The sequence below is a fragment of the Cyprinus carpio genome, chromosome B16 (genome assembly GCF_018340385.1).
Source record: "Cyprinus carpio isolate SPL01 chromosome B16, ASM1834038v1, whole genome shotgun sequence".
In the NCBI taxonomy this organism is placed as follows: Eukaryota; Metazoa; Chordata; class Actinopteri; order Cypriniformes; family Cyprinidae; genus Cyprinus; species Cyprinus carpio.
This window is the reverse complement of record NC_056612.1, coordinates 17572843-17710375: the sequence shown is the minus strand read 5'-3', so window position 1 is coordinate 17710375 and position 137533 is coordinate 17572843. Positions and strand designations below refer to the sequence as shown.

The 137533-nt window shown below is 36.4% G+C and overlaps 5 protein-coding genes across 17 annotated transcripts in view; 4 read left to right on the top strand and 1 right to left on the bottom strand.

The window, feature by feature from the left end:
- Positions 1–11774, top strand: part of dennd3b (DENN/MADD domain containing 3b) — a 12417-nt gene extending 643 nt beyond the window's left edge. The window contains exons 2-21 of the mRNA XM_042741203.1: positions 306–570; positions 869–984; positions 3452–3570; positions 3939–4050; positions 4197–4316; positions 4542–4760; positions 5216–5331; positions 5785–5940; positions 6025–6121; positions 6196–6299; positions 6418–6596; positions 6690–7214; positions 8264–8523; positions 8608–8778; positions 9401–9530; positions 9604–9711; positions 10301–10440; positions 10776–10942; positions 11280–11418; positions 11662–11774. Of these exons, the coding sequence (XP_042597137.1) occupies positions 306–570; positions 869–984; positions 3452–3570; positions 3939–4050; positions 4197–4316; positions 4542–4760; positions 5216–5331; positions 5785–5940; positions 6025–6121; positions 6196–6299; positions 6418–6596; positions 6690–7214; positions 8264–8523; positions 8608–8778; positions 9401–9530; positions 9604–9711; positions 10301–10440; positions 10776–10942; positions 11280–11319 (3144 nt within the window). The 3' untranslated portion in view covers positions 11320–11418; positions 11662–11774. The remainder of the gene's footprint in view (positions 1–305; positions 571–868; positions 985–3451; positions 3571–3938; positions 4051–4196; positions 4317–4541; positions 4761–5215; positions 5332–5784; positions 5941–6024; positions 6122–6195; positions 6300–6417; positions 6597–6689; positions 7215–8263; positions 8524–8607; positions 8779–9400; positions 9531–9603; positions 9712–10300; positions 10441–10775; positions 10943–11279; positions 11419–11661) is intronic.
- Positions 11775–30994: 19220 nt separating this feature from the next.
- LOC122139996 (focal adhesion kinase 1-like) lies at positions 30995–35282 on the top strand. Its single transcript, XM_042741202.1, has 3 exons — positions 30995–31489; positions 32559–32785; positions 35112–35282. Exons 1-3 carry the CDS (start codon positions 31372–31374, stop codon positions 35280–35282), a joined length of 516 nt encoding a protein of 171 aa, XP_042597136.1. The 5' UTR covers positions 30995–31371.
- An 8027-nt stretch (positions 35283–43309) lies between these two features.
- LOC109070562 (focal adhesion kinase 1-like) lies at positions 43310–71070 on the top strand. Of its 11 annotated transcripts, XM_042741199.1 has the most exons (24): positions 43310–43364; positions 43873–43890; positions 45932–45988; positions 47491–47520; positions 48334–48431; positions 48900–48984; positions 49469–49569; positions 50725–50840; positions 51032–51132; positions 51528–51617; positions 51946–52150; positions 56379–56490; positions 58852–59034; positions 59813–59851; positions 60233–60319; positions 60449–60595; positions 61388–61501; positions 64560–64622; positions 66493–66532; positions 66967–67070; positions 68093–68101; positions 68751–68906; positions 70098–70178; positions 70271–71070. In XM_042741199.1, the coding sequence occupies exons 3-24, from the start codon at positions 45979–45981 to the stop codon at positions 70481–70483; spliced, it is 2184 nt and encodes a 727-aa protein (XP_042597133.1). In that variant the 5' UTR covers positions 43310–43364; positions 43873–43890; positions 45932–45978; the 3' UTR covers positions 70484–71070. The 11 variants fall into 11 exon arrangements, with proteins under 11 accessions (XP_042597133.1, XP_042597134.1, XP_042597126.1 ...); XM_042741200.1 differs by lacking the exon at positions 43873–43890; XM_042741192.1 differs by lacking the exon at positions 43873–43890 and having other exon boundaries at positions 43312–43364; positions 47500–47520.
- Positions 71071–73281: 2211 nt separating this feature from the next.
- On the top strand, positions 73282–126853 carry ldlrad4b (low density lipoprotein receptor class A domain containing 4b). 3 transcript variants are annotated; one of them, XM_042741187.1, is made up of 6 exons: positions 73282–73475; positions 88943–89466; positions 92153–92293; positions 120670–120824; positions 123229–123279; positions 124922–126853. In XM_042741187.1, the coding sequence occupies exons 2-6, from the start codon at positions 89427–89429 to the stop codon at positions 125468–125470; spliced, it is 936 nt and encodes a 311-aa protein (XP_042597121.1). In that variant the 5' UTR covers positions 73282–73475; positions 88943–89426; the 3' UTR covers positions 125471–126853. The 3 variants fall into 3 exon arrangements, with proteins under 3 accessions (XP_042597121.1, XP_042597122.1, XP_042597124.1); XM_042741188.1 differs by lacking the exon at positions 73282–73475 and adding an exon at positions 87156–87455; XM_042741190.1 differs by lacking the exons at positions 73282–73475; positions 88943–89466; positions 92153–92293 and adding an exon at positions 110531–111181.
- Positions 126854–130695: 3842 nt separating this feature from the next.
- Positions 130696–134796, bottom strand: fam210ab (family with sequence similarity 210 member Ab). Its single transcript, XM_019123780.2, has 4 exons — positions 134646–134796; positions 133020–133458; positions 131869–131980; positions 130696–131757 (listed from the first exon to the last, which is right to left on the bottom strand). Exons 2-4 carry the CDS (start codon positions 133421–133423, stop codon positions 131437–131439), a joined length of 837 nt encoding a protein of 278 aa, XP_018979325.1. The 5' UTR covers positions 133424–133458; positions 134646–134796; the 3' UTR covers positions 130696–131436.
- Positions 134797–137533: the final 2737 nt, after the last annotated feature.

Sequence of the window (137533 nt, the reverse complement as noted above, 5' to 3'; positions counted from 1 at the left end):
AACTATGTGATGGAATTCCTGATATGGCTGCATTTTGTTTTCATTTTCAAGTTAACCCATAATGCAAAAAATAAAATCTAGTTATTTTATAGAAAATATTAATTATTTTTTAATATATCTTAATTAGAATAATATACTTTTTTTATTTTCTTTTAAAGTTTTAAAATTCAGGAGCAGTTTGTGAAAGGTGTAAATGTACATACAATTATTTCATTTTTTTTTATTATTATTATTGTTGTTTTGCACCTAAAAGGTGAATATTGCTTTAAAAATGGAAATAATTTTTAAAAATGCACTGTGTCCAGTCTTTGCTGCAGGTGAATGGAAGTCCTCTACCGCTGCTGGATCCTGAGGTCCTACAGGTCCATGCACCTCCATTTGTGTCTAAAAAGAGTCTCAGTGAAGCAGCTGAGACAAACTTCAACCAGACCCAGCAACAGTGCTTCTTCGTTAAAAAGAAAAATGATAAGCCTGGTTTTAAGGTTGGAAACCCCACAGAAGAAACCACAGAGAATGTTAGTGTTCCCAAAGACCTGGATCTGGTGGCTCTGCCACAACTCTGCTTTCCAGGTGAAACAATTTTAAATGCAAAAGCTTGACTGGTTGTTGAATCATGTCAGTGCATCTGCTGCAACCCTGTTTCATGCAGGTCTTCATACATTACACAGTGAAATACTTGAGAAACAGTTTAAAATCTCTGTAGAAAATGGCAAAGGTCAGCTCACAGCAGTATAAAGAGTATAAAAATAAAGGTGTTAACTGACTAAAGAGCAATTCATACTATAAGGGTGAAATAGTTCACAGTAGCTGCAACATTAGTTTAGAATGATTCGATTAGACTAACATTAATTTCTTTCTTTTAAATCAGGTGGGCTTCAGATAACTAAGGAGCAAAAGGATGAACAATTTCACTTTCTAGTCTTTACTGACATGTTTGGAAACCAGTCTCATGGAGTAGTTCTCCAGTACTATAGAGCAATAGAGGTCAGATTCTTTTTTTTATTACCTAGCCTCTCATTATGGTTGTGTATTGACAGATCACCTGTGCTGAATTTTACCTGCTGTTTACGAGTGTGTCCCAAATAACTACGATAACTGGAAGTCTAGTTTTTCTTAAAGTTTGTTGTACAACCCCAATTCCAGAGTAGTTGGGACATTTTGTAAAATTCAATCAAATCAAGAATCTGTGATTTGTTAATTCTCTTTAACTTTTATTTAACTGGCAAAAGTACAAAGAAAAGTTTTCCAAAGTTTTCACTGACCAGTGTAAATGTATTTTGTAAATATGAACAAATGTAGTTTTCGACGGCTGCAACACATTCCAAAAAAGTTGGGACAGAGGCAAAATAAGGTGAAAAGGTTATAGAATAGCCACGTTAAACTGTTTTGAAACAGTTCACATTAAGCAGGTGAACTGGTAATGGGTCAAGGTATCATGTTTGGGTATAAAAGGACCATCTCAGTCTTTGCAAGCAAAGCTGGATCATGGCTCATCACTTTGTGTCAAATTTCATGAGAGAAGTGTTAAATAAATAAAAAATCACATTTCACAGTGCAAAATTGCAAAGAATTTTGTTTTTTCACCAAGTACCATACATAATATTGTGAAAAGATTCAGGGAAATCCAGATAATTCACAGTACATGTAGGGCAAGACAGGAAACCTCAGTTGAATGTGCTTTACCTTTGAGCCCTCAGATGGCATTGCATAAGAAACCGTCATGCTGCGGTGTTAAATATAGCCACATGGCTATATTTAACAATATACTTTAGAAAACCGCTGTCATTTACCACAGTCTGCTGCTGCATCAAGAAATGCAACTTGAATATCTGTTACTCGAGGAGAAAGCTATACATTAATTCTATGCAGTGATGCTGCCGGGTTCTCTGGGCCAGAGCTCATCTCAGATAGTCAAAAAGACAGTGAAAATGTGTGCAAAAGGACCATCCAGACTTTCATCAGTGACAGAGGCAAAAGCAAATGTCTGTCAAGGTATGGAGGTGCAGCAAAGCAAACAGCATGGGTGACTGGAATATGTGCGAAGGTACCATTGACATGGAGGTATATATTAGGAGTGTACAGAGACGTATACTGCCATCAAGATGATGTCTTTCAAGGGAAGTCCATGGTTATTAGATCAAGACAATGCCAGGTCTCATTCTGCATGTGCTACATAAGTGTGGTTTCGTAGACAGAGTGAATGTGCTAGACTGGCCAGCAGATCCGTCTCTTATTGAAAATGTATGGCTCATAATGAAAAGGAGAATCAGACAACGATGATCACAGACTGCTGAGCATCTGAAATCTTGTATCAAGTGAGTTTGGACAAAAATTTTGCTTGCAGAACTTTAACAATTAGTATCCTCAATTCCTCAACAATTAAACATTGTAATTAAAAGGACCGTTGATGTAACACAGTGTTAAACATTCCTCTGTCCCAACTTTTTTGGAGTGTGTTGCAGCCATCAAAATCAAAATTTGTTAGTATTTACAAAATTCATTTAGGTTGGTCAGTAAACATTTTGGAAATCTTTTCTTTGTACTTTTGTCAATTAAATAAAAGTTAAAGAGAATGAACAAATCACAGATTCTTAATTTTATTGCATTTTACAAAATGTCCCAACTTCTCTGGAATTGGTGTTGTATATAAATACATGACAGGTTGTATATACATACATACTTATATATACTGTGTGTGTGTGTACATAGTATAACTAATAAGCAGAAAGGGTGTATGCATTCTTATCTTTATCGGCATTTGCATGTGTAGAATATAAGATGCTGAAGGAAAACTTTAAATTGTTAAGATGTAAGATTATTTATCTGTTCATAGACAATGCTAGCTACTGTACTTGTCGATCTTTCAGTTATTCCTATTCATTTTAATACTAAAATTATTTCAGTTATTGTGCTTGAATTAGCAAAAAACGTTGAAGGCAAAGTGTGTTTCTTCTAACTACAGTGAAATATGCAAATATAGTTTTTTCTATTGAATTTTAGGCAATTGATTTGCAGCTTTTTTCTTACTGTTTTGCATGTTGTGGATTGAATATGCATTTAAAATAGTAACACTTTAATAGGCCCTATCTGGTTATTCAGAATAAGACAATGGTCATATTAGGACAATGGACATATTAGGACAAAGTTGGACATTGGACATGCATGGATCATGAATACCGTCACATTATAGAATATAGCTTTGTCTGTTTAAATAGAATATAAACCATGTCTCTCTCTCTCTCTCTCTCTCTCTCTCTCTCTCACACACACACACACACACACACACACACATATGAATATCATTTGTTTTAAGGTCCCAAAATAAAACTAATATCATTGATTAATGAAATTGTACTTTCCAGACTATATGTTGGTGTTCTGATGATGCAGTTTTGATTATGGCACTGACATATTCAAACGTTTTGTTTTATAAATATAACACTGTTTACAGGAAGTGATGCAGAATCGACATCAGTTCTTGTACAAGTCTCCGCGACTCTACATTGCTTATGCAATATGTGTTATTTCAAAACACCCATATTACAATGCACTCAAAGACTGTCTGTCTAGGTAAGATTCAAGATATTTATTCAGATTTATTGAAAAATAATAAAATATTTGGGAGACCGAGGAGTATATATAACAAGAGGTTTATCAGCATTACTAGATTCTACTGTCTTCATAAAATATTCAGTTTGTCCATCCTATAAGAAACACATTTATCTGCATTAGTTGAATTAAAGCAGGAAACTACAAACAAAAGAGCTTGTTTTGATATCACTGCAGAGCCACAGTATTCACACTTATTAGAGAATTCAACCTACAAATGCCTGTCGTAGTTGTATATTAAACTGATATAGGAGAAAGCAGTTTGATATCTAAAATAACACACAGCACCTTTTCTTCTATTTCCTGACTTTTCACTTTCCCATTCGCAGCCTCTTATTTCAGCTCAAAATCTGTCAAATGACTGATATGGAAGAGCGAGTGAGGGAGTTCTCTGCTAAACTGGCTCTAATCCCACTTCCTCCTCCTGGTCAGCTGTATGTGGTGAGTTCTTTTAGGCATCTAAAGTTTAGCAAAATTAGAGAAGTGAAATAAAATTATAACAACATGCAAAAGTCTATGATATGTTATAACGTAAGGACAAAATACATAATACATGTGAAGTATATTTACATTATTTTTCATGTCAGATGTTCACCTTACGACCTCTGACGATTGTCCTTCCATCCAGAGAAGATAAGTGTCATCCTGTTATCGACATGGACTTACATCTTCCACTCCTCTGCTTCAAGTCCAGAGAGCTGCTGCAGGTCAAATATAAAAGACTTAATATGGAAACAACAAAAACTGAGGGGTTATCTTTGTTAGCAGTTTGAGTGAACACAGACGGTCTGGAAATCCAAACCGGTCAATTTTAGATTAAATGTAAAAGTTAGATTTTAAATGGATGAACTTTTTGATTAAATAAAAATGTTACTGAAAATTTTGGTCCACATCACTTAGGAAAAATGTTTTATGTTTCTGTTCCCCTGCAGATCATAGCCAGTATACTCACAGAGCAGCGTATGGTGTTCTTTTCCTCGGACTGGGCCAAACTGACCCTGATCGTAGAGTGTCTCATGCAGTATATTTGGCCCCTGCACTGGCATCACCCACTGGTGCCTATACTGTCTCAACATATGCTTGACTTTGTTATGGCACCGACTGCTTTCCTCATGGGATGCCACATCAGCCATTATGAAGATGTTGCCGAGGTAAAGCCTAAATAATGGTCCCTATCATCTCATTAGGCTGTTCTTTAGTTCAGGGTTTTTCAAATTGGGGTCCTCATGCAGTGGGGCGATAGAGGGACTGAGGAAAATCTGAGTGGACAAAATGCTTTTAACGATTTCTATTGATGACATTTTTATTATGTATTAAAATGTAACTTAATACGAAACATTAATATATTTTATAATAATTGATCATATTTGATCATTTATTTTAGCTTAAGTACAATACCCTTTAATTTTGACAAAGTATTCATTTTAAACTATTAATATTAATTAAATTTAAATTAGTTTATTAAATTATAAGAAGTATTATGTATCTCAATTAAAACTGTCCCTAGCTAACTTTAATATGTTGAGAAATTCATGATTTTTACTTAAATCAACAGCCTGTTAACTTCAGTGATTTCTGATCTTTGAAATCAATGTCTGTTTATCAGTTAACTGATGACCTGATTCTGATCGATATTGACGAGGGAACAGTGTCCTGCTCTGGCTGTCATTACATTGATGTCCCTGACACCCCGCAGGCAGCTGCTCAGCGTTTCAAGTGTCGGTAAGAAACATTTAACCATTAAATGCAGTCTTGCTAACTCTAAGAATCGTATTTCTATTGGAATAATCAAAATATACAAGATATTATTAAACTCACACTATCTGTCCCGGCTGGTGAGACTAGGGGCCTGTACTATGATGGTAGTTAAACAAACCCAGGTTTACAGGATTAGTTTCAAGCTGACAAATCAAAACAATTCAATAAGGCTTTTTTGGTACCATGATGCTGATCGTCAAATGTCTGTCAACAGACTTTGATCTTTCACTAATCCTCCACTTCATTCATATGAAATGGATTTAAGGGTACAATACAAATAGTGGTGCAATCTGAACTCAAACTTACCTGCTAAAGCCATCTATAAACCGGCTTTGTGGTTTATGCCCCAGGTCCCATTATATAATAAACGGTCATGTATTTGTCAGATTTGTTATGTTTTTCTGTATCTTCATGTAGAAGGAAAGGTCTTCAGTTACACTATGACCTGGAAGTGGTTCATCAGAGAATCTGTAGCAATCTTAATGAGCTGCGGATGCAGAAAAAGCGCTGGCAACACAGGCTCAATTTGGAAATACAAAACATCACCCTGGAGCTCATCGTTAACATGTTTAGGTCAGTAATAAGAGCCTGTGCAGAAAACTAGAACTGACTTTGAATCTTCTACACATGTATAATTAAAATAAAGCTTCTTTTTCAAGATGTTGGTGATTACCTTAATAAGGAACACAGAGTTTTTAACACTGATGAGTTTCTGAAGACCAGGGAGCCAGGCGACCAGCCATTTTATAAAAAGGTGACTTTATATTTAAAAATATAGAAACCTTTAGAATTAGAACTGTATGACTGATGGCATTTTATTCATGAAAGGTCTTGGAAACACACATTTTCCACTCATTCTTGAAAGAACGTCTGAATGGAAAAACAGATAAATTTACCCAAATGGAGCTTAGTACTCAGACAGAAGACCAAAAGTAAGTTTCCACATTATTAAAACTAATACTTTTATTCAGCAAGGATGCATTCAGTTAATCAGAAGTGATTATATATATTTTGTTCTTTAGTTTAATACTTTGTTATCAATTTCTGTAGATTGAGTAGATCGATGGATTACTCACGCAGACCCACTATAAAGGAAATAGTTTTGCGAAATGGTTCTGTAGACAGCGGTATGAGTAAACACTTGGGCTCAAGTCTCCCTGACCTGGACACCAACAAACACCTGAGTGTCCTCAAACAGATGTCTCCAACTAAGATCGTTCCTGATATGCGTAAGAGAAATGCAGTACTGTAATGCAGCTGTTTTGTGTTTAGATTGTCGTGATATATTTACTCTATGTTACTAATCATCCTTATCCCAAAAGCTATGAATATACCAGTCAGGCCATTCAAGATCTTCCAGCTTCCAGAATTCCCTTCTTCACCAAACTACCCCAACATACTCCATTACTTTGGAGATCTTATCCTCCAGCTGAACAAAGTCATATCAGCCACACCACCTCAGGATTCCTCCCTGCTAGCAAGATACTTGTACCTGCGTGGCCTCATTAACATGCTGAGTTCTAAGCGATTGGATGCCCTCACCGACTTCCAGAATCTCTACAAAACAGATATTGAGATTTTTCCTGGAGAGCTGGTGAAGACACTGGTGGACTCTCTGCAGAATGAAGAGAAAGTCCAGGCAGAGAAGAGACCTGAGCTCAAATGGCTCATCTGTCAGGTGAAAAACAATGAAAAGAGCGAGCATGAGGAATCAGACTATCATGTGAAGAAGTTTGAGCTGCCCAAGAGCCCTATGCAGCTGGAGGAGTTTGTGAAGTGCACTCAGCAGTCTGGTATTGTGCGGGACATGGCCACTTCACAGAGATTGTTTGAAGCACTCACTGACAGTAAGTTTGAGCTGTAGTGTGTCATTGTAGAGATGTGAAATATTACCATATAAGTTGGTCAGTATTTAGCATACACTACCATTCTAAATTTTGGGATCAGTTTCTTATGCTCATCAAAAATACAGAAACATTACTCCAGTCTTCTCAGACTAACATGAACCTTCAGAAATCATTCTAATATGATTATTTATAAACAATGTTGGAAAATATTGGGCTGCTCAATATTTTTTGGCATCTGTGATACTTTTTTTTCAGGATTCTTTGATAAATATATATTTTTTTGTGTTACAATATACAGGTCAGTAAATTTTTTCTTTCTTTTTTCAATGAAAGTAATACGTTTATTCAGCAAGGATGTGTTGAAAGTGATAGTAAAGAATTATATTGTTAGAAAAGATTTCTATTTTCAATAAATGTTGTTCTTTTTAACTTTTTATTCATCAAAGAATCAAAGGAAAAAAGTATCAGGTTCCTATATATATATATATATATATATATATATATATATATATATATAATAAATGCTGTTCTTTTGAGAAAAAAATAGTTTCAACACTGATAATATTTATAATATTTAGTAATATTTCACAATATAACATTTTTTTTCTTTATTTTTGTATTTTTTGTATTTTTCTATTATTTTTTTATTTTTTTAATTTTTATTTTATTATTTTTTTTCTATTATTATTTTTTTTAAATACAGCCTTGATGTGCATAAGAGACTCTTTAAAGGCAATTTAAAATGCCTTTGCTGTCTTTTGTATTATTTATAAAAATTTATATTTAATGTTTAGCAAACCTCAAAATTAATATTAATTTTCAAATTCTAATCAAATTCAATTTGAATATTTTAAAAATTTATAATCTATCAACTATACTTATAGTATTTTATGTTTTAATTTATTTAATTTTACAAAAGTAAGTAATACAAATCAATTCAAATATAAAATAAATATTAATTAAAAATATGAAAATGTAAAAACAAATTTTCTGCTATTTATTGTGATATTATGTTAATTAATTTGTTACAATATATTTGTTCTTCTCAGGTGGGCCGAAGCATATTCATCCAGAGATGTTCAGAGTGTTTTATAACATCTGGAAACAGGCCGAGGCAAAAGCACAGGACATTGACCTGCCTGCTGAGGTCCTGGAACGCCTAGACAACAGTGAGTGTGTGTACAAGCTGTCCAGCTCTGTGAAGACCAGTTATGGCGTTGGTAAAATTGCCATGACTCAGAAAAGGCTCTTTCTGCTGACCACAGGCAGATGTGGATACATTGAGATTACCAAGTTTAGAGACATTGAGGTTTGTGAGTCTTTATACCTGCAATATTACTTTTAAAATGAGAAGTTAGTGTTTGTGGTAACCGTATGAATCCTGTGAACCCAGGAAGTAAAGATCTCCACTGCTTCATTCCCGCTTTTGAGGATCCCATCTCTAAAGATCAAGAACAGCCTAAGGAGAGAGATATTTGAGGCTAATTTAAAATCTGAGTGTGAACTGTGGGTCCTGATGGTCAAGGAGATGTGGGCTGGGAGAATGATGGCAGACAACCATAAGGTAAAGTTCAGCTGTATACTGTGAAATATCTAAAGATCAAAACATGAAATATAAAATCAACCATCAACCATTTCTTGCCAGCTTAGTAATAGAATAAAATATACATACCATTCAAATGATGGGATACTGTTTTCAAAAGAATTTATACACTGCATTTGTTTGATCAAAATACAGTAAAAACAGTAATATTGTCAGAAATAATTTTTATATTTTATTTTATTTTATTTTGTAATTTATTTTTTTAATTTTATTTTGAGTTTACTTTTTTAGTGTATTGTGTTTATTCAGAAATTATTCTGATATGCCAATTTTTCACTGAAGAAAATACTAATTATTATCAATGTTCAAAACAGATTTGCTGCTTAATTTTGTGGATTTTTTTTTTCAGTATTCTTTGTTGAACATAAAGTTCAGAAAACTTCTTTTATTTGAAATATAATTTTTTTTGTAACAATGTAAAAATCACTTTTGATCAATTGAATGTGTCCTTGTTGAATAAAAGAATTAATTTAACAAAAAATATTGGAGATGATTGTTATTCCTTTTTTAGATCACTGCATGTTTCAACCACAAATGCACAAAGTACTTTAGTCTGTGATAAGTGAACTCTTCTGTTTATCAGGACCCCCAGTATGTGCAGCAGGCACTGACCAATGTCCTGCTTATGGATGCAGTGGTGGCCTGCTTACACACACAGAAGGCTGTTTGTGCTGCCTCCAAATTGGCCTATTATGAAAAGCAAAGACAACAAGGTGTGTCTCACTCCCTACCTGTATGAAATAAACAAGACAGTTGTATTTAAGTCTCTTGTCTTCATTCCCACAGTCCCCATGATCATCCCCAGACCCACAGCAGAGGCTCTGAAACACAAGATCAATCCGTCCCAGAACATGACGAACCCTCAGTCTGTCGATGTCTTGCTCTACACTCCAGGTCAGTTTAAAAATTCATCATCACACATTATTTCAGACTGAAAGGCCAATAATACTTAACAAAGCTATATACAATTTTGAAATGAGCATATGCGTGTTATCAAAAAGAAGGTTTTCCAGTGGCATGTGAATGTGTATAATTCTTTGGCTGTTTGTTAAGGCAGTGTCACATGACAATTTCAATGGTGCGGAATTGTCCAATTAGCATTTGTGGAACTGCTGAGCAGGAACAAGGGGAGCAGTGAGGAGATTTGACCTGAATGCTTCTCCGCATGCTCCCCACTAGAAAGTCTTCAGATAACCCATATTTAAGCCTCGACTTGGAGTATGTAGCAAATTAAACTGAATTATGTAGTCAAGGAATGCTATATTGCCTCTATGCTTAGATCCCAAGCAGAATAGCAATACATTTGTTTATCAGTTTAAATTATTATTGTAATTATTTTAGAAACAAAAGGACTGGTTTGGATTTATATTTTGGAAAAACACACAAATGACAATTTGGAGCTTTTTTTTACAGTTATACATATATATATAAACTGTGTTTGTGTAAGGTTTAATGATAAATAACTTTTTTTAACTTCTTCCAGGCCAGTTAACTTTCCCAGACAGAGATGTGGATGGTAACCCTATGCTCTGGTGTGCTCTCAGCTGTGGGAAAGTGGTCGTGTTTGATGCTGTCAGTTGGTCCCTGAAGCAAAACTGCATTCATTTAGGAGAATCTCGACTGGTAAGATGCTGCTATTTGATTTTAAGATTATGCAGTTTGATTTAATGTATTAAAGACAATAGAAAAGTTTAGCAAATCTGATGTTTTTTGTATTTAGTGACACACTGCAGTCAGTAAGAATTTGTTTTTCAAGTAATAGACCCCTTCATCTTTTTCTTTTAGCCACAGTAATTAGTGTATGATGCCACCTTGTGGATTGGAATCTTTTTGCAGCTTTGTTTTCCAGTGTCTTATACTTCTGGCTGTAGTTTTAGGATCTGTGAAAGAGTGAAAATTAAAGTGTAATTCTCAAAACAGATTTCAAACAGCAGTCCTTTTTTTTTTTTTGTGCCCAGAACTGCATGATGGGATTGGACCAGGAGCAGGTGTGGATTGGTTCTCAGGACTCTGTCATTTACATAATCAACACTCTCAGTATGCTATGCCATAAACAGCTGACTGAGCACCGTGGAGAGGTCACAGACTTCGCCCTGGAGAAACTGAAACCTGAGAACAGATCAAGGTGAGGATTGGACAGTAACAACATTCGCTGGGTCAATATCCTGACTCCTTTGGAACAGACCAACTGCATTGTGATCATTCTTTATCTAAAGTTATATATAAGCTATATATAACATATATACACACATTTTAATTCTATATTTTATTATTTATTCGTACATTTAGTTTATTATAGATAGATCAAAAATAAAGATAGATATTATTAACTCCAAAAATACAATTAACAGTGTCACCAGCAGGTGGCAGCATTGTTTGTGATATTTTCTGTATATTTGGCAGCTGAGGTTGAGAAGAGAAATCACAATATAAAGAAATGTCATTTTGATGTGTTTTACAAGCAAGCGCAGGTGTATTCCTGTAGTGCAGATGGCACTGTGATCATCTGGGACGTCCCTTCTCTGAAGGTGAAGAGGCAGTTTCATCTGTCCTGTGACAGACTGCAGTCCATTCAAGTTTACAGTGATGCCTTGTGGTGTGGTACGTTTGTCATCAGCCTGGTAAAACTGTCCAAAACGGTTGTTAACTAGAAGCTCTAATTCATAGTATGGAGTTTTTACATACATTTTACAAAAGTGTTCAGATGGCCATTTTTTCATAGGATGTTTTGTCTTCTTCTTTTTTTTGGCAATGGATAGCTTGACATTATTGAGGTTAATCAGAATATATATATATATATATATATTATTTAATTAAAATTAGCATGTGTTTGTTGTTTGTGAGGTGCTAGGGATTGTGTCATGAAGCTTAGTCCCAGTGGAGCTCTGCTTTGTAAGATTTCTCTCCCAGATGAAGTAAAAGCCACATCCTTCAGCAGGGTCGCACTGCTTATGGAGGTCTGTATCATCTTTACGGTCTTCTCACAGTATCAGCTGTTACCAAATATGACCCCTAAATATGATGATCCCCCTTTCTAAAATATATACATACAGTATACACACACACACACACACATAAAGTTCCATTTATACCATATAAGTGGGTCTTTATACATAAATACAAAAGGCATGTTTTAAATTATAAATCTTTATTTGTGAGTATTTATGCTATCTCTGTGAATGTAATGTGTTGCAACTCTATGTTGTTTTAGTGTGTAGTTTTTCCTTGCTATTTGCACAAACACATTTGACACCCTGACAGTCAGAGAGGTCAGCCATGCAACTAAATGGTGTGAATTGCATAAAATTATAATTTGTTCAGATATAATCAACGATCTCAGGCTCTTGTTATGCGTTTTTATAGAAAAGACAGATCTGGACAAGTTTCACAGACTCAGCAGAGCTTTGTGTATGGGACTCCAGTGACCCCATCAAACCACTTAAATGGGTCATACTCCCCAACTGTAGTGGGGTCACCTGTATGATCAGAGTGAAAGATCAGGTAAGATGTGACATTTTGCATGACATTTCCATGGTCATATTATATATATATATATATATATATATATATATATATATACACACACACACACACACACACACACACACACACAAGACATGGTCTCCTCTTTCTTTTTCTTTAGGTCTGGATTGGTTGTAGTGGTGGGTCAGGCCTCAGTACGGTTGTGGGGAAGATCTTTGTGTTGGACTCTGAGAGCCTGATGGTTGAGAAGGAGCTTGAGGCCCATGAAGACACTGTTCAAGCTCTCTTCTCAGTAGAGGACCGATACATACTCAGCGGCTCTGCAAAACATGATGGCAAAATCGCCATCTGGAGAGTAGATTAAACAAGCTGATACAACTTGATTGTAAGTTTTATCAGCTTCATAAACAAGTGCATCAGGATATGTGACATACAAGTTGTCCCTTAGCGCTCTCAACTTGGGGGAAGAAATGTATACGCAGTTTGCTTTAAAAAGTGTCATTAGGCTTTGGTGAGAAGAGCTGTTTATACTGGTTTTTATTGGAGTTAGCCAACGATGGCACTATGACAACCAACTAGAGTATCCTGAAGGTTGCAAAAACTTATCATAAGTGAGTGAAACAACTACTACACTGCTTTTTTTTTTCTACAAAAATTCCTATGTTAAGAATGATAAGATCTCAATGGACTCTGTGGAAATATATTTTTGTATTGCTTGAGTATAAGCAAAGCTGGTAGCTATAAAATATAAATAAGTTTATTATAACTTTTGGAATTAATTTGTAAGCTTTCAGTCTTTGAAAGCTGTTCTTATTCCAAGAAAGCTGAATATAGAATCGGGTGAGGTTTGTGGAGCTGCCATGTAGACAATTTCCTGAAAAGGCCTGGATCAAAGGGAATTGAGGTCCAAACACCAGCACTGCCTGAGGATGGACTGCAGCCATAATGAGAAGATTGTGTAACAGTGTGCCAGTCCTTGTGGTGTCTCTGGAGTGGCTTATAAGATTGTATGAAACCCTCTTTGATAGACGCTACTGTCTCGGTTTTTGTTATTGTAGATCTGTATTTATTTTATATCTGAAATGTTTTGGGGGAATCTCACAGAAATGCCTGGATTGTGTTTACATTTTTTCCTTCTTCTTTTTATAATTGCATTAAGTAAAAATGAAAGAATTTTTTTTTTTTTTTTTTTTTTTTTTTTAAGATACATTATAGGCCTGGCTTAAATTGTGCATGCATTTTAACTATGTGGCCCTGGACCACAAAACCAGTAATAAATAGCACAGGCATATTTGTATAGCTAACAATACTTTGTTATGGTCAAAATTATCAATTTTTCTTTTATGCCAAAAATCTATATTAAATGTATTGAAATAGGGTATAAGGTAAAGATCATGTTCCATGAAGATATTTTGTAATTTTCCTACCATAAATATATCAAAATATTTTTTTGATTAGTAATATGTATTGCTAAGAACTTCATTTAGACAACTTTAAAGGCAATTTTCTCAATATTTTTTTTCTGCACCCTCAGATTCCAGATATTCAAATAGTTGTATCTCGGCCAAATATTGTCTTATCCTAACAAACCATACATCAATGGAAAGCGTATTTATTATTTCAGATTATTTATTTATTCTTTCAGATGATGTATAAATTTCCATTTTAAAAAATTAACTCTTATGACTGGTTTTGTGGTCCAGGGTCACATATTTTATTGGCTGTTAATCATGTTTTCCTTAAAATTCTTATTGCTGCATGCAAGAAATATAATTTTTGTCGTAATGTTATTATATCGTCCTATCTATCATACTGTTTTGTGCTAAAATATAGAATAAATTCAGTACAACATCAGTAATAATGCCCTTGATTTTGATGTATTTTATCCATTACAATAATGCAAATAATGGGGTACATTTGTATTTATTCATAAATAAGAAAAAAATGAAAAAATATTTAATAAAAACAGGCTTTTTTTCTCACAAATTATAATTTCTCACAAAAATATTTATTTTCTTCTTCTGATTTTGAGGTATATATATGAACCAATAGTACAAAAATGTGCTTTACAAGTTTCATTAGACTAATTTGTATCAGAATCTCCTCCTATATCAGCCTCTTTTATCCCTTGAGAACACAGATTATTGAATGTCACGCCTTAAAATAGCTGCACTGATGTGGAGTCTGTGTTTGTTTTTAATATTCAAATAAATATGACTTAATAAACATGGAGCTGTTCTGCATCAGACCCTCTCGCTCTGGAGGTGTTTGCAGAAGGGGCCCTTGGCTGGATTTCTGCTGCCCATGCAGAGGACAGCGATTGGCTGATGTGTAACTTTCTGACCCTGGGGTCAGCATCTACTGTCAGACGTCATTGGAAGGAATTTTGGGGATGTGTCTGGAAGACAAAGCCAGCACACATCCATCCTGTCCCTAAGTCCCTGCAGTGTATGTGTAGGCGTGCATTATATATCAGCGCATGCAGAGCTGCTATGCGTGGCATAAGAATAAATTTGTATAATTGAGAAGCAAAATAACAAGACAAGTGATTCATGGAACTTATTAGTTTTGATGTCAAAGAAACATTTTGTTAGCACATTCTTGGGTAAAGTTGACAAGTACACCGTGGTGTCATACTGATGTACAGTAGTCAAGTGTGTGATGCAATAAGGTATTTTTCTTTCCTGTTGGTGGCAACATTTCCAAATGAATCACAATCAACACCACTTTCATTCCCCTGTATCGTCAATTAATATTTTTATAAATGCTGAGCAGTCTGAGGTCGAGTCAGCCATATTGGAGCGAGCAATTCAGATCTGCAGCAGCCAGCGTTGGAAAGTACGATTCATTCAGCAAATCGGTTCGCTTGACCCGTCGCTTCAATGAATCGATTCACTGATTCTTTGGAGTCATCATTCCAAAGAGTTCCCAGAAGTCCATGCAGGTTTTTTGTTTGTTTGTTTGTTTGTTGTGGAAGTAACAAGTAGTCAACATTTGAAGTGGATCAAAACAATTAATCAAAGTTGTCCTAAGACAAGAACGCATTTTGGTTTTAGGTTTTAGGACAACTTGATAAAAGGTTTTGATCCACTTCAAATGTTGACTAGTGTATATTGAAATTCCTTATATCGTTATCTTTTATCAAGTTAAATGATTTGTTGTATTTATAAATTTATAAATCTATAGATTTAGAAGCCTAGCTGGAAATGTTAAACATGTGTTCCATTTGATGTTTCGCTGGAATTAAGGCCATGGGGTATTTATTTATTTATTTTTTTTCACAGATAAATGTTCCTATTTGTCACTTATGTGCCGTTCTTCATAATTATAACATTCAAACGCTTTGCGAATCGGTTCTACAGAATGATTCAAAAGAATCGGTTCAACACAATGATTCGTTCGCGAATCGGTCATCACTAGCAGCAGCGAGAGTGAGAGCAAGAGGGAGGATTCCGGCTTCAGATCCACTACAGACCCCACGGAGCCTGGACGGACCCACAAACAGCGCTAGCACGGGATACAAACCAAAGCCAAACACAGCGGATTGCAGGGTGTTAATCAAGAAGGCGCGTTTTTGGACACATCCGATGAAAAGAATACGGTAAATATTGCTCCTGGTTAAAAATGCATATTTTATATTTGCTTTAATAATTGCAATAACTGTGTTAGCTTGGTAGCATAGCGTGAGGGGCTCGTATTTGCACTTGGACCTGGAGAGTGGGCTTTCCTGGGCCAGCCCTACATGTTGTGTTGCGTTAGATTGTGAATGCGAGGCGTGTTATTGCATTGCAGCGTGCTTAGGATTCCCGTATCATTATGAAATTGCTGATAAAAGTCAGCTGTGCACGCTTTTGCAGGACTAATGCTCCTGGCAATGTGAAAGAGACCATACCCAGTTATTTCAAGCCATTCCCAATGTTTTCTTCCTCACTGAAAAAGCGTCGTGTCACTTTTAACACCAATCTGCATGTTTAATAACCCGGTATAAATATGTCTTGCTCGCCGCTGGATTGTTATTTTGAGTTAAGTGTGTTGTGTTAGAGGCTGCGTATTGTTGTCAGACTGTTTCTGTTAACATGGTGAACTGAAAACAACAAAAGACAAACAATGCCACCAGTTTAGTGAGCAGGCGAGATTTATTATAGCAGCATTTGTATATGATGCTTTCTACCAGCATTACGTGTCAAGTGCATGTATTTTCACTTAAAACTAGTGCTGGCTATACAAGCAGTTTATCACAGTAGGCTATCACCTGCTTCAGGTAGCCTGATATTTCGGATACATGGAGGTGGTGTTTAATATTAATTGGGATTGTTGACATTTTGACTGGTTGAAGTTGTTTCATTAATTGGTTTGATTTCACAAAAAAAAAAAAAAAAAAAAAAAAAAAAAACATACTAGAATACAAAAGAATTGTGAGCAAGATGTAAACAACCGTGTCACATTATTGATCTGTTATCAAGATTTTATTCTTTGTTCTGCTGCTTTTTCTTTTTTTTTTTTTTTTTTGCTGACTTGTGTTAGAAATTTCTGAATGAATCGTTCTTTTGAGGCGTTTTCTTTCTACTAAATCTGTTAAACGCCTTCCACTTGTCTTACGATATCACAAATCAGATTTTTTTATAAACCAACATACGAAACCGAGTTATAATTTATAATTTTAATTTTATAAAAATATAATTTTATAAAAACATGTGAAATCTAGATAACATAATCTTGATGACCTAAAGAACCGCTGATTGGAACGAACTGTTCGAGAGAACCGATTCACGGAAATGAGTCATTCGTTGTGACTAGTGAGTGTTTGCGGTTCACCTGCTTTTCATGGATGTTGACCAATCAGAGCAGCGTTGTATGGTGGGCGGGGCTTCTCTAGGTGTGTGTATGTGTGGGCTTCAGGAACCTCTTCAGGTATTCTGTAACATTACATCATTAGCACAGGTAAAGAGCGCTGAGGAAAGAGCCTAGGAAGGTACATGGAAATACACCATGCAGTTTTGGAGTTTTCTAAGCTGTGCCAGTGCAGGTACGTAGGTCTTTGTTAGAGTGCTGACATTAATCACGCTCCATTGTGTAATGGTAATCATTCATTATTTAGAAGCTGCTCCAAGACAGGAAGAGAGTTTCTGACAGGCGTTTTAGGGTTGGAGAGCTCATGTCACATGTATATACTGTATAAAATCCCATCCTGGTGAAGCATCTCATTTGAAAACATTACGTTGTGTACTCGCATATAAGATCATCTATAAAACAAAGGGCATTTTTTCTGCTTCAGGGTGGAGTAGGGCCACCTAAAGCCATATTTCATATTTCCATTGCAAATGTGATCGGAAGAACTCCAGGAGGCTTGGCTTGGTGCAGAGCTGCGCTTGAGGCTATGTTTTTATATGGTGGTGTATTTTCAGTCAGCTTTAAAAATCTGTCCTTAAACGCTAAATAAAAGAGCTGTGTTTGTGTGCATAACCATTTTAAACATCATTTTTTAATATGCACGACCATGCAGTGTTTTAAAGAAAGTTTGGGTTTGTTGTTAGGTTTAGGAAATGATATTATGATTGTCTCTTTAGTTTGTTGTGCTCTTTTTCATGGTGTTTTGATGCTGTTTATCTGTGTAATTTATTAGGTTTTGTTTTTAAATGTTGTTCGCCATATATGTAGGTTGTGTAAGGCATTGCAACATTTGTTTAGGACAAATTCCTGTGTATTTGACATGTCTCAACATAGCTTTGGTCTGCTGCAGGTATTGGAATGATCTACAATGCAGGAAGGCACAGCGAATGTTGCTTATACGTTAAACAGCATTGATGTAGGTTTTTGAAAACTATACTGTTGATGATTTGAGAGTTCAGTAACCTTACCACCAACTCGCACTGAAGAATAAAGACGCCATTAAAGGGAGATTACAGGTTCAAAACAAGTTTAGCACAGTTGACAACATTTGATTACTACAAAAAATTTGATTTTGATCCTCTATTTTTCTTAATGGAAGTGAATGTGTGAGGTTTTAAAGCAGATTATGTATTATTTGAGCTGTAGGCTGTTTAAATCATAATGTAATAGTCATTTTAGGGTGTTGTTGTGATGTCATGGCAATACATTTGTAAAACTGAATGTTATTTCACAGAGAAAAGCTTCAGTTAATAATAATCAGTTTTTTAACACTAAAGTCATGTTTTTTTTTTTTTACATCTTATGGCTATAATACTGTTTAACAAAGTGGCCCCTTTCATTCTTTTGTAAGGGCTGCACAGAAACCTATATTTTTTGCCTTTTTAACGAAAACGATGCACAAGTGTAAATTAATTTTAATCAACATCAGGCCACAAAAGCTGTTGAGTGTGTTTTTTGTACTGAACCTGGAGCAGTTATTGTAGTGTTGCGGTCACTAGTAATTTTATGGTTTACACAAATATTAACCAACAAAATTGTTTTCAACATTGATGATTATAATATGTGTTTTTTGAGCACCAGATCAGCATGTTAGAACGGTTGCTGAAGAATCATGTGAAACTGAAGACTGTAGTAATGGCTGCTGAAAATTCATATACCATTTAAAAAATGTATTAAAGCAGAAAACAGTATGTTACTGTTGTTACAGTTTCTTTTTTACAGACTTGCAAAATGTTTAAAAAGTCTTTACCCCAAGCTTTTGATGTTAGTGTAGTCATTGAATACTTGTTTATTCGGTAACTTAACTAGCTTTTTACCACCTAGCTTTATCCAACATTATAGATGTGTATTTACTGTATGCAGTCCTTTGATTTGATCGTGTTGAATCGTATGTATTGTTCATCTCTATTGTATCGCCTTTACTAAAATCTGAATCTTTGTTTGTTGTCAGTCTTGTAATCTGATATTGATAGAGGAGTACTGACTGTGATGGCTTGTGTAGATGAATGTTTTGCCTGCATGGGTGAATATTTGTATGTTACCATGACTCAGAAAATTTGGTAAAGAAGATCCAGTTTCTCTTACCTGAAGAGCAGTCCGACCAGAGCACTGGAATAGTCAGGTGTATATTTTTAAGCCTGGACATGATGAGTGGAATGTGGATTTATTCAGCTCAGCCAGGCCTCGGGGTCTGTCTCCTCTGGGCTGTTCATTAGAGGAATTACCGTAGCGATTTTAGGCCGTAGTGTGACATGGTGACATTTTTCCCTGTTATTATTACTATTGATTGGCAGAGGCCTGCGCTCCTAACTGCTTTAGAACAGCTGAGGGTTTCATTCTGTTATAGTACAGAGTGACAGGAGTCAACACATATAGCAGCAATGAGACATTGCTGTCTGACTGATTTCTTTTTAATGGTGATTTTTACTTTTTGGGAGATACCATTCTTACAGATATCACATCATCCACGGTAACACAGGAGCAGTGTTATTTTAGCATAATTGAGTGTTAGGTAATATTTTAAATTAGATTTTATTTTTATATTTTGCTTTCACTTTAATATTTGTTATAGGATATATATATATATTTTTTTTTATTAGTTTTAGTTCACTTTTTTTTACTATAATTTTATTTCAGTAAAAAAAATGTCACATATGTTCTAAAGTTTAGTTAACGATAATAACCCTGCACTTTTTTGAGTCCGAACAATCAGTCAATGGGATCAAATTAATAGTAATACAGATAAAACATTCGTCAAAGTATCTTCTTTTTGTTTTCCACAGAAGAAAGAAACTTTGGAACAACATGAGGGTGAATAAAATTATGGCAGAATTAAACATTTTTGAGCGAACTGTCACTTGAAGTCACCAGCTGTAAAGCTGTGTCATCTTGCATTGATTTAAAGTCCTCTCACCCGAATCTGCACCTTAAAACTGGTCTCAGTTCAGCATCTGTCAGTCAGCAGCAGCGTGATGAGTCTTTATGGCAGTGGTTCAGACTTGGCGTGTGACTGCTGAGAGGAGAGATAAGAGGTTAAGAAACGGGCAAATTTGTGCGCTGTAAGCAGAGGGGGGCTTTGAGAAGGGTTTGAACTGATGGATGTCTCTTGTAGATGCTGTCGGGAGGGGTCAATCCTCTCCTCTCTGTCTCTCACTCTTATTCTTCCTTCTCCCCTGTGGCTTACAAGCCCTCCTCTGCTCTGCCCTGAGTTAAACACACACATCTGTCTATGTTGTGCAATGGTTTTAACTCTACTTGCTTTCAAGAAAACAGAAAGGATGCAGGATAAACATTCTGACTTATTATTTTATTTTGGCAACCAATAAATGGCTTGGTAGATAAAAAAATGTACTATTTTGTCTAAGTAAGTTACAACTAAAATAAATAGTTTTAAGTGCTTTATTCTTAAAAACTGCTGGGTTAAAAAAAAACATTTTGGGTTGTTTGGCAACCCAGTGCTGGTTAAATATTGGGCAGAACACATGCTGGGTTATTTTAAACCCAGATGGTTGGGTTAAACATTTTTACCCACCATGCTGGGTTGTTTAATTTAAGTCATCTATTGTTTAAAAAATATTATATTTGCTGGCTTAAAATGGACTGGAAATTAAAAAAACACACATAGAATTACTAAAGTCAACAGCAATAATTAAAAGATGAACATTTATTATTAATAAAGAACAAATGGACAAAATGCAAGACCAGTTTGATTTATTTGGGTGAATGCAGCATAGTTTACACTATTACATACATTTAAACATGTTTAACAAGCATTTTAGACATAAAAATGTAACATTTAAAAGCAGCATTTTAATTGAAGTGTATTCAGTCATTCTCTGTAATCACTTTTTACTGAAATAGTGCTAATTCTTGTGCCAGTGTGTCGCCTGTGAAGGGCTGCTCTTCGCTGGGGGAACTGTGAACCTCGCGTTTCACTCGTAACGTTAGCTGTAAGGTTGCCGTGACTGATTCCATAACCTGCCCAAGTGCCCTTAAACAAACAGTACTGAGATTAGAGAACATATTTTAACATCAAATTAAATTAAACTTAGTATTATAACGAATAAAATCAAATAAAATTATAACAAATAAAAGCAAATGTTATGCAAGGCAAAAGGTGTTTCCATTGTGCGAAACAACTGCTGCTGACGCATATGACTGATATCTTGTCCCTATGTTGCATTGCATAAAATAATACAATTTTCAGAAATCTTGAATCAAAAATCTTGAATATCAGATGATAACTGATTCGGTGCTGATGACCCTCAAAATGCAGAAGCTTCCAATGCAGCTTCCTGTTTGCTTTAATCCTGAATGGCAAGCACTGGAAAAGATTTGATTGAGGATGTTAACATTTAGAAAGATATTTTCCAAACAGATGAATTGCTGTATCATAATGAGCATAATATTTAGCAAGTTTCTAATCTTAGTTTTCACTTTATTTCCTAGATTTATTCTTTGTATAAAATGCTTTGGGTGTTAAAGTAACTTGGCACCAGCGTTTCATAATAGCAACTGATGTTCTCAGAAAACTTGTGCAAGATTATTGGCTGTTATTCAATAAGCAGAAAGGCATCATTGAGATATTTGGGTGTCATTCTTCTTTAGCCTGTATAGTTTTCCTTTTTAATTTTTTTTTTTTTTTTTTTTGGAAAACCCAGTTAAAACCCGATTCTGATGTTAGTTATTTGCACAGTTTCTAGTTGGTCCAAGCTGATCCTAAATGGTCTTCCTTAGATCGTCCAAGTTAAATTAGATGTTTGTAGGGCTGAAGGGTGGTCTGGTAGACCACCTTGTTCCAACAAACCAGCTGCTATATTCCAAAAACCCATTTAAGATGGTATGAAATGTTTTTTTTCCTCACACAGCATAGAATGTTTTTTTTTTTCTTATGTTTATTTACTGAGACATTTCTGTACTGTTGAAAACATTGCCATAGCTTGACTTGCAGTATTTGGAATTGTACACTGTCTCAGGTTGGTGTGATGAATCAGTCAGGAGATTATGTGAACGATAACATCACAGCCTCTTCTCCTGCTCTCACGTTGACAAATATCCATCTTACCGTCAGTTCTGGAGCTACAGTCATAATAGATGAATGCTCGCTGCTTCTGCTCATTTGTGTCATTTTAGTGATCTTCTCTGTTCTCAGTGAAGGATGGCTTCAGTGTTTGTTTCTCAGAACTGTCTCTTTTTCACAATTACTGTCTGTTTTTCTTCTATTTTCTCAGTTGAGCTGTGTGAGGGTTAGGTAGATTGCCAGTTTGATAGCTGCCTGTGTTTATGAGGAGATCTCACTGGCGTTAACTCTAAAGCTGAACATAGTTCATAGAGTGAAACTTTGTAGCTGGCAGAGAAAAATAATCCAGACTTTGTGGTTTTATAGGTTTTGTAGTAATACCGCAATGACCTTTAAATTAATTGCAGTCTTATTTATACCACCACTTTGCTGCAATTCATCACAGAATTAAAAAGGCTGGCCAGCTTTTGTTTGTTCACCTTTTCAGCACAATGCAGTGTGAGATTCTAATGCTTCGAATAGCTGAAATCCACTGCGTTCCTATTAGAGCGCAGTCATATTCAGCATCTACAATGAAAAGATTATCCAGTGTTCCCTGTTTAATAAGACAGACCTTTCAGCAGTTCTGATTGTCGCTCAGCCTCTGGTTGACCTGCTGATAGAGTCTGAGTAAGCATAGGGCTCAAGAATGACCTCATTCTGAGCTTTCTGCATAGCACTGTCCTTTCTGTGTGCCATAGTTTCATGATAACGGTCTCTGGATATAATTCTATTCTGTTGTGTTCTGCTCTATTCTGTTCTACGCTGTTCCAGACACAAAAATTTAGTTCAGGTTTATTTTCTAACAATCCCTGGGCAGAATAGTATTCTATTTTGTTCTATTCTATTCTGTTCTATTCCAGGCACAAACCTTGTTTCATGTATATTAAATAGCTAGTCTGGTCTATTCCAGACACAAAATGATTTTATGTTTAGTTTTAAGTTATTGACCCCTTCACAATATTCTATTCTATTCTTTTCTATTCTATTCTATTCTATTCTATTCTATTCTATTCTATTCTATTCTATTCCATTTTATTCTATTCTAAACAATAACATTTGAGTTCAGTTTTATGTTAATAATCCCTGTGTTGAATAGTATTAGCCTATATTCTATTCTATTACAGACACAAAAATGATTTTGTGCTAATGAAGTCTGGACTACATTCTATTCTATTCTATTCTATTCTATTCCAGGCAAAAAAAGGTTTTGTTTAGTTTTAAGTTATTGACTCCTTTACAAAAATTCTATTCTATTCTATTCTATTCTATTCTATTCTATTCTATTCTATTTTATTTCATTAAAAAAAAAAATGGTGGGATTATTATAATTACTGAGGTTATTTTTTTTGGTGTGTTTTTTTGGTGTGTTGTGTGTTATATATTTACTATTTTAGTAAGGAAGTTTAGTTACATCGTAGTCATGAACCATGATTTGCTGCTGGATAGTTCAGAGTAGTTTCACAAGAAAAGTCTGTTGAACTAGATAGTCTAGAAGCTTTTTTGGCGCAATTTAGGTTAAGTTGGGTCTGTATTTTAGTTCCGGTATTTCTAGTGTCAGTCTTGTATCAGGTTTAGTATCTTGCTTATTATCTGCTTTTCAGGGTTTTTTTTTTTTTTTTTTTTTTTTCTGTGTCAGTGGTTATTTCAGATGCATTTATCACTAAATGCCCATAAACTTATCTTTTCTATTGATTTTATTGTAGTTGAATAATGTAGCATACCAGAGTAGTTGACAGCTAGAGGGCCCTCTAAACACACACTGGTACACATGCACACACAAACAGTACTTTAACATACCAGTTTCAGTTCTTTTGTAGAATCAAGATCATTTCTAAAACTATAAACTCTAACATGATTTTTTTTTTTCTTTTCAGATATTTCAAGGATATCATATTATGCAGGTAAGACACCCTCCTATACTCTCTCTCTCTCTCTTTCTCTCTGAAATGGATTTCAAATTGATCGGGGGAAATGTCAACCTAACCTTAATCCACCATTTACTGAATGTGAATTGGGTAGAGCATGTTCTCCTGTATAAAGCAGATCAGTACACTCTGTTCCATAGCCTGTCAGCTGCCTTTGGGCTGCCCATATGACAATGAAGCTGAATTTTAATTCCTCCCATAACCAGCTTTTCTCATTTGATGTATTATTCATTTATGTAAAAATGCTTTTTAATGCTGTAAGAGTTTGGGTTATAGCTTTAATTTTAGGTGATTTTTTTCTTCTTCTCAGTTTAGTGGTGTTGTGGACGTGATGTGTAGTTTACTGGTGCATCCTCAAATCATTCAGCGTTTTCTGAGGAACTGCAACATTATCCAATCACATTCAAGATGCCCAACCAATCAGCTGATGTTTCATATTTTTAACCTTTATTTTTTTTTCCGTAGCCAAAGGCATTACTGTTGGAGGGAAGGAGGGCTTGTTTAGACAGTAGGGTTCCTGTGGCATCTATGGAGACCATTATTAAGCACAAAATGGGGCCTATTAGCTGATATTTGAGAATGCGGTTAGTATAGCAGGAAGTGACCTGTTTGCCCTCCCTATAGGGAGTGAGTGCTTGGAATGGTAATGAATATCTCTGGCAAACATGGCAAGGTGAAACTGTTAAATAACAGCAGATCATTTTATGCATTATGCTTTGCAATCAGAAGCAAGTTATGACTCAGATTAAGCACAAAATAATGCACAAATCTGATAATATTGAGAACTTTGAGAACAGTTTTAAATGTATTAAGTTTGTTTAATAAAGTCCAAAAAAAAGACAGACATTGATTCAATTATATAATTAAAAGGTGTAAAAACCAATTATTAGGTAATGGAATGAAACAAAACTGAAGAAAGGTGAAAAAGAGAAGCTGTCTTTTTTTTTTTTTTTTTTTTTTTTAATGCAAAATTTACTGGTTATTATTATTTAATTTTTTAAGTAAATTTTAAATAAATATTATGTAAACTATTTTTTAAACCGTTATAAAATGAGCTACATTTTTATTTGGGTACACTACTATCTTCAAATTCTAATTGATACTAAATGACAATCTCACCTGCTCTTTTGCCCTGTCCACACGGAGACGCGTTTCGCTGTATACGCATGAATTTTGTATCGTATAGGCGTTTCTTCCACAAGGATCCGGCGTTTTGGGAGAGCAAAACCGATATTTTTTTAAACAGTGTCCCAGAGTGGATAAATCTGAAAACGCCGCCCTTGCGTTCTCGTGTGGACAGTGAATCCGTATATTTTCTAAAACGATGATGTCATCAGCCCAAGCCTCTAGTCAGACACCGCTACGTCATGTAACAGCAACAAAAACATGAAAAAACACTTAATGATTGTCTTTTTATTAACTAACATTAACACAGATTAATAAATGTATTGTTCCATGTTCATTTGTATACTACGCGCAAGGATTACGCGCATAGTCCAAGTCTTCTTCTCTGTTTTTAGTGCATCTCTGTGGCAGATTTACAGCGCCACATGCTCATCTGGCATGTATACTACATCGTTTTGTGTCGGTTTTGTGGTTTCAGATATTTCTTGAGACTAGGAAGAAAAAAAAGGTCGGATAGGGAAAGCTCTGGCTTTGTGTGGACGTAGCCTTAGTCAGACTCTATTTCTGCATTATTTCAATGTATTTTATCTAAACTTTAATATATAGCCTACAAATTGCAGTGTTATTACAGACTTAATTATAGTAAATATCTAATGTAATTTACCATTAATGTAGTAAACTAGACAGAACAAGGACTAAACTGTAGTTATTAAGCTGGAATGGCATGTTTGGGATTACACAAAAATGCTGAAATATTTCTTCGGTACATTGCCAAAGTACCTAATAGATCAGATACCAAATAGATCATGGATTTCTTCATGTTCATCAGTAAAAAGAAGTATGCAGGTTATACAAATCACAAAGGCTGCACTCATTTGCTAAATAAACTGTTGCTTCATCTGCAGTGATGTTTCATCATTTATTTATGTGCATCTTTGCAAGTATGGGCTGTTGTCAAAAACAGGAAACCGACTTCCTTCCTTGAGCCTTTGTCAGGTAGCTGACGGACATTCCTTCAGTCCCTCTCCACATGAATCTCCACGAGCAGCCCACAGCTGTCCACAGATATCCTCTTTCTACCATCATTCATAAGATGTTTTAAGGGTTTTTAGAAATGATAATGCTTTGTATTTAAATATGAAACCCAATCCTGAGAATGTAAACAGAATCCGGACCGCCCAGCTGAATAATCCTGTTCAAACACACACCCAGAAAAACCTGATCGGCCGCTTCTTCAGGCTCTGTGGTCTGTGTTTTGTAAACATGAGCTGGTCAGCCAATAGTAGTTGGATTCACAAAACTTGTTAGCATATTTAAAGAGGCCGCTGCTCTTATTTCAGTTGGCCTGATTCTTTCTCTCTCTCTCATCCCTCCTTCGTATGCACACTTTCTCTGCTGACACACTCTGCCGGATTTTGAAAATTACACACGCCGTCACCGCAGCGTCTCTCTTAATCTGGATGAACTTCAGAAAGGCAGCTAAAAGGAAGCGTTTTAGCATGTGAGGATTATTCTTGTCGACATTTCTGCTTTTGTTCCAGCTTTGTTTGCTGCATCCATTCTTTGGATTACTCCGGACAGCTGTGGGATTTCCCTGTCACTTCTGGATCTTTTTCCACTGCTCTAGCTGGTGGTTTTCAAAAGGCACTTCTGAGGGAAACAAGGCCGGCACGCCTTGCGTTTTTCACATATCTATCTGCCATCCTCATTCCCGTAACCATATGTCCTTCATGTTTTCGCACTCCTGGATTAAAGCTTCGATCAGCTGACCAGTCACCTTCCTGCAACCTCACACCACGCCTCGTCCCAGGCCTCTGAGGGCCATCCCAGGTGGCCTGGTCACAGTGCGTTGCGTTGGGCCGGGGTCCCCCCCTGCTCCCTATGACTGTGCCCGGGAGTCGGAGAGCCGCTGGGCCTGGGAGAGAGACGAGAGCAGAGGCCAGTGGATGGAGAGCAGCGGCTGCAGTCCCTTCCCTCTGTGCTGGACACGAGGAGCCTGCGTCTACTCCTACCCTCCCCCTCTGCCAAGTATGTCACCCAGATACACCACTGAAGCAACCTGCTTCCAGAAAACCTTCACGATACTGTTTCACACTCTATCTGTCTTACAGGATGTGGCATATTGATTTAAGGGTGGTTTAGGAGAAATGAAAGCTACTCTGATATGACTTCTCAGTGGTTTTCGTCTCTAGTTTTCTGGTACAGTTCTTTATGGTGGTTTTGAATCGGGGGGTTAGTTTAATATCTCTGAAGATTACTGCTAGCACATCATGTATATTACTAGGGCTGTGGCGTTACAATGCTACGTTCTTCACAGTATTGTATCAGTACCTCAGGTCTTTCTATCAGAAGTTTTTTTTTTTTTTTTGGCTCCCCCAGTCAGTCTCTTTCATAAACATATCTCTCATGTTTGGTGAAGCATTCCAATGGTCAGGTCCCATTTGACCTGATTAATTTATATTTTAGATTTATACTGTTCCTGTATGCAATTCTGGCCAAAGTTATTCAAATTGGCTTTCAAATTTCATTCAGTTATTAATTATTTTTAATATGGATGGTTTCAATAAAAAACATCCCCACCAAAGGATGTCGTCTGTAATATAAGGCTGAGAATTCAACTTTTTGTCTAAAAGAGCTTCAGCTCATTAGGCTGTGTTTAATGAACAATCAGAGAGCGGCTGTCAGCTTGATTATCTGTCTGCTGACATCAGTGCAAGAGCAGTCATGTAGGTTGAGTGTAGCTTCATTACTGAGGGGTGAATTCTCATCGGTGCTCAGCTGAGTGTGTGTGTGTGTGTGGGAAGCTTGGCACATACTGAATACAAAATATACTGATAATTACTGTCGGTAAGATTTATCTGTGAATTTCATTGAGGGGATGATGAATAATTGATTTAACAGTTTTTTTATTTTATTTTATCTTAATTTTTTTCAGTTTTATTTTATCAGATAAATGTTGATCATTTAAAAATGCTATTAGGGATTCTGATATTAGCGTTCCTATACAGACTCATCTGAGATTGCTGAACAAGCTACTTTCTGTGCTTTTCTCACATTTTTGCCTTGGCAGTTTCACCCTATTTCACACAGTGATTGCAATTTACAGTGCTTTTTTTTTTAGAATAAAAATAGTTATTTTACTGTGTGTGCACAGTGTGTGTTATAAACTCATACCTACCCCATGTGAGCATCCTTTTATTTCTTCTCTAAGCATCCAGGCCAAATAGATGAAATCAGATTTCATTGCTTGTCTCCACCACAATTAGACATTGTTGTTTCTGTGAACCTTTTAATGGTTTTGTAGCCATTAAAAGATGAGAATTAACAGTGTGTCTGGAGGGAGAATGACAGATACAGTAGCAATATGGTGTAATATGCATAAAAAGATTGGAAAACTGACATTCTCTATAAGAACAAAGAAATGAGGACACGGAGAGCAATGACAAAGCAAAAGTCTTGTCCAAGATTTTAGATCTAATAGGCCAAAGAAATGTCAGGCTCTCTTTTTCTTTTTTAAATTCTTTTCAGCGCCTGTCTGTAGAGAAATTGATTGTGGAATCAGAATAAAATGTGCCAGAGGAGCAGAACCATCCTGTTTTTACTCTCTCTGAGGCCTATTTGCTGCAAAGAATCTGTGTGCCTGCTTGGGGCTGTGGGTGTCTTCTTGTGAGAGACTGAATGTTTCTGTGCAGAATTACCCTGTGAAAAGAGCCCCTCCACTCATCTTCTCCGTTTAACCTATAGCTGTGGAGGAGGCAAAGAAAGAGTTGTAAAGTGAGAAAGAGACATTGAGAGAGACCACTCTCACTATCAGATGTCTCCGCTTACATTTCTAGAGCTCAGATACAGGAGCTTTTTGTGTGGAGTCCAGTCTCCCTGGTGGAGAGTGAGCTCTTTGTAAAGACCATTGACTGCTGGGCTAAAGATAAGGTGAAGGCAGCACATGTGCTTCCAGATAAAATGAGTATGACACTGATATGTCTAAGCAAGGGCTTCACTTTCATCTTAATGATGATTTTTAACAATAGTGTTTAGAATGTTTGTGTTCTTGTTTTGTGTGCGTTTTGTTTTGCTTTGCTTTGATTTGTCTTTTTTGTTTTGCTTTGCTTTAGCAAGTATGTTTTCTTTTGTTTTGTTTTTTGCTTGAGTTTGTTTTTGGTTTTGTTTTGCTTTTCTTTTTTTCTTTTCTGTTGCTTTTTTCATCTTTTTTTTTTGTTTTATCTTGTTCATTTTGTTTTGTTTATTTTTGCTTTGCTTTGGCTTCAGCTTAAAACATAGATTGTTATGTTATGATCAGAGTACCTGTGTGCCATCTCCGCAATGATCTTTTGAGCCTCTATACGTCAGATCAGTAAAAGGAAACAGGATTTGTGGGGTACACATTATAACCATTCACACTTTGGAAAATCCCACCAAAGGCAATGAGTACAGAAACAAAGCTTCTCTCTCTTGCCTCTGGTTCAGTCAAGGACATTCATGTGAATAATTTTATGAACAGTGAATAAAAGATCATTCAGTAATTTGTTTTATTTCATTCAGTGTAATGCCACTGGACCTATTTCCTCTATGGAAATAGCACAGCTAAATATAATACTCTCAGGTGTTACTGTGCAAGCCATATTTAGTGTCAGGATTCATAATGTTTTAGGATCAAGCAAAAGATCTGAGCTGAGTGTGCAGCTGGCTTACTGGCTTACTACCCCCCTCCCCATTGTCCAAGACAATATTAAATGCCTTATGATAATTCCTCTTGTATATCTTTTCAAACAGAATTTTCAAAAACTAGGACTGTCAATGTAGTAAAATCATTAAAGTCGCCAAGTCGGCCTGAAACGGAAGTTGCAATGGTCTTGTCTTCACTAAGTGAAATGGCTTCTTAAATGAGAAAAAATGTAGAATGGGATGTAATTAGGTCTATCAGGAATTGATTGGATCGTTGGATCATTGTCGCTTGCTATTGCTGCAATCTCATGTGAGTGACAGGTTTTACCACCCTTGCGCAAGTGTATATGTCATCGGAGAAGAGAAGATATGTCGCAAGGAGTTGTTTGAATTAAAGATTACCAGGGCACATGAAATTTAAAAAATGAATGGTGTGCACTGTGCACAGATAAATTATTTACAGTATATTAAACACTGCAATATTTAAAAAAGAAAAAGGAAAAAAAAGAGTAAATTTCATGGTGACTAACTGAAATCAATTTGCCGATTCTGTGATCAGTACAATTCTATGATCCAAGAGCTGCTTGTTCTTCAGTAAAACAACAGTTGAGTTCAAAAAATTAAAATATGATACTAGTTTGAATAAATCTTGATTTTCAGTATTTTAGCATTTTAAGCCATATTTTCTCTCTGCTTAAAATAAAAATGATCTTGAAGTCATAACCTAGCTATCTTATAATGTATACAAAGACATTGTAAATATTACTCTCTTATAATCTGACTACTGAAATGCCAAACAAGCTGTTTATGCGATGTGTATTTGTTGCGTGTGGATAATTTTAGTTTTAAGAATTTTGAATTTTATTTATATCAGAATATAGTAGAAATCTATCTTTCAGTTGCTGTATGCTAGAATTTGATTGTATTGTAAATGCAGAGCTCCAGTGTTTTCAGTCAGATATGTGTCTGTGAACTCCTCCTCCTGGCCAAGGTCCCATTGAACCACGTCTGTTTACTTGTGGGCGAGTTCAGTTGCGTGTGTGTGTGTGTAGTCCAGTGCGAGTTCTTGCGGTCTATCAGCTGGTTTAACCCAAGTGTTGTGATTTTAGAGCCGTTGAATCCAGGTCTTTGATTCATGACCGTCTTGTGAGGACGCATTGTGTATTCTCCTGGTCTCCTCAGGACAAGCGGACAGGAACTGGATCTCTGGTTACATGAAGCATGGGCCAGTCTGGACACATTATGATTATCAGGATATGATGTCACATAGAGGAAGCTTCTAAAATGTATTGTCTGTTTGAATATGTGTGAGAGTTCATTTATATCTGAAATGTGAACCAAAAGACTAACAGTAGTGACAACATGGAGTTTACGTTTTGTTGAAGTCCTTTGGACCCACCAGAGTGCATGTGTGCTTTGGACTTAAGTTGCTTCGCAGGCTCATTGTTTGTGTTTTTAGAGGGCCGAAGCCCTGAACTATTGAGATCCACGCTGGCGTGTACCTGCTGGCCCTTCTTCAGAAAAGGTAGGAGAGGGGCTCAAAATTAACTGAAACTAACTAAACCTACATTAAATGTGTCCTATATGCTTCACGCTGATTTCATTTCCTGTTTGCTGAGTTTTTGTATGTGACCCTAATTTTGTTTGTCATTGTACTTTTTGGTGTCATTTATAGATGCAAATTTATTTGAGTGATTGTAACGGCAAATATTTATTAAATTACTATTTTTTTCCAATTTTCTCTGTTGAGTACTTCATCAAGGCCTAGTGCAACCGAGTGCAATCATCTGCTTTGTTCTTGGTTTATTTTATTATCGTCACCTTTACACTTAGCTGTTCATCATCTAACCAGAGCTGTAGACACATTGTGCGAATGTTTTGGGCTTATTTAGCTGACATGAAACAGTCAGCCATTGTTGTATTGACCTTGCAGCTCTGGAATGCTATAGTTTGCCATCATGGATTGTTGTACTTGAAGCTCTTCTGCCAGAATATCTGACACTATCATAGTCCCCAAGGCCACTCTTCTGGCATGCTTGCAGGAGACATCTGTCTGTCTGAAGTGTTGGTGTCTGGACCTTTTCCTTTATTTCCTCCCAGGAGTCCAATCTCCTGTTAGCGTCTGCAGCATCCTGCAGTAAATTTTGCTCGGACGGTTGAATATCAAGCTGATCGGACAGTCTCGTTTATCAGTGTAGATCCAAAGCCTTGGGATTGCTTTGCTGCCATTCATTGTGTTCAGGTGACACCTCTAAACCGACTTGACTGAGAGCTTTCATTGTCTTGTCAGTGTGTTTTGATTCATCTGTGCACTCTGCAGTGAAAATGAATGTTTGTGCTCTGATAAATGGGTATTTCTTTTTATTCTGAACAAGAATATTCCATTATGCAGTGATCTGATTAGTATTATTATAATAAGACCAAACAGACTGAAGGCATTGCAAAGCTGATAGTTCATCCATTTACAGTAGCGTTCCCATAATCCTTCAGATTGTATTTGTAGCACAAACAATGCATATATTTTTTACAGACTTAGTAATTGTTGATTGTACTTCTTTAAGGTCTCTGCAGTGACAATTCTATGTTCTCTTCAGAATATGACAGACAGTTAGCACCCACCAAAGCCATGGCAGCGGCTTACCTGGACCCCAACCTGACCCATGCCCTGAACCAGGGGGTCAAGCCTCGCTTCAGCGCAGGGATGGAGCGGACGGCTGGGGCTCTGGAGCGCGTACTCAAAGTCTTCCACTACTTCGAGAGCAGTAGTGAACCCTGCACCTGGGCCAGCAACATCCGACACGGGGACTCAACCGATGTCAGGGTGAGTCTGCAGATCAGCTGGGTCACACTCCTAATGTTCTCCAGGATATAGAATACCATATCGGATCATATCGATTGCAGAGAAGAGAAGAGAAATGCATTGTCATTGTTCTTATGTATTTTTGGCAAAAATTGAGGCTGATATCAGATTTATTTATTTATTTTTTACTTGCTGTGTTTATATGGCAGGTATGAATATTTTCTATTGAATTGTTTTATAAAGGATTGAAGAACTTTTTTGAGAGCTTTTTTATTTCAAAAACCTTAATTAATAATACAATACTATTATTACTAACAATAGACTTTTTACACAGTCATATTGCTAAATGGATTTTTTTCATTCATCATTATTTAAAGCAAACAGACAACATCATCATATGAGGATTCGTTTTTGATGAAACATAATTATTGGCTAATTTTATAAATTGCGTCATTATTGTTAATAGGACCATTGTAAGTTACTTTTTAAGTTCTAAATTGTGTATTTGTGTAGGGCCCTGTGAAATCCGTTTTATTTTCCCCAAGAATCTGGGAATTCTGTTTTTTCTGTTTAAATTTTTCTGCACTGCATTGTTTTCAGTTTACATTTTTCTAAACTCTCTTTTATTGGCTAAGTTAAATTGTATTAATCATAAAGCATGTCTTATTAATGAAATCATGAAACATATACAATTTAAAAGCAATTTATTAAAAGTTTAACAAAATTCAATTAAGGCCCTGTAAATATTTTTTTTTCTTTCAATTCAGTTCTATTTTCATCAAATTCTGTGTTTTCTATTAATTTTCTGGATTCCATTTCAATGGTTTCATTAAACTATAACAGTCAAAAGCATCTCTAATTAATTGATTTTATAAAAAAAAAAAAAAAAAATAAATTACATTTTCTGCTAAATAAATTCTGGTAAATATATTTTCTTGTGAATATTCCTTAAAAATAATAATTTTATTTAGTAGTAATACTATCATTACATTATGTAATGTATTTCTGTCACAGTTTCTTCAAGTTAAACCAGACTTTTATTTTGATGGGTTTTGCTGTGAAGACCTTTAAGTTTCTGTTTGTATATGATATGATGACAGGACGATAGTTTTCTCAAAAGAAACTGTAAAATCTCTCAAGAGAAGTTATAGACATTATGTTTATGTGTTCATGTACTCATATTGACTGGAAACATCACGAGCGTCATGCGCGCTTCAGTATGTGTGTGGTAAACGAACGACATACTGTTTTTGTGACTTAATATTTGCAGACACTAGTCCATATCACATTTTGATTTAAGTGTACTGACCTACTTTTAATTTATCCATCCAATATTTAACAAATTCCACCTTATACTGTAAATTCCGTTTTTATGACTCCACTTTAGTACAACATTAGTCTGACAGTTACACCACAAACATTCCTGTGCAGGACTAAAGAGGATATTTCCTCTGAACTCCAGGCTTTTCAGCATTATTCAGAATGCAGCTTGCAGTGGCCTAGAACACTCATGGTAAAACCCCTTCAGACAATGGCATGCTATGCTACTCTAAATTATTTAATGAGTTTGGTTTTTGAAGCCAAGTAGCCGTAAGACTTCAAAGCGCATTGCCCCGCTTTTATCCTTCACGTGGCTGCCATTGTCCCAGTTCTCTGCTGTTTTATGCAGGTTTACATCTGATGCTGATCAGCCTTATCAGGTCTGAACCTCATTCAAACCTGGCCCAAACTAAACAGACCACTGCCACAGAAACGTCACATTAACTCACAGTGCTTCAATAAATCAAACCGATTGAATTGATGTCTAAGATGAAATTAATGCAGGTGGTTTTAGTGTGATAAAGCCCTATGATTAAGCCAGGTTTTCTATTTTCTTTATTTATTTTTTAGACATGTTATATTAGTAGTCTATGATGTCTGTAAGAAGATAGAAAAGATAACGGGCATCACATATTATTCATCACACACTAATGTGGCTTATCAGTTCTTGCCTGATGGCTCATGCATTTTTCAATTTGCATAATAAATTAAATAACAGTTTTTCCATCCTATTAGACATCATATATTATGCCTCAGTAGACTCTTGAACATCCTGCTCTCTCTTGGCCTCATCCATCTCCTCTCTCACCATCGCTTTCTTACATTGATTTGAACCACAGAACGTACTGACCCATGACATGACACATTAATCAAAGAAAGATTAAACTGAAACTCTTGTGGCTTTGAGCCTATTTTCTTCAGAATATTCTGACATTTACTCATTTAGATGTCCTGTCCTGTTTTTTTATATTTTATGAACTTTATAGAGTGCTATGCAGTCACTAAATGCTTGTGTATGTGTTTTCAGGGCATTATACAGAAGATTGTGGACATTCATAAGGTGAGGTGTGTGTCCTGCTTTGGTCTGCGCCTGAGCCACCTGAGAACAGGTGAAATTCATTGGCTCCACCCCGACATGGGCGTGTCTCACGTGAGGGAGAGGTACGAGCACTGCCATCCCCAGGATGACTGGAGGTGAGTTACTGTTTTAATCCTCATATCATAAGCATAAAACCATTGTTATGGTTAATAATTAATTAATTTATTAACGGTTTATTTATCAGTTAATAAATAAACAGCACAAGGTTGGTTTCTGTTTTTCAGCCAATAGCAAACAAGGAGATGGTTTGGAAAAAAAATACTTTCATTGAAGCAACTATGCTTTAGATTCTGACATGTCTGTGTGGCCATACAGGTGCTTAGTAAAGATTGCCACCACTTATTTCTGTCATCGTTCCCCCTCCTGCTTGATATTGCTGTCTGCAATACAATCAAAACACCTCTCACATCTCTGAAATGGCACATCTGAGACCACTGTGGTGCTGTGGTACATTATTATCTGTAATATTATTATTTTTTTTCTGGTGGTTCCTATTGTCACTAGTGGTCTATTGAAAGAAATGATGGTAGTTCAAGTCTAAGACCTTTCAGAAAAGTGTTAAATTATGCAAACTTTCCTTTGTTTAATTGCATAAAACAGGAGTCCTGTTCCAAAGTCTTTACATCCAGTACGTGCCATGTTATATCTGGGTCATGCCTGTTTTATGAGGGTGACTCTGCACATCGTTCTGTTGTAAAGCATTATGGGAGTGAATGTGCTGTTCATCTTTATAGGATGAAAGGAGGATATAATGGCTTATGTATAATTCATACAGTGGGGGTGAATAATTCTGCATCACGATGAGGTTGGCCCAGTGGGCGGAGCTTCAGAATAAATGTGGCTCGTCGTAGTGAGTTTTATCTTAATGAAGCTAAATAAAGCAGTCTGTGCTTAATTGCTCTATTATTTATATTCCATTCACGCAGCTGGGGGCTTGTTTCACCCATCTTCTTTCTTTAACCGTTCATTATGAATGAATGGGCTTTTTATGCATTTACGGGGAAGTCCGCAGTTCAAAGGATGAGCTTGAGTCTCTTTGCCCTCCAGCATGTCTTCATAATGAAAAACAGAACCCTCATAATACATGCAGCATTTGCTTTAGAGCAAGACATTTTACCCTCTGCAAATGCAGATCAGCAGGTTAAATTCCTCCTCTTCAGTTTCTGCAGAAATAGAAAAGAAATGCATAGGATACTGGTTCTTAACTGCAGGCTACCTCTTGTTTTTTATTGTCTATGATCATGTTTCCCACATGGAATAATGTTATTATTCAGCACAGCCTTAAATACAGTGGGATAAACTGATTTAAACCAGAAATCCAATCTGGTTCTATTTTGAAAATTTTACTAAGTATTGGTGGGAATTTTTGCTAGTGTATGAAGAACAATGCTTGTTCATCAGTTTTACTCGTGATATTTTTATGGCCCTGATCATGGAGGGACAGCATTTCTACAATTGTATGGATATTGAAGCTGAGGCAAATTTTTGCACTACTCAGATTTTTGTCAAGTCAAATGCTATAGAGTGAACTAAGAACTGAAAGGAATATAAATTTAAAATTTGCTTAAAATCCTTACCCTTAGGTCATCGAAGATGTAGATAAGTTTGTTACTTCAGAACAGATTTGAAAAAATTGAAAAAATTAAATTTAAATTTAAACTAAATTGAGAAATTTAGCATTACATCACTTGCTCACCAATGGATACTCTGTAGTGAATGGGTGCCGTCAGAATGAGAATCTAAACTGCTGATAAAAACAATAATCCACAAGACCATTCTAGTCAATCAAACAACATTTTGTGAAGCGAGAAACTACGTGTTTGTAGGAAACAAATTCATCATTAATTCGTTTTCATTTTAAATTATCGCTGCTGGTGGAAAAAATACCTACTTTCACTTTTTCTAGTGAAAAAGTCCACCCTTTTTCTAGTGAAAAAGTCCACCCTTTGTTGTTTTCTCACATGAAAATCCACAGACATCTTGTTTAGAACTGTAGTACTGTTTTTGCTTGACAACATTGTTTGATCTGTGCATATTTTTCTCCTGATTCAGACAAGACTGCTTTTCGAGAAAGCAATATTATGGATAGAGGATGCGTATTTTAGCTGGAAACAACAGTTTGAAGTTAAAAAATGTTTCCGCAATGCATTTTAAAACTATCTGAAACTCGTTTGTCTTCATGTTTTGTGCATAATGTTTGAGGCAGATGGCACAGGTACATCATCCCTAGCCAATTTCGAGAAAATTGTTTTGAACGTGTGAGGCAGGTGCCGCAGCATTCTGTCTTCTGCTCAGGTAGAGGGATGTGTAAAACTAATTTAGCGTAATTGAGAGCAGACAGTGAACCAGCTGTGAGAGAACGGGGTGTGATTTTTACCTCCCAGACAGACAGCTGCTGAGAGCAGCCACTAATACTGCCGTAATTGTGTTGTCTGGCAGACTTTAGAAGATCTTGTCTCACCGGCATCTCTAATCAGTCACATATGGAAGGGAAGATGCATAAAGAGTGCCATAATCTGAACCATCATTATTGTTAAAGATTCAAAACACACAGTGAAGAGGTTCAACCCGAGGGCTTGGTTTTCTAACGCATCTGTTGTGATTGGCCAGGCTGTATGACAGCTGCCAATCATTGATGATCACCTGTGATTGATATTCCTGAGGGATTATTTTGTAGGTAGAGCTGACAGTATGTGGAGATGTCTTTTTATTAGATAATTTCTTTTCCTCTCTTTTCTCTCTCCAGATATGAGCTACGGATTCGATACTTGCCTAAAGGATTTTTAAACCAGTTTACTGAGGACCAGCCAACTCTCAACTACTTTTATCATCAGGTGATGGATAGTTTAATCTGGCAGCCTGTGTACTGCTGCCAAACCTTTTGCTACTGTCTCCCTGTATAGACACTTCCTCCCCTTTGTACTCACTCTGCTCGGGTGAGTCGCACGAAACCTGTCAAGAACACGCCTAGGGCGTATTTCACCCCAAAATCAAAAGAAGCTATAAATTATACTTGGTTTTACTGTACCTTGTTATTATATTTGGACAATGAAACCTAGTAGCACCAATACAATGTTTTGCAGTTTGATATTATTTCCATGACAATTAAGCATGTTTCCTTTTTAGTTCTCAGTGCAAATTTGAAAGTCATGGTGGTCTTTGTTGTATTGCTTTCATTTTTGCAGATCTTAATGGCAATCATAATAATGTCACAATGCAAAAAAAAAAAATAATAATAATAATGGTCCTACCATAGGTTTCTTTTTCTTCATGCAATATTGTTTATTTTTTTTATTTTATATTGTTTATTTCATTTATTTTTGTGTTATTATTATTATTATTTTTATTATTATTATTATTATTATTATTATTATTATTATTATTATTATTATTTCAGGGTGAAATAATTCCCTTTTTGTTAGATTCACCCACACAGTCCATTAACAAAAGAAACGGAAAGGTGGTTCAGGGTCTGTAACTGGTTTGATCCCTGCCAGGTTATAAAGATCAAACCATAAGCCATGAAGATGTTTTTTCATGACTAGCAAATTAGCTCTGTATTATGAATGTTTTATTTATTTGACATGCAGTATTGGTCTGTTCCAGAGGAGGAGTGAAATGATCGATTCTGTCATTATCCACTCTGTATGGTCAGTATTGTGTTGTGCGTTTCTCCTTGCCTAGCCTAAAATACATCTCTCTGTGCCCAGGTGAAAAGTGATTATATGATGGAGATTGCCGATCAAGTTGATCAAGACATAGCACTTAAACTAGGCTGCCTTGAAATCAGGTATGTGTGATACACGGTATACTCTGTTGAAAGGTTTGGGGTCAGAACTTCATCAAAAAATCTTGAAAAAACATATTGCTGTTTCTACAAAATTATAAAGTAGCACAACTGTTTTCAACATTGATAATAAAAAAGAAATGTTTCTTGAGCATCAAATCACCATAATAGAATGATTTTTGAAGGATCAAGTAGACACAGAAAGCTAAAAATTCAGCTTAGCCATCACACAAATAAATTTTTTTCAGAATGTTTCAGTATTTTTGATCAAATAAATAGTGTTGGTGAGAGATTTCTTTCAAAAAGATTAGAAAATCTTACCCAAACTTTTCAACAGTTGTATAAATGATTAAATGTAAATATTTTCCCATGACTTTTAACAAATAAAGACTGAATTCAGACAAATTGCTTTCCTTTTCTCCTTTACAGGCGGTTTTTCAGGGACATGCGTGGAAACGCCCTGGATAAAAAATCAAATTATGAATTATTAGAGTAAGTAATGCTATGTGTGGATCATTGGTGTCCAGTTCTCAAATTGTGTCCATGTTTACATGAATTATAATATATTTCTTCAGACAGCATCCTTTTTATTTAACTTGAGGGTTAGTAGAACAATTAGTTTTGGTGTTTTTCACCTTAGAATAAAAAAATAGTTGTCAGAAAGGTAAAAATTAGCTTTACATTGTTTTTTGAGAAAGTTGAATTTTATGAAATGTAAAGTCAAAATTAAGAGCAATCAGGAGATATAAGGTCGCAGTTGTGAGAAATACAAGAGCAATAGAAATAGTCACAGTTGTGAGAAAAAGTTGCAAGTACCAAACATGGACTTCCATTGGGAAACCTGGCTTAACACATCAAAATAGTGTTCTCTCAATAACAGTCATGACAGAAGGATTAACATTTTTGCATTGTGCCTGGACATTGTGTTAAGAAATTAAATTCTAATTGGTTCTTATTCTCATTTTACTGCAGTGTTCACTTATGATGTAATGCTGTTAGTGTACTTCAAACCAAGCCTATACTGGACTGAAAGGAGTACTGTAGTTCTTTGAACCATTAGAGGATTTCTCTCCCTCTCTTTTTCTTTTAAATTGTGTGTATATGGGTCAGAATAACTAGTCCGTGTTGCATGGCCCTCTGAAACCTGTCTGATCTATTTTTAGTAGAGTATAATTGATCTTTGCGTATCTCCTGCAGTGGTGCAGGGTCTCCATTACTGTAGTGTTGCTTTACACTGGAAGAGACAATAATCTGTAATAATGGCTCAGCAACAAACAAGTTGCTGTCTCGTTTCTTGCGCTTTTACCACTAAATCTTATGTTTTGCTTTCTTTTAAAGACTGAAGTCAGTTTCTTGCTGTTTTTTTTTCTCCCTGCAGGAAGGACGTTGGTCTGCGGAGGTTCTTTCCAAAGAGTTTATTAGACTCAGTGAAGGTAATAGACATTTCTGATGCTCCTGCGATGACTTCCTCAAAACGGTGGTTGTCTTGATTTATTGGATGTGAGAAAATGCTATTGTTCAGGCAGAATCAATGTTATTACCTGCCTGGCTTCCTCTGTGGTCTCAAACCCCTGAGATGTTTTGGCCCAGTTCTGTTTTCCTTCTCTTTCTGAAGAAGCCACTGAAGGGAACCGTTCTAATGAAATGCAGTTTGCCAGAGAGCCATTTCCTTTTCCACCTGACCTACCTAGTCCCTTACAGTCTTTCAGTATGCTGTGGCATAATGTCTGCTGTTATTTCAGTTATTTGTAAGGTAAAATTTGGTATAATATGTATTGTGAATATTTCTATACAGAGAAAATGCCATGATTTTTACACTTTTAAAAGAAAATAATAAAATAAATGTATGTAAATATTTATTTTTATATTAAAAAACAAAAACAAAATATTTTTACATTCAAATTTTATGCAGTTCACCTTTGCAATTGTGCAGTGATGAACTGCACTTTTTTTTTTGCTCGTTGCCTCATTAATTGTTTTAGTACATTCTAATTCTGTGCGCATTTGGCGTTTGTGTATTTGCGTTCCCGAGGGATTTTCCTGTTCTTTATTAAAGGAGATTTCCTGCATATTTTGTGGCTTTCACTGTCTTCTGCTCTTGCTTTCTGTATTTTACATTCTACCCCCAGAGCAGCCCAAAATCACCTCCTTTTCATTGGTTGCCATGGAAACCCAAGCCCATGTCAAGAGGGAAGAGAGAATTACAGACCAGTTTTGGGGTTTTAAATTTGAGAATCTTTAGATTTATAAATATTCTAGATCTCTTGAGTAGAGGACACTGATTCTAATTGGCTAATAATCATCTCTGAATAATGAATACTTTTTGATAATGTTTACATAATTTGAGAGGGCTTGTTTACTTTATTAAAGACTGGTTTGAAAGCTATTAGAAACCTGTCTGTCATTTTATAGTATTGAGAGAAAAATCACATCATTATTCTGCAAAGACAGTTTTATTCAAACCTTTAGTGATTTTTTTCTTTGCTACGGTCTTATTGTTCAAAATGATTCACAGGCCTCAATTCCTTATCTCTGAAGAAATATTGATTTACAGAATTCATTTATAAATGCTTTTTCCTTTAAAAAGGTTCAAATGTCCTTGTTTGTTGCATTAGGGTTCTTGTTGTCTACACCTAAAGGTGAAGTGTGTCATTTTTGCACCAGGCAAGACCAAACAGGTAGTTCCTCCTCAGATGTGTTCCATTGATTGAGCAGTATTGAGCAAACAAACAGTATTTCATAATATGTTTACAATCTTTCTAAGGTCATCTTATGAATGGCATGTAGTTGTCACTAATCTCGGCTAGAAGAAAATGTTTTATCTCAAAAAAATCACACACTTCACCTTTAAGGGTTTATAATTAATATTATAATTTAATTACAAGTCACTGTATTTTGTCTTTGCAGGCTAAATCCCTGCGCAAACTGATCCAGCAGACTTTTAAACAGTTCGCCAATCTGAACGACGAGCAGTGTATCCTCAAGTTCTTCGAGATCCTTTCACCTATATACAGATTTGATAAGGAGTGTTTTAAATGTGCTCTCGGGGTGAGTTGAGTTGAGATGTTAATTAATTCAATTCATTAAAATAAAGCCAAAAGTCATTTACATGTAATAACTCGCCTGATTTATTATTTCTTGTCTTTATGATGGTAGACTACTTTAATGGTCTGCAGTGCCCTCTGTTGGCTGAAAGATGAATAACAATATAGTTTTGCCATACCCATAAGTAATAATTCATCATTGTGAGGGGACATCAATTTGCATTGTATTTATCAGTTTGTGTGTGTTTCATAAAGTGTTTGAGTTGAATGTGTCTGTTGTTGCGTGTGATAGTCAAGCTGGGTGATATCAGTGGAGTTGGCCATCGGACCCGAGGAGGGCATCAGTTATTTGACGGACAAAGGCTCAAATGTAAGTACTGTGCAGTTCAATGGATGAGGGACTGGACTGATAGACGGTTGGACAGTGAATCTAATGTCTGTATCTGTTTCTTTGTAGCCAACACACCTCGCTAACTTCACACAAGTGCAAAGTATCCAGTTCGAGGAGCGAGATCGGAAGGGAACGCTGCAGTTAGATGTAGCTGGAGCACCTGAGGTAACTTCCACACACTGTTTTCAGTGTATCATCTTGTCTTATATGTGGTGGTTTTTATACATGGGTATGGTGCAGTTTGGGATCTTGTGTGTTCTTGTTCATTTTCCAGCCTCTGACTGTAAAAACTACAACACTGAACACAGCAGAGAACATGGCTGATCTCATTGATGGTTACTGTAGACTTGTTAATAGAACTTCTTCATCGTTTATTGTCCGTGTACAGAAAGGTGAGGACACAGAAGCACTCAGACGAATCATATTAAAAATTGTCAACAGCCTAATCTTAATAATGTTAATAACATTTAACATTTTACTTTTTTTTTTTTTTTTTTTATTATATGTTTTAAATTTATTTCTACAATTTAAACCTTAGGGGAAAAAATGATTAAGTTGAGATTTTCATTTTCTTTGTTGTATTTCTCAGACCCTAAGGTACTATTTTTTCCCAATAGTTTTTCATTAGATAGATTCAGTTCGTCCTTTTCTTGCTCCTTTGGCCTCTTTGGCTCAGACATGTGGAATCTCTCAGTGTACCTTTAACTAATGTGACCCGCCGCCCAGCTCCCATTAACGTAGCTGTGGTAGTGCCCATCTGTTATGTCACCCCCCCAGCACACGCTAATGGAACAGACCCGCTCAGTGGCTTCAACACAGATCAGTGTGGAAAAGGTCATGCTGTGATTAAGTTGGATTGAAAATGTACATGATTCATCCTCTTCAACCTCTGTCACACAGATCAGCAAACCATGAGAAACGGTTGCAAGGAGTCCGGGCCAAAGCCATCTCCGTTTCAGGTAAGACTCATCCAAGAGGACTGAGATGTGACCTCACATTTTCATTGATAATGAACTTAATCCAGAACTAATTCCAACCATGTTGTGTAACCCTCTGATGTTTGCAATTCTTAATTCAGAGCAGTTCAGGTCAAAATGAATGTCTCTGTCTTGTTTCTAAAATGCTGGTCAACATTGTAATTCTAAAATACTCTCAAACCCTGCTGTAGTTTACTGAGGAATGTTTTGCTTGCATTATGGGGACTGAATGAATGAAAAATAGTGCATGTGTTTTTAATATAACCTACAGAATAAGAATGCCTTTAAAAAAAAAAAAAAAAAAAAAAAAACTATCTGTTGATAATAATGGTTTGGGGCTTTGTTTTATTGCTTTGTGTAACAGCCATGAAATACTCTTTCGTTCTGTTGCCTCTCCTCAGTAATGTCTTTTGATGAAGACATTAATCTAATACTTTCTCTTTCTGTCTGTCTCTCTTTTAAATCTTTTGCATGCTGATTGGATCCACAGATGATATTGGTGGGGATGGTAAAGTCCAATTTTAATATGTCTTATTGCTGAGTTGAGCGGGGCGAGATATTTAATATTCACAATATACTGTACGATCTCAAATCATATTGTGATTTTCAGCAGAGATTTTTTGGGGTGATAAAATGCAACAATGTGAATATCCCAATGATTCTAATGCATTTAAGTTTCCTATAGGTACTAATTTTAGTTTTAGATTCCCTCTTTATCTTGTAACTTGATAATATCACTTTAATGAGAAAATAACTTCAAATGATAAAAGATGTACTGTATATCAATTTAAATTTCAGATTTCTTTAAAGTTTTTTTTCTGAATCAGTTCAAAACTGATTTAACTATTCATTTACACCATCACTCAAAAATGTTCACAAAAGTTAGTCTCCAGATGGCATTTTATTTCTTATTTTAAAATGTTGTAATAAAAATACATTTAAAGGTCAATATTGCAGTTAATTATTTTTATGAAAATAATTGAAAAGCAAGTTGGAAAACATGCCTTGATTTACTGTATTTGACTTATTTCTACATTTTTAACTTTTGACTGTTTGCCAAAATAATTTTTATAGCATTAGATATTTTGAATATTGTCAAAAATGTTATTTTAATACATTTAAACTATTTTTATACTTACGTTTTACTACATATGTTATGATAAAAATTCAAAATATGTTATTTTTACCATTTGAAAACATGTTTATTGAGTATCATCAAACATCAGAAAAATACAGATCATTGTATTATTACATACATACATACATACATATATAAACACTGTACACACACACATATATATTTTTACTGTGTGTGTGTGTGTGTGTGTGTGTGTACAGTGTATGTATATATATATATATATATATATATATATATATATATATATATATATATATATATATACACACACATAGGTATTTATAGTTAGATATTATATAAGATGTATTTTTAACATTTTTATTAAAAAAGGGACATACATGAAAATATTCAGAGAAAATACATGTGATATCTATTTTAACTCCCCTATCTCCCGACCCCCACCCCCTGAAGCATCCAAAAATTCAATTACACAGGTAAAGAAGTTATTATACAAAGGCTAGGACAGACATTTCCACATATTATTCCAATATGTGGTTATTTTTTCAGAAACTGTATAAACAGATTCCAAATTTGATGGTAGTCCTTTAGTTTGCCCTTTAATAAGACGTATTTTTTGCTTAAACTGAATTTCATGCAGTTGAATATTAACTCAACACGAGATTTCTTTTTCAGAAATGAGTGCAAAAAGAATATTAAGTATAAATCAAAGTGAGCCGCAGTTGCTCCCTCTAGAAGAACTATTTTCTGAAACCTGCTTCAGGGTCTTTCTTTTCGATAGCACAGTTTGAGTGCATTCAGTTCCTATGTTTCAGTCCTGTGAACTCAAGAAAAACAAAATACCTAGGTGTGTATCTGTGATCTCTCGCAGCAGTAGCTTACAATGGAATTTGATGTTTTGATCTGATAAAACTAGTCAGCGTTGCCACGTTGGAGACTTTATCTACTGAAAACACACATCCCTTTCTCTCACAGTAAGGGGAAAGTGTTTGCTCACAGCACTCCACTCATGGGACTTCACTGACAGTCAATACGAGCTGTCATCGGTTGACTTTTGCCGCATTGCTGCGTAGAGAACATTTAACAAAACTTTTTCCTTAAATCCAGACAGGACAGACACAATAGCTGTCAAATTACCCATGACTTCATCTGTTTTTCCCAGTGACACCAATGCTTTGGAAAGACAGTTCCCTCTCTCAGCTCTTTAAACACACTCAGATATCACAGCTGTGTGGATGTGATCGAAGCCAGCTCAAACTCCTGCAGAATACATAGACACCGAAACACTTTTAAACTTAGCACTGCGCCGTTAATGGGGAAGAGATGATATGTTTAATTGCCAAGGAGTGTGTGAGTTGTACCGGAGATGAGAAGACGTGTTTCTGGTTTTGGAAGGGCTGTTTTTAGCTGGTCCTGGTATGTTTGGACTTAAAGTACTGTTTCACCTTTTCAGAAACAGATGACTACGCTGAGATCATTGACGAAGAGGACACATACACCATGCCTTCCAGTGAGTATCACAGGTTCATACTAATCTCAGACCAGTATTATGGTGCTCTGGCTTAAAATCACTGTAAAACTAATTGGGCGAGCAAAAATTAGATCCTTTTTTGTGTGTTTTCCATGAATATAAACAAAAATTGTATACTGTGAATATTTCAGTATGTCTTAAATGACTTGAAGTCTATAAATCTGGAAAATACAAGACACCCTTGTTTTTATAAGTTAGTTCAGCTGCTTTAAAAGCATCCTCTAAAGCAAATATACACATTTTCCTAACCTACCTCCTATTCTCTACCTGACTTTTGAACACGTTGTTTGGCATCACAGGCACAGAAGCTCCTGAGACATTTATAGCTGCTTGAGTCGGTGTCGCTTTCTGCTTAGCTGTTCGTTTAGGTCTGAAACTGAACTCTAGAGTAGCGTGGTGTTCAGTTGTGTCTATTCCTTTCTGTGCGCTTGTGTCTCAAACGTCATTTGCTCAGTGTGGGCTTGAATAGAGGAAGCTGTATTGTAATAATATAACTAATTCCATGTATTGACCGGCACTGGGCACATGGACGCTGTGCCATGTGCTTAAAGGACATATGAGAAAGGCACAGTGCAGTGGTGAGCAAGCATTGAAATGGATATGATCTTAAATGGCCATTTTATAAATGGAACAAACATTTAGCTTCGTCATATTGTTATTTTGGGTAAATTATTTAGTCGATTATTGAAAAGAAAGTCTTGTCGCAGTCAAGACTTGAACCTAAACTATTGTGTCATGTGTTGCAGAACATTTACTTTATTTAATCAAATTATTTAATATATTTTTATTGATGTTCTTTTAGGTTTGTAGTCCAAAATAATCGTTTACTTGAAAAATATTTTTATAACAAACCAATTTTAGGGTTAAGCTACAGTAATTTAAATTTTATATATATATATATATATATATATATATATATATATATATATATATATATATATATATATATATATATATATATATATATATATATATATATACATTTTTTGTCTACCTGAAATAAGATATTGTTCATATATTAATATAACATTCTTCTTGTGGCATTTTATGTTATTGAAATAACATTAAGTATTATTATTAAAAGTTTGATTGTATTTTAAATAATTTGTATTTCATTTGCCCTTAAACTTTTTAAATTCATTAATCTTTTTTTAAGCAAATAAACAAAGGGTTTTTTTTCCCCATAATACAGATTTCACTGCTACACAGGATTTATTTTTTATTTGCCTATTTGGTCCACAGGCGGTATTGTTTTTAAGGAAATTGTGCAGTTTATTATTAAATAAGTTGCCCACAACTGTGAAATTAACACATGAGTGTTAAAATCACTGGGCCTTAATAACAAGACTTACTGTTTGGTTTTTGTAAACATTGCATTGATTAATTAAAATGTATTTTTATGAAAGGAAATAATTATCAGTTAATGATGACCTTAATGTTATTCAGTGTTATATTTGCCACTTTGTTTTCTCTCGTTATTGGCACTACAGAATATTATGGACTAGATGAAGGTAAAGCTGTTTCTCCTGCTGTTTTCATTCCCTTTCCTCCGTATGCTTGAGACTTCATGTGTGACGGTGGGGCTTGTGTGTTGCTTTTGCTTTGCCTGTTTGTTTCTTGTGGTTGAATCTTTATATATTTCTTTATTTACTAATGTTGTAAACAGAAATCATTGTGTTTTGGATTTATACACACATACAGCATTTTAACTGACACCTTTGAGTTCCACTGAAGGTGCTCCGAACTGGCTTTGACACTTTTACATATGGATGTTCAAAGGGCTTGTTAAGTGATTCTTGATTTGTTCTTCTTAAAGGGATAGTTCACCCCGAAAATCACAATTGTGTCACTATTTACTCAAACTCAAGTTTTTCCAAAACTGTATACATTTCCTCCTCCTGTTGAACATAAAAAAAGATAGTTTGAAGACCAACAGTTGCTGGTCCCCTTTAACTTTAATAGTATGGAAGAAAATACTATGGATGTCAATGGGGACCAGAAACTTATTGGTTTTCCCACAACTTGAGTGTGACTAAATGATGAAAGAATTTTCTTTTTTTGGTGAACTGTCCCTTTAATGAAGAACCATTAGTACATTTTCTTTACTGAGTCTTGTATGCATTTTTTGATTGATTATTGGGTTGGTATGGCATGTATGGGATGGATTCCATATTGAAAAACATTCTGTATATGAACTGATTCAGATGGACCGAAGAATTGCATGGTGTCTTTTCTTTTTCTGAGTACATGGTGGAAAGTGGCCTTTGCTAATCATATATGAAGTGGTATTTTTAAGTGTTGACTGGCTCCAATTTGTCTTTCAGCCAGGGACTATGAGATCCAAAGAGACCGAATTGAGCTGGGACGCTGTATAGGTGAAGGCCAGTTTGGAGACGTCCACCAAGGGATTTACATATGTCCGGTATAAATGACTTTTATTGCATTTTATTGATTTATTTATCTTGTATATAACTAACTTATACTACTGCTCGAAAGTAGTCGGTTATGCTCATGAAGGCAGCATTTATTTGATAAGAAATACAGTAAAACATTATTGTTACAATTTAAAATAACTGTTTTCTATATTAATATATTTTCAAATGTAATTTATTTCTGTAATGGAAGCCATTAGTTTTCAGTATTTAAAAGAACAGCAAATTTCAGCCAATTTTAAATTGATTTCTTTTTGGTAGCAATGTAACATTTTTACTCTCACTTATGATTTAATGCATCCTTAGTGAATAAAAGTATTAATTTCTTCAAACAAAAAAAAATATCTTTCTTTACTTTCTTTTTCTTTTACTTTGCAATAAAATACTAATGTTGTATTAATCTGAAAGGTTTACTGAAACCGTTAATAAAATACTTTTTCTTGCTTTTGTGCTACCAGGAGAACCCAGCTCTTTCTGTGGCGATAAAGACGTGTAAGAATTGCACCTCGGACAGTGTTCGAGAGAAGTTTCTCCAGGAGGCCTGTGAGTGTCAAATCACTGATACCCAGCAGCCGGTAACGGCACTGCATTATCTGTGTCATTCCCATGGCTGTGTCCGTCAGCATTCCATCACTGTAATTGAGAGGAATGTGTTTTGGATAGTTGGTGCCGAAACTCCAAACATTTTCAGAATGTGGAGTTAGTTAGAGCACAGCTGTTAGCTTTTGTACACCCGAACAGGTGCTGGTATGTGTGTGAGAGTGATAGTGGAGAAAAAGTGAGGCACTAATAAACAGAACATAATGTTTTTACCACAGCTTTTAGAGCCTTCACAGATCATTTGATTTAGCTGTATAATTCAGTTATTTTGGCTGATTTAGGTACACGATGCACATCCCACAATTTTGGAAATCACTCAAAGTAATAAAAGTAGTTTATGTTTTTCATAATAACTGCAGTTATGTATGCTGATAAAATGTCATAACATATGACGTTGGATTCATTTTGTCTCTATACGTTCCAACAGTGACCATGCGACAGTTCGATCATCCGCATATTGTAAAGCTGATTGGCGTCATTACAGAAAACCCAGTATGGATCATCATGGAGCTTTGCACTCTGGGAGAGGTGGGTTTTTCAATCTGGTTTATGTGTAACAGTTTGATTTGGGATTGGGGGAGCGGTTGGTACACACCTTAAATCTCCAAAGGAACGTGACCTGATATTAAGCTCATATTATTCAGAAAGATAGCAGCCGGGTTAAGGCTGGAGGAATCCATCGTGACTGCTTGTCTCATAAACTGGCCATAAAGGCGTAGTAAAGTTGATTGCTAGGGGTGGCTGTATTTCATAGCATGTCTCTGATGATTCAAATCTTATTGAGACACTCTGTGTGCATAGGGCTTTCAGATGGAAAACAGTTACCTGGTAAATGGCTAAAGAAAGGTCTGAGTTTGTTTTAGCAGGGGTCCTGCATCAACATAAACCAGTTTTTTTTTTTTTTTTTTTTGAACTCCGAAGCCCAAGACAATATTCAAAGACCCTCCTATCTAAGCTTTATAAACTCAAAATATGATGTAAGTTGTACATCTTCATTTTAGTGTTTTTTGTAAATAGTTTTAAGACTTTAAGGGGGTTAAAATTAATTTTGAGGCCCCCTAGTGGGCCCTGGACAAATCCTTTTTGTGATTGATCTTAGGAAATATTCTAATATTTTGAGATACTGGATTGTTGACTATCGTGAGCTGTAAGCTGTAATCATAAAAATTAAAAATAAATAAACTATTGAAATGTTTTACTATACATGTAATGAATCTAGAATATATGAATATACAACTGTATTAACTATTAACCTTTACATTATCTACGTATGTTATTTTAGCTGATAATTATCTGTTGCAGCATGGCAGGCATATCCAAGATGTTCCAGGAATTTTTGAGTATGTATAAAGTATGTTTGTAAAAACGTACAGTTCACCCATTATTTTTAAAGCCCTGCTAGTCAGTTTAAACCCTCTTTTCAGTGCAGTGGTTGATTGACAGGAGGCTGGACTGTCCATAATGCATTAAAATGGATCAACATTTACACTACACTTAAGCAGTGGTGATTTCAACTAATGAGTGGAGGAAAACGTTGAACCTCATTACTAGTGCTGATATAGACTGTAGTTTTCTGTGACCAATTCAACAGCACCATCTAGTGCTCAGTGTTCATTTCGTTTTCTGTGAATTTGCATATTGCCAATCATATTTCTGAAAATGTTCTCCTCTTTTGCTTTTCAGTTGCGTTCCTTTCTTCAGATTAGGAAGTACAGTCTGGATTTAGCATCACTCATCCTGTTTTCTTACCAGCTCAGCACAGCTCTTGCATACCTGGAGAGTAAACGCTTTGTACACAGGTAAGTGTCCACACAGTGCAGGCCATCATAATTGATCATGAACAGCACCTATTTCCTGTTGAAAGTTTCTGCAGACAGGATCCCCATCTAGTAGCATTTCTGCATGCATATTTATTATGGAAATAAGGTAGAAAGACAGCTCTTATAGATGTCTTCTCTGCACATTCTAAAGTAAAGTCTCTTGTTTTTAGGGACATTGCGGCACGGAACGTTCTGGTGTCCTCAGTGGACTGTGTGAAGCTAGGAGACTTTGGTTTGTCAAGATACATGGAGGACAGCTCTTACTATAAAGGTATTAATGTACCCTCTTTAGTACAGATCAGAAAGCCAACACAAAAAAATTATTGCTTCTGAATGTGAAACATTCAATATAATATACTAAATTAAATATGAAGATGAAATTAATTGTATGATATTGAGTTACTTTGAGGCACTTTTTATTTTTTGTTCCAACTGATGAACAGCAAAAGCATCGACAGCAAATCTAAGTTCTTTCCTACTTTAAATTGTGCTACAGTTATGCTCACAAACCATAATAAAAAGAGTGTTATCATCCGCTTGTGTGAATGCTAATATATTTTTAATTATCGTTATCTTTCTTGGTGTGAATGAGCCTTTACACCTGCCTGAATGTACAGACCTCTACACCTTTTCATTCACTTTCATTGTCTCTCTCTCTCTTCACAGCCTCTAAAGGAAAACTACCTATTAAATGGATGGCGCCAGAGTCAATAAACTTCAGACGTTTTACCTCAGCCAGCGACGTGTGGATGTTTGGTAAGTGAGTGTGTGTGTTTTACTGCGATGAATTCCTCTGTTAGAAACCGAGAAACTCAGTCTCTTGTGCATGTTCAGACAATGAAATGTTAGCATTATGCATGCAGTGCATTTGGGACATTTCTAAAATGTGTGTAAAGAGTGCCTTTTGCAGAGTAGAATTGGAATTTTCCATTCTGTGTGTGTAGCAACAGTTTAGTTAATAGTGTAGATCAGGAAGTGACAGCTCTTGTTTTATTGCAACCTTAAATTAGTGCTAAAGTTGAGTCATTAGAGGTGGAATCTTGCAGTTTTCTTCATGTGTATCTAACCTAACTATGTGTTTCAGGGGTGTGTATGTGGGAGATACTAATGTATGGAGTGAAGCCATTTCAAGGCGTGAAGAATAACGATGTGATAGGCCGGATTGAGAACGGCGAGCGTCTGGCAATGCCGCCCAACTGCCCACCAACCCTCTACAGCCTGATGACCAAGTGCTGGGCGTACGACCCCAGCAAGCGACCACGATTCACCGAGCTCAAAGGCCAACTTAGGTCAGTCCACACAACTTTGCATAAATTTTGCTCCACTCGTTATGAACAGCTATTATTGATTCAATTCTATTATTGAATTGTTGGTCATGGTTTTAAATATTTCTTTGTTTGCAAATGTAAAACTTGATATAATAGTGGTCTCCGCACTTACATTCACCCTCCTGGTTTAGAGTCTCCTGACCACAATAAATGAATCTGCCTAAAAGCAGTAGAGGGCGCTGTAATGCTTTAGATGTCTGACTACAGTGATTTTGTTTAAAGATTGCTTTGTACAGCAAATAGATTCAGCCCAACATGAACCCATACTTGATTGAGTATAGACCTGTAAAGCAATTTGCAGGAATTTGACAGCAAAACTGTGGTTTGCTTCCAAGTGTTGTGTGTGTGTGTGTGTGTGTTTAGGGCTGTATGGCTGGTTTAGGGCTGTATGGCTCCAATACATAGCTTTGTGTATATTATAATAATATTATAATAATATAATTTGTCCGTATCCGTATGTGCACTCTATTTCATATTTTCTGAAGTTCAAGATACAAGAGCTATATGTGACATCAAGCTGATGCACACTATAATTAGAAATATTTTTTTTACTTTACTCTTTACTAATTGGTGTCGTTTCATTGGTTTTATACTTATGTTGTACTTTCTGTTAATCACAAATCACAAATTTGATATGCATATTTTACTCTTTACTTTTTTTACTTTTTATATTTAGATTATTAATAGTTATTTAAAACTGGAACATTGGAATTATGATTTTATATGTTACACTATTTTATAATGTAACTTGCAGTTGGGGGATTTCTAAAATAAATAAAAATGAGACTGTTCTGATTTCTTTTTCCAATAAATGTTGTTCTTTTTAACAGAAAACAGTTATTTTAGATTGTACTAATAGCATTATTAATTAATTAACATTATTAAACACTGATAAATTTTAGTGACCATAAACTTTTGAATGGTGGTGTATATAGTGTATATTCTCAGTGTAAGCACTCAGAAGGGCATTTTAGAGGAAGTTTAATCCCGTTAAGCCTTGAGTCACCGCTTGCATGTCTATGACACTTCCTGTCCGGACTCAATTTCATTTTTGGAATGTCCCCCATGAGAAAAATCATACTGTTCATCTTTTATTCTCGAGTTATTATCTCTTTCTGAAACTTTTAGGCATGCACACACACTCCCTGTATCCTTCATGATACAATAGTTCCCAAATGTCTGTTCATGTCCGCACATGCAGTCAGTTCCCGTAAATGCTAATGGGAATGGGAAAAAAACGAGCTGTACTTTGACAGGCCATCAAACACCTGAATCCCTAATAATGTGAGGAATCTTGTCTGCCTTCAGCAAAAACATCCAAGTTTTCTATTTGCAAAAACAGATTTGAAAGCAAATATTGAAAGTTATAGAAAGTTATACACAGATTTCCCTGATATCCAGAACGAGGCAGATATGTCATGTTTCATCTCAAGTATAAAATTCATTCCTTTTTAGGTATCTTGGATGAAGTGATTTTTTTTTTTTTAAATGCGTATTGGAAAATACAGATCCCTTTCTCTACCCTCATAAAATTTGCAGTACATTCAAGTGTAGAACGTTTGTTTCTAGGAAACCATGTAAATATTTACACTGTTAACGGCATTTATAAAGCCAAATTACTGCCATAACTAGTGCTGAAGCTATCAGAGCAGAGGTTTAGTCAATGTCCTGTTGTGTTTGATAAGGAAATTAGCTGCTGTATGCTTGAGGTCTGTAATTAGTGGATTTATGATCTTTATGATGTCAGTGTTGATGGGTCTTGTTTTAAAAGCTCGTTCCATTTGTGATGTCTGAACAGCTGTTGTAATATAACAAAGTTTATCTAACTACTTCAGAAGTGTCTCTTTAGGTTATTATAGTGAACACTGAGATGAAGTGTGGATTATGAAACGTAATGAAGTCACATGGGTTTGACACACAGGATGCTTAATCTCTAAAGTCCATTGTCTGTTCCTTAGCGGTTGCAAAAAGAAAGTCTAGCCCAAACAACTTGAGAAGTGATTCATTATGTTTGTCTTTGCACTCAATAGTTTGAGTCTAAACACTGAGGCTAAAGCAGTATTTTGTGTGTATGAATTTCTATGTATGTTCAGATGTTTGGTACTTCATTCTAGTCACACTGTAAAAGTAGTCTCTTTTTTAAATGACTTGCCCTCAGTGTTTTTTTTTTATATACATATATTTTGTTCACAAATGTTATTAATCCTTAACAGCTGTTAAGCCTAACCTTTCCATAACAGATTTTGATTTAACTTTTGTTTTTTTTTTTTATTTAGAAAAGATTTTAATTATAATATAATTTGGGTTCTTACATTTTGGTAAGGAAAATCTTTTTAAATTAATTAATGTATTTATTTACATTTATTAATTATGGACTGTCAAGCCCAAGCCTCATGATTTTTTTTTTTTATTTTAAAGAAATGTTTTCTTCTGCTTTTTATTTTTTAAAGATAGTTTTTTTTATCATTAAGAGCTCTTAAGTCCAAGCTTAAGAGATTACATTTTTCGGGTTTGTTTATATTATCAAAAATATTTAAGAATAATTGTTAAACTGCCTTTTTTTTTTTTTTTTTTTTTTTTTTTTGAACTTTTTAACCTTTTTTTTCTAGAATCATTTGATTAAATGATATTTGAGTGAACAGATTTCAGTCTCATTTCTAAACTTTTGTTTAGAAACATTGGTAATCATCAAGAGCTTTTAAGCCTTACCTTATGAGAAATTTTGGTCTGATATATTACATCCTGCTACAGTTTTTGTCTTTTTTGAGAGCCTGAGACCCCTGCAGCAGTCATGGCTGTGTATAATGGTCTGGGTGTGGGGAAGTTCAGCAGGTCTGGATTGATCACAACAGGTGTCCCTTCTGTTTATCCTGCATCTCTCTCTCTCTCTCCATCCACACACTCATGGTCTCTCTCAGAGATAATAGAGTTTCCAGAAATAGTCCCTCTCTCAGTCAGCTTGCATTCTCTCACTCCTAAAACTTACATGCTCCAGCATTTCTTCGCACCTCTTGCATTTCTGTAGCCACCTCTGAGCTCCAGACTTCATGTACGAACTTCACATATCGACACTTTAAGGACTGTCTGGTGAGTTTTAAGATCATTACTAACATTCTACTAATCACTAAAGCCATTGCTGTGAATTAACTGGAGTTTATTTTGTCTAAATTGGGGTCTATCATGAGCAGACCGCACCCTGAAATCACTGCCATTCAAAAGTTTGGGCTTGGTAAAAGTTTTTTTTTAATGTTTTTGAAAGAAGTCTGAAATACAGTAAACACAGTAATATTATTGAAAAAGTTTAATAACTCTTTTCTATTTTAATATATTTTAAAGTTTATTTTTTTATCACTGTAATTTAAATTGAATTCCTTTCATGGCAAAGCAGCCATTACTCCAGTCTTCAGTGTTGCATGATCCTTCAGAAATCATTCGAATATGCTGAATATGCTTTGGTAATCAAGAAACAACACTTATCACAGTTGAAAACAGTTGTGCTTGTTAATATTTTGTGTAAACGGGGATGTATTTTTTTCATGATGTAACATTGTAGATGTTTTACTGTCACATTTGATCAGTTTAATGAATCCTTGCTGAATAAAAGTATTAATTTCTTTAAAAAAACAAAAAAAAAAACATCTGAGCATGTGAATATGCACCCTAAGGATGCTTATTATGCATGAAGAGTTTGTAAACCCTTATATTAGTTTTCATCATGGCTCTTTTTATTCACACAGTCTAGCATGACAGAAGTTGATGGATTAAATGTGTTTACGTGATGAAATGCCCGTCATTCTCTTATTCACAATGACTAATTCCAGCTCGTCATGACGCATTTGATTGCGAAATAGTTTGAATAGTGTTTCAGGTTTGAATCTGTGTTGCTTTTTTTCCCCCTGGTAGTCAACCATGTGTGTGTTGGGATCTTACACTGACTCGTCTGTGACGATAGAGTGCCTCCACCTTTCAACCAATTGCATAAAGTTGGAAATGTCATTCTCTTGAACACACACCCATTGATGAGAATTAATCAGTGAAATTAATGGTTAAAATCAAACTTTGATGCTTGTTATCTCATAATTAGATTTTGAGACTTTAGCCTGGATTTCACAGACAGGGTCACATTTAGGAATTGTAGTTCTAGAAGAAAGATGTTGTTTGACAGAGTTTTCCATCGCTGTCTGTGCAGTACAATCCTTGCGGAGGAGAAGGCTCAGCAGGAGGAGCGCAGCCGTATGGAGATGAGGAGACAGGTCCCCGTATCCTGGGACTCAGGAGGCTCAGACGAAGCACCACCCAAAGTAAGTAAACAATCTGATGTCCTTGTCAATATGTAACAGCAAAAAGAAAATCAGTTTTAAGTCAATGCATTGTTCATGTGTTTTTCATGTTTTTACATTTATGGCAGCCTGAGTTCATCTGGAACAGCAGATTTATTACCAAGGTTAACAACGTGTCACCAGTTGTCACTCTAGCACATGGTGTCTAGTTAGGAGTAGTAGTAAACCTGTGTGTGTGTATTTTTAAATGAAAGTGAAAGAAGTACTAGAGTAATTTTCCCTCTGAAACTTTGACTGCAATATTTTTTATTCATTTTTTTGTATCAAAGACAAAGGCTGTAAATGTATTTCCTGTTGGGATTAATTGATTATTGTGCATGTTTATAGTTAACCAGCACTTTTCCAGACATTCACTTTGTTTATAACCTCAGCTCTCCTCGTGCCAGGTCACGTCTTCTGTCACGTAACATCACTGTGTCTTGGATACAACAGCATTCTAGTTTCTCATTTGTTATGATTATATAAGGTGAGGTCTGAAGTACTGAGACCACCAAGACAAATTCTTCAATTTTCCGTTTGCCAAATTTAATACAAAGTATATAGCTACATTAATTAACACATTAATAATTATATTATTATATTTACTTATTTTATTTGTGACCTAGATACTTTTCTTTTTTCATATTTGAATTTGATTTTGAATCACAGATGTTCAGTGTGATCTCAGTCTTTTGCACCCCACTGTGTGTTACATATGCTTCCCATATGCAAAAATGCTTCTTCCCATGTGGTTCTGTCTTCACTTCTCTCTTCATCTGTTTGAACAAGCTGCGGGGACAATAAATATTATTAGATGCGTCATAAACTTTCCATATTTCTGTTAAATTAAAGACAGATTCTGAAAATGAATACAACCATCAAATCAAGACTTTAATTTTGTGAGGTCCATGTGTTGAGATCTGTATTTGCTAGTGTGCTCCTCAAAGTTGACAAAATTCCTTTTTAAAATGTGCAAATTTATATTCATTTAAAATTTGTAGTCTTTCTTTTCCAGGCAAACAATGTAAACATATTGATGACTCATTGACCCATGTTCCTCATTTAGTAGAAATACACTACCACTCAAAAAAATTTTTTTTTAAAGAAATTATTTCTAATATCTGAAATAAAGTATTTATAATAAATAATATGAAACAATTTATAAATTATTCAGAAAGGATAAATAAAAACTGATCTAAAGTGACAGTAAAGACATTTATCAAGTCAAAATGGTTTCTATTTAAAAAATAATAATAATTTAAGCTATGTATTCATCAAAGAATCCTGAAAAAATGTATTATGGTTTCCACAAAATATTAAGCAGCACAACTTTTTCAACAATGATCGTAAGAAATTATTCTTGAACAACAAATTAGCATATCCAAATGATTTCTGAAGGATCATGTGACACTGAAGACTGGAGTAATGGCTGCTGAAAAGTAAATAATTTTTTTTTTAAATACATTATAATAGAAAACTGTTTGAAATTAAAATAAAATTTCAAAGTATTGCTGTTTTTGCTGTTTTTGATCCAATAAATGCTGCCTTGGTGAGCATAAAATACTTTTTTCACATTAAATAAGATAGTAAACATTAAGAACATTCAAAAATCTTACCATACTCAAACATTTGAATTGTAGTTTTTATTTTTGTGATTGATATTGTTAGTCTGTCTGCTTTTTGACTGGGTTTTAAGTATTTCCCTGTCCTGTGTTGCTCATATTGTGGTGACTGATGGGCCTGGCTGATCTCTTCATTCGCTCTGTGTGTTGCTTAAAGCACCTCATACTCTTACTTTCAACCCCCCTCTGCTCCCTGTCAGACCTGCTTATCATTCTGTCCAGGTGCTGACGGCTGTTTTTGTGTTGACTGGTCACACCTGCCGTCGTGCTAATGGCCAGAATGAAACTGCGTTCATCCATGTCGTGCCTCACAAAATTTCTGCCTTTGTCATCCCTTCTGTGTTTACTTGTGTTGTTTAGCTCATCTTTCATTGTGTGTGTGTGTGTATATGTGTAGCCCTCCCGCAGACGCCCCCTCCAGCACAGCTTCAGTGTGGACTGTCTGTCTGCGCCCGCATCTGCTGCTTCTCGCCCTCCACAGCAACCCTTTGGTTCCCAGATCTCCCTTTGCATCCGCCAGCCCAAGCCGCCTGCCCCTCCTCTGGGGCCATGTGATAAAACCATCACTAACCGATCACCACACATGCAGCAAACGCTACACCAAAACACTCATGCTAATACACAACAGCTTAGCATACATTCCCAGCATACGTTCCCGCAAACTCAGACCCCGCTTCTGCTTCAGCCGTTACCACTGCACTGCTCCCTGCTGTTCCCTCAGGGGCCCAGAAGGACTCCCTCTGTCCCCCCCAGTGCCACCCAGCCTGCTTTCTTCGACCCCTACTATCCCTCCATGCAACAGCTGAGCCTGACCCACGTGCCCTGCAGATTCTCACAGGCAGGTGTGCTAGGACTGTTAGCGGGGCATCCCAAGAGTTTTACTGTTGCCTCTTCATTTACACAGGTGATTTTATTGGTGCGTGCCATTTTTAGCTGCAGATTAAATGTTATAGAGTTAAAAGAACAGTATAAAGGAAAAGGCGTAGTGTATTAGAATTATGTTGACTGTATATTATCAAAAAAACACATTTACTTGGCATTTTAAAATGTCCAATGTCCAATTAGTCTGACGTATATCAAACTTTAATACTAAACTTCTCTTTACTGTGACTCTCAATTACTGTGATGCATTTGTAGTTCTTATTTAAGAGCCGTTTTTGACTCTTTCAGTCATGATCAAAGATGATTTTAGGCTAAAACCAAGTTTTAAAAACTGCTACAGTAGCTTCAGATAGTCTTCCAGATAAAACTCTATGGGAAAACTGCATGTTGCCTCTTCAGTGCATGTAAACTAAACTGTGTGCCAGACCTGTATTAAAATTAAGCATTAACCTGCCATAGATGTGTGTGGTTTTGTGAATCTCAATTTAATATCAAAGAATGCTTTATTTTCGTAAACACAGACAAAACAGTTGTAGAAATGCTCTCAACAACCATCCGCATTGCCGAAACATCGTTCTTAACAAAAGGAAATTGGTTCTTGAAGCAGATTAGTGATAAACATCTTTTCATTTTGCTTTTTGGTAGTCCTTCCAATAGTGACAATTATTCCCATCACTTTCATGCCAGTGCTCATGTGGGTTTTTTCCCACTGTATTAACCCTTATCTGTCCATTTAGTGTATGTTGCTGTATGTTGTCACCCACTTTTCTCCTTCTTTTTTCTCCTTTGCTCATCTGGAGCTGTGGTCAGTCGACTCTCTCTATGAACGTGTTTTAAAGGTAGATCAGTCCATCTGCTGTTTTGCTGCCCACAGCTGAGCACAGAGCATCCCAACCAATCGGATGAAGACCGCCTCATGTCAATCAGCATTCATTTTTCAACCCCCTCCCTCTAATCTATAATACCCACCCATGTACTGTAAAACTAAAATAACATTTCAGAAATAACATGTGCATTGTGGTAAAATTAACTAACTGCTTGCATTTTATGTTCGACTGTTTTAATTTCTTCCCTTCAACAGCCTGAAATCTTCATCCACACAAAATGCACAAGACTTTTGTGTGCGTCTGGTGGACTGATTTTAACAGCATCTCCTGACATTAACCCGATTGGTCAAAATGTGCTAGTATATTGATACAATCATGTGTGTATGATTACAGCCCAGTCGACCTGGTTATCCAAGTCCCCGTTCCAGTGAAGGGTTCTACCCCAGTCCTCAGCACATGGGCCAGCACAATCATTACCAGGTACAGTGCTTGCATTAGTCTAATACAGATGGGCAAATTCACTAAAGATGCAGCAGACAACTAGTTGGATTGCAGGTGGTTTATAAAGATTATAAGTTTGCTTTACATGTGTTTTCGGGCATGATGTAGATGGCAGGGCACTCTGGCCCACACGGCTTGCTTCCTGTGCCAGGTGGAATGTACCCTCCCCAGGCTGCAGGGACTGGGCTTGATCCCCATGACAGCTGGAACCATCGCAGGGCTGCTCAGGATCACATGTGGAATCCCAGCATGGAGGTTAGAAATCTGGAGGTTTCTGAATGATGAAATCTAAGCTCTGTTTCACAACCGAATGAGCTGCCAACATAAACAGCATTTTTAGGCATCTCAGAGATGCTCCAAATGTGAAGACTGTTTTCAACAAACGTTTGAGGCCTTTTAAGGTAGCTCATTTTGGCCAAAGTCTAAAGCTGCACCAAGTGTGTCCTTCATGAATAAGCAGAGCTGGGTAGTAACTGATTTATTAGATTAAATGACATTTTAAAATAATCAGACCACAGTTACTTTTGTATTGATTACGTGGTTCATAGTATTCACACCATAGAAATAAATTATTTATAATTTATTGATTCTCCCTTATTCCTCTTTTTCATATTTTAAATGTTTCTTTCTAAAATACCCTGCCACTTATATACACTCAGAAAGTCAAGTTTTTGGGGACATTCACACAAAGACCAGGCACTAGTCAGGTGGCTACATAGCATTTGACCACTGAATATATAAAACTCATTTCAGGTTTAATAAAGCAATAAGCCCCAGGAAGCCGTGGTTTACAGTGAATTTCTAACAGCTAATGGGCGTTGTTAGGCACGATGTGAAGCAGAAAAAAACAAGTCCCTTGTTTGTCCCGAGCAGTTAAACTGCCCACTGTTTTTCAGAAAAAAGGACAAAAAAGTGATTTGTCAATAGTGTAGCAATCCATGAAGCACCACTCACACAAAAGTCACTTTCAGACCAAACAGATGTTGTTCTTAAACACAAGACTGGAGTGTATTATGATTTTTATCATGTATATTGTGTTTGTTTCAGGATGGTGTGGCTGTGCGCGGTGGTCTGTCTCAGCTGATGGAGGAGCAGTTATTACTGCAGCAGCAGCAGATGGAGGACGATCAGCGCTGGTTGGAGCAGGAGGAGAGACTACTGGTACTGATCCCACTCACCTTCACCTCTTCCATCTCTTCCTCACATTCATCTGCTCATCTTTGTTGCCCCCTGCTTAGCAATATTATGTGGTTGTGTTAGTTTCTAAATTCTTCCTAAAAATTTTTTAGTGGAGAATCATGGTGATGTTTATTTATAGCCGCAGCAATATGATATTCCAAACAGTCATTTTCATGTTTGTTAGAGATCAAGTGTTTCCACCAGTTGTGGCTTCCTGCTCCATTTTTTTGTAAACAGTTGTGAGTGATCCTCACAATTTCACAACATCAGCTTTGGAATTGGGATGTTTATTGCAAATAATTTGCATTGTTGAAGAATTACAGAAAGAATATGAATTAGAAGGCTTACTTCTGTGAGAGAGTGTCTTATTATTGCAGTGATATGTGTGCATATGAATATTATTGCAGTGATATTATGCGCATAGGTTTGTCTGAGAATATTTGTGTGCATTTGTGGTATGCCAAGTTTTGGCTTACTGTCTCCATCATTTGTATCGTCACTGTGTCATTATGTTCAGTCTGTCTCACAGAAAAAACTCACACAGCTTCCTGTACCAACTAAAAAGGGCATTCAGAGCTCTACCACAGCAAACACTATTCATTCTTCTGCTTAAACTATTACTTTTCCTCACAAACAACTTCTGTTGAAACAAAATGTCAGCTCTTATAGAAATAGTTCATCCAAAAATGATTTGCTCATCCTGATGTTTTTCAAAAATTGTTTGGTTCGTAAGCTTAAAGGGATACTCCACCCCAAAATGAAAATTTTGTCATTAATCACTTACCCCCATGTCGTTCCAAACCCGTAAAAGCTCCGTTTGTCTTCAGAACTCAATTTAAGATATTTTGGATGAAAACCTAGAGGCCTGTGACTGTCCCATAGACTGCCAAGTAAATAGCAGTGTCAAGGTCCATAAAAGGTATGAAAGTCGTCATCAGAATACTCCATCTGCCATCAGACGTACAATCTGGGTTATATGAAGCGATGGGAACACTTTTTGTAAGCGAAGAAAACAAAAATAACAACTTTATTCAACAATTCCTTTGTCAACGGTCTCCTCTGTGTCTCTCCATATCACTGTATGCTACATATTCTCTTCTGTATCATCCACGCCACAAGGATGTATTGTTTCTACTGTATGTGTATTTAGCTTTGATTTGAAATAAAACAGCGTGGTCTTGTGGCGCGGATGACACAAAAGAGCATACAGTATTATGGAGACACAGAGGAGACCGTTGACAAAGGAATTGTTGAATAAAGTTATTTTTGTTTTCTTTGCTTACAAAAAGTGTTCCCATCACTTCATATAACCCAGATTGTACGTCTGATGGCAGATGGAGTATTCTGATGACGGCTTCCGTACCTTTATGGACCTTGACACTGTTATTTACTTTGCAGTCTATGGGACCGTCACAGGCCTCCAGGTTTTCATCCAAAATATCTTAAATTGTGTTCTGAAGACAAACTGAGTTTTTATGGGTTTGGAACGACATGGGGGTAAGTGATTAATGACAAAATTTTGATTTGCAAACAAATTAGTGAATCAGTTTATTAAAAAGAGCTGGCTAAAAAGAATTATTTGTTCATGAATCTGACTGATTCAGAACTCAGTGAAAATTAAAGTATAGTGCATGATTTGTACGGACAATTTTTTGTTTCCAGAGATTTTGGAACAAATATATGGAAAAAACAGATTGTTAAAATTGAGCAAATCCTTTAATACTTTAAAACTCTTTTTTTTTTTTTAAGCTTTCTGTCATTTTTGACACATTTAATTATTAATTATTATTAATTTGTTTTACACATAAATAAGATCCACGTAAGATCTAAAATCCTCAAAAAAGTGCATGATTTTATTGCTGCTACTTCTAGGAAGTTAGTGGTGTAACAATTAAGTAAATGTTTCCTATTTGTTTCATTACCTAAAGCTATACTTTTACTTTTCCTGGTCAAAAATGACCTCAAACATCCAAGGTGTGACCTTTTTCATAAAGTTCAGTACGGATTAAAAGTGTTTGCATGCCTATTAAAGTGTTTTTGATGCTGAGTGGATGAATGAGTTTTTGATCCTGGCCGTTTGATACAGGTGCAGTTTTCAGGAATTCCTCAGTAATGAAGGGTTTTGTTGGCACTGAGGCATGAGACGGATAAACTCAGTCTGACCTGTATCTGCTGAAAGTTAAATTACTGATCAGAGGAAGTTTTCATCTCTTCGCAGATGTTATACGCAAATGTGCATGAGGGATAATGGGAGGGAAAGAGAGGGAAAGAGAGAAAACACTGAGCTAGGGAATGAGAGAGAGAGAAGGAGGGAGGAGAGCAGAACAGGGCTTGGCTTTGCTGAGTTGAGGCTCGTCGGCTGTGAGTGAGTCAGTGTGTGTTTAATATGTCTCACATTCAAGAAACGAGTCACTCCACGAACACACACACACAAGCTTACTTAATGGAGATCCACTCCATGCTCTGCTCCATGCTAAAAAAACACCAGAGAGAAAAACTCACAGGAAGAGACGGGAAGATGCAGGTCTTCAAATCCTGCTTCGGAAAACTGGTATAGTAAACTCAAAAGATTTAGAGTGTGTGGGAATGTGTGTAGATTATACACGGTTTTACCTTCATCTTTGTGGCATCTTGAACTTTAATGGAATTATGTCCATTGGTTTATATTCAGTTGATTTATCGTTGTCATTTTAAGGAGTAGGAACAGACATTAGTAAGTGTGTAAAGTTTTGTGAGCAATAAATATGCCTGACCATGTGAGAATGAAATTATTGTCCGTGTGAGTGGGTGGTTGCTGATTTTTTTTCTTTTTTTTTGTTTTATTTTATTATATGTTTTGTTATTGTTTGCTTCTTTTTTGTGCAGCATTGTCATTTTCATTGTGGAAATGCAAATTGCTTTTAGCTGTAATCTTGTAGTGTCGCTCTAGGTCAGGATCGGGTGTGAATTAGCACAATAGATACAACAGATATTGATTTGTCGAATGAGATTTCAGATTTGACCTTCTTTTTTCCTCTGTGTGTGTGTGTGTGTGTGGCAGAAGCCTGATGGGAGAAGTTCCAGAGGCAGCATTGACCGTGATGATGGAAGCCTCCAGGGACCAGTGAGTTTCTCTTCATTTTCTTCCTTTTTGTTGAAAAGATTTTATCAGTAAGATTTTAATAAAAGGAAATGAATCATTTTATTCAGCAATGATGTATTAAATTGATCAAAAGTAACAGTAAAAAATGACATTGTTACAAACAAAAGCAGTTCTTTTTAATTTAACTTAAATTATAACAATTTACACAACAATATTAACTATTTTCAACACTGATAAAAATAATAAATGTTTGTTGAGCACCAAACCAGCATATTAAAATGATTTCTGAAGGATCATGTGACACTGAAGACTGGAGTAAAGGCTGCTGAAATTCAGCTTTGCCATCACATGAATAAATTACATTCTAAAATATATTTTTAAATTGTGGTAATATTTCACAATATTACCATTTTTACTGTTATTTTGATCAAATAAAGTAGCCTTGGTAAGAATAAGAGACTTCTTAAACATTTTTTAAAAATCTGGCTCCCAACTTTTGAATGGTAGTGTAAATCTTAAGAAACAAGTGTTTTAAGTTTAAAGGAAAAATTCAACCAAAAATGAAAATTCTGTAATTATTTACTCATCCTAGTATTGTTCCAGACTCATTAGATTTTTTTCATGTCTGAATTAAAAAAAAAGAGAGAGAGAGAAAAAGAAGGATTTTTGCACAAATCTTTCTATACAACAACTATTTATAGTGACTGTCTCTCAAGCAAGTGTGTGTGTGTGTGTGTGTGAGAGAGAGAGTTAATCACTTGATCAGGTCATGTTAAATATAGTGGTGTTCTCGCTCATGGACATCTGCAGTAAATTATACTGTATATGGGCGTCACCTCACACTCGCTGTGGGGGAATTCTGTACATGCACAGGAATTTTACTTAAATTGTTTTTGGTGAAAGACTAAAAGATTATATAACTCTATTTTCAGAGCACACTGAAATTCTGGAAAATCTCATTTCAAAAATCTGAATTTTATTTTACTATTTTGATAATTATGGATAATTATGATGTAAATTAAAAGCTCCTACTGCAAGTCATTGACCAAAAAAGTCAAATTTGTAACATTGATCATGTGACTATGTACAGACAGTCAGATATTATTGCTTTCATTGAAGCACAAGATGCTCTTTGACTCATTCTCAAAACATGATCATCAGGTTTGACACAAATGTGTGGAGTTCATGAAGCTCAAGAACTGCTGTCATTAAAGCAAAAAAGGGACAAGCCAAATACTGAGACATTCTTAAAGTTTTAAAGTGATAATATGATCATTTGAAATGCAAAATAGAACCATATTTATTAGTGATCTCAGACTTTTGGACTACACTATTAGATCTCAGCATGCCATCTCTTTAGTGAACTAAGTTCATGTGCATTTAGTTTGCCATGTGTTTTTATAAGCTTTAAGGTACTGAAATGTCTACCATAGCTGGATATCTATCCAAAATCAGCAGAATAAATGGGAGACCAAAGACAAGGGCCCTTTTGTGAGGAGCCAAGCATCAGTGGACACTCAAGAAATCCAATCTGCTCTGCCTTCCCACTTCTAATGTTAACATAGAACCACTACAGATGTTTACTAGTTTCTGAATGCATTTCATGCTTGTCATGATCTGGAACTCCACAGAACTCCACAGCTGCTCTGTAGAGCTTGTTTGTCTGCTGCAGTGGTTTTAAATGTCTATCCTGTCTCATTGGGCTGTCCTCTTTGATTCACTGTGGTCTTGGCAGATGTATCTGTGTGTGTGTGTGTGTGTGTGTGTGTGTGTTGGCATGCCAGGCATCCAGGCTGCTCCCCACCCAGACCACAACAACACACATGGCACAGTCTGTCTTGACTCCTGAATATTTTTAACTGTTTAACTGTGTTTTTTTGTTTGTGTGCAGACTGGAAATCAACACATCTACCAACCTATAGGGAAAGCAGGTGAGTTATGCCAGGTCTGTTTTCATGTAATATGTCATTTCAAGTTATGAAGTACGATTTTTTAAAATGTTTTTGAAAGATCACCAAGATGGTCACCAAGGCTGCATTTATTTGATCAAGAAAACAGTAGAAACAGTAATATTTTGAAATAGTATTACAATTTAAAATGTTTTCTATTTTATTGTATTATAAAATGTCATTTATTCCTGTTATGGCAAAGCTGAATTTTCAGCACCCTTCAGTGCCACATTCTAATATGCTAATTTGGTGATCAAGAATTATTTCTCTATATCATTGTTGATAACAGTGCAATGGCTGCTTAATGTTTTATTAAGACTGTGATATATTTTTGAAGGTATTTTTTGCTTTGCAATGTGTAACCTACATAAAAATGCAGATTGAGTTACTGACTGACTCGTTCTTGTCGTCCTCAGAACACACAGCTCCTCCTAAAAAGCCTCCTCGGCCCGGAGCTCCCAGCCACCCAGCGGGAGTCTCCTGCCTCAACCCTACAGACAGCTACAATGAAGGCGTGAAGGTACCAGAACTACCGCACGGCAGCTTCAGATGAATATTGTGCATGTGTGACTTTACAATAATCACTGCTGCTGTTTTTAAACCACATCAAGTTTGAAATAGCACCGAACGCACATACACACATAGCGAGGCTGGTAGGATTAGCATCTGTACTTACGGGTCGCCTTCAGGAGCAGCTAGCATGCCAACAGATGCTGTTTGCCAAGCCTCATTAAAATCATCCTCATTCCTGAAACCCCTTTCACATACACAAGCACACAATTGCTCTGCAGGGTCTCTCATAAAAAGAAGCCGGCAGTTTCCATTCCAGCGCATTTTCCTGATGCTGTGGGTCAGCGTGCAGGGGGTCCCGCAAGCAACAGCAGCAATGCAGTGCAGAATGGAAAATATAATTATGAACAATGCACATGTAATTGTGGTCTGCTTTGCAATTGTATAGTTTTTAGGAGTTTTACCTGTAGGCGTGTTTGGTCAGTAGAAAACATTTAAGGTCCCATAATAATGCTCAACAAGTGCAGTTTTCTTTCTAGTGCTGATTTTGGGTTGTATATTCTCTTTGGTTGGGGAATTAAAAAAAATCAAATAAAATTGCTATTGCTAGTCCAAAGCTTTGCTAAGAGGGACGTTCTCATTGTGGAAACCATTTGATGGGACAAAAATCTGTAGTAGAAGATGATTTTCAGTATTTTTAACCAAAGAGAAAGATGTTTATTTACTCAAGTTGCTTTAGGAGTACAAAACTGTAATTTTGATTTCATCAGGTCTTAACATGTAAATTTAGTTGCACAATTTCACAGAACTAAACTCTGGCAACATTTCCATGGGGTTGGATTCAAAAATATATTGACTTGCACATAGAATAAAGACATAACTCCAAGCTGTTTTCTCTTTCTTTCTTTGCAGCATGTGTATGTAAAGTTATATTTATTAATCTCTTTCTTTTTTTCTCTCTCTCTCTCTGCACACTGTTCTCTTGCTCTGTGCCTCTGCCCTTCCTCTGTTGCACTGTTTTTGCACTGGTAGCCCTGGAGGGTAAGACCACCTGTAGACTCAGTGTTATGTTTCTGTCTGTGTTTGTGGTCCTTTTTTTACCAGTTGCTATATCATTACTCAACCGTATCATTTAGAATCATAACTTAATTATCTACTAAACTGAATTACATGGGCTGTATAGATCTTGTCCTTCTCCATGTCTTTTGCTTTTTATATCAGCTGTGATTTTAGCTAATGTGCTTGTAGCGCGATCTAGTGGAGGCTTTGGATCATTCTGGTTGGATGGACACAGTACAGTATATTGTGTTTAAAATCCACACTGATATATTTCCATGTTCTCTTTTTATATTTAACACGGGAACTACATCTTTTTCTCATCATATCAAATTTTAAATTAAAATCAAGGGTGCATAGATGGAATTTTAATCAGCTGGGTAATGTAGGCGGTGATGGGTCTCCTGTAGTTGCTTGTGCTGCCATCTAGTGTCAAACATGAAATTTGTACCATAACACAAACCTCTTCATTTCATTATCACTTATGTCCTGTAACATGGATTCATTCGGTAACACAACCTCCATCCTATTTCCCTTGTTTATATACATAGCAACATTATATGCTCATACTTGGAGTTGAATCATCTTCAGTAATGCAGTATTTAAAAGTTTGTTACTTTGTTTTTGTCTTTAGATTCAGCCTCAGGAGATCAACCCGCCCCCAACAGCTAACTTAGATCGCTCCAACGACAAGGTCTATGAAAATGTGACCGGGCTGGTAAAGGCTGTGATTGAGATGTCCAGTAAAATCCAGCCAGCTCCACCTGAAGAATACGTGCCCATGGTGAAGGTATGACACAAACTGAGAAATATATATCCATTCTGCAGGTTGCTGAACATGCCTTTTGTTGACAAGAGAGATGATCTTAAAGGGATAATTCACCCAAACATGAACATTATGTCATTATTACTTACCCTCAAGTTTTTTTTAAACCAGTATACTGGTATTATTGCCTTGGAACACCCACAATAAATAACAGTCTTCTATGTGACTAAAGGCATCTGTGGCGTAGTCAATAGTATAAAAGGTCATTCTGTCTCATAACCAGTGTTGTTATTGTTAAAGGAATATCTCACCCAAAAATGAACATTTGCTGAAAATGTACTCCCACTCGGGCCTGCCAAGATGTAGATGAGTTTGTTTCTTCATCTGAACATATTTGGAGAAATTTAGCATTACATGACTTGCTCACCATTGGATCCTCTGTAGTGAATGGGTGCCATCAGAATGAGAGTCCAAAAAGCTGATAAAAACATCACTATATCCCCACGACACCAGTCCATCAATTAATGTCTTGTGAAGCAAAAGTCTTTCTTTGTAATAAACAAATCCATCAAGAACTGTTTAACTTGCTTTAGACTAAAGTACATACCTTTTATACATAAAATTGCTTCCTTTTTATATTTTTGATGAAATCTGAGAGCTTTCTGATCCTGCATAGAGCGCAACGCAACTGACACGTTCAAGGCCACTTTATTTAACAATTTATTATCTTCCGTGTCAGCCTTCGCCGTGTGTTCAGGAGAGTACAGTGACAGACAGGAGCCTGTGTCCCTTAAAAAAAAAAAAAAAAAAAAAAAAAAAAAAAACACAGATATATGCATGTAAGTAAATAGATTAATTAATTAAATTTAAAATACTAATAATTAAGCACATAGCAAAATTACTAAAACATAAAAATCCAAATAAAAACTCCAAATATAAAAATAAAAGTTAATTCAAAATATTATATAAATAGTGTAACACTTATAGCTAAACATCACAAAAACCAATGTTTGATTTGAAAGCCCCAGTGGAGGTTACGATTATAAGTGAATAACTTAATTTTCAGCCTTTTGTTATCTCAAAGCTGTCATATGACTTATGGTCACCATAAACCTGTAATTGCATTAAGCATACGGCTAAATAAAGAGTACATAATGACAGTGTCATATCATTGTTATAATTTCAACATTCTCATCATGAAAATGTGTGTTTCAGGAAGTGGGATTAGCACTGAGAACACTGCTGGCCACTGTGGATGAGACTATACCTTTACTACCAGCTCACACACACAGAGAGGTAGACGCATTCACAAACTAACACTAAATGCTCTCATTCCCAACGTCCCTCCTGCCAGCTCGGCTAACTTTACTCTTGTTCTTCCTCTTCAGATCGAAATGGCTCAAAAGCTTCTAAATTCAGACCTGGCTGAGCTGATCAATAAGATGAAGTTGGCCCAGCAGTACGTCATGACCAGCCTGCAGCAGGACTATAAGAAACAGATGCTAACAGCTGCACACGCACTCGCAGTAGATGCCAAGAACCTGCTGGATGTGATTGACCAGGCCAGGCTGAAGATGTTGGGCCAGGCACGACCGCATTAGCCCCTGCTAGAGGACACGACGACGCACGTGACGCCCTGGAAAACCACACCAGCACAGACTTGTACACTTATAGAGCCTCATGGGCGCCTTCACTACTCACTGACCCTCACGTTTAAGCTGCACGGTAGACCACAGGCGCCGTGAGGAGGGCTCTGGATTTATTTAAGGGATGATCTGGACCGGACCAGACTCGTCACGACTGGATCACTTGGAACATAGTGAGCCAATGACTGGACGCTGAGAGGGCGATTCTGACCTCCGCTATGAGTTTTAAATGTCTCTGGGGGAAAAGAGACACTCTTACACTGTATTTAATTTGTCTGTGTTTCATTGACAAGCCCAAGCTCCTGCTCCACAGCCAGACCACATAAACTTAGATCCCCCTCGGCTTGGGTCGTGGCTCTAGAATCATAGAAGTTGAGACAGTTTTGCACAGTAGAATACGAGTTGAGACTGGATTAAAAAAACTCTGGGTTTGCTTGGCGGACTCCCCACGCTTCTCCCTAGGACTAAGAGGGACAGCGTTGTATATTTGGGCCTTGTGCCACCTAGAGGTAAAATAAAGCTATGACTGAATTAAAAAATGAGTGTTGGAGTCGTCATGTTTCCTGGTTTGAAAAGAAAATGTAAAGAATATATTATGATTATACATGGGAATGTGCGACAGATTAGTTATATTATGAAATATTTACATTTACATTACATTTAGTCATTTAGCAGAAGCTTTTACTCAAAGCGACTTACAAATGAGGACAATGGAAGCAATCAAAATCAACAAAAGAGCAAAGTGCTATGACAAGTCTCAGTTAGCTTAACGCAGTACACTTAGCAAGGTTTTTTTTATTAATATAAGAAAACAGATAGAATACAGCAAGCTGGTATTAGAGGCTTTTTTGCTTTTGTTAATTGTATAATAAATAAAAAGAAAAGAAATTCATAGAATACAAGAATAGAGAAGCTAGTGTTAGAGTTTTTTTTTTTTTTTTTAAAGAAAACAGCAGTTTGTAAATGAACAGAATGCAAATCTAAAAGGGTTTTTTAAGAATAGAATTAGAATAGAGAGTGCTAGAGTTAGAGGGTCAAATAAAGATGGAAGAGATGTGTTTTTAGCTGATTCTTGAAGATGGCTAAGGATTCAACTGCTCGGATTGAGTTGGGCAGGTCATTCCACCAGGAGGGAACAGTTAATGTAAAAGTCTGTGAAAGTGATTTTGTTCCTCTTTGGGATGGTACAAGAAAGTGACGTTCACTTGCAGAACGCAAGCATCTAGAGGGCACTTTACGTCTGAAGTAATGAATTTAGGTAAAGGGGTGCAGAGTGGTGGTTTTGTAAGCAAACATTAATTCCTTGAATTTTATGCGAGCAGCTATTTGTAGCCAGTGCAGATTGATAAACAGAGGTGTGACATGCATTCTTTTTGGCTCATTAAAAATTACTCCTGCTGTCACGTTCTGGATCTCCAACAGTCTATATATCTACATTTGACTTCCTGTTTCAATAGGATAAATGTCAACACATTTTAGAAAACAATTTCACAGGGTCACAATTACACTGTTCTGTCTAGCTATCAAGCTATCTAGCTATCAATAGTCTGACTTCATAGTTTAATAAAGAGAGAGACCATGGGACATTGTGTTTGTAATGCAGATCATCTTACGGCCATTTTGGCATGGATTTTGTGAAACTGATCTGCTCATCATGCATATATAAGCATTTTGAAGAACATATTTACAAAAATCTTAGTTATGTGCTCCACAGGAAAATATTTGTTCAATGTACCACATTTAGTCTACTAGTATTCACTCATCCTGACAAAACTGGTACAAAGCAGTTTCTGGTTTTCTGTGCATCGCTATCTTTGCCGGGAGGACATTTTTCCTCAGTGTAGTGATGTAGTGGTGCCACATGTTTTATTTCCAGACATATTTTCTGAATAACTGTTCAATGCTCTATGTATTTGTGCTCTGCTGGGAGAAACTGGCCAGTTACAGATGAGGACTGAACGGTGACATCGTCATTTAAAATGTGTCATAATGAATCCTTAATCAAAATATTATTATTAATGGGTATGGAAACTAGTGTTGCTACCGAAGCTGTTAAAAAAAAAAAAACAACTTTTTTCAGTAATTTAAATGCTTAGGAATATTCAAAAACCTGGGAAATGAAAAAGAGGAATGTTGCCTTGGAAAGTTTAATTTTTAATAATAAAATTACTAATCTGAAACTGAAACACAAATAAAGCTATTCAAAAATGTTAATAAATGCTATTGTTGCATTTCTCATGCCAGTATGTCTCGTTTAATCAGTAAGGGGGAAAAACACCAAGCATTTACATAATGAAAAACTAAATTTTGCTAGTTTTCCATTTGGTATCTTTTAAGAAAACTAGAAACTGTGTCTTAAAAATACAATAGTGATGGATTTCCCTTTATTCAAATGAGTAACACTGTGACTTAAAATCACAGACAAATCATTCCAGTAGGGGGCGGTATATGAATGCACTATCTGTCCCTGCTAATGTCCCTTCAAGCTTCAAGACGAGAGAACGATTAAACCCAATTCAGACGTATATAAATGATTGAGAATGATTACTTGTAAACTTGTAAGAAATTTAAAATAAACATAAGATCTCATTTTACAGTATAGAAAAAAACTTTTAAAATTTAGAAACTGAAGCAAAGCACGACACAACCTCTCCCTTTCCGGTTTTATTTATTTAATTTTTTTGTAAATAACTGAAACTCTTATTTTGAAGACTCGTATTGCGCGCTTGCGTCGAGTCTCTTATTTTAAAAGCTGTTCGTCTGTCCTCCATCAGTGAGTGTGTCTGTCTGCCGCTGGCTTCACTCGTCGCTGAGCGCCTGATTATTTTTACACCGTCGAGTCTGGCGGTGAAATCCAGGTCATCTCCTCCGGATCACCAGCCAGCGCGGCTCAGGCTTCTGCTCTCCGCGGACTCACAGTGCCATTTCCTCATTCCACTCTGCAGAGGTAAGGAGCTGATATTCTCCTCGTATGTGTCTGGTTTTTGTGCAGATGGCATCAGATGGGTGCGTAATGATGTCAGCTGTGCCAGTGGTCCCGCGGATAGAGAGAGAGGAGCGCAGCGGGTTTAGTCTGGGGCATAAAAAGTTGTTAGGACCCTCCGACTTCATATCAGACCGACAACTATAGCCGATAGTCGGGCCGTTGTACAAGTTAAGACTACAGACTGACATCTTCATATTCTTAGATAAATCAGATCATTTATCGGATGCAAAATTAGAAAGAACTGGACGTGTGTTAACGGAGACCGCAGCCGGTTGCTTTAACGGGACCCTGAATTTAACCCAGTTCTTCATCCAGACGTAATCGGGCTCATTTTGGCCCAGACAGTGCGAGCCGTCTTCTTTTTTTCTGCCATCATCAGCTAATGATCAGATTTTGTTGTTATATGTTAAATATTTTTATAAAAAGTATATTGATTTTATGATTTTGATGGATTTGCAAGTTTATTTATAAATAAATAAATTGGTTAGTAATCGTAAATTAGTAATGAAGTGGTCTTTTATTATTACGAAAGGGTTTATGTGGTAGTGATAACTAACTGTATTTTATCCCAAATATTGTATGGCTACTTACTAATTTAATACATGGACATACAATAAGTTAAAATTGTTAATATTTTACTTGCAGGTTAGCTTAAAGTTTCTTGTAAGAAGGATAATGCACTGCACATCTGATAACAAGAACAACTTTTTAAATGTATTTATAAATGAATGTAATTTTTATCCACATTTTAGTCATATTAGCTGTGTTGAGTCAGGAAATGAAAGTAGCATCGGTATATTGCCATGAACAGTGGTGAAATAACCAGTTTAGCGTTCAAATATGCATAATCGACTCATCAGAATCAAGTTTTCTGGTACTAAAATGCAAAATATTATGTTTATTTATTCCCCAACTCACCAGTTTTTCGGTCAGATTTAGTAATGTATTAATTTAATGTGCAGTAGTTATATTTGGGTTTCTTGTCTGGAGTTACTTGGACTTGAGCGTGATTTTCTTGCAGACACTCATTTTAAATCACATTTGTTCTTTTGAGGCTTTGATATTTACTTACAGATGTCACTTCAGAGCTCCAAAAAGATCGAAAACAATCTTTATCTGTGTAACAAGAAGATCATGAAATGTTGAAATAGCTTCTTAATAATGTCAGCGACATCCAAAGCGATTAACATCTTATTATCCGGGCCCTATTAATTGCTTGTTAATATTTTATGCATGTGAGACTGAGAAGGGGATCAACCGCGAGTGTGTGTTTGTGCCCTCCAGTCTGCCTGTGTGTGTAGCTGTCAGCTGACCCTGTCCAGACTTGGACTGAGTGTGCTGCCAGTGGCTGTCGTGACTAGTGTTCAGCCCAGTTTTAGACTCCACTCTCTGTATCCTTTCCTGTGCGCTGCAGGTTCTGGCCCAGTTGAGAGACACAGACATGATTGTGTCATATGCTGCCAGATAGAGTCCAACAGAGTGCTTCTTGTTGCTTGAAGGCATCTGACGCTTATTTCACTTCAAACTTCTCATCTGTGGCATTCAGTCATCGACTCTATGTCCCGCTTGTCTCCAAGGGTCGTTGCCTCATGTTCATTCTGTATTTATAAATGTGAGCCGTTCCTCTGCGTTACCCCTGAATGACGTTTATCGACACAGAAGGACACTTTCCACTCCTGAAAAATGAGCTCGTGTCCCAGCTGTGATGTCATCCGCTCCAGGCAGACAGCGAGGTGTGTCAGAGTGTCGGCTGATGGATCTGCGGTGGCATCGGGCCAAGTGTAACAGTGAGTCGTGGAGGCGCGTGGAGCTCAGGGACTGAAGAATGATAAATCGGTCCAAAGCGTGAGAGAAGCTTAACGGGACTTATGGTGCATCAGCACCTGCCTGTCTGCACAAAACACACTCTGTTGGCCACGGACCGCCCAAATTACCCAGCAGGCTTGCTGAGTGATCATCACAAATGGGCAAAATGTTAAGCACTTGTTTCTTTTATTTTATTTTTTATGTATATTTTTATTTTTAAATTAGTTTATTTTTCTTTTTTGCTGTTTTGAAAGGCTTAACAATATAAACAATTGACAATTTATTATTCATTGACATGTTTTTTTATTAGGGAATAAAGATACAAAATATAACAGTACCATAATGGCCAAAATAACACTATATATATTTGTGCTTTTTAAAGTTTTCCCCCATTTTCTAAATACATTTATTTATTTATGTTGGATATTTAATTGTGCATGCTTATGTTACAGTTTTCCCCATTTTCTAAATTAATAAATTTTTTTAATAATTTTTTTTATTTGTTTCACTATTAAGTAGTTGATCAATATAAAAAAATCTTTTTTTTTTTACTACTACATTACATTTATTATCATTTGGCAAGGATTTCTATTAGGGATGCACAGTGTATCCGTATCATGTTGGACAAAATTATTACATATGTTTATATTTATTTGTATTAGGATATATAATCATGCATTCTCATTTTCCCCATTTTTATGTTTAAATACCTTTATTGTCATCTTTGTTTAAATTAATCTTAATTATTTTAAAAATAATTCTAAATACTTTTTTAATGTAATAACACTTAAATCTTTAGTAAAAGTTTTTCAAAATAATTACTTTTTTCATACTTTAAAATGTTGTAACTTGAATTTGTAATGTTTTATTTTTAAATTATTTTGACAAAAATAGTAGCAAATATTAATAACAAATGAAAATTATTTTCAACTTTGTAGTATTTACCAGTAACTGTAATATTTATTTTGTTGCATAGTGGTTTGAGAATATTGTAGTGTTAAATCACAGTAAATCGAGCACTATTCTGTTGAGTGAGTGATTTGAGGCTGAGAGCTGGGACAGCAGCCCACTCCAGACCGGAACACTCACTGCTTGTGGGAAGAAAGCTTCCTGTCTCACTGAGAGCCGTCTGTCTGACGCGGAGTCATCGTACGCCAAGTTTCCTGTCTTGCTGCGAACCACATCATCTGGCCTCTGGCACTGAAACGTCAGGTGGCATAAGGGCTTTGGGTAGGAGCCGCACACACGCTGAACCGAGATCAGCTGTCGTTCTGCAAACCCTGCTGTCTGTCATTATCTGACACGCTGCAGAACTGGACCCAGATCAGTGTAAGAAAGGACGCCCCGGAGGATCTTAAAATTACTTGCACCCCCTCAGAACATACTTAGACTGGAGAGAAAACGACGCAGCCAAAAAGAGCAGCTCTCAGGCAGCGATCACAGCCGGACACTTATGGATCAGTCCATGGAAAAGGTCACGCCACCTATGTGTTCACTGCTTAGTCTCCGTCGTTTTGAATAAACCCTTGTTATTTTGCATAAATCAATGCAGTGCACATCTGCTTTTTATTTGCAAATACTCTGTGTTTGTCAGGCTGATGTTTCAGCACTTTTTGGGTTCAGATGGATGTTTCTTAAAGTCCTGACACTGATCCCTATGGTTACGCTCAGAACAGAGGCATATGGCAGAGATGGTCTGATAGGGTTGAGGTCCCTGGTTGGCATCCTGTGGTGGGAGACAGATGGAGGCATGCCGGGGCATGTGGGGAACTGCGGTCCTGACGGAGCAGAGATAAAGACACTAACTACCGCTCAGCTTGTGCAGTCATTGCGGAGCTAAACCTGCCTTTTAACATTATTTTTTGGACTTTTTTTGGCTTTTATCGCTGCAGGCAATCTTCGCAGTTCGCCACCTAGTGGCATTCGCAATAAACTTATTGACCATTGTGTTTATAGAGTGCTGCAGTGATGGCATATTTTTGTAGGCTAACCCGGAAGTAGTGGTGTGTGATTATGATGATTTTTGATCGTGGACGATAAAAAAAGTCTCTGATCTGCTTTTGGAGAAATATCGTAGTATCTTGTTACAGCGCACATTCTATCAGCGGCAGTTCTGCCACCGCCATATCTTTCTGTAAAGTGCGACATACATTCACATCAAAAGTTCACTCAGCGGTAGAGTTACACTCACGGGACACTGCACTTATTCAGAGTCACAAAAGCACATTATTTGCATGTGCTTTTAAAGCCTTGCTGGTTAAATTTTTTATTCGCATACTGTTCTGATGTGCGCTTTTTCTGAGCATGCATACCTGGAGCGTGCACTAAAAAAGCCTGTTAAACAGCGCCTGATTACTGGACTAAGTTATCTTTCGTGCTAATACTGTCAAAACACACAAGGTTTACATATAGACTCAGTTTGTTATGTCTAAAATGAAAGTAAACAGTTGAGAGAAAAACAGATCCATGCTTGTATATTAGATGTGTGCAGCACTTAAAGGGACAGGAGACTAAACATGCTGCAGACTAGGGCTGTCAAAATTGCTGAAAAAGTAAATTTGAATTTTGTGCTTAAATATTATCAAAATTCATATTATATTCGAATTTAAAAATCATAATTTCAGTTAGGGTAAAGAAAAGCTTTTGTCTTTTCTTCTGAGGCCACAAGAAGGCGCATCGAGCATAAGATAACATGACTATCTGTGAAAAAAAGTGCATAATGTTTAAAATAATGTTTATAAACCAATTACAATTAATTAAGTTGCTTAAACAACTATAAACAAAACAGCATCATGCATACATTCATAGTTTTAAATACAAAGGGCTGAAAGCCAATCACACAGAGTACATTTTTCATTTAAAAACACGATCTGCAGTGGGATGGGGGGGACGTTAAATGTCGAGATATGTTTTTTCAAAGTTGAATTTGCATTAATTTCACATGGCTTTCCCAAACAAGCGTTTCTCTCATGCGAGACCCGAGTTCAACAGTGATGTCCCTCTAGAAAATGCACGAAATATGCGTTCTGTGTGAACGGCTTGGTTTCAGTTTTGACGTAAACAAGATCTTCTCCGCTGACGTTCTCTTTTCCCGCAATATTTGTAATCAACAACGCAGCAGCGCCGCATCTAGTGGCTTCAACTCGATAGGCTGACAAAAACATTATAATGCAACAACACTTACATCATCACATCTCGTGTGCCATTGATAAGGCTGCCTCCTTAACTCACACCTAAAATTCGAATCCAACGTTTTTGCATTCAAATGTGGATTTTTATTTTAAATTCCACGAATATTCGAAATTAGAGAATTTTTTTTTTTAGTTTATTTTTTTTTTGACAGCCCTACTGCAGACTGTCATTAAAGGGACAATTCACCCTAAAATTACATTTCTGTTATTTACTCACATGTTGTTTCAAACCTGTATTAATTTATTTCTTGTGCTGAACACAAAAGAGGATATTTTAAAGAATGTGGGCAACCAAAAAGTAGCTGGTCCACATTGACTTTGATAGTAGGAAAAAAATCCTATGGAAGTCACTGGGGGCCAGCAACTGTTTGGTTACAAAATAACTTTTATGTTCAACAGAAGACAAAAACTTATTTAGGTTTTAAAAAACCAACAACTTAAGAGTGTGTAAATGAATTAATTTTGGGGCAAACTAACCCTTTAATGTTAATAAAACAACAAAACACAAGAACTTTAATACAGTTGCTTTAATAAGAGTCAGTGTATAATTGATGTATTTAGTAGAGGTGTGACGAGACACTTATCCACGAGACAACATGAGACTGGGTTCACGAGAATGAGACGAGACAAGATTTTTTTTACTTTTTTTTTTAAAGAAATCCTCGATGAAATATATAGGGGAAATTTGTCTTTTATTCAACTGAATTATTAAACACAAAATGCAAAAATAATGTAGGTTCATTTTGAAATCAAATTGTACTTTATGAAATTAAATATCTATTTTAATTTTATGCAGGTATAAACAACATGTAAACACTGTAAAAGGTTTTGCCACAAACTCAACTGACAGGCAAGTAATTGCACAAAATTATATAGTATACATAAAAATAAATAAACAACACAAATAATATTCCTTTAAAGTAGCAGTCAGTCAAGTTTTTTTTCCATTTAATTTTTCTCAACTCCTTTTTAATAGTATATACCTTTTCACAGCAATTTATTAAAAGTTTAACAAAAATTACATGTTAAGTGCCCTATGTAATGTTTTATTTTTTCTTACCATATTATTTATATTACCAAATTATGTGTTTTAGCATGTCTAACTATTTGAATGCATAAAACAACTTAATTTATTCATTAAATTTTTTCTTAAAGTAGCCTTATGAATTTTTTTCGCTCAGAAATTCTGTGTTGTGTATTTACATTTTTCTGGTTATCAAATGAAGGCATTAAACATTAATTTCATAATTTATCATTTCATTACCGAAAATTAAGCAAACTTTATTTTTTGGCAAACAAAGGGGATTTACTATTAAAATTAAAACATGGAAGAAATTTAGTGTGATTATTCCTTTAAAATAATGTTAGTTTCATTTTAGTAGTAGTAGGTTGTGTACATTCTATTGTCGTTATTTCAAACCGGACTTTTATTTTGACGGGTTGCCGTGAATACCTTTACAGTTCTGTGTATGTGATATGACGCTAGTTTTTTTATTCAAATCATATGGTTAAATGCTCATGAAGTGACTCTCAGAGCAGTTCTGGAGATGTTGTTCATGTGTTTACGTCCTCATTTAGTGAGACGGCAGATGCTGAAATCACCGCGAGCTTCACGTGCACTTCCGTTTGTGTGTGTGTGTAAACCGCGCGTCTGCGCTATTCCTTAAAAGAGACAGGATGAACATGCAGGATTCATATTTAAATCTACTTTTGCAGCTTTATATTTACAGATACTAGTCCATATCGTGATTTGATTTGTGTAATGACCTACTTTTGGTTAATTAATTCAACATTTTAGAAATTCCGTGAGATTCCGTGTTAAACTGTGAATTTTTTTTTTATGACTGGATAAAGACTTCACTGCATAATTTTCCCGCTTATCATGCAGCCACCTGCCTGATGTGAACATAATATCTTACCTTACATTATATACCACTGGTGAAAGGGCCAGTGTAATGCAAATATACCTGAAAGGTCTGCATGAGGATATCGTCACCTTCTGGTGACGATAGTATTTACCCCTAGTATTTAGTGTTTTATTTTTATATTTGTTAATTCAATTTCTTGAATGCTACTTCTAAATACACATACTGTACCTGAAAAATAAAGCACTGTTTGTTTTATTTGTATATTATGTGTATTAATGTAATGTGTATCTTTGTTCTTATTTTTTTTAATAACAACGATAAAATAATGACAGTTTTTATCTTCAGCCACTTTGACCTAAATATCTGCTATTGTTTTTTTTTTATATATATATTTTGTTACCTTGTAAGGCTTTGTTTATAAAGTAGGGAAATTAGTTTTGCTGTAATGCTCAGACAACTTGCGAAATAGTAAAACCAACATGACAAAGAATCGTGATAGAATCGTGATATTCCTGAAAAAAAATTGTGATATGATATTTGTGCCATATCGCCCACCACCTGGTATTTGGATTGTCGCAGAAAATAATTTCTGTGACCAACAAAAGTTTTTGTTTCTTACACATTCCATTCATCATGATAATCTTCACAAATAAACACCTTTTTTTATGAATTTTGAAGCCTAAATACAGTCACCAGAAGTAAAGGCCTTTTTCACTCTGAATAGGGGAAATTTGTCACGAATGTTAGGCGCGATGACAGTTTTGAATCAAAACAATAGATCCCTATGGAGCTGTTCATACCAGGCGCGATCATTCGTTAGCGTGAAAAAGTGAGGAGTTTTTGTTCGTCCGGTGTGTCAATCCACTTTAGATCTCTGTTGGAAGTTATTACATGGTTTAAACTGGGTTTTAAGCAAAAAACATTTATAATCGCATAAATCTTTTGTGTTTCTGGTGTAGAGCCATACTTTATTTATCTTAATTTAATGCTGTATATTGTGCAGCGAATGATGTTAAAACCAAATACGAGATGCATATCTCAGGAAATATGCATTGTTGCTCAGCGCCACCTAGCATGCAGGCATGAATTAGCAGAAAGTGATCAATCATTTTGCTCTTCGTCAGCGATTCGCCTCACTTTTTCGCATCATAGCCAGTGTGAAACAGCCTTAAAAAGCTAAATGTAGGCTATAAATTAACTACATTAGCTGACTTTAATGCTTCCAACAGCTGTTTCAGTCATTCAGTAAAAAACATTTTCCATTAAAATTTGAGTTCAAGTAGTTTGCAAGAGCAAGATTTAAACACACAAAAGTGGACTAGTTAGTAGATGAGTATACAGGTTCAGTGTGATGACGTTTAAAGTCTCCCACAACCTCTGTAGTCCTGTTTAGCCGTTTGTTAGCAACTGCCTTTTCCAGGCAAGTAAAAGCTTATAAAAATTCTTCTGCCAATACTTTAGAAAGAACATATTATGGCTTGCCCCAGGCTACAGTGTTGAATAATGTAAAGAATTATTTCTGACTTATTCATTATCATCAATTCTACAGAAATGGGGATGAACTAAAAAATTATTGGTAATTTTCACACAATTTTACTAAATTAATGCCTATGAAGTTCAAATCTGATCCCTTCAGTACTTTTCTGTGAGTTTCCATTGGAAATAAGGGACTTCGGGTCTGTTGTGTTACAAATGCCCATCTGTCAGTAATGAAGTTTCCAAAAGTACAATGTACTGTATAATTTCAGGAAAATGAGGTCCTGTTTGGCACATTTTCTCATAGTTGTCACTGTATTTTCATTAGCTTGAAATTTTGGGGAAAAAACCAATTCAATCTGCTGTTTTTGTAATGATTAATCATTATCACTATCATTCCAAGTATATTTATATTTAATATTTAATGGAGATTGAGATGTGCATTAGAAAGCCATTAATGCTGTAGCGGGGGTTAGAGTCTTGTAATGTCTCTGTCTCTGTCTCTCTCTAATGCTTCAAAACTGATCTCTGTTCTGATACAGGACACTGCAGCACTCTGCACCAAGCTCTCTATTTCTCTCACTCTCTCTTTCTCTCTCTCTCTCTCTCGCTCTCTCTCTCTCTCTTGCACATTCATTTTTGCTCTCTCTCTCTCCCTACCTCATGCTGCAGCTTGACTTTGACATCAGCTCTTCTAAAGGACATGGTAAACACAAACTTTTAGGACTGTAATTATTTACAGCATCTCTAGTTGGATAAATCACCCTTCACAGGTCTGAAAGAAGGTCACACGTCATTCCAACCAAGCAAAGTCAGACAGAGCTGTTTTCAGTGTCAGTTTGAGGAAATGACTAGATAAACCTTGGTGTTAATTAGTTAATCAATGCAGCTATTATACACAACCATTCAAAAAATGCAGTAATATTTTAATTTTAACATTTTGAAATGTAATTAATTTGTGCATTTATTTGGAATAGAAAATCTAAACAATGTAAATGACTTTACTCTCATGTTTTATTTATGCAATTTAATGCATCTTTGCTAAATAAATGTATTAATTTCTATAAAAAAATTGTACTGACACCTCACCCCCCCCCCCAAAAAAAAAAAAAAAAAACTAAAATCTTCTATACTTTTGTTTCTACATGTACAAACATTTTACAAATCAGTGGCATCAAAAAGTAAAAGTAGTGATGTTGCATAAATCACACTTAAGAAACATATCAACAGATTTACTCAATGTTGGAATGGATGCTATGTTGAACCCCTTGAGAACAAGTGTCTGGTTTGAGCTTATGCTAGACTTGACCTCCATGACCTCTGCGGTGTGCACCGCTGCAGAATGCAGTAGAGCAGCAAAGGTCTAGCTGTCTAGACGCTGTGGGCGGAGTCCCAGAGGGCTGTCGATTGATTGGCTGAGAGGAGAGATCCTGAAACTGATTAGACGTTCTTCAAAGGCTCGTGTTTGTTTGCGTCTGTGTTTCGGTTTTGCTTGTGTGTGTGTGTGTGTGTTCCTGTGCTGTCTGAACAATACAGTTTTTTGGAGGACGGATTGATTTTATCTTTTCCACCCACACGGCTCCAAATTTGATTGATTTTTTTTTTGCCTTATCTTCATGTAGCGTCTCATCTCCGTGCTCTAAATAACATATTATGCAGTTAGTTATCAATGTAAGACTTAGTCTGATCAATAAAACCATTAATTTTTTTCAGATCACTTTAGTGTGTTATATTAAAGGGTAATCCCTTTTCTTTTTGGGTTCAGAAAAGAAGTCATCTCATTTGCTGTTGTTAAGGCAACCAAAATCTCCAGCATATTGCATAAAACAGACTTTAATACATCCCACATTTTGCCTTGTTGGCAGTGCATGATTGTTAAGCTAAAAAAACTGTTCACTTAAGAGAGGTGGGCCGAAATACATAAGAGGTGGGATTAAGTGCAGTCACTCAAATTACTGCTAAGGGCAAAGAAGACCAAAAAACATAGAGATCACAATGGAGTAAAGGAGAAAGAGGAATGCAGGTACTGCTGTATTGAAAATGATAGGCTGTCAAAACAACATCCGTCCTGACACTGTGCAGACAGGCATGTTGTCAAAAATTCATGCTGTTGTATCTATTCTAAACTAGCTAGTGTCTGTACAGAGACCAGTTTCTGCATGTGTGGTGTACAATGTGCATTTCTTCCTTTTATTTAAGTTCTTTTCATCTGTCTGTGTATATCTAGTTCAGAGTTTCTTATTTATGTGTATATATTTTTATGCTGCATATAAAAATACTTTTTATAGCCAGACATTTTGCCTTTACATTAGTTACTTTTTTTTTTTTTTTTTTTTGGTTGTTCAAATGACAACTTGTTAAAAAGATATGCATTGTGTTTTGGCAAAAGTAAGTTAAATGTGCTTAAACAATGGTATGTTTTGTATTGTTGGAATGAATTTATGCTTCATTTAAAAAGAGTATTTGAAAGCTATTTAAACACCAGTTTTTTTTGCATCAGAAGAAAATTGTTACAATTTTTACTACAGAATCGATAATGAAATTGACTAAGTAATAAAATGATGTTAGCCTTAAGAATAGAATTACCTGTTAGATCCTTTAATTCTCTGGCAAAGGTCATTGACTTTGCACCCTAACATAGGTTTGTTGAGTTCTATCTGATGTGCTTTGTTCTGTCTCACATCAGCCATATTGAGTCTCAGTTGGGCGGCACTAAAACTTAAACATGACTGGTTCACACACACACACACACACACACACACACACACACACATATATCATCTATAAACTGACTAACCCAGACAGCTGAGTCATCATTTGTTCACCTGCAGATCCTGGTTGTCAGGTCAGCTTAGGACATGGGCAGGAAAATGGTTAATCTGTCTGATTAACCGCAAGGCATGAATGTGGTGGCCTTTCACTTTGTAAAAGTGGATTTTCTTTTTCTGCTTTCTTGGATGGACCATGAAGTTTTCTTTAGCAGAAGGTGTAAAGATAGCTAATCTACAAGTAAGAGGATAAAATATTTTATTTGGTAAAAAGCTGTGTAATGAGTGGGTTAATGTACAGTCAGCTAGTTGTCATTGGCAAGTAAACAAATTTAGGCTGATACGAAACCCCACTGTTTCATGCCTGAGTCTTAATCACCCTGTTGGGGTTTCTTTTGAGACAGACTGACAGGCAAGGTAGCAGCTATTAGTCATTTTTAGTAATGATTAATGACATGATGGGCTGTTATGATGTTTGAGTCTGGCTGGATGATTCAGTTCAGCGAATAGTTGTTCCTAAGAGCTTCATCATGATTTAACCAGGCACCAAGAGTGAGAAAGAGACAGACCCCCTGTTGAGATCACATTACACAGACAGATAGATAAGGAGAATATTTTAGCAGGCGTTTATTGCAGTCGTTTTAGTGGTTTTCAGCATGGCTGCTGTTCAGCCTATTCATCAAACACTGTGTGTATTAGGTTAGGACTGAGAGTCTCTACAGGTGGAGGGTTCTGTGTCCTAATGTGATTCTATGTCTGGTTCAGTTTATTAGTTTTTTTAGTTAGGTTATCATTTTTGTTTGTTTGGTTGGTTGTTTTTTGCACTGATATTAACGTTCTGGGCAATACCAACATTAAATTTTTCCTTTCTCTTTGGAGTGTTACAAGCTCTTGGTGTATAAAGATCTGTAAAGTTGCAAAGACTAAAGTCTCAAATCCAAAGAGAGATTCTTTATAAAAGTTAAGTCAACCACACCTACCTAAAACAGCTAATTCTAACACACCCCCACATGTCTACGTCCCGATGTGGGAAGATTTGCATAACGCCGTCCAAATGTTCACACAAAGAAAGAAGGCGTAACTTTTATTCTCTCTGTAGTATTGTTGTTGTTGCCGCGCTGCCATGTCGTATAGTCGCTGTGTGTTTCATTGTGAAGGCAAAACTACTTTGTTTGGCCTTCCAAAAGAGGACGATATCCGCTTCGTCATGCCTAGAGCTGATCCGTGCTGGTCACTGAGGAAATACATCAGCTTAGCTCTCAGCTTTCACTGTGGACGAAGCGGAGTCCAGCCTGGGGTCGTCACATGTGGTTGCCGCAAGCACCTTCGTCGAATCCACCAGTCGCGCCGTTCTCAAGCCGACCTCCGCTCACTCTATCCCGCCATGTGTGACGCTGTGTTTCGTTGTGAAAGTGAAACCATTTTGTTTGGCCTTTCAAAAGAGGACATGACTAGAAATCAGTGAAAATGAAGACACCTCACGCGCCTGGCCGTCTGTGGCTGAGAACGCGCACAAGGGGAATAGGAGGATGAGGTTAGTTGTGTTATTTCAGTTATTGCATTGATTGGAGGTAAAAAAACGATATAAATACTGTTCAGTTTCTTGCACAGGCCGATCGTTTTTGTGTCTTTACACATCAGTGTATCGTCATGAGCTGCAGCGTTTAATTTGGTCTTCTTTGTGTATGTAGTATTTTTTTTTTTTTTTTTTTTTTATGTTTTAGCCATGATTCCCATCCACTTACATTATAAGACGGCAACGATTTGAGCTAAAAATCTTGGTTTGTGTTTTACTGAAGAAACAAAGTCACCTACATCTTGGATGCCCTGGGGGTAAGCAGATAAACATCAAATTCTTATTTTTAGGTGAACTATCCCTTTAACTTTGGTCACTTTATGTCAGGATATTTGAATACAAGTTGATAATTAAAAATAATTTGATATTTGTTTTTTCATCCCTAGTCTGAACAAAGCCTTGTTTGTTCACTCTCGACTGTGAGAGGAAAACCACTTAGGAAAGGGACCCATAGAGGAGCAAAGAGATAACAATGAAGAAAAGTGTATCTAAACATCTGGCAGATGTTCATCTGTTTTATCTGTGGTGGCCATAGTAGTGTCCTGAAACGACCTCGGCTGACTGTGTGTGTGTGTCTGAGTCTTTGTTTGATTTGGACGGCGTTCTCCTGTTTCACGTGTGTGGAATATTATTTATTGTGTGCTGGATCCGTGCTCTCACTGTGTGGCTTGCGGCAGGGGTCAGACGAGGTGAGGGTTTGCCATGTTTCTAAGTAACACAGCTGATGTGTAGTCGGCAGTCTGGGCTCAGCGCGGCATCCGCTGGGATGACGGAGAGCTTTAAAGGTTGTCTGAGGACACGTACTGCCTCGTCCGTTGCTCTAGTCTTCTCCAAATGAAAATGGAGTTGTTCTTTTTTTTTTTTTTTTTTGAGACGTTAAGTCAATGATATTAAGCCACAGAAACATTAGCTGTGGCTTGTGATAACTCGGTGTCCAGTAAAGTGTTCTAGTGTGTTATGTAACAGTCATTAACGGCTGGCGCTCCTGCTGGGGATTGTAGACTCTAATGGGCATCTCTTCACAGGAACTAGATGTTTTGTTGCTGGTAAAGATCTGATGTAAGATCATAAAATGTTGATGTGTTGAACCCCTGCTGTTTCTAATTTTTGCTTAATGAAACACCCGTGTTGCGTTTTTTGTCAAGTCTGTCAGATTTTTATGTCTGTCTCAGAACTTGTCTGCCAGATCAGACAGCATCTAAGATGACTACTACTATGGTGGTATCCAGTACTTTGGAGAAAAACAATGGTTCAGGGTTAGTAGTAGAAGGTACTTTGATCTTCGTTTTGTTTTATAACATTTCGAATATTTGGGGTCAGTATGATTGCCCTTTTTTTTATTTTTTTTTTATTAAGAAATTAATATTTTTTTTTTACTTGGCAAGGATGCATTGATTTTACTATTACTATTTCCTTTTTTAGTATTTTGTTAATGCATTTGTTCTTTTGAACTTTCTATTCATCAGAAAATACTGAAAAAATGTATCACCATTTCCTTAAAAATATAAGCAGCACAAAACTAATGATAATAAGAAAATCAGCATATTGGAATGATTTCTAAAGGATCATGTGACCGAATTAATAAACAATTAAATCAAATTGTGTATCAGATGGAATTGTTCTTCATTTAAATTGAATCAAATGAATCAAATCAACCTAGTGAATTAATTAATTTGTTGTCAGTCCCTATACAAGATTCCACATACAGTGCCATTCAAAAGTTTGGGATCAGTAAGATTTTTAATGTTTTTTTTTTTTTTTAAAGAAGTTTCCTATGCTCATCAAGACTGCATTTATGTGATCAAAAATTAAACAAAAAATAATTTTGTGAAATATTGCAATTTAAAATAAAAGTTTTCTATTTAAATATTTTTTAAAATATAATTTATTTCTGTGACGCAAAGCTGAATTTTCATCAATCATTCTAATATATTAATTTATAATCAATGTTGGAAACCGTTGTGCTGCTCAATATTTTTTAGGACCTGTAATACTTTTTTCAGGATTCTTTGATAAATAAAAAGTTTAAAAGAACTGTGTTTATTCAAAATATATATATATATTTTTTTTTTTGTTACAATATACTCTACTATTCAAAAGATTGGGGTCAGTATTATTTTCTTCTTTCTTTTTTGTAAAGAAATTAATACTTTTATTCAGCAAGGAAAAATGTTAAATGGATCAAAAGTGATAGTAAAGACTTAAAGTAGAAAATATTTCTAATTTGAATAAATGCTGTTCTTTTTAACTTTATTCATCAAAGAAAAAAGTATAACAGGTTCCAAAAAATATTAAGCTCCAGCAGTTTCAACATTGATAGTAAATCAGCATATTAGAAAGTTTTTTGGAGGATCATGTGACACTGAAGATTGGAGTCATGGCTGATGAAAATTCAGCACTGCTTCAGAGAAATAAATTATATTTTAAAGTATATCAAAATAGGAAAGCATTATCAGAAACGACAACAATTTTTCACAATATTACTTGTTTATTTTTTATTTTTAATCAAATAAATACAGCCTTGATGAGCATAAAAGACTCCATTAAAAATCTTACCCAAACTCTTTGAACAGCAGTGTAGTACTAACTCCAGTAAAACGGCTGTTGAAAATCTTAGAGGAAACTACAATATTAGAGGATAAATCTTAGAGGAAACGCTTGTAAGTGAATTCTGCAAGTGAATTTTTGGTTGTATGTATTTCAGCCACACAACTAATTTTCTGTCTGTCTCTGTCTCTCTCAGTGAGCTTGCGGTCTGAAGGATGAGGTGGGGCGCATTGATTAGCATGCTGCTACGCTGAGAAGAGTTTATCCACCCAGGACGAGCGGCAGCAGCTACACGTTCCCTTCCTGAATCGGCTATCAGACACCTGCTCTTAATCAAGTACCTGTCTGGATCTTTCGCTCGCTCACTCACACTCAGCTATGGCTGGCTGGCTCTGGCTGGGAGGGTAATCGGTGCGCTGGTTGCCCTGGCAACCCCACCCTGATTCCTGCTGAATAGAGCCCTAGTCTGTCACTGAAGACTTTTTAGCCCCCCTCCACCTTTCTCCTGAGTTTATTTTGCCCTTTCGTGGAAGTAGAGGGCAGTGGGCGGAGCAGGAGCCATGGACTTATGAGGTGAGAATGGCAGCACGGCGGCTGTTTGGCCCCCAGGAGCCCTCAGGAGATCGGAGCCAATAACGTGGGTCCACACACACGCATACGGGCCGAGCGGCAGGGGCAGTATGCAGGAGGCTGACCTACCGGCCACCAATGCTTTCACAGGTGAGCGGCGGATCAGGTTATAACCTCAGTGCTGGAATTAAGCGGGATAATCGGTTGGCGTGAACGTGAGTTTAATGATTCATGCCAGCGGTGAAGATTATGTTCATGAGGAGGGTCATGTTGTGCTTTACAAACTCATGATGGTCTGGGTGTGTGTGTGTGTGGGTGTTTGTGTGTGTGTGCTGATATTCAAAGCTGCTTTCTCACTCCCCCTCCCCTTCCCAGACTCCTCTGCTCCATTTCTCCGACAGGCTGCGTTTCTCTCCCCTGCCTGGAATGGAATGCAGAGAAAGTGCGAGATGGGTGGAGGGCGGTGGAGGCTGGGCTGTGTACTAAACCACAGTTTGACAGTCTAGTACACTGCAGACAGCAGAACAGGACTGGGAAAAATATGCTACATAACTGACATTATATAATTCCTCTCCTCTCCTCTCCTCTCCTCTCCTCGTTTCGTCTCAGATCATCTCTTCTCTCCTTGTTTTGTATAATCTCTTCTTGTTTTATCTCGTCTCTTCATGTATTGAATTGTCTTCTCTTATTGTTGAGTCTCTTCTCTCCTCATCTCTACTCAAGTCTTTTTCTTATCTCCTCTGTCCTCTCTTCTCATTTCATCCGTTCTCTCGTTTTCATCTTTTTTTTTTCCATATCTTCTTTTCTTGTCTAGTCTTTTCTCATCTTTCTTGTCTCTGTTCTCCTTTTCTCATTCACCACTTCTTCTTTCTTCTCAGTCTTCTTGAATCTTTTATCTCATTTGGTCTAATCTCTCCTCATCCTGTCTCATCTACTCTCTCCTCTTTGTCTGGTGTCTTTTTTTTTTATTTTGTCTCCTCATTGCTCATCACGTCTCCTCTCACTCTTTTGATATATTCTTGTCATCTGCTTCTAATCTTATCTTCTACTCTTCGTCTTGTCTTCTCTTTTGTCCAGTATCATTTTTTTCCTCTCTTTTCATCTTGTCTGTTCCCTATGTTTCCCATTTTCTTGTCTCATCTACATCTAATTTGCTCTCTAGTTTCTTCTCATCTTGTCATCTTATGTCCTGTCTTTCCTATTCTATCTTGATTATGTGCTGTTTTGTGCTGTTCAGTTTGTGCAGGTGAATGTTGGGATTGTCTCATTATGTCTCATGCTATATTAAGGTGCAAGTAGGGCAAAGAACTGCTTATTTGTTTGCCTAACATTTTTAAAACCTCATTGGGCTGCACCACACCTTCTGAGAGATTGCATGGGTGTGCTTTGGTATAGTCTAGCACCTCCATCTCACACAGATATGTTGTTTTTAGTGCTGGTGTCGTCACTGTCTGGTTTGCATTACAGTACATTCTGGTCATCTGTTAATGCTGTATAGTGAAGAGTCTTCCATACAGCTGAATATCCACCGTTATCAGGTCAATGTTGAGTTTGTCTAAAAGCATGCTTGCAGGAACACTTATTTTAAGATCATTTATAAAAGCCAGTGACCTACATATAGAGGATCATCGCCGCCTGAGATCCACAAATCACTGGAAAGTTTTTGGCCCAGTGAAACTATCCCACAAACTCCTGCAGCTGAGCATTTTCAGATCCTCACAGGACATCCTAGTGTTTTAGTTGTTGAGATGTTGTGAAGTTCTTCCAAATGTTAACATTTATGCAACAATATCCAGCAGAAGAATCACCAGTTTGATAGTTTTGCGTCTGGGAATTGCAGCTAAACTTGATAACTAGCTATCGTTTATCTTGCATTTAAAAAAAATAAAAAAAATTGTTGTTTAAAAAAGCAGCTTTTACATTTAGTTTATAGAGTTTTAAGGAGCTATTCTATAGTGATGACAAAAAAAAATGTTATGGGGTTTTTTTTTATGGGACATTCCATATTATTCCGTGTGGGTAATGTTTTTTTATGCTGTACAAATTGTATTTTCTATCCTCTTTCCCTAGCTCTACCTCTAAACCTACCTCTCATACAAAACTGTCTGAATTTTAAGATTTAAAAAAAATTATTTGTAAGCTTGTTTTCTTGTGGTGACCAAAATATTCACCCTTGTGACCCCACAAGGTCAAAAATGTACTGGTAGTATTATACGTCTGGAGACATTTGGTCCCCATAACATAGTAAACACCCCCGTAAGAACACGCAGCGGGGTCAGTGCAGTTTTGTATGTTTTTGAAAGTCCATTGTGCAAAATAGTAATTTTTATATAACTGTAAACTGTTATATTCAGTATTACTGCTAATATAACTGTTAAATAAATGTTTTCTATTTTAATATATTTTAACATTTATTCCTGTGATTAGCAGCCATTACTTCAGTTTTCAGTGTCACATAATCTTTCAGAAATCATTCTAAAATGCTGATTTGGTGCTGGAAAAATATTATCAGTGTTAAAACAGTTGTGTTGCTTATTATTTTTGTGTAAACTGAGGTGCATTATTTTTTCATGATTCTTTTTTATGAATGTTCAAAAGAACAGTATTTACATAAAATTATGCTGAACTCAAACTTTTGAAAAGTAGTGCAATCCACTTAGTTCAAACATTTCTTTTTTTCTAGTTCTAAGTTTCCTATCACAAGGGCCAGAACAAGCCAAGGATGGAAATTTGACAAGCCCTGGTGCAGCAGATGTGAAAAAAGAGACTGACCCTGATTGTTATTGATTAACCTATTTAAAAATGAGTCATTGTGGTTTTCTGTGTTTGTCCCTAGAGTGCAGATTCCTGTGCACTAACGGCAGATGTCTGAACCTGGGCTCGCAGGTCTGTGATCAGCTCAACCACTGTGGAGACAACAGTGATGAGGAGCACTGCCCCATCTCCACCCAGCATCCTGCATCTGCCATCTTCAGCTGTGAGTCCATCTCTTTAACATTGTTGCTCCAGACTCAGATCTGCCTGTGTTCTGGTTCCGATGAAGTCAGCAGGATGTTTTCTTGCTTCTCATTGGTCAGTTCTCATCTGAATTCCTGAGGCGTTTGTATCCAAGCCACCTGCAGGGTGTGAGTGTGAGACGAGTGTTAAGTGGTGTCTCTGCACACTGAAATGCGGCAAGGGACTGTGTGTGTGTGTGTGTGTGTGTGTGTGTGTGTGTGTGTGTGTGTGTGTGTAAGTGGTTTATGTGTAACATAGGATGTGGTCATATAGCTAAAATATCTTTATATTTTTTCAGCCTTTTTGATAGCATTTGACTAGTGATGTAACGATTAACCGCGAGCCGGTTGAAAATGGATTCAAATATGTGACGATTCAAATCGGTTGGGATGCTAAACAAATCGCGATTCATATAGGGGTAGGAGTTTATATGAATGCATGTCTGAGGAGAACTTACTTTCTTTAGAAAAGTTTAGATGGTATTTTTTCATAAGTTCATAAGTGCAGCGCTGCTTCGTTTACAGCAGAAACCAAGGAAACGCTTTAAGCGCCACCTGCTGGCAGAGAGTGAATCTGCATCTCGTTCAGCTCGTCTGCTGTTTCATGCAGATATTTTTATGTATAGTTTCACAAAACTAAAGTCAAACAATTGTTTTTGCTTCAGAACTTCTAAATTATACAATCTAATTTAAATTAAAAACTGCTCATGTTGCATGTATGCAGCGTCTTTGTTTGGATCATGATTAAAATGCAGAGGTTGCATCTAATTTTAAATGGAAGAGAGACAAAGCCTTATTTTGTTTATATGAAGAGATTTATTTTATTTTTGTTACTTATTTGATTTGGGGCTTGTTTTAAAATTTCAATTTAGTTTTGTTATTTACATTTACATTCTATTTATATTTTTTCATTTAGCAGACACTTTTATCCAAAGCTACTTACAAATGAAGACAATAGAAGCAATCAAAACCAACAAAAGAGCAATAATGCAAGTGCTATATTAGTATATTATTATAGTTATATTATAATTTCACAAGCAATAATAAAAGGGCACACTCATAATTTGTCTTAAATATCATTTTGTTTAAAAAAAAAAAAATGTGAATCGAATCATGAAATCAAAATCGTGAATCGAATCGTTAGTTGAGTGAATTGTTACATCCCTACATTTGACATTCATCTCTATGTATGGGTCAATGACATGAGACACATTATTTTATTTGCTTTTTTCAAAAATAAATAAAAAATTTAATTTACTCATACAACAACTTGATTACACCTCTTCTAAGATTAGCAAATTTTTTAAATTCTAAATTAAATTTTGTTTTAATACTTTTGGGTGAGGGATAAAGTAAAAAATGTCAGGGTGATACAACTGGCTTGATAGCATAAGACGAATGCCTAAAGATTGGCATTATCTTTAATTGCCATCATTAATTCTTTAAAAATATATCAAAATTGCTCCTTTGACCCTTTTTGATAAGACACTTTTAGTCCAGGATGTAAAATGTCATGTGGTGTGAAACCAACATAAATGCAAATGATACTTTTCTATAAACTTTCTAGGTGTTTTAAACTTGATTTTTTTCATTTTAGTTTTTAATGGTTACTCTTGTGTCATTGATCCATATATTAGCTCTGTAATGATGCAAGTGTGTGACTTTCATGGTGAATATTCCATATTTTGTCCAGCCCTTGGCATGAGACGTTGGCAGCCAGTAAGCTTTGATCTACCAAAGATCTTTTGTGTCTTCAAGTCTAAGGAAAGCAGAGCAGGCAAAAAAAGAAAGAAAAATCAGAAAAGCACGTAGCTCCTTCTGTGTTTTTCTAGTCTCAGCCTCAGACGTCACACCCACAGACAGTTGACTAAACATCTGATGATTATAGCACACAAAAGTGGAAACACTTCAGGAGTTTCGAAGTCGTCATTAGATTGGTTGAATTATACAGGATTTCTGGTAGACGTGTGTCACATTCTTTAACGCTCCGCCTAGAAACAAAGATGCCATGATGCCAAACCCCCTCACGAAAGAATAAAGCCGTAGTGTTTACAACTGTGACAATTAGGGATTTATTTTTCCTAACCGACCACTGACGCTCGTTAACCGATTATTAACCATTAACCAAGAAGATTATTTTAAATTAGAATTGAATTAAACTAGAAAGGATAAGTGTCTGTGACCCGTATTTTTTCGTTTTATATTTTTTTCTTAAACATGTGCCGGTATTCGGTAATGCGATATCATGGTAAGGAATATGCACGATATTGTTATCTTTGGCACTTGTAAATACCGTGAATAATTATAAATTATTCAGAATTTGGAATGCTTTTTAAGAATACTATTCCCAGCAACTGGTCAAAATGCACAACACAGCTGTATGCTGCTTGAAAGACATACACGTGCCGCTCTGATGTAAACAAGCACGCATGAGAAGCACATGGGGAAACACTGAGACACGCGCTGAATAAAAGCACATTCACTCTCTGACACCAGATGGCGCTAAACTGCAGAAAATTCAGCCCTTACCCTGGAAAACCCATAAATAAAGCAGCTGCTACTTTCTGAAACATATTTAAATCATTTTAAATAGCCATTCAGATTTGTGTATTTGCTATGGTGTTCATCACAGCGCCAAATACTTAAATATTTAGACTTAATAGGCTATTTATTTTCAACTTTTTTTTTTTTCTCATTTTAATCTGGACTACAGCATGCCCTAGATATTGTTTAAATGTGTTTTGATTCTTTATATTTCATTCACACTTCACATTAGGGCTTCATTAGTTAACATTAGTTAATTCATTAGTTAACATAAACTGGCAATTAAAAATTCTTCTTATCATTCATTCATCTTAGGTATTCCAATATTTAATAACACTTTGTTAAAATTGAAAGTTGCAACTGTGTTATTTAATGAGCTAACATGAACTAAGACTTTTTTTTTTTTTTTTTTTAATGATTTATAATTTAATTAGAATTTTTTTTTTTTTCTCATTGTGAATGTTAATGCATTAACAAAGGTTAACTATTGATCTTTATAGTTCTTTTGCACTTAAATCTGTGTAAAACTTTTAACTTTATAAAGTTTTCCGTATTGCTTTATTGTATTTAAATGTTATTTTTGTTATAAGAAAAATGTTATTTAACCTGTTATACTGTAATATGAAACTTAATTTAAATACCATTAGCAATTAATCGCAACAGGAAAATTTGATACCAGCATATCCCTAATATATATATGTATGTGTGTATGTGTGTGTGTATATATATATATATATATATATATATATATATATATATATATATATATATAATAAATATACACACACACACACATACATACACACATATATTTCTCGTATAGGCCTATGTTTTCATTTTTTTATATATATATATATATATATATATATATATATATATATATATATATATATATATATATATATATATATATATATATATATATATAAATATATAAATGAAAACATAGGCCTATACGAGAAATATATTTTTACTTAATAAATTAAGAAAGGAAAAGGGGAAAGGAAACAGGTGGCAGAAAGCGGCATACTATTTTTCTTTAGGCTTATTTTATGCAAAAAGATTTGTTTTTATTGTGAATGTACACAAATAAAGGCAAACTGTTTACAATTCCGATTATCTTTATGACTGAAAGGAGTAGTTGCTTCCACTGTTTATGACTGAAAGGAGTAGTTACTTCCACCAAGTGATTGCGCTGGTGCCACATGCACGCACACAGTTAAGCTTTGCTATCTTGACAATGCAGACTGTTCATTATCGTAATGAAATACAGTCAGTCAAACATATGGAAAAAAACACACTGCTCAGTTTAAATTTGTAGTAAAATCTGTGCCATTAAATGTTATCAGTGTACCACCATGATGTTATGCAAAACATTTTGTTTTATGTGGATATTGGCACATGAGTGAAGTAGCTACATAATAAATAATAATTTGGCATTCAAATACATCGTGAATACGGAAACATTTGATTTTGTGTCGAATGAGAGACCCAACGTTGGTTTCGGTTTCGTTTTAGCCTAAATTAATTTGTTTTGGCTTGTCGTTTATAGGTTGCTATAACTTTTTAAAGACCTATTTTTAATTCTTGTTCTTTTCTAAATACTGTTAATTCAAAGGATTTGTTGTGGAATGAGGTGAACTAAAATAGCCTAGCTATGTTTACAGTTTATTATAATGTTTGTAAACATTTTGTGTGGGCATTAGGCCTAGGCCTATTTCTGAATTGAAATAATAAAATGGGACTTATTATACACAACTTTTTTTTTCTCTCTCTAAAAAACAATATTTTTATATGCGGAGCATATTTTAACCATGCAGCAAACCTTTTTAAATATTTTGATAAATTACTGAAAATAAGTAAATAAATGACTTTTTAAACTGTTTAACTGATTGTATTAATTGGTCAAAATTCTTAACGGTCGGTTAATGGTTAACCAGTTAAAATGAACAGCCCTAGTGACAATGAGCGCTTATCAGGATCAACTAAACACTGGATTTTCAAAAGTATGTGAAATATTTAAAGTTCACGACATAGAATCTTTATAATACGTCCGAGAGTTTTACACACTGGTCTGTGATTGGTTGTTTGACATCTCGGTCAAACGGCCTCATGGGTGGGCCTTGGCCAAAAAAAGCTGCCATGGATTCCAAACCTTCAGCCGTCAGTCTGACTACGCGAGTGGCTACGCGAGACTAGCGTTTTTCTGTCCTGGCTATGTTGAAATCAGTCATCTGTTCTTGCCGTGTCATGCTACCCTGTGTTCCCTCTGCTCTGAGGGGTGTCTTCAGTCAGAGCTGTTAGAGCAGTAATGCTCATTTCCCCAGCAGACAAACAGCCGCCATATACTGCTAGAGGGAGATGGGAATGATGCTGATAGACGTTAGTGAAGACTAAATATGCTGAGAGCAAGACAGAATCTGAGGAAATGTTTAGAGTCTAATCGAGTTTGCCATCTCTCTGTCTACAGCAGGGCCAGACAGATTGATAATGAATATAGTCTAGACACCCTGCACAAAATATTCCCCTCTTTCTCTCTCTGTCTCTGTCTCTGTCTCTGTCTCTGTCTCTCTCTCTCTCTCCCTCTCTCTCTCTCTCTCTCTCTCTCTCTCTCTCTCTCTCTCTCTCTCTCTCTCTCTCTCGCTCGCTCTCTCTCTCTCCAGCTCTCTGCCTTCACGCATTGAATGGTTGTGGTCAGGACTGTCAGACACCCTCTGCAGGGAAGGAGGGAGTGAGAGAGGGTGTTTATCGAAGAGTATGATGAAAAGCTTTGCAGGGTTTAAGTATGCGGCAATGATCTTCTTTGTCAGTGGTTTGCATTTATTGGCATCAGGTGTGTGGGAGTCAGACTGCACAAATTTCAGGGTAAAGCTTGTTGTCCATGAATTTGACATTTTATTTCTTTAGTTTTAAGGTACACATAGGTTAGGGAAAAAGTTTAAAGACCATTTTTCAGAGTCTTTACTATCGTTTAAACAGTCTGTTTTTTTCATGCTATGCCTTTAACACCAATAATAAATAACTAATAACAACAATGGCAATAGTAGTTTTTGTTAGTGTCAATAATACTGTATTATTAGTAGTAGTAGTATTGGTTACACTTTATTTTAAGATGTCCTTGTTACAATGTAATTACACATTTAAGTACTGAGTAATATTAATTAACTACATGTACTTACTATATGGTTAGGGTTTGGGTTGGAGTTACTTGCATGTAATTATGCATAATTTATTGTTATTATAATAGCAAGTACATGTAACGTGTAACAAGGACACCCTAAAATAGTGTGTTAACGTATTATTAAACATAAACAATAGTGTAAAAATTTACTTATCTGAAGTAAAAATGCTTATTTATAAACATAAAACAATAAACAACAATAAAACAAGGAATTTAAAAACTTTGAAAATTATTTAAAAATTGATTTAAAAGACTTAAATGAATTTAAAACAGTTAAGAATAGGAAATGATTATACATAAAATATAGTGCAATCAGTTTGGACATTGCACAGTGCTCATTCAATAAATGGACAGCTAAACAGATGAGATTTGAGTCTGCATTTAAATGTGACTAATGTTTTAGCACATCTGATCTCTTCTGGAAGCTGGTTCCAACTGCGGACGACATTATATCTAAATCCTCTAAACCCTGCTGGTGATAAAAGCATGAACAAGTTTCTCCAAGTCTTGACTGGAAACAAAACATCTACGTCTTGTAATGTTTTTTAGATGATAGTTTGCTGATTTAGTTACTGCTTTGACATGACTTCTGAAACTAAGGCCTGTCAACCAGAATCACACCTAGATTTCTGACTTGATTTTTAGTTGTTAGACCCCTAGAGTCAAGGTATGCATTCACCTTTAGAACTTCATCTTTGTTTCCAAATGCAATGACTTTAATTGAAGAAAGTTCTGGCACATCCAACTATTAATTTCATCGATGCATTGGCAGAGGGAGTCATTTGGCGATAAGGCTAGGTAAATCTGGGTATCATCAGCATAGCTGTGATAGGCAATTTCATTCTTCCTCATTATTTGACTTAGTGGGAGCATATACAGGCTAAACAAGAGCGGTGCAAGAATTGAGCCTTGTGGGACTCCGCATGTCATGGACATCCACTTAGACTTATGCTGTCCTACTCACATAATAACCTCAAAGTATGACCTGAACCATTTGATTACCATCCCAGAAAGCCCAACCCAGTTTTCCAGTCTCTCTAATAGTATATTATGATCGACAGTGGGAGTACAAGTGCTTTGCTGTAAATCATACATACACAGACATAATTGTTTTCTGTCTTTTTTCCATTAAAACTGCAACTCACTTTTCTGGCATGATATTTTTAACAAACAAAGAGCCATTAAAAACAGAGCAGAAACTAAACCACACCTCAGCAGGAAAAATTCTTCTCATGTTTCATTTGCTGTCCTTCATACACACACACACACATTAAGAATACTGAGATCTAGTAGTATCAGCACTGATAATTTGCCAGAATCAGAATTTAAGCGAATATCATTTATTATCTTAATGAGTGCTGTCTCTGTGCTGTGATGCGGTTGGTAACCAGATTGAAAATTGTCCAGGTATCCATTTGAGTTTAAGTATTTGTTCAGATGATTAAAGACTACCTTTTCCATAATCTTGCCTATAAAAGGAAGATTTGATATTGGTCTATAGTTGCTCAATATGGTGTTATCAAGATTTTTTTTTTTTAGAAGGGATTTAACAACTGCAGTTTTCAGGGAGTTTGGAAAAGTCCCAGAAAGAAGTGAGGTGTTCACCACTTCTAAGAGATCTGCTTTTAAACAGTTAAGCACCCTTTTGAAAAAATATGTGGGAAGTGTGTCAAGATAGCAGGTTGACGATTTAAGGTGCTGTACTATTTCTTCCAAAATTTTGCTTTCAATTTCTTCAAAAGCAGACATAGTATCTTCTTTTTGATATTGCGGTAGAATCTGTCTGACCTCTGCATAACTTAAGGATGTGCTAATCGCCTTCCTGATATTATTGATTTTCTCAGAAAAGAAGGAAGCAAACTCATTGCATTTGCTGTCAGAACTTGGTTGGAACTTGTTGTCTGACTTGGTGGGTGGGTTTGTCAGTCTCTCAACAGTAGCAAAAGGAGTGCAAGTGTTGTTTAAGTTACTGTTTATGAGGTTTAAGAAAGTCTGTCTAACTAGTTGGCTGTCATATTATTAAAAGTTCGAAAAAGGGCCAAAAAAAATGCTTACAGAAAGGAAAGATTTAGTAAATAATAATAATGAGATGGTTTTTCACTTTTGAGTCACATTTTCTGGGTGATCTGCTAAAGTTCTAAACTTTCTATAAGATGAGAGTACAGTCGTGGCCAAAAGTTTTGAGAATTACATAAATATTGGAAATAGGAAAAGTTGCTGCTTAAGTTTTTTAATAGCAATTTGCATATACTCCAGAATGTTATGAAGAGTGATCAGATGAATTGCATAGTCCTTCTTTGCCATGAAAATTAACTTAATCCCAAAAAAAACCTTTCCACTGCATTTCATTGCTGTCATTAAAGGACCTGCTGAGATAATTTCAGTAATCATCTTGTTAACTCAGGTGAGAATGTTGACGAGCACAAGGCTGGAGATCATTATGTCAGGCTGATTGGGTTAGAATGGCAGACTTGACATGTTAAAAGGAGGGTGATGCTTGAAATCATTGTTCTTCCATTGTTAACCATGGTGACCTGCAAAGAAACGCGTGCAGCCATCATTGCGTTGCATAAAAATGGCTTCACAGGCAAGGATATTGTGGCTACTAAGATTGCATCTAAATCAACAATTTATAGGTTCATCAAGAACTTCAAGGAAAGAGGTTCAATTCTTGTAAAGAAGGCTTCAGGGCGTCCAAGAAAGTCCAGCAAGCGCCAGGATCGTCTCCTAAAGAGGATTCAGCTGCGGGATCGGAGTGCCCCAGTGCAGAGCTTGCTCAGGAATGGCAGCAGGCAGGTGTGAGCGCATCTGCACGCACAGTGAGGCGAAGACTTTTGGAAGATGGCCTGGTGTCAAGAAGGGCAGCAAAGAAGCCACTTCTCTCCAAAAAAAAACATCAGGGACAGATTGATCTTTTGCAGAAAGTATAGTGAATGGACTGCTGAGGACTGGGGCAAAGTCATATTCTCCGATGAAGCCCCTTTCCGATTGTTTGGGGCCTCTGGAAAAAGGCTTGTCCGGAGAAGAAAAGGTGAGCGCTACCATCAGTCCTGTGTCATGTCAACAGTAAAGCATCCTGACACCATTCATGTGTGGGGTTGCTTCTCATCCAAGGGAGTGGGCTCACTCACAATTCTGCCCAAAAAACACAGCCATGAATAAAGAATGGTAACCAAAACACCCTCCAACAGCAACTTCTTCCAACAATCGAACAACTGTTTGGTGAAGAACAATGCATTTTCCAGCACGATGGAGCACCGTGCCATAAGGCAAAAGTGATAACTAAGTGGCTCGGGGACCAGAATGTTGAAATTTTGGGTCCATGGCCTGGAAACTCCCCAGATCTTAATCCCATTGAGAACTTGTGGTCAATCCTCAAGAGGCGGGTGGAAAAACAAAAACCCACTAATTCTGACAAACTCCAAGAAGTTATTATGAAAGAATGGGTTGCTATCAGTCAGGATTTGGCCCAGAAGTTAATTGAGAGCATGCCCAGTCGAATTGCAGAGGTCCTGAAAAAGAAGGGCCAACACTGCAAATACTGACTCTTTGCATAAATGTCATGTAATTGTCGATAAAAGCCTTTGAAACGTATGAAGTGCTTGTAATTATATTTCAGTACATCACAGAAACAACTGAAACAAAGATCTAAAAGCAGTTTAGCAGCAAACTTTTTGAAAACTAATATTTGTGTAATTCTCAAAACTTTTGGCCACGACTGTAGATGCAGTGTGAAAGAGATGTTGTGCCAGTTCGTTCAGGTCACAGATCAGCCGTTTTCTGCCTGTACTAAGAGTGAATCTGATTAAACATGACAGATTTCCACACCTTACCTCTACAGAAGAAACCACACTGAGGATCATCTTACCTTACATACACTCTAGCTTTTACTGCGATGAGCACAGTTACCACAAAACCGATCACGTTTGCCCTTTCCCGGTATCGATTCCCAGCACACAACTTGGCTGGCAGAACTTTGCTGTAAAAACCAACAACAAACTTTCTCAGACATAAAACTACAAACGTTTATTCACTCTGCATAAAAGCTTGGGGTACTCTCTGTCCTCTTTGAAGGCGGCACGGTAGCGGCACACTTTGAAGAGTATGTAAATCAGCCTCTTCAACAGTTTGCGTGTTTGTTAATGGCTCCTCTCTCCAGTGTGTGTGTGTGTGTGTGTGTGTGTGTGTGTGAGCGAGAAGAGTTTCTCAAGAGCTACAGACAAGCTGAAGTTGTCAGGCACTGGACGTTCATAGACACCATCCCTCTCGCACTGGACCAACAAGTCCCACTTTGATGTCTGTCAGGGGACGAGCGTCTATAGAGCTCTCCCTCATACTCACTTTCTCCTCACGTTTCTCCTCTCCGATTTTAAAACGGGTTGATGGGGGTCAGAGGCCACCGAGGTCACGTTTCGAGCCTTGTCTGATGTGAAGAGCTCAACAATCAGTTTGTTTGAGTTTAGGATTTCCATCACTAATCTCCATCATCTCTCATGCTAATCTGGGCCGACTGCAGCAGGCTGCATTTTCATGCTAAGGGGCTCATTACCAAACCGACGTCATATCTTCTGTATGCAATCTGTGTCGCTTGGAGGGAGGGCAAGTCCCAGATGAAGCGTTTGAACTTCTTGAAGAGAGAGAGAGAGAGAGAGAGAGAGGGAAGTGCCCGATGATAGAATTGTTTGGTTTACAGGAATGTCCGACTGTAAAAGAGACTTGAATGAAGTTCAGAGGGACTTAATCAGGCTTTTAATGACAGATGATAATGATGCCGTGAATGACACACTTGTTTGGTATTTGATGTCTTGGAGCCGGTTTGAAGAGCGTTTCTCTTTGTTTGCGCTCACTTTGATTCGCGTTATTTGACTTTTCGCAATATTCTGGATAAAGGAAAGCAATTTATCTCTGAAGATGTTTCTTAAATTAGCACTTTAACGAACCAACAGGCTGAGCACCTGTGCGATAAATTCGTTGCGCACTCAATAACAACTGTTGGGATTTTTGTTTTTGGTTGTAAATAGTTCTTTTTTCCCCCCAAAGCTTTCCGATGAATACGAATACTGTCAGTCCGAAAAGAGAAATCTCTGATTCCTTCATTCTTTCCTTTGCTTTCTCTTTTCTTTCCACCCCTCACTCGCTCGCTCTTTCCCCCAGGTCCTTTGATCCACATCCCACACACGTCGCTGCATTAGCCGGGCTGTTTTTCAGGGCGAGGGCCGTGCGGTTCTGTATTCGTTGGCTGTCAACACCATCAGTACTGATGGGTTTCAGACAGCGTCACCTCACGCAGGCTCACAGTGGATTCTGGGATTGTTTATCGTGGCTGAGCTGGAGGTCTGTCGGGCACTATTCTTCTACGTTCACTCATTTACTCGGTGCATTCATTCAGTCATTTTGTGCCGTGAACCTCCCAGTATGATGGAATCCCTCGGTCTCTCTCGGTGGCCTTCGTCCCTCCCTCGTTTCTCTTTATCTGTTACCTAAGTACATTTGACCCTATGTGTGAGTGTGTTGAGAGAGTAATGATGCAGCTGGGGCCATTAAAGATTGGGAAACTGACAGCTCTCCTCCTTCACTTTCATTCGCTCCCATCAAAGAACGATAGACGGGGAATGAAAAAACAAGAGGAGAAAAAGAGGCAGAGCAATAAATGGAGACGTCTTAAATGGCAAGTTGCTTGGGAATCCAATCAAGTTTGGCTCAAAGACCAAAGCAAAAACAATGAGAGACGCAAGAGAGCGAGTGAGGCAGAGAAAGAAAGGAGCTTTTTATTAAGCGAATTGTTTGTGCTTAATAGCCAAATCTGAATTAAGATCTGTATAGATGAAATTACTGTTTACAAACAAATGCTCTGTAGAAACTCTTTCAGCTACAGTTTTGTATTAGCACTTAATTCAGTATTTGAGTTTAAAATATCCTAAAAGTGCTGCATATGGGGTTGAAGTATACAAAGTTTCCAAAAGATTGAATGGGATTTGGGATTCTGTTGATATTCATTATATCAGTGGATTGGACAAGTTTAGGATTTGACACGGTTTCTGTTACTTTGCAGGTCTCCTCTAGTTTAACGAGCAAATATTAAACATTAAATATGCCACATTGCTTAGGCTTCAGAAGTGTGTTGTATGTAGGTGTTCAGTAAGTTTAAATATTTCTTCACCATAAACCATAGGCATCATCATCCATCCATCCATCATAACCCAAAGCATTGCTCTTATCTTAAGAATCCTGAAGCACACGGTCCTTGTTGACATCACAATAATTTAAACTTCAGGATCTCTGCAGGATCTAAATCTTAATGGATGAAATGGCCTTCACTCTAGCCAATCAGAGCACTGATGATATAGAAGAAATTCAGGAGTTCAAACGCATGGCAACACACTTGTTAAATTTAGAAGATTGTTATAAACTAGCTCCTATAGAGATAGACAACCTAGGTTTTAAAGGTATACACTACTTTATATACTTGTTCAGTGTTTTTCTTCTAAAGGTCAAGGCCTGTACTAATGTCTTTATAGCAGTTTGCTGCTCAACCCAAATAGCTGTATTCAAAAAATGATATGAAAACTCTCTGGTATGTTGTTGTTTTTTATCATTTGCCCTTCCGCACCCAAAATGTTTGCCCATTTTTAAACCATTTTTAAATGAGTTGGAATGCAAATGAGAAATCTTTCTCATTCTTTCTTCCAACCCGTTGTGTTTTTGTTCCCCTGAGGTGTTCATTTCTCACAAATATTGTCTCCTCTCTCTCCCCTCTGTGAATAAAGACTTTCATACCGAGACATCCTATTAGCTCATTTCCAGTTTGCCCATAATGTCTGGTAATGTGTTTTTATGTCATATCAGTCATGGCTGTATGGAAGAAATTCAGACCCTAAACTCATTCACTCTCTGATTGCAGGATGTCAGGTTGCATTGTTGCTTGAAGATGCATGAATGGAATAAATGAATTCTTAATGTGTGTGTGTGTGTGTGTGTGTGTGTGTGTATGAAGGAGAGCGAATGAAACATGAGAAGAATGTTTCCTGCTGAGGTGCTGTTTAGTTTCTGCTCTGTTTTTAATGGCTCTTTGTTTGTTAAAAACATCATGCCAGAAAAGTGAGTTGCAGTCTTAATGGAAAAAAGACAGAATACAATTATGTATGTGTATGTGTATGTATGTGTATGAATTACAGCAAAGCACTTGTACTCCCAATTTTTTAATATGTGTATATGCTTTATAGTTTCATAAGTGCAAAAGTATCAACACCACAACATCCAACAACATTAGGGGCTAAGGATTGGTTTCCTCTTTCAAACTGATGCTGGATTTAATTCAGTTCAGAAAATTTTAGTAACCATATAGCAATCACCCACATCGCCCTAGCATTGTGGTGCTTATGCATGGACATCACCTAACAAAAAACTATTTGACTTCACGGTTATTGTTGACCAATGAAAGAGTCATAATTTAGAATAGCTTTAATTTTGTAGTTGTTATGACAGAAGCAGTGAATGTGTGTGTTGGTGTCTGTTTTTCTGGGTCAGAGCTTTGAAGTTTTGGGTCAGCTGAGCTCGAGTCAGATGTGCCACTTTCTGCCCCTTGTGACCTACACGCAGGAGGTGTGTCGTGGCAAACACTTTAAGCCAGTCTGCTGTGCTCTCAGCCTTGTGTTCAGTTTTTGGGAAACTGGGGGTGGTGATTGGCTGGAGGTTGAACATGTGACTCAGGGGAGTGGAGTGAAAATATGAGGGCCCTGATGTAAACATCACTTCTTCTAAGTGGGAAGGTTATAAACTCTTTTGGGAGTTGAAATGATGTGAAAGGGATATAGTTTCAGCTTTGAGTTATAGAGACGACACATTCTGCACACTGAAAGTTATAAAATGAAGACTTTTGATGATCATAATCATTGTTTACTAATGTTCTTGTGAGAAAAAAATTATAAGCTTGAACCTGTTAAGAGGTGGATTATTGAGGGGCTAAAAATATAATGTGTTTTGAAGATGAATATAAGTCTATGGGTTTAGATCAAAATGAGGGTAATTGATCACAGAATTGTTTTTAAAGGTAAAACCATAAAAAGTGATCCACAGACTTGTATTAAAGGGTTAGTTCAACCAAACATCACACTAAAAATTGATTTAATAAGATGCTGAGAAGCAAAATCAGTTCAGATTCAGTCTGCAGTAAGAGAGCTAAAAATCACTTTATTATTAAAAAAAAGATTAAAATATTTTGTCAGCTCATGGTTTGCCCTTAGGGCCAGATCTGTTTCAGTTTAGAGTCTCTAAGGTTTGAAAATGAATTAAGCTTAATGTCATGGCGAATGTGTATACATAACTTGTATTATGAGTTACATTTACATTTATGCAATTAGCAGACGCTTTTATACAAAGCGACTTACAGTGCATTCAGGCTATACATTTTTTTTTTACCAGTATGTGTGTTCCCTGGGAATTGAACCCACAACCTTTTGCGCTGCTAACGCAATGCTCTACCACTAAGCCACAGGAACAGTGGTAGAGTTGTACACAGTTGTACATCATTGCTTTTGGTGAATTAAAGACATAGTTTACTCATATAAATATTGTCATTTATTAAGGCTGCAATATTACTAAAAATAAAATAGAAATGTGAGATGATAGTGAGATTATCATATTGTAAAGGTGGTGATTTAATTCAATATATGCGCTGTATGTTTCAGAGTGACCGTGAAGTTACATGCAAGATCCAGTGTTTTCAGTGTCTCAGGGATAATGCTGCTCCACACAAATTCATATCTGCATCTGCTCTGAGTTTGGGTTGCTTATGCATTTGTGGAATGCAATATGCGCCAACCATCTTCCAAACCTTGTAATGAGAAGCGCTTATGAACTGGCTTTTGTAAACAGAAGAGAAGCTTTAAGGGCTCCCTACGCTGCAGTCCACCAAAATAAAAGCTTGAGGGTTTAATGTTTGAGAATGGATAAAGTAAGTCAGCCATAAATTTTGTACTATAAAATTAATATTATTTTTTCCTAAATGTATCTTTTATTACATTTTAAAAAATATTACATATTTGTTTATTTAATAATAATAATAATAATAATAATAATTTTACTTTTATTATTATTGTTATATATCATAGGTTTTATATTATTATCAAATTGTGCAACCCTAATAACAAGCAAAACTAGAGCTTTTTTAAATCAATTTTTATCTGAAAAAATAATTAGATTTTGAATTTAATTTTGCAACCCTTTTAATTTACTCATTCTCATGCCATGCCAAACTCCTATGGCTTTCTTCTTCCTACGGAACATCAGTGGAGAAGTTTAGCAGAATATCCAAACTCTTCTCTTCCATACACAATGAAGGTCCAGGGGCTCCTAAAAGGTCAAAAAGTGCGATGAAATCTCCATAAAGATACTCCACATGACTTGTGCACTAAACTTCTAAAGCTATACAATTACTCTGTGGTCACAGACTGAAATTTAAGCCATTATTCATTGAAAATCTTGCTTGACGGGTTTTGGTCACCATTCACTGTCATTACATGGAAATTAGAAGCTTAGTCTGCTTTAAACATGTTTTTTCGTGTTCCACAGACACAAAAAATAAAGTCACAGGGGTTTTGAAAGACATGAGGATGAGTAATGATGACAAATTTATCATTTTTGGGAAGAGAATGATCTCTTTAAATATTTAAAGCTACACAAGCTACATCAGCAACCTGGATTTCTCTTGTGAAAACAAACACAGGCCTTCATCACTTTTCTAGTGCTCACTTGAACACATAGTGCTGTTACTGTTCTATGTGCTTGGTTTTTTTGTATTTCCTACTTATAAAAATTTCCCAACAGCGACACATCAAACCCCCAGGTTAGCTTCTCCTGTTTGTAAACACGCAAAGATGTCAACTGGACATATGGAGTGCTGTTATTATTTAATGAGGTTTTTATAGCATTTTGCTGTGACTGGGAGTCAGAACTGACAGCCTGCTGGGCAGTGGCCCACTTTGTGAAACACACGGTTATTTGTCCCCGAGATCTTCCGCTTTGAAGACTGTTTGCAGTCTCTGTGTCTGTATTACTGAGGAGATGATGTGTCATAAAGGGGGTCCGAGAGTACGCAGGTGTTGTCCGCGAGGCCGTATGGCAGCGTCCGGGGAAGGAAGCGCTGCCATGTGGCTCGTTAGCAAAATGCTAATTACGTTGTCAGCATCATTAAGAGTCACAACAGCAGCCATTTTGGGAGTTGCGGTGCCTGCTGTTCTTCCTGTTGTGCCCCTGTGTGTGTGCGCCAGTGCAGGAGGCTGGCATTAAACCTAGACATTACCTCACTCCTGGGCAGACGACCCATTACGATGCTCAGCAGGCTGCAGGAGAGAGGTGGAAAAAAAAAACTCAATACCTGATGATTATATATATATATATATATATATATATATATATACACACACTGCAGTGCATCACATCTGCAGGCGGCCCATCTTGGCTTTGCAGATAGCAATCCCCAGTCATAAACTCACTCGCACAAGCAGACAATTTCCCCTTCCTCCCCGTCTCACACGCCACGTCCTGCAGGGATTTGTGCGAATATCACAGAACGCAGGTTGCAGATGGAAGTGTCTCTGCGATGACTGCCATTTTTATTCTTGCAGTTATATTACAGGTTATAATTGGAATGTTTTCACATGTCTGCATCTCGCTGTTTCACAGGATTTTCCCTCTGTCGTCCGACCGGGTTGCACAATTTTATAGCTGCCACATAGGCATGGGATGGGTTGTGAAAAAAAAAAAAAAGAAACCTGTCATCAAGTTAAGCTCACCGTGTAATTTAGTTCTTGCTGTAATCTGGAAAACAGCACTGGTATTTTTAGGATCTAGTCATCAGCTATTTGTTGGACACGTTGTATGGTCTTGTAAAGTTTCCTTTTTGTTATGAACTATCAGGTAAACCATCCGGCTTTTTGTACAAACTCTTCAAGGTTGACAGAGTAGGATTATGATCTTTGTTAGCCACCGTTGCTGGTTTATAGCATTGTGTTTGCATCTCTATTAGCATAATTATTTAAAGTGTCTACTAACATAAACCACTTAAACGGTTCTTGTTATAGAATGTTGCTGTTGATTTTTAACTGATTTTAGTTGATTTAGTTGAACACGAACCAGGGGTCTTCAACAGGGGGTCTGCGACCCCTAGGGGTTCCGTGGTGGTACTGCAGGGGGCCAGCTGAATTCTTTGACATTATTTCATGTCAAACTATTTTTTTGTAGGGAAATAATGAATATATGTGTCAAACAAAAATGTAATGTAAAGTTATGTTAACTTTGACAAAAGATAATTTTAAGAATTTTTCATTGTCCATCCCAAATTAAAATGAAGTCAAATTAAAATAGAATGTGTTTGACTGTAAACTGTACATCAATAATGACTGCTTTAATAGATTTGAAGGCAAAACGCCATGATTAAGGATTAAAATAATACAGTTCGCGTCATTATTATGATCCAGACTTCAAATATGATGCTTAATTTTAACAGGGGGTTGGGTCCCTGCTTCATCTAAAATAAATGGCTGAAAATTTTTATGAGCCCTGCTGTATAGACAGATTTTTGGGTAAGTGGAGACACAAGGTGGTACTGTTAATCAAAAAGCAACAGAGAACCTGCTTGGTTTAACTTTATTTCATCATAAAAAATGTAATTAGTTTTTTCACTAATTTTTGTATTTGAATGTTCTTTGTTATAGTTAGATTTTATGATGTAGAAAAAGAAAGGTCTGGTAGTTTACGTAGTGGCAGGTCTTGCTTACCTCAAAAGCTTCCCCAGTAGCATTAGCATGCTGGGAGAATCCACCTCATTGCCCCAGAGACTTCCTCCTCAGACAGCCATTCAAATTCAGACTTGACCCCTAAACCCCCGACTCTGTCTCTCCCCCCATGTCTGCTTTAACGGGGGGGATGTGTCTGTCTGCATACGTGTGTCGAGATCGACTCGACTTCCAGACTAGACCTCAGACAGATAAATGTCATTTTATTCCCCTGAGGGCTGAATTGCTAACTAGGAGTGAGATTTTAAGTTAAAAGTTCATTTTAACATCCCTGACCTAGCCAATCAGTGAAAAAAGAAAAAAAAAAATAGTAGTCTTATTTTTGCACATATAAAAATACACAGATAAAATTAAGCAGTTTAGTGTCGTCTTAAATATTTGAATACTTATTATTTTTAATGCCCTTGAAAAAAAAAAAAAAAAAAAAAATATATATATATATATATATATATATATATATATATATATATATATATATTTATATATATATATATATATATATATATTTATTCAATTAATTTATATATAATTTATTTATATTTTAATGTAGCTTTAGTACTATAATACTAAAAGTAGAATATTATTACATGAATGGTTATTTATATGTCGTTCATTTATTTATTTATTTTAAATGGGAATAAAAACACAACTTTATGCATTTCTCTGAATTACAGACAATTTAGCACCTCTTCCTCAGCCTTTGACCCAGTGTGGATTCGGGTATATTGCCTTGCCCCACAATAAAAGTCCATATAGCTGCCAGGTTATTTATAGACAGACTGTAGGGGCTGTAGTTGGACGGAGGGGGGCTGTAGTTCTGGACACATGTGCTCTGTGTCGCTAGACAGCGGGGTCACCCCAAGGTCAGCCCCCTACAATGCTTGCCTTGACTGCTTGTGTCTGGCATTAATGGGGAGGTGTGACACTAGACACCCGAGCGCTGCGCTCGACCACCCCCTCTCAGCCGGTCACCGACAGACCAGCCGTGTGTGCGAGTAGACTCTTGCAGAGTGTGGGGGTGTGCAGGAGGGGGTGGAGAGAAGCTTGATCTCACAAACACTCTGATTTTTGTGTTCAACCGGAGGGGTCAGAAAAAGAGATAGAGAGCGGACAAGTTCAGTTTAGCAAGTCAGAACGAAGTGAAGCGGTTAGCCGAGAGCATGTAGTGTAAAAAACAGCATGTCAAGGCTGTTACTGAGGGCTTTCAGTCTCCGTGCGAGCTGTTGGACGTTCGCACACCGGCTGGCTCGTGCACCGGTTGAAGTCTCCCGCGTACTCCATGCGAAACCTCACCGCACCGGATGGCTCTGACATTACATGCGGATCCCAACTCCAGGGAATGGAGATCTGTGAGTCTTTTACTTTTTTTCCCCTTTGTGGTTAATTATGTCCGAGTTCTTTTGCGTTTTGACGTCTGTGAATGTGACTCGAGCTAGAGCGTGTAGTTTAACTCTGAGTGTGTTGTATTTAATTCCGCCTGCAGTCTTGTCTGGCTGTCAGCTCTTATCAGCTGCTTCACGCGCGTTATGTTTCCGTAAATGTCTGATCTCGGCTCTCCGCCGTCTCTGCAATCTGTCTCTGAATGCGTCTGGTACACAAACCCAGCAGACAGTGTTTTAACTCGAGTCTGGAGTAAATGTCTCCTGCCTTCCGGACTTTATAAACAAAGCGCCCACAAGACGACTGTCTAGGGGTTGCGTGCAAACATTTATGGATCGATAGAGACGTTTGTTTGTACTGACAGCTTATTTATGACATACATTTCTTTAATTGAAAAGTTAAGTTTAATAGTGTTGCCACTCATTTCGTATGAACTATTGACAGTAACTCTAGTATTAAGAATATAAATTGTCATCTTGAACTCATTGTAAGAGAAATTTGAACCTTATTTAGTAGTTACACTTAGTTTCTTTGTTAAACATTGTTCATATTTTGAACGTTTTTGCCAAAATATCATTAAAGTCATTGTTATTTGTGTAAAATAACCAGCATATTAGCACCAAATCAGCATATTAGAACAATTTCTGAAGGGTCATGTGACACTGAAAATTGAAGACTGCCATCACAGGAATAAATTACACTTTAAAATGTATTAAAATAGAAAACTGTTGTTTTAACTTCACAATATTACTGTTTTTATTGTATTTTTGATGCAGCCTTAAAGAGACTTTCAAAAACATCTTTCAAACCCCAAACATTTGAACTCATTTTATGTCTTCATTTGAACAATGTTAGAAGGTTGGTGTTTTGGCCAATAACTATGTTTACCATAGTAAGTGATACTTGTTTACCAGTGAAAACTCCTTCGACTGGAAGGTCTTGGCAACAAAAGCATGTTTGGATCTAGAATTTGATATTAAATTAAGATTTGGCTGAAGAATTGTGTAATATTATTAGTGTTCTGTTCATCCGTCTGTCTGTCTAGATGTGATGTCGGTGTTGTGTTCTGGTGTTCGCTTTGTGCCGTTTGCTGCTCTGGCTGGCCTGTCAGTGATGGTTCTGAAAACACAGACTCTCTCTCTGTTCTTGGAGTGAAAAGTTCATATTCTGTCTGGATCATAAATAATGAATTTAGTTCTGGGGAATTCCCACACAGTAGGTAGAAAAGGCCTTTCAGTAGTTTCTCCTGCCTCTCACAGAGACTCTTCACATATGCTTCTGCTGAACATGAACATATGGTTTTGAATTATCCTTTGAATTCTGCAGCGTTTTGAGTACTTCACAGACATCTACATGCACCTAAAAGCATGGCAAAAGGTGCAGGTCTGATGGGAAAATAATATATTGAAAGCTCCTAAACAAAAGGGCCCTCAGACATTGAGCCAAACAGATTGTCTATTGGAAAAGCAGCCTCTCCTGCAGCCATGGCTCCACATTGAGCTCATCACACTGGAAGCTGGGCCGGGTTAAGCAGCCCCGAGGTGCCACTATGAATTATTGATAAAGGCCAGTGTCGTCATGCCAGTCTGAGTGCTTTTGGCATTACCCAGGATGACCCTGATGCCCACGCACAATGCCCTGCTTTAACAAGAGTAGCCTCAGCTCACTTCAACTCAAATTCTGAAATTGAGCTGATAACCAGTTTGACCAATATTTTTAATATTGAGTCTACGCTTAATGTTGGGTCTACCTCTTTCATTTATTGGCCTGTAGTGGGCTTTTGGTTAACATTGTAGTCAATCCTGAATATTTTCTGACCATTACTAGAATTTTAATTGTGTACAATTACTAATTTCAAAATTAGTAGTTAATTGTATTTCATACTGAACATTAAAATTGTGATTGTGACCTAAATTCACCTGTGCATCACAACATTCAATTGACATTGACAAAAACCATTGATTGTAATTTTATTGATTTTAGATTTTTAGTTATTAGCTATAACCCCAAAAAATTAATAAGTGTGTGTGTATATATATATATATATATATATAGCCTAAACCATTTCTGGAAAGTTTTAGAAAGCGGGGTTTTTTGTCCCTCCCTTCCAACAGATCTCCAGTCTTCAGTTTCACATGATCCTTCAGAAATCATTCTTATCTTCTGATTTGGTGCTCAAGTAACTCTTATTATTATCAATGTTGAAAATACTTGTGCTGGTTAATATTTTTGTGGAAACCATGCTACATTTTGTGAGATTCTTTAATAAATAGAGCGCTGAAAAGAACAGCATTTATCTACAGTAGTACTTACAATAGAATAGATTGTTTTGTCTGCACATGTCTTTGTAGCAGACCTTGCTCCAAGCAAGACCCAAACCTGTAACCTGCTTTTAAAAGCAGCGGTGCAGCTGGTGCAGGATCCAGCCTCAAGGAGTGACTCATTAGCCACGACAGCCCGAGTAACCCACAAAACGATCTGTGCTTCGTTAGAAATCCATACTTTGTTCTTCTTAGCGTTAAATGGGACCACCCATGAAGGACGATGTTTTAATAAGGCGGAGGGTGTGGCTAACAACAACAACACGGCTTTGAGGAATAAAGAACCGACTTTCTTCCTTCCCTCATCCCTCTCTCCTGCTCTCCCTTTTTCTCCTCTCGCTGAACCCGTTCTTTGGAAATGTCACCGGTGAACTCTGTCCCACCCGAACTCTAATGTTCTCGGATGCAGTAGTGTGATTCTCACCACTAAAGCTCTTCCCGCAAGTACATCTGGCGGTTATGGAGGAATGTTTTACAAAGCGGGGCTTTTTTCCCTCCCTTCCAACAGATCTTCAGAAACTCTCTTCATAGCCAAGTATGCCCCAAGGCAGACTGTTCCGCTTCTTGCACCTTTTTAAACGAAATGAAGACAAAAAGCGTGTCTGTATGGTTGTTAGAGTTTGTGGGCTTGGTGAGCTGATGTTTAGACCACAACATGCACCACACCTTGAGCTTTCATCTCGTTTGGTCACGTCCACCCTTAACCGTGGAGTCCGAAATAAGCATGGGTTATATTTGGCTCAAGCAGACTATGATTATAAAGCTGAATCTGTAATTATACATTGTCACAAGAACAGACTCAAAATCTTTCCAAAGCCGAAATATGTGCTTTTTCACAGAGAAGTCACCCCTCCCCCTTTGACGTCTGCGTTCTTTTTGAAATAATCTCATTATTGACGGTGAAAGCTCCCGTGTGGCATAGCCGTGGAGAACGGGCTGCGTTGGCGAACGTGGCAGTGGCACCCGGTTCAGATTTTCTATGCTGCTTGTTTGATGGTTCCTCTGCATGGCTGGGCTGGATGCCCACTCTCCTGGTGCCCAGCAGGGAGTCAGTCTGCCAGCTTGTTTTGTGTTGTTCTCTCACTGTCCCTGCATGCCTCTGGCCTTTCATTTCAGCACACAGACAACCTGTGTGATCGCTTCTTCACAAACGCCCTCAGACCGGTTTGTCAGACCTTTTTGGAAATTTTCCACTAGTGCACCAAATGTGTATGCATCCATAAAGCAAAAGGTGGCGTATATGAAACGCCACGTTAAATCAGATCCCAGATGAAGAGTTCTCTGTATTAAAGATGCATGGATCTCTGTCAAGTAGTAAACAGTCAAAACGCTTATTGCCGTCTTGCCGCTGACACTCTCAATTGCCTGTCAAAACACTTGGATGTTATGTAGGAGTGTCCTGACCACGATAGACACGCTGACAAACAAAATCACTCTACTTGTCAATTTAATCCATCTCTTCAAACGTCCTCTGCAGTGGAGATTTAGCCTAAGGTTTTGGTTTGTCTTGTGTAATGTTGTATTTTATGTTGTAAAATAAGCTGTCTAGCCCGCAGGTAGTCAGTCCTGGCTCTGTTTCCAATAGGTCTCAATGATTAAATAACCACACAACTAGCAGATCTGTTATATGCACTACCATTCAAAAGTAATTTTTTTTTTTTTTTTTTTTAATGCACACAAGGGTTGCATTTGTTTTTAAATACTAATAAATACTGTAAACAAATATCTAAAATAATTATTTTTTTTTATAAAATTATTTTAAAATGTAATTTATTCCCCAAAGCAGAATTTTCAGCAGCCCTTACTCTAGTTTTCAGTGTCACATGATCCTTCAACTATTTTGTTGCTCATAGTTGCACAGTTGTTGCTTAATATTTTTGTGGAAAGTTCTTTTAGGATTGTTTAATGAATAGGAACATCTAAAGAACATCATTTATTTGAAATAGAACTCTATATACACACCTTGGAAAATCCTTGGAAAAGTTGTACATCTAGAGCACTGCCACTGCAGACGGATTTAAGAGGATGTATTTTGATGGTGTCTTGGAATGATTTTTTATGAAAATTGTCCAAAATGTGTGCTGAGACAGGTATATCCCAATCCCTCGTGACTATTCTTGTCTGTTTTGTCCTTATTGTATTGATTTTTAGTTTGGTGTTTAGTGGTGACACTGTGCTGAGGGTTTGACCTCAGGTAAGCACACAACAGGTGTTGTTCTGTACTAGTTTGGCACAGTGCAGTGTCTGGTGCACGGTGCCCATCTCCCAGACCGTCTGGAGGAGCAGTGTGTGTGTGGCACTGGGTGTTATGTGTGACGCTGTTAATTATTTAGGATTAGTGTGTGTTTGTAGCATAAAGCATCGAGACGGATCGGGCTACAGCGGGAGTTCATTCTCTCTCTCACACACACACCCCTCTGAATGTTAGATTAGAAGTTAGTTGGGGAAGGGGGGGGGGGTTCATGTAAACATGAGTACTGTCTCACTCTCTCACACACACACACACACACACACACACACACACACACACACACACACACACACACACACACACCCTTCAGGGTATTACATGACATTTGTGCAGTTCACTACTTTAAACAATAAATGCTCACTCTTCAAGAAGTTGCATCTCTCAACTACTGTATGTGAGTATTGCATTCCTTCTGCTATTAAATTTGCTAGTCAACTTTACTATTTTGTTGGACACCTATTTAACAATCCTAGCCAATCTTTGGTTCTGATTGAGTGAGCAATCATTTTTGCCAGTAAAAGTAGAGATAAGGTGATCATTTTTAGAATTTACATTTTTTCTACTTTAGTTTGTATGTTCTTTAATATTAGGTTTACTGATAAAACTTGGTGGGTCTCTAAAGAATAGCACTCATGTTATTACAACACACTGTGTTAAACAGGAAATAGTGGTGTTCACAGGAAAAGTAACACATTGTTTGCGCATATACGTTTTTTTATCGTTTTATACCTATTCATTCTCAACTGAGCCACATGTAACTTGAGCAGTGTTTGATAGCTATGCTGCCCAAAACAGAAGTAAATTTGTTACCATTTAGATCTAAAATTCTGAATTTAATAATAATAAATTATAGGCAATAATAATTACTATGATACTAACAAACAAAAAACAACAACATACTAATAGAAAAATTGTATTAACAATACTATGGTACAAAAAAAAGATTAATCATGTTCATCAGAAATATTTTATTTGTGTTATTGCTATTATTTTATTCTTCTTATTATTACTGATATCACTACAAGGATTAATAAAATATTCACACTAGATATTATGCTTTTATTAGTCTAGTCATTTCTTGCTAGTGTTGTCAAAAAGCAGAAATAAACCGATAATCTGTTTCTTTTTTATTTTTATAAACCCAAGTTGCTGCTGCATGTCAGTACAGGATGTATATCAGAAGTTGTGACACATTTATTTACATTTTGTTCTGTTGTTTCACTGAATGGATATCCAGTCATGGAAAAATGCTAGACTGGAGCACAGCCATTCATAGCCACTGATTATGACATGCATAAATGAAATGAAAACTTCTGCTTGACAGTCAGAGATGTCTCTGTGTCTGTATCAGACATATACTTGTCATAAGCTATTCCATAAAGTGGCCAGGACATAATCTGCTATTGCAGGAAGTAATGACACCTACGGATGTGACCTCCATCTACTCCACTGAATATGTCACCTTCAAGACTCACTTTGCTTCTTTCCATCTACAAATCTCTATTCTTTTCCTCTGCCTCTCTCTCACACACACACACACACACCTTCGCTCTCTGTCTCTCTCGCCCCCCCTCTCTCCTCCTCATCACCCACACACACGCACTCTCTCTCTCTCTCTCTCTCTCTCTCGTCTGGTCTAGCGCTTTCTGTCTGCTCTGCCTGGTGACAGAACGGCCTGATGGATTTTGATCCTCTCTCTGTGGTCTGCAGAGAGAAACTCAGTCTGTGTATGGCTAATCTGCAGTCTGTGATACCCAGACCCACTCTCATTTGTTCACGCTCTCTTTCTGTCTCTCTGTGATTGGCATAAGAGGTCAGTGTTAAATAGGACAGAGAGTGTGTCAGTGGGAGAATTGGACAGGACATAGTAACAATCAAAGAACACTGTCACTAAAGCACTGTTCAGACGGGATTCGTTTTCAAACGTTTGAGTGTTATAATGTACTGATTTAGACTGGATTTCGATCTCTGTAGGTTTTTTTCTCAATCTGAAGTGTCTTGTCTGGATGTGGGTGTTACAGAAAGTCATGCGCTCTGGATGTGAACACCATGAAAAACCAATTGAAATAAACAAAACCTACATGGTGGCTGGTTTCTAGCTGGTTTAAACTTGCCTTTAGCTGATCTAAATGGGTCATTAGTTAGTTAACAAGCTACTGTGTTCCAAAAATCAGCTTTATCACCAGAAGCTGGCATGATGTTGGTCCAAAAGTGTCTACTGACAGCTTAGACCAGCTAGAAACCAACTATCATGTTCCAAAAGCTTTTAGCTTGGGCAAACAATCACAAGGGATTTTTAAAAGAGGAATCCAGAGAGTATGTTGTCATTTTTAATTGTTTATCTTATTATAACAATCTAATTATTTATAATACATCTTGTCAGAAAATCTGGGTGATGCCTGCCCATGCTAAGCTCTTGGTGCTTCTAAGCAGTTTCTAAGGTGTTATGAGTGGTTTTTACATTGCTGTCTGTTGCTAAGGTGTTCAAGTTGGTTGCTAGGGTGTTGTTTGTAAGAGTTAGTTACCCTGAAAACAAAATCCGTGAAATTGGTCTAAGCAGTCAAGTACAGTGGGGTCCAAAAGTCTTGAATGCAATTAAGAAAATGAGTCTGCATTGCATTTTTCTACCTTTTTTTGTTTTTCACCGAAATTATTTTTTATTAAAAATGTATTTCATCCACATGATTAAAAACGTAATTGAAATTTTTGTATGATTTTATGATTTGAGTCAGTATACTTCTGTGAAAGCCAAAAAACTGACCTTTTGTACAAACAAGTTCAGCATGGTCAATGTCACAGATATGCTTATTTGATCAGTGAGTGACGAGAACTACTGCAGAATTTGAAGTATTTTCAAATTCATTTTACACCGTTATTTCTTTGCTTTTCAGCATCTTAGAAATGTTTGTTTCCAGGTTAAATTAGATTTTCAATGTGGACTCTCAAATCCCCACTGTACATTTAAAAAGACTTGCCTTTATTTCCTGTATTTTTGATCTAAAGTCAGAGGAGCAGCTCAGCTTTCATGGACTAGTTTAAAGCCTGCTGTGATTTCGTTTTGTATTGATTCAGTTCCAGTCTGATAGGCTTGTGTTTGAAGTCTTTATTTGTTCTTACCGGAATTCTGATCTGAGTCTCATTCTCTCTGTCTTATCTGCCCTCCTGTCTGATTGTCACTTCCTTTGTCTGTTTTGCCTGGCTGCCTGTCTGTGTCCTCTCTTTTTTTTTTTTCTCCTCTTCACCCTCCCCTCTGCTCTCTCCCTCTTTTGCTTCCTCCTCTTATGCCCTAAATTAGGAGAGAAGTGTTTGTTTCTTTTGATGTGAGTGCCAGTATCCCGCAGTACTGCACTGCAGGCAACAACTCACTCTTTCATTCTCTCTTCATGACACTCTCTCACTTTCAGCCTCTGTTTGGTTTACTCGACTGTACAAGGTTCCAGAACGGTCCCTCAGCGCAGTTGGTGGAGGGCTTGTTTTTGAGCCTATGGACTCCAAAAGCATTTCCATCTGAGAAACAGTTTTGGTCTTGACTGAGAGAGCAAGTGTGAGTCCAGCAGGGTGTTCCTCATGTTCAGACAGAACATCGATCAAGCTGTTTGCTTTCCTTACTTTGGTTCTTGTATGCCAGGATATTGGAATAAAGCTGGTTAATGATAGAAACTTTGGTTTCATCGTTAGACATCCAAAAATCTTTTTCAAAAAAATTTTTTTTGGTTAACTATTTGTTTATTTGCTCACCCTCATGTTATTTTAAACCTGTATGCCATTAGTTGTTTTCATGAATCATAAAAGAAGAATTTTAAAGAATCTTTAAAGGGAGAGTACATCCAAAAATGAACATTGTCAGTATTTACCAACCCTCAGGTTGTTCCTAACCTGTATGACGATTACTTTTTTTATTATTATTATTATTAATATTTTTTTATTTTTTTTATTTTTTTCTTATAATCACAGTCAATAGGGGCCACAGTCAATGTTTTCAAATTGTTGAAAACAGAACCTCGTACAGGTTTGGAACAACATGAGGGGAGTAAATTATGACAGGATTTTCATTTGGGGGTGAACTATCTCTTTAATCAACTTTTTTTTTTTTTTTTTTTTTTTATGTGATAATTCATAGACCACAGCTTTCAGGATCTCAAAAGCACTATTAAAGCAACAAGTTGTATTCCATATGACCTGTGCACTATATTCCAAGTGTTCTGAAGCTTTATGATAGATTTAAGTGAGAAACAGATGGAAAAATAAACTATTATTGACCCACAAATCGAATATGGTGCCTGTGGTGCTGGATGATATTAAATAGAGCTGCATAACTTCTTCAGAATTCTCGTTTTGTGTTCCATGGAAAAAATAACAACATTGAAAAGACACAAGGGCAAGTAAATAATGGCAAAATATTCATTTTGGGTAAATAGTCCTTAAAGAACAAAGGCAAGGCAGTCTACAGCAAGACTTAACTAGCTGCTGGCTTTGAAATATATAATGATATGAATTTATTTAGCAAAAGCGTTTTTTTTTTTTTTTTTCTCGAGTAATATTTAATGCGCAATTAAAAATGATGAACAGGAATAAACAGGCTTTATCTAATTTCTGAAGCTGATACACCTGATCTCACTCCAGGTCTATACTATGTATTTTCTTTCTGTTGTCCATGTCAAACCAAAATGCCTCTCACCTTTTTTTGCCAGATGATATCATACCACCCAATTTAGGGCTCTGTAGTCATCATGGATGTTGATTTGACTCTGCTGCCATCTTTTGGTCAAAATGAGATTAAACCTTTTTTTTTTTTTTAATGATTTCTTGATTGTAAACAGGATCTGTGTTGTTGTTTTTTTCATTCTGCACTGTTCTAAACTCTTTCTGTCTTTATATTTTGCAGCTGAACTGGAGTTTGTGCAGATCCTGATCATAATCGTTGTGATGACTGTGATGGTCGTGGTGGTCGTGTGTCTGCTCAACCACTACAAACTCACCACATGGTCATTCCTGAGCCGCGCGAGTCAAGCACAGAGTCAGGATCTCTCTCTGCAGCCGGTAAACCCTGTCACACTCTCTCTGTACTAACCGCAGCAGCACCTTTGCTTAAACACTTTCACAACCTTCTGTAAACTTTCCTTATCTTTTCCATATTTTATTTGGATGGGAATAAACAAAAAATGAATGTTAGAGATGAGGCCTACTAGAAGTTGACATGGTTCATATGGAGCACACCAGTTAACCGCAATTTCCTGTCTCTGTGCTGTCTCCATAAAAATAATAATCATGTTATATTTACACAAGCTTAGAACCAAACATCACTTTACAGAGCATGCTAAGCAAATAGGAAATAGTATGAGGAGTAATTTATTACAAGAAGCAGACAAATAAAAAAAATAAATGGATATAGCATGGGAACAACATAAAATATAAATAACAAAGTAAATGCAGTGTGGGATGAAAACAGGAAACCAAAATGATCAGAATATTCCTGTAAATCAACAGCAGAATGAAAAAGGTATAATCAAAATGTCATGAGTGTAAAACAGAGATATTAAAGTTTTCAACAGTTTTCCAAATTCCTGGTGCAGCAAAGCCCATGAGGATCATACAAACAAGTAAATCAGCATCTAAAATCATCTTAATAATAAGGGCTTAACAAATGGGTTATTTTTAATTTTTTGTATTTATTTGCTTATTTTTGTTTTTTTACATGTCACCCATGTAATTTAAAAAAGGATATGTTTAGGCACACATTATTATTATTATTATTATTATTATTATTATTATTATTATTATTATTATTATTATTATTATATGATTCTTTTAATTTATAACCTTTTTTTAATTTTTAATTTTTTATATATATTTTTAATAGTGCCAGTTTGGTTAATGAGGATCAAATGAGTAATTGAGTATTTCTGATATATGTTCATTGATGACAGTGGGTGAACGTCATTTGTTTTAAATTGTTCCTTTATAAATTATGAAAGTATTTAAGTATTTATAATTATATTAAATATGGAGTTTGTCAGGAAAATAAATACCTTCCTTAAAGTCAGCACTTAAAATTATCTTATGTCTAAATCATAAACATTACAGTTCCTTGACATGCTTTTCAGGCTGAGCTGTGAAACATCAATTTCTAATACTAAATAGATGAATTTTTCACCTGCTGTGTCATCTCTAAGCCTTGTTTGGTATATCTTATGCGGGTGAGCTTTTATCTTAGAAAAGAAGAAAACAGCAGGGCCTAAAAATCTCTTGAGTGGGGTGTGTGTGTGTGTGTGTTTACTTCTGGAAAGGTCTTCTTTGTGTCTAATCCAAAATTACTTGCAGCAGTGCACTGAGCTGATGAGAGGCAGCACTGCATGTGTGGGTGTCTTATCTCACTCCAGGGATGGTTTTCGGAATGTTTGCGCAGTTTTTAACTAGACAGACAGCAGGAAATTAATCGTACATTTATCTTACTTCAAAAATGCAAATCATTGGTCTGAGTCATGCCCTAAAGGCTAGTGAACATGCGGCGGAATGCATGAGGTTCCAGTTGTTCATGCTATGGGCAACTGGACAGAGAATTTTCATGGGATACTGAATGCTGCATTAGGAAATTTTACATATTACTGGATGCAATACGTGTAATTAAAACACAATATATATCACTCCTTCAGAAAGGCAGTGTGTTTTGGAGGAGACACAATGGCAGTGTCCCTCTGAGACCAGGGCATGTTGATTACATTCAGCAGTTTTGTCTAGACGCCAGTCAAACTCAGACATGCGCAGCCCACTGCAGCACCCGGGAGAGACTGCTAAATGACTGAGACTTTTCATTTTCATTCATGAGGGAACGCGAGGGGGAGGGAAGCCAGCGAAGGAAGCAAGCAGCAATGTCTGGGAGTATGTTACTTGCTGGTTTTTTAGATTTTTTAATTAGAATGGATACATGTAGCCACAGAGCATTGTTAGAGTTTAACACATGGGCTCTCTCTGAGACTTTTTATTCATTTTATCTATTTATTAATTTATTAATTCTATTATTTATATGTAGAAAATATGTAGGCAGAGCATTATTAAAGTTTAACAAATTAATCCAAATATGTTTAGAATTAAGGTTCAACAAATGGTTTATTAATTGATATGTATATATATATATATATATATATATATATATATATATATATATATATATATATATATATATATATATATATATATATATATATATATATATATATATATTCTAGTCTATTTTCATTTATGACAGTGGGTGAACTAGAATTAATTGATTTTAAATGTTGCTCTTTAGTCAACAATCAGTTGTTAACCAAACAATATTGTATAGTTATTATGTAAAATATTTCAGTATCAGTATTATTTGATATTCTTGGTAGACTATGCTATCTTAAAATTCAAATAATTCTGAATATTACATCTGTGTATTTTTTTTTCTCCTTGTTTGTAGGAGGGTTCTATGTGGCCATCGGATAATGGGCTGAGACAAGGAGCATCTGAGGTAAGCTGAGTGTATGTGTGTCTGTGTTTGTGGCCCTATACTCTAAGGACCTTGTTTCAAGGGTTGTTGTTCTCTTTGTATAAATGGCATGTCTGCCTGTAACAAGCAGTGAAGTCTCCTCAAGTGCGTGTCGTCTATGTGCCTGTGTGTGCCTGAGCCTCTCTCAGTGTAGGCGTATGTGAGGGAGGATAGTCTCTGAGACTGTCTGTGAGTGATAGCACTAGTATAAAATGTATTGTGTGGAGAGAATACATGTGTGTGTGTATATATATTCATTGTTTGTGTGTGGTGGTGGTGTGGGGGGTTGTCTCTCTCACCGGGATGCAGCCTCTCAGCAGCTCATTAATCTCTCACCCTCATCTGGCAGCGTCTAGACGGTCGTCTGAGAGGCCAGACACTCAGGGTCTATCTGCGCAAATTGCCTCCCATCAGCCTCAAACTCACTAATGTAAACGTGGCCCCTGCAGTAATGAGGCTGATCTCATTGGCTAACTGATATGCAGATTTCACTCAAATGAAGGATATTTTATCAGCTGCACATTAGCATACTAATGTCTGGACTGGGGGCCATTTAAGTGTGGGGCTCTGGTGAGTTTATATGGAAATGTAAGAGTTATTAAATAACTGTGTGGATGTGGTATGGGTAGAGTACCGTTATTCTGAACAAACACACTTTTGTCTGCTGTAAAAACTGGTTTATGTGGTTGTAGTTCTAGTTGAGCATATAGAATCTTTCTCTGTCATACATGTCTTATATGTGGTGTAAGGCTGGGTGATATAGCTTAAAAATGTATCAAGATTTTGTTTGCTTTTTAAAAAATGTCTGTGCTTTTGCTTTTTATCTAATCTTAATTATGAAATGTAATTTATAGATATAGAGACACGTGTGTGTGTGTTTGCTTAGAAGTGTGTGTGTATATAATTATACTAAAGTCTATCATATTTTCATATATTTCATACGCCATTTTTCTAATTTAATGTTTTCATATATACATTGAACAAAATTATAAATGCAACACTTTTCTTTTTGCCCCCATTTTTCACGAGCTGAACTCAAAAATCTAAGACTTTTTCTATTTACACAAAAGGCCTATTTCTCTCAAATATTGTTCACAAATCTGTCTAAATCTGTGTTAGTGAGCACTTCTCCTTTGACGAGATAATCCATCCACCCCACAGGTGTGGCATATCAAGATGCTGATTAGACAGCATGATTATTTCACAGGTGTGCCTTAGGCTGGCCACAATAAAAGGCCACTCTAAAATGTGCAGTTTTACTGTACTTGGGGGTCCGGGGGGTCCGAAAACCAGTCAGTATCTGGTGTGACCAGATAACACATTGGGTGTTTACACGGAAACGATAATGGTGGCGTTTTCAAAAACTTTCAAAGCTGTTTTCAGAATTATGTGTTTTCAGTCCCCAAAATGCCATTGTCGTGTAAACGAACTGACAAAACGCATAAAAAGTTTCCCATTTTTTGATGAAAACAGTAGCGTGTTAACGGTCGCTTAGATTTGCATACTAGCATTTACTGATGTCTAATTATCAGCTACTGTTTTCATTGCTTTTTATTGGATCCTTTAAAGCTTAGATGACACATTCTCACTGTATTTCTTGCATTCACTCCCTTCTGCTCTGCAGGTGGTGTATGCTCCTCAGCCAAGGGACCGCTTCACCGCTCCCACTTTCATGCAGCACAACCGCTTCAGACGTTTCCAGCCTACCTACCCGTACCTGCAGCAAGAGATCGATCTGCCGCCCACCATATCTCTGTCAGACGGAGAGGAGCCGCCGCCGTACCAGGGCCCCTGCACACTGCAGCTGAGAGACCCTGAACAGCAGCTCGAACTCAACCGAGAGTCGGTACGCGCTCCGCCTAACCGGACCATCTTCGACAGCGACCTCATTGACATGCACAGTTCAGGTGGCGGTGGGCCGCGGCCTCCCAGTAGCAACTCTGGGATCAGCGCGGCCAGCTCCAGTACCCATGGACGCATGGAGGGCCCTCCGCCCGCTTACAGTCAAGTAATTGGGCAGCAGTCGGGCATCGTACTTTACCTCCACCAGCACAGCAATAACCCGCCCGTCCCCGTCACTGTGCAGACTCCGCCCAGGGGCCGGACAGATTTAAACAGCCCAGAGAGCACAATAGCGCTGAGCAGAGACCGACAGAGGGAGGAGCTAGTGTGAGAGGGCAGGGCTAGCACACGATTGGGCAATCGCAATCACTCTCCACTCACAAAGGGAACGGGTTCTCCCTCTTGACACTCCCGTGCACAACAGCGCTTAATGCGTCTTCACGACGAAAGCGAAACCATGCGGGGTTTTTTTTCGTTGTTGTTTTTTTTTTTAAATAACAATATGGAGCTGAGCTTACGAAAGAAAATATTACATTTGTTTTCTGTCAGTCCAGCTGCGCTAAAACTGGGGTTTATGCACTGCCTGGAGTCTCCCACCTTTATTGCTCTGTATTACTTCTGTATAGCCGCAAATGTAGAGAAAGTTATTCGCGCACAAGACAGGCTTTTTGTCGTTGTAGTTATTGTTGGTTTTATTGTTGTGTTCCTCTTGAATCCCCCCCTTCTGCCCTAACCACACGTGATATACTAACTGTGTGGATAGAATTCTTTTTTTTTTTTTTTTTTTTTTTTATTTAAAGACCGAGATCTGTGCAGCATGAACAAAACAAATGCGAAAAAGGGTGAAAATCCAAATCCTAGTGCCAAGGTTTATGTGGAAGGTGTCATGGGGCGTTGACTGTCTTAAAGACTTGTTACACATTGAAATCAAAACCCTTTTCTGAACTTTGCACTATTGTTGAGGTTAATCAGAGAAATTTGGGAATGGGGTAGTGGGGGGGGGGGCTGATATATGTGTTTACTGTTTGTACTGTCGTTTTCGTGTGGTTCCGGTCATATGCTTCAGTGCGAGCTTTCAACCAGAGGGAAGTGATCTTGTCTGTCTTCAGCACAAGAAAAATCTCTGATCCAGCCTAAAATAACCTTGATCTAAAAGAGGCACAGAATACAGAGAGTCTGCTCTACTCTCATCTATCCTCACCACTGACACGTTCTGCCACTTTCATAGACTCCAGCTGATCTGAGGTCAGTTGGCTGGTGGCACGGTTGACATTTTGAAAAAAATGTCTTCACTAAGAGAACTGAACAGGTTTGACGTGTTTTGAGATTGTTGCTTTTTTTCTCCAACCTTATTCTCATCATCTGTTTTTATTATTATTTTTAGTATTAAATATTGATTTCAAAATGTGTATATAAAGGAAGAAAAAAGTATATAGACCTTAATAATGCTTTAATAATATGTCTTAAAAATTTTCCTTAAAGACATTAGTAAGAAACTGTTATATTATTCAAAATATTATCAAATTATATATATATAAAAATTTGACTGATTTTTAATGGAATTTTTTTTCCTCATTGAAAACATTCATGAGTTTAAGTTTACCGTTTCATGCCTTTCGCACTTTTGTTTTTGAGTCAAAACTGATAAACCGAATGATCCTGTAAAATAATCAAGTTCTGTATTTTTTTTTTTTTTTTTTTTTTTCCTAACCCATCACTACCTGCTCACATTTTCCACCTCCACCTTATAATACCACAAAATAGATATTCATTGGCACAATCTTCTAATCAAAATGCCAGTGTTTTTCATACCCCTGTTTTGCATGTTGTATAATCTAGTCCCCAAGGGTAATTAATCAGGTTTAAAATGTGGTGAAGTCAAGGGCTAATGTGATGGGCATTTTTGAAAATACATATTTTTACCCAGCAATCCTCTGTCCTGTTGCCTTTGCTTTCACTCTGACACCGGCCAGAGTGAACCTGACCCTGACACCAGCTCCTGCCCAGCACGCACCAGTCCTCAACACTGAACTCTGAGCCCCTGTTTTTTGTCACCACGGAATTTCACAGATGGACTTGTGAAAAGGCCATGGTGAATCTTTTATTTTATTATTATTTTTTTTTTTAAATAAGTTTAGATTTCTCCGCTGGGGATTATGGTCAAAAAAGTTTTCAAAAGCAACACACTCACCTTTATAAGCTACTCTATTTGTACTCAGAATGTTAGAGTCAGCCAATCAAAATGTTTGAATGCTTTTATTTCATGTCTGTGTTAGTTGGCTTTTTTTCTTCTTCTTCTTCTTTTTTTTCCTCTGCTCATGGTGGGATTATATATTTTTTTCCTTGTGCACAGAAATGATGCCGTCTGGACCTGTGTGGTTCATACCAGACTAAATAAACCATCCCCTCTTCTATATTTAGAATAGTAGAATCACACCAAATGGACTTGATTTGGAAGTTTTAAATTCTAGCAGTTTCAACCCCTGGCAAACATTATGGAATAACCACACTTAGAGGATTTTTTTTTTTTTTTAAAGCAAATGAACAAAACACAAAACATTTTTTTTGTTAATAATTGAGCATTCTGGTTTTGTGAAACAAACTCAAACAAATCAGATTGCTTTTGTTGATGACATATTTTGAGGAAAAATTATGGAAATCTCAAAAAAACAAAAAAAACACGCAATTAGTACTTTTTCTGGCTTTTATGACAGCCTGAATTCTTTGAAACGCACACTTTACTAATAAAAAAACTATATTTTCCATGACGCTGGTTCCAACTATTATGAACGAATAGCAAGATGGAATCTTGTCAGATATTTTTTTTTTTCTCTCCACCATGCTTTTTTAATCACATTGAGATCTGGAATGTTTGTTGGCTCACTGAGTTGATATGTATTTCCTGATGAAGAGCTTTACCACACGTGCCAGTAATTTGCTTTAGAAATCCAAATTACAAATTGATTTTTATTTTTATTTTTTTAATGTGGAAAACAATTTGCTATTATTAAAAAAAAAAATCACAAAGTCAGAATATTATAATATTATTAAACGATAACATTAAAAGTTGTTTAATTATATAAAAATAAAAAAATTCCATTATTTTTGCCATGGATTGTAGGCTAAATTTTAGAATTCTCTAAATCACTTTTAGAGTCTAGCTGATTCTGAACGTAATAATCCTAGAATAAAAAAAAAGAATCTAGATTCCCGTCACTTTTATAACTCTAGATTCCCATCAAAATGGCTACAATTGGAATTCCAGAATTCCAGCAGCTCAGCTTGATCTAGAATTTGAATTAGTCACTTGAATGGTGTCTAGATGCTCTTGTCTTTCAAGCACAGGCTTTAAAATCTCACAACTTCAGAAACACTGGAGATGAGAAGTTTCTCTCAGACTATCTGTGAAGATTACCCAAGGCTACAAAGAGCGAGAGCACAATGTCACTGCATTCAGAACTGCATTCTATTTAAGAGCCCTTTCTCTGTTACCTGTCCATCTGTTCTCTTCACTGGCCGTCTTCAGCGCTTTCACTAGTCAGTTTGCTGCTCCCGCTGTTGCTGCTGCTGCTATGCTGCTTCTCATCTGCTTCTCTATCCATCCTCCATCCTTTTTCCATCCTGGTAAATGCTCCCCTTTGTTCTCCACAATTTGTTTCTGTCTCAAAGGAAGAGCTTTCTGCAGTTTTCTACTGTCCAAGGAGTTTGCATGTTACTCACGAGCTGAATCGGTGCCTATCGATCGTGTTGTTTTTTTGAGCGATATAGGAACCCACTTGCACTCTAAAAGTTCCCACCTTAGCTGTGCCTCACTTCCAATGGTGCTTTCTTCTGTGTAATGTTTTCTCTTCTCTTTTTTTTTTATCGTTTATTTGTAAGGTGCTGTAAATAAAGTTAGTCTGTATGCACATATCCTACCCAATGGGTAGAAACCACAGAAAAAAAAGACATTGTTAATAATGTAACCATTTATAGCTGATATAAAGATTTTAACACGGTGGCAACGGATTTGTAAATGCCTACAGTTCAAATGTGCTTTTTTAACTTAATTTTATTATTATCATTATTATTTTGGCAGACAAGGAAATTCATTATAAGAAAGATGCTTAATTATGAAAGTACTGAACTTGAAATTAACGTCTTGAAATGCTGTTCTGGATTAGGATGTTGCTTTAAACACTGCCCCAACAACAAAAGGCACATATACACACACATGCACACAAAGGAATTTATTCAACCTGTTTTTAATCAGAAAAATATGAAAGCCTGTTTCCACCACAAGATTAAAATGAAAAATATATTTTCACTTATTTTATTTTTATAAAATTTTTGCCAATTTTTTTTTTTTTATTATTATTATTATTTTATTCCTTGACAGGGAAAGAAAAAAATGTGAGATGTAAGCTAAGAATGTATAGATTTAAAAAAAAAAAAAAAAAAAGTTAAAATTTAAATAAAAGTTTTTTATTTTAATTTTTAATAAAAGTTAAAATTACCTTTTTCATTTTTGAATTCTTTGGTGGGGAAAAAACTGAATTGCAGAATTGTTAGATAAAATCAGAAAAACAAGATATAAACTAAGATGGAAAAAAAATGTCTGAGCTTTTATCTCGCAATTCTGAAAAAAGTCACAATTACCTTTTTATCGTTTCAAACAGTGGTGGAAACAGGCTTCTGTAGAAAACCATTTTAACTAGTTGAAGTTCTAAATTGAAATGGAAACATGGAATATGTAGTTACCAGTGCCAGACTCCCACTCACAGACAAACACTGAGGCATGAAGAAATAAAACAAGTGTTCATTCGAATCCCAACATGTACATGACTTTTCATGCCACCCTGTGCTGTGCTTCCTGTCTTTGCAAGTTTATTAATAAACCAAATGAAAGATGTAGTTTTAACATTCTTATTTTTGTTATATACTGTATTTCAGACATTCTTGTGTATGTGGTGTATAGGAGCAAAAAAATGATTTTAAATTGCAGATATTTATGTGCTGGTGCTCCACTGTACAGTAGCTTGTATTCGCATGTCTATAGTTATATACCTGAAGATAATGTACATAGCGATGCCATTTTGACTACAAGCACCTGACTAACAGCAGTTGTGACATTTTGAGCAATGTACCAAGATGCTTTTGAAGCTTTTCTTTCTTGCACAAGCACAGAACTAACAAAACTGAAAAGTTTTAGACTTGTTTTACTCTGATGCTTATTAGAAAGCAACACAATAATAGACCTTTTACACAGCTCATGTTACTCCATATGTTCATGTGTGTGGACATTTTCTATACATGCACATGTACATATTTCAATCATTGTGATGTAATAGGTTTTAAGCATAAGGTCTCTTACTGAAATGCTTGTTTTTTTGTTTTTTTTTCAGAAAAAGTAATCAAAACATGTTGCTCTAATCACTGTTATAGTCAAACTTTTATGCTTGTACTGTACTTCTGCTGTTGTCCAACTGCAGTTAAACTAATAAACTAAAAGTACCAGTTGCTGATGTGTCTAAAACTTTCATTTTTACTTTAGATATTGAAATAATATCCAATATGTGTTTTCAGATCAATGATTTTATTCTTCTTGCAATGTACTTTATGAATTTAGATTAAAAAACTAGCAGCTTGTCCAGATAGTCAATAAACACACAATGCAACTCAGGACATTGTAAAGTCTAGAGGACTGTAGGCAATATGCACAAAAACTCAAATACAAACAGACATATGATTAAAAACAAGTGAAAATCATTACTAGATACTGATATTTAATTATCACATGGTTATCAAGTAGAAATACTTTTAATAATACATTTAAAACAACTGAACTAATATACATTCACACAAACACACTTAACCTGATTTTGGCTTAATAGAATTCTAGTATTATTGCTAGTTCAAGTTTGCTTCTCTCCAAAACACTTCACTTGAGTGCATGGAAACCATTTCAACATGATGGATACTGTCCTGTGTGTGAACATTCACTACTTTAATGGGACTGTTTACCAAAAATGAAAATTCTGTCATCATTTACTCCCCCCTCATGTCGTTTCAAACCTGTATGAACACAAAATAATTTTTTTTGTGAATACAGTGACAGTCAATGGGGTCCAATGTAGTTTTGGACTTGACTGACTTGGATTATATGGACAAAAACATTTTTCTAAATATTTCAAAGTTGAAATATCCCTTTAAGTCAACACCAAATACCCGAGTTGTGTCAAATTATTGATCACGTGAAACATTCCATGGTGCGCTTATGAGTTTTTAGTGACATTTCTCTTCCCATAGCCATGCAGCCTAGTCGGCTTTCTTACGGAAAGTCATTTTGTCTTTCGTCTCCTGCAGTTTCTCAGAAAACTTGTCTTTCGTCCCAGAGAAGCGCTCTTTGGTCTCCTCCATTCGTTCTGAGAGCAGTTCTTTGGTTTCCTCCATCTTCTCTGAAAACCTCTCCTTGGTCTCCTCCATTTTTTCAGTCAGTCGTTCCCTGGTCTCCTCCATTTTGTCTTGAAGGTACTCTTTAACAGGAGGAGGGGTGGAGAGGTATCCATGTTTGCGGAGGTACTGTACAGACAGGGACGTGCCGCCCAGTGTAACGGTGTATCGTGCAGGAGTTGCGAGCTGTAACCAGATCGACAAAGTGATAGAATAGAACATTTAACAATGATAAATCATATAGCATGTATGTATTTTAAAACCACATCAGATAATCTTAGGGGTTTGTTTATATACCTTATACATTGCATAGGCTGTGAGTGCATAGCCACCCTGGGAATCTCGCAAAATTCCCACCATCCAATCTGGTAAACCAATGAACTCCAAAAACGGGACCAGATTCACCCCTCTGCAGAGAACACAGGACAATACCATGTCATTTATGTATCTCTGCACGAGAGAGATGATTTGCTTTTGTAATCTTCAAGTGTTGTTTGTATAGCAGTAGCTGATTGTGCAGATGACGCTGCTAAAGCTTGCCTGACCTGCTGAAGCTCAGACGGACTTTATCTGGAAACACTCGACCTCTCTGCCAGCCTCACCTTAATGCCACTGCGCTTAGTCTGTTGTTTTGATCTTTGAAGCAAAAGCACCTCAATTCATGTAGTTTACTGAATTCAGAACTTTTAAAGCCTATTATGTACCACAAGACAACAAAGCAACAGATATAATGAGCTCAAATACATCATATTCAGAAAGCTACATTAATTGCACGATGCACAAAATAATGGTACGATATTGGTTATCAGATTTTTTTTTTTCTTCTGTATTTCATTAATATTACCTTCATTGTCATCTAACATTCTGTTAAATTGCTTAAATTCAAGTTAATCTAATAATTTAATAACATTGTTAAATGTGATATTTTGCTTAACTAAAAATGTAATTTATTTTTGTACTGTACTTTATATTGTAATGCCTATTTTCAGCTACAGCATTTAAAATTACTGTAGTTTTCAGAGTTTTGTTTTTCTTTCCTTTTTTTTGGAGAAAATAATGTATCATTTTAATGTCAGCTATTTATCGACCATTAAGTGAAAATAATTTAGACCAAAATAATTCATGAAAATAATTATCAGCAGGATTATCCCTAATTAACTGTCCATTTAATAAAGAAGTGTGGTCTTTTAGGGTCTGTGCTTCCAAAAGCTAAATCTTTATGAGTAACAAAGATGCAAAACTAAACTCTAAATTAAATCTAATATCTAAACGGTCCTAAATTCTTAAAATAAAACACTGACTGGACTAGAAAACAAAAATTAGAATGAGAACTGACAAGCTGAACAAGTCAAAATAGAGGCGGAACATTTTTAAATAGAAGTTGGCACTTGTCATTGTTTTCACTGTCGAAGGGTGTGTTATTGTGCAGAGTACTGATGTTCACTTACTTCATTGCAGCATAATAAAAGCTCCCAAACCACACAGTGGACGCGACGATGTGCACAGGCACCATGACTTTACCATACTGTTTAAACGTCTTTTTAAATCTCTGAAACAGCCCGATAGACTTATCCTGCAGAGGGTCGACATCGACCTTATTCTGAGGGTCAGACCCTGTATCAGCCTTATACAGACCCTCGGGCCCTGCTAGACTCTGCGGAGGGTTTAATGGCGCTTCTTCCTCCGTGGACGTTTTGCGGCTCTCGTTCGTCTTGAAGACATTAGTGCAACTGAAGCAGCGTGAGGTCTGGACGGTTACAGGCAGCTCACGCACAGCCCAGGTGTGACCCAGGTACGCGGAGCGCAGAAGGACCATGCGCCGCATCGTGACTGGAGCCCACATCCGCTGCATCACCTCCTCCACCTACAGAGCGCCACCTACAGGACCTGCACATCCCAAAGAGCTTAGTGTACAATTACACCCAAACTATTAACATCTGGCTAAGGATCTACACTAACAGGCAAAAGTCTCACTCGATTGAATCGGTTTCTTTTGATTTTAAAAAAACTTTTCATTTAGATGCTTAAAATAACAAATATAAAAGTTTTTTTTTTTTTATTTAATGCAATTTTACACACACCAACACACATATTTACATATATATAATTTAATACATATACATTATATACTCACATATACATATATATATATATATATAAAATGTATATGTGTGTGCATATATATATATATATATATATATATATATATTTATATTATTAATATAATTATTTAAAAAATAATATAATATAAAAATATAATCAAATAATTTACCACTTTCTTTTAATCTGGACAGTGTAGCTGCTTTGATACAGATAAGTACTATGTTTACTAAATTTTAGGTTAATGTAATACAACTATAACATTAACTACATGATTATTGTTATTTAGACATAAGTAATGATTCAAAGATCACACAAGTTGAGCATGATAAACACGTGTGATTGGTCAGGTTAGATAAGGGTCATGGCTCTGTGTCAATCACCAGACTGATCAGGTTAAAGACAAAGTACTGTAATTCCAGAGATTCATTAAGTTAGTGTTAACCAATTAGCTAAATTTGACTATTTCTCCGTTCATAGTTTTTGCAGAGGTTAGAATATTCCCTTAAAACTTTCTTCAGTCCTTTAAATGAAAGAGGCTTTCAACACAATTCTGACGTTTCTCATCCTCTGAGCAAAAGACCAAGCATCTTTAGCTGAAAAACTACATTTTCAGCGCTTTATTAAGTTTCATAACATTATATAAATACAGAGATTTATTCACTCACAAGAGTTTCGACACATTTAATCCACCAGAAGTTCAGGACTAAATTGCTGACATGTTTTTACGAAGAATAAATGTTGTTCTTCTATGTATGACATTGGGGTTGTTTTAGAGGACAGACAGACGTTTGCAGAACTAAAATCACTAACGTTAGAGCTCAAGCTAATAGGGCCCTGATATAAACTTGAACACGCGCTGCTTTGCCACTCCTGTAAAATCAGACGCGTCTGAATCTGAAACAACAACAAATGTATCAGCCGGAAAAAAAAATAGTTAGAATTAGTTGGTTAGAAACAGCGTGGAAACTTACATTCACCTCTCGAAGGTCGGCAATGGGTCGAAGGAGAGTCCTCGCAGCGTTCCACACCTCAACAGACAGACACATGTCATGTACACGCACGTTCTCCAGACACATCCACATGGAGCTGCTGCGCGCGGCATCATGGGAAGTGTAGTCATTTGGGGGGGAGGCGTTAGATAGCTCACTTTAGGTTCAGGGAATTGAAAAGGCCTTAAACTTTTATCCACCCACCCTTTTTATCCAACTTTTGTACTTGTTGTTGTTGTTGTTGTTGTTGTTGTTGTTTTGTATCTATTTTTGCGACAAATCTCAAATGTTTGCATTTGTTGGGTGAGTTATATATTAAAATATAGCAATAAAAAAGTAAAGAGGTTCGAATATATATTTTATTTTATTTAAAATATATATTTTATTTAGGTTTTTTTGTTGTTATTATCCTATTTTAATCTATCCAAAATCCCTCTCGATTTTATTTTTTCCGTATTATTAGGCCATATTTAAAATATGGTTTCGTACAGTTTTTATATATGGATTTATATTTATATTTCTGTCATTTTCTAAGCCATATTATCAGAGCAGTAATATCCGTAATATCTCGTTTTATGTTTTTTTCCCCCGTTTGACTGGAAATGATATATAAATCTGCAGTTACGTTTTGTCTCCACTAGATGGGGAGGAAACGCGGATCAGCCTCGTATTTCTCCTTAAACTGAATAGCTGAATAGTGGAGCCAGCGGTTTAATTTTAGCTAATGTAGCCTATGGAATGTGAAAACAGTGGGGAATTTATATATATATATATATATATATATATATATATATATATATATATATATATATATATATATATATATATATATATATATATATATATATATTATATTTATCAATAATTATATAATATATATATATTAATAATTATTATAATTCATTATTCATCCATATTTTCAATGACTATTCTTTTTAAAATATCTATGCTAACAAATACATTACAACCTTTATGGTTATTCCAAATAATAATTATTTAAAAAAAAAATGTTAACAATTATGATATGATGGTATGAAGGTACAAAACAGGTGGTTCCTCTATTTTTGTGCTTATTTAGCAGACACTGAACTCTGAATGATTAGTGTACTTCTATTCACTCTTCACTGTGTTGTATCACAATGACTGATGTTTTGTACTAAAAATGGAAATTCATTGAATCATATCTCAGTGTCTTCCTCTGATCACTGCTTTAGAGCTCACAGACAAGCCCTCTCCATTCAAAAACCTTTTATTTTGATGATGGCCTCTGCGCTGATCAGCACAGGTCAAATAGAGCCTTCTTTATGATTTTATTATTTCATAATTGTTTGTCTGATTTCCTATAGCCTGAGGGGAGCAATCAGTAATCCTTTGTGGATGTTGCTAAAGCCTGCAACATGACATAGTATTGTCTTTCATGACCAATTCTACCTTCTCCCTCCAATCTTCTGGGTCTCTGCCTATAGGCTACCTTCATCAACTTGTACTTATGAATCAACAACATGGGCATCCCTCCCACTGGCTTTTATCTTCCTTTGATTTTTTCATTATGCAACCAAGATGATTAAAAAGTCTTATCATCTTGTCAGTTAATATGAAAGAAAGTTTTCCCCTGAATCAAACATAAAACTATAAATTCAAAGAAACATAAGAGGATTAGACAAAGAGTGGAAACCAAAAAACAGCTAATGGCAGTTTTATAAAATGTCATCATACATTCAGTTTGACTTGAAAATATCAGGGCACATATCCATACACAGAGCTGTTCAAATCCCTTAGTGTACCATTACATTCTCTTTCAGCCTGGGGGCCTCAAATCACATCTCATGATCGATATCTCATGACCAGTATGACCATTAGTGTGAAACAAGACATGAAGAGACTCACTACTAGGAAAATTAACTGACTATTTATAAGCCGATTAAAACATTCTTATGTGGATGAGTAGGGTCACTAAGCAGCAGCTCTGGGCGATCACTTTGAAGGGATCACTATGTTAAATATGTCGTATGAATGAATCACATACCATATGAAATGAATGAGAGTGATTATATATACAAATGGCTATTTATATTCAAGTAGCCTACAACTGCTGATTTTAGATGTGAGATGAGAAAGTATTAAATAAACATTGCTCAATGAAATATAATCTATACATCAAATCAGGCATAAAACATAGTGATTGGTTGAAGAACTTAATTCAGGTCAAATCAGTCCTCATTACAGAGAATGAGAAATGATGCATGTCAGACAGACTAGGAGCGTTGGAGATAAAACAAAATATAAAATTCATTTGTGAAAGTGCTTTTTTTTCTTGTAACTGGTAAACTGCAACTGCAAGATGTGGCTATTGAGCTATACACACTTGAGCTCACAAGTTTGTGTAAAACAAGCATGAGAAGACAAAGCCACTTGTCTCAGTTGCACAAAGCTCGAAATACACTCAGACAGATGATTCAAAATGTTCATGTACAGATTGATGAGGGTGACGGAGCAATGTGGAAGTGGGTGGCCATGTATGCTAAGAGGTTAATGATTTTAACTAAACTGTAGTTGTAAATATATTTTATGTAACTGTCATACTTCATCCGTTTGACCTTGTGATTAATTCTCATTTTGCTTCATTACATATTTTTCCTTTGTCATGTTATTTCTGCTGGGCTGCATCTAACAGGTATTTTGAGAGAGTTATAATGAAAAGGTTCTTTCCCCTGTAGATGTGGAATATAAAGTTCTGATATGTGCCAGTGGGATGCACTTAAAAAGAATTTATCATCTGAATCCAATATACAGTAGCTGCCCTAAACATGCATGGTGTGTATTGCCACACCTTACTCAGTTTAAAAAAAAAAAGAAAAAAGAAAAAAACT

What these genes read in the sequence shown, in the direction of transcription:
- fam210ab (XM_019123780.2), bottom strand. Translation starts at nt 133,423, where the DNA reads ATGCAGCGGATGTGGGCTCCAGTCACGATGCGGCGCATGGTCCTTCTG. An exon ending in TTTTATTATGCTGCAATGAA is followed by an intron (nt 131,981 to 133,019) that starts GTAAGTGAACAT and finishes TGTTCTCTGCAG; the next exon opens with AGGGGTGAATCTGGTCCCGT. An exon ending in CAGCCTATGCAATGTATAAG is followed by an intron (nt 131,758 to 131,868) that starts GTATATAAACAA and finishes ATCTGGTTACAG; the next exon opens with CTCGCAACTCCTGCACGATA.
- LOC122139996 (XM_042741202.1), top strand. Translation starts at nt 31,372, where the DNA reads ATGTGTGCTTTGGACTTAAGTTGCTTCGCAGGCTCATTGTTTGTGTTT. An exon ending in CTGGCCCTTCTTCAGAAAAG is followed by an intron (nt 31,490 to 32,558) that starts GTAGGAGAGGGG and finishes TGTTCTCTTCAG; the next exon opens with AATATGACAGACAGTTAGCA. An exon ending in GGGACTCAACCGATGTCAGG is followed by an intron (nt 32,786 to 35,111) that starts GTGAGTCTGCAG and finishes ATGTGTTTTCAG; the next exon opens with GGCATTATACAGAAGATTGT.
- ldlrad4b (XM_042741187.1), top strand. Translation starts at nt 89,427, where the DNA reads ATGCAGGAGGCTGACCTACCGGCCACCAATGCTTTCACAG. An exon ending in TGCATCTGCCATCTTCAGCT is followed by an intron (nt 92,294 to 120,669) that starts GTGAGTCCATCT and finishes TATATTTTGCAG; the next exon opens with CTGAACTGGAGTTTGTGCAG. An exon ending in AGGATCTCTCTCTGCAGCCG is followed by an intron (nt 120,825 to 123,228) that starts GTAAACCCTGTC and finishes CCTTGTTTGTAG; the next exon opens with GAGGGTTCTATGTGGCCATC.
- LOC109070562 (XM_042741200.1), top strand. An exon ending in AAGGGATTTACATATGTCCG is followed by an intron (nt 48,432 to 48,899) that starts GTATAAATGACT and finishes TTGTGCTACCAG; the next exon opens with GAGAACCCAGCTCTTTCTGT. An exon ending in GCCAGCACAATCATTACCAG is followed by an intron (nt 60,320 to 60,448) that starts GTACAGTGCTTG and finishes GGCATGATGTAG; the next exon opens with ATGGCAGGGCACTCTGGCCC.